Source organism: Cupressus sempervirens, chromosome 3 (genome assembly GCF_028749045.1).
Source record: "Cupressus sempervirens isolate cs-2001-9-10 chromosome 3, ASM2874904v1, whole genome shotgun sequence".
Lineage (NCBI taxonomy): Eukaryota > Viridiplantae > Streptophyta > Pinopsida > Cupressales > Cupressaceae > Cupressus > Cupressus sempervirens.
This window is the reverse complement of record NC_143120.1, coordinates 974000587-974144765: the sequence shown is the minus strand read 5'-3', so window position 1 is coordinate 974144765 and position 144179 is coordinate 974000587. Positions and strand designations below refer to the sequence as shown.

At 35.0% G+C, this 144179-nt stretch overlaps 2 protein-coding genes and 2 pseudogenes across 7 annotated transcripts; all 4 read left to right on the top strand.

Moving 5' to 3' along the window:
- The first annotated feature begins 6086 nt into the window (after nucleotides 1–6086).
- Nucleotides 6087–8708, top strand: LOC149569999 (cucumisin-like; annotated as a pseudogene).
- A 36255-nt stretch (nucleotides 8709–44963) lies between these two features.
- Nucleotides 44964–60191, top strand: LOC149569997 (nuclear intron maturase 2, mitochondrial-like). Of its 5 annotated transcripts, none has more exons than XM_089822657.1 (11): nucleotides 44964–47574; nucleotides 48566–48894; nucleotides 49104–49403; nucleotides 49532–49599; nucleotides 50133–50220; nucleotides 57618–57760; nucleotides 57883–57938; nucleotides 58552–58677; nucleotides 58798–58892; nucleotides 59138–59455; nucleotides 59798–60191. In XM_089822657.1, the coding sequence occupies exon 1, from the start codon at nucleotides 45293–45295 to the stop codon at nucleotides 47489–47491; it is 2199 nt and encodes a 732-aa protein (XP_089678783.1). In that variant the 5' UTR covers nucleotides 44964–45292; the 3' UTR covers nucleotides 47492–47574; nucleotides 48566–48894; nucleotides 49104–49403; nucleotides 49532–49599; nucleotides 50133–50220; nucleotides 57618–57760; nucleotides 57883–57938; nucleotides 58552–58677; nucleotides 58798–58892; nucleotides 59138–59455; nucleotides 59798–60191. The 5 variants fall into 5 exon arrangements, with proteins under 5 accessions (XP_089678783.1, XP_089678785.1, XP_089678786.1 ...); XM_089822659.1 differs by lacking the exon at nucleotides 59798–60191 and having other exon boundaries at nucleotides 49104–49176; nucleotides 49303–49403; nucleotides 59138–59497; XM_089822660.1 differs by lacking the exon at nucleotides 59798–60191 and having other exon boundaries at nucleotides 58798–58867; nucleotides 59138–59497.
- On the top strand, nucleotides 57633–59070 carry LOC149569998 (small ribosomal subunit protein uS19-like; annotated as a pseudogene). The gene is made up of 4 exons (XR_016362877.1): nucleotides 57633–57760; nucleotides 57883–57938; nucleotides 58552–58677; nucleotides 58798–59070. The product of XR_016362877.1 is annotated as a small ribosomal subunit protein uS19-like (transcript).
- A 16077-nt stretch (nucleotides 60192–76268) lies between the features above and the next one.
- On the top strand, nucleotides 76269–79244 carry LOC149569996 (uncharacterized). Its single transcript, XM_089822655.1, has 11 exons — nucleotides 76269–76404; nucleotides 76890–76980; nucleotides 77068–77139; nucleotides 77219–77284; nucleotides 77447–77518; nucleotides 77598–77663; nucleotides 78254–78325; nucleotides 78412–78492; nucleotides 78596–78676; nucleotides 78767–78865; nucleotides 78951–79244. Exons 2-11 carry the CDS (start codon nucleotides 76908–76910, stop codon nucleotides 78998–79000), a joined length of 732 nt encoding a protein of 243 aa, XP_089678781.1. The 5' UTR covers nucleotides 76269–76404; nucleotides 76890–76907; the 3' UTR covers nucleotides 79001–79244.
- The last annotated feature ends 64935 nt before the right edge of the window (nucleotides 79245–144179 follow it).

Genomic DNA, 144179 nt, shown 5'->3' with positions numbered 1-144179 from the left:
ATGTAGAGTGGATGATGATGGAATTTGTAATGTGAATGGGTGGAGTCCTTGGTATCCTTTTATCATTGTGAGGCTTGTGAAAGTGATTCAATTCTAGAAACTTGTGTTTATTCTAGAAAAGTGCACCTCTAAAAAGTACACCTTCAAAAAATGCACCAGTGCACCAGCGAATAGTGACAGACTTGGATTTTTATTTTTATTTTTTCTAAACTTCTAAAAATTGTAGAATTTTCAAACAACAACTTGGGTTTTTGGGAGGAATGGTTTCAGGCCCTCCTTCTAGCGCCACTTCTGTTGAGTTGTCATTTTCTACGATGTTGAACAGTAGGAATCCTTTTGAACTCCTCTCTTATAAAGCTAATCTAGGATCAACTCCAAGGTTCCGAGTGATCTTGCGACCTACTGAAATTCACTCAATTGAAAATAAATGTGTTTGTTCACGAGGAGGCCTTTTTTGGTTCCAACCAATTTCGAATGATATGTTTGATCTGTTTGTTGTTTTGAAAAGTAACCACAAAAGAGATATATTTTTGGGTATTTTCTATTTTATGATGAATGCAATTTTATCAATGCAACTATATGAATTCCTATTCTAACCAAGTGTTAGCAAAGAAAATAACAAAGATAAGATAATGAGAGATTAAAACAAATAACTTGAAAGGGAAATTCCTAACTGACATAAACTACGATAACAACACATCTGTGAGTTAAATCATCGAAAAGATCGAGTAGGAAGCCAATGAAAATAGGAGCAAAACTTCCTCAATTCCACTGATGCAATCGTCGATGGGAAATCAATAATAACTTAAATATGTTTCACTTCACATCAAATTGCAAGGCCACGTAAAGTGTCCTCATGTGAGACAAGAAGCTATGCAAGAACAATAAGGTGATCTTTTCTCCAAGTCGGTATGTCAATGGAATTCATTAACACAAGGAAAACACCAAAACTAAAAGGTTCTACAATCAAATCAACACAACAAAACCATTGGTTCCATTATTATTGATGAACATGCATTCATAAAAAACACACTCTGGAAAGAATAACTACACTCAAAATGAGAGCACCAATAGCATATATTATTGCATCAAAATAATGGCCTAGAGTACATATTGCATCCATGTATTTATAAGAAATCATCTCCTCCCTTTGTGTTAGGAGAGAGAGTTCTTAAAATGCAACTTGTGCTTAAAAAACTAATAAAACAAATCTAATTATATACAAACTGACTCTCTAAATGGTGTTAAGTAGGTCTCAACCCTTGTTTTTATCAATTAATGGGTGCATGAGCCTTTACATGACTTAAAATAATGAAAGAAGAACTAGATAAGAAGAAGGAAGCTACAAGAGGATCTAAGAGTCACTGGAAGCTCCAAAAATGGAAGCTTGGCCGTCTTTGAATGTTTCTAGGAGTTGAACTACCATCAAAATACATTTATGATGCATGGAATGCTCTAAAATAGCAACTGGCAGTTAACTATTAGTGCACTGCTTCTTCTTGAAAATTGTTAGTGCACCTTTGAGAAAAGTGCACCTGTGCACCTTGGTGACAGGACCCAAAAATCTAAAAAATCTTCAAAGTGTCAAAACTTGATTTCTAGCATCTGGGTTTTCTTCCCCTTTATACCAAAATGATGTGTCGATGTTTCCCTTTGAACTTTTGGATAGCAGAGGTGACTTCTTATGGAGTTAATAAGTCTAAAGCTTCACACTTTACCCTCACTTTCCTACGGAAATCATGAAGTGTGATTTCTTGGGCATTCCCTAGAACTTGAAAGTCATGGGTTTGAGTGTGATCTTAGCTGCTACAAAAGACATGGAAGCCATGGTAATGTTTAGGACATTGAAGGGCCTATATATATTTTAGATATGTGAACTTGCACACCTTTAGAGATAATTCATTCACCAAATCTTTAAATTGCACACTTGCGCACATTCAGGGAATTGTACAAGGTGCTTAATTCACCAAAAAATCAAAGTTCTTAGTTTTGAAAATGGTTTTTGAGTTTTTCTCGAATGGGGTTTTAGATAACTCTTGTGTACTTTGATCTTTTTGATGATTTAGGATTATTTGCACACCTATGTACTCTTCTCTTCAAAAGTTGTAAAGTTGTGCACCTTCGCACATGCACACCTTTTAGAGTCCTTCAACTTATGAATATCTCAAAATTATAATGCACACATGTGCACCTTCTAACAGGATCCAAAAATCCAAATTGCGCACTTGCGCACCTTTAGGGAATTGTGCAAGGTGCTCAATTCACCAAAAAATCAAAGTTCTCAGTTTTGAAAATGGTTTCTAGGTTTTTCTCAAATGAGGTCTAAGAGCACTCTAGTGTACTTATTTTGTCCTTTTTGATAATTTATGCCATATTTATAGCCCAACATTTTCATAGATTTGAACTCCTGCTTCTTCTATCTAAAATCCCAAGGCATCTGTTTTGAAAATGCGCATGCAATACCATGGATTTTTTTTTCTATGGATAATGAGGATGCATTTTTATCTACACAAAGAAGCAAACATTAGTTATCTTATGGTGGAAGACCCAAAAGAGGACCCCACAAGACTCAGACTGACAAAAAATTGGATCAACACCAGTCAAAACAAACAAGACTGTGGATTTTTCCCCCAAAAGCTAGTTTTGCACACTAGCGCACCTTGGCAAGTGTGCTAGTGTGCTAATTTTTCCCTAGAAATGGCAAAGTGTGCAATTGCACACTAGCGCACATGCACACCTTGACAAGATATGCATGTGCGCATGTGCACAACTGTTCACATGCTCATTATGGCATTATGCAAGTGAGGGGGGGTCTTATATAGGTGCCCAAGGGACCAAAGTGTGCACCTTCGTAGGTGCACACCTTCGAGAATGCACACCTCTGAGGGTGTGCATGTGCACATCCCCAGAGCAAAGGTGAAGTGCACATGTGCACAAGTGTGCAAGTGCGCACTTTAAGCACATTAAAATCTTAAACTTGATGTTTTTATCTATGTCTAACTGGTCGACCCTTCCCAATCAAAGATCAAGTTTTGACCTAGACCTAAGGGAGGATCCAAAATGACCAAGGCTTTGGACCAGATGCTTAATAAGAAATTTTGAAACTAGGGGCATGTGTTGTGAGGCCACAACAGCTCGGTGGTGAAAAAATAAAAAATTCAAACTTAGAAAATGGATATCATAAAATAAAAACTACAAACTCATAAATAAAATAACGATTGCAAATTACTATTGATTATAAACTCAAAAAATAAACTAATGATGGCCCTACCAACCAAATGTCACCCCATAATGAGTACCTACCATGATTAGGCCATCTATATGAAAACTCGCATAAACTTACTTGTCTTGGAGGTTTCTAACTAATAGATTCTATTAACCAATCTCAATATGCTACATAAAATGGACATCCTAATAGGAAATGGTTGATTATTCCCTCATTTTAGAGGCATATATTATGCATATGATAGGACCAACAATACCAATAGTTTTCAACCCATCACCTATCAAAATTCTACCTTGAAATGCACTACATAAAAATTCTCCTATTCTCAGAGAAAATATATGCGCAACAAAAGTTTTGTTGACCACTCATTGATTCCAATATTCATCCTTTGACTTGTATTTAGCTATGACATTGTGTTCACTTTTATTTAGTTGTTGACCACACAATCTCATCTTCTTCCTAGGATAAAATTATTTTATTGTATCCCTCTTTAATCCTAACTATATCCATAGGATCTCGCACATACTTCCATCAATCTCCATTCATATTTCAATTCATTTTCATTAATACAAATAACATAATATAGTGGAGATATACCCCAAATTTTCTTTCAGCTTCTTTCGCCCAATTCAAGTATTAATAAATAAATCTTCTTAAGTCTTTTCCAATTCCTTGAATCCCTCCAAGATTTTACCTTCTTTTTCCATATCCTAGTTTTCTTGCAAAGAAATTAATGGTGATCCATCTACTATGCCATATATATGAATGTTTATATAACTAAACCTTTTGAAGAGTTTCCCATGGTAAGTATCTTAGGAAATTTCTCTGCATCCATATACTTCTTTCTCATTATTTTATGCTAAACTTTGTGGGGATGTTTATATAGTGTTCATGTCAATTTTGCTCCTAATGTCATATTTTGTAACTCTTCCTTCTTCAACCTAGCTCCTCCATCTTCTCTTATAAGACATGCCTATTCCCAATTGATAAGTATTTTTCTTTCTTTATTGGGAACCTTCCCAAAATAATTTTTTCAATCTATCTTAGATATTTTGGAAATCATCTTTTGTCAATTTGAAGCATGAAATCAGATAAATTGGGATAGCCAATAATATTGCTCTAATCATTACTGTTCTTCCAGATCTGAAAGGCATTTTATTTTTCCAGTGCAACTTTGACTTGACATTTGTCTACTAAATCTAGCCAATAATCCATTTTTTTTCCCCTACAAATAAAGGAGCGCCCAAATACGTAGAAGGGGGGCAACGATTTGGAATCCAAGAATCCTCGCTATTCTCCTTTGTAAATTTTTGTTGGTGTTAACTAAAAACAGATCTCATATAAATCTCACAATTCCTATCCATTATTCTAGGAAATCAAATTTCCTATGTGCACATTTAACATTAAAAAAATCCCATCACACCTCATCATAAGCTCTACTAATGTCAAGTTCAATGTCCTCACCTCTCTTGTGTTCCACTTTGATTGTATGTATAGTCTCTAATGCTAGGATAATACTATTCACAATGTCCCATCCTAAAGTAAATTCATTATTCTCCTCTAAAATAATTTTATACAATAATTTCTGCAATCTATTAGCAAAGGATTTAGATGCAATTATGTAGATTGTGTTGCAAATTGATGTTGGTCCATAATCTTCCATTGTTTCACAAATTTCCTTTTTGAGATCAACACCACCACTGTGTTTTTCATGTCTTTGATGAATCTCCTTTCTTTCTTGATATCTTCCACCAAATTAAAAACATCTTTACTAGTAAAATGCCAATAATTATAGAAAAAGTTTCCTAACAGTCTATCTATTCTAAAGGCCTTGTATAGACAGAGGTTAAAAGTTAAAATCCCAACACACCTTATCATAAGCTCTACTAATAGAGCTATCAGATTTCCACAATCCATCAGTGTTGTGATTTGTTTTCTAGTTTTGATTGTGTGAACAATTTTTTACATCAACATTTTGGATCACACTCCGTGATCCATCATCAAGATGCATGCAAGAGAAGAGAAGGAGAAAGCATGCATGCATCTTGATGATGGATCATGGAGTGTGATCCAAAACATTGATGTAAAAAATTGTTCACATAATCAAATCCAAAAAACAAATCACAACAGCTCTACTAATGTCAATTTTATGGCCACACCTCTCTTGTGTTCCATTTTGATTGTATATATAGTCTATAATGCTAGGATAATATTATTCCCAATGTCCCATCCTAAAGTAAATTTATTATTCTCCTCTAAAATAAGTTTGTTCAATAATTTCTTCATTAGATACTAGCAAAGGATTTGGATGCAATTATGTAGATAGTGTTGCAAATTGATGTTGGTCCATAATCTTTCATTGTTTCACAAATTTCCTTTTTTGAGATCATACCACCACTATGTTTTTCATGTCTTTAATGAATCTCCTTTCTTTCTTGATATCTTCCACCAAATTAAAAACATATTTACTAGTAAAATACCAATAATTATAGAAAAAGGTTTCTAATAATCCATCTAGTCCCAAGGCCTTGGCAAAGGTCAAAAGTTTTTTTTACTTCTTCCATAGTGAATCCAACTATTAGAATGTCATTATCTTCCTTGAAAGCTAACAATGATCTATGGATTCTAGAATATTGTCATATTTTTATTTGTCTAGTCCCAAGGCCTTGTTTGGATAGAGGTCAAAAGTTGCATTTTATACTTCTTCTATAGTGAATTCAATCATCAAGAAATCAATATCTTCCTTGGAAGATAACAATGGTATAGATTCTAGAATGTTGTCTTATTTTGATTTGTCTAGTCCCAATAAGAAGAATTATATTTCTAATTTTATTTTTTCCTCAATATGCTATGTTAAGCCATGAGGCAGCAGAGGACTCTTTGGTTCATAGTTATTGGAAGAGCTTTAATGGATTTGCTGCTTGGCTCTCTCCTTCTCATGCCCAACACCTCTCAAGTAATTAGATTGCCCCTAAAATGGCTACTTACCACAAAATTCTTATTTATCATCTATTTTGAGAATCTTGTTTGTGAATTGCAGATACAGATGATGTAGTTTCGGTGTTGAAAGCAAAAATGCTCAGCTCTTGACAAGCAAGTCATGGTATTTTGTGGGTCTACCGCTCTCTCAGCAAACCAATCATCTGGACTATCGAAGTGACATAATTGTTAGAATTTTAGATACAGGTTAGAAATTTCATGGTTTAAATATTACAAATTAAGACTTTATTTTTAAACTAAAAGTGTTAAATTTGACTAAAATTGATTATTTTTTCCAAACTTAATTTTTTTTCTAATGTATGATATTTAAGAATAACATAGCAACTTCATTGCTATGACTAAAATGACTTCATATGTTCAGAAAATCTTGATTTGAGTGTAGGAGTGTGGCCAGAATCAGTAAGTTTTGATGACACTGGATTGGACCTCATTCCCTCAAAATGGAGGGGAGCTTGCCAAACTACGTCTGACTTCAAATCTACAATAAGTATATGAGATCTAATCCCTCTTCCTGTTTAGACATACCCTGCAGACAACAATTATTTTGAGATATTACCGTATTGACAAAGGTGTTTACTTATTAACGAGGAAAATAATAGGTGCAAAGTTTTATTGTAAAGGCTTGAGATCTCCACCAGAGGCTGGTGAGTTCATCTCTCCGAGAGATTCAAATGGGCATGGAACACACACGGCCTCCACAGCTGCTGGAAGCATTGTGAGAAACGTCAGCCTCTTTGAATTAGGGCAAGGAGATGTACGTGGAGGAGCACCTGGTGCAAGGATTGCTATTTACAAAGTTTGTTGGGAAAAGTCTTGCAGCTTTGCACATATCCTTGCAGCGTTTGATGATGCAATCTATGATGGTGTAGATGTCATTTCTGTTTCAATTGGCATTTCAAATCAAGGCCCACTTCCCCCACTTGACTACTTTAAAGATCCCATCGCAATAGGAGCATCCCGTGCAATGAAGAGGAGGGTGTTATCATCAAATGGTGCTTGTAATGATTTTGTTAAGGGATCTGTTTGCAATTATTCACCATGGTCTCTGACAGTGGCTGCAAGCACCATTGATCGTCATTTCATATCACAACTTACTTTGGGAAATGGAATGTCTTTCGAGGTAAATAAATCAAATATCATTGTGTCCCAGCAATTGATCAAAGATCTGAAGTGCTTATTTTAATGGTGAAACAGGGGCATGTTGTAAACACATTCATTGGAGCAGCCTTCGTATCCTTTGGTATATGGAGGAGACGTTGCCAATGTATCTGGCGGATTTTCTTCAGATGACTCACGGTGAAATGCATAACAACATCACTTGAAATTTATTAAGAATTGCTTCTTCAAATTGAATTTGAATTTGTTCATTATGTTGAACTCAAAGCTCTCCATTTGCATGATTATGAATTGGGTCAGCGATTGTGGGTTATATTCTCTGGACCGCAACATGGTGGAAGGGAAAATAGTGCTTTGCTATTTACATTCTCTGCCAGATAGTGGAGTATATGTCTCTGGAGGAGCAGGTGCCATAATAATGTATGATCCAATGAATGATACAGATTTCTCGTTCATGGTCCCTGCCACAGTTATCTCATCCGAACAGGGAGAAATTATCAAATCTTATATCAATTCCACAGGGTAAATGCATAGATGAAATAAGTTTGCCTTTGTGAATTTACATCTGCTACAAATAATATCATTAAAATAAAAGAACTCTAATATGAATGCTCTAATAACAAAATGAAAACACTAAATAAACGTATGCTTAAATCTAGGCAGCTTATTTTTCATTCTTCTACATTTCATCAAGTTTCCTACTGCAAGTATTCCAAAAAGTGTGGCTAGCAATGATTTACCTGCACCTATAGTAGCTTCATTCTCATCAATAGGTCCCAGCGCAATCATGCCAGGTCTTCTAAAGGTATGAAAAATGTCTGATTGAAATTGAAAAGTGTATCTTAATTAATTATTAGACTAATCCACTTAAGTCATATTTCCTTAACAGCCTGACATCATTGCACCTGGTGTAGATATTATAGCAGCTTGGTCAAAAGCTGCACCAATGAGCATGGATCCTTTGGATAAAAGACAAGGAGATTTCAACATAGTATCTGGAACATCAATGGCATGTTCTCATGCAACAGGGGCAGCAGCATATGTCAAGTCATTTCATCCAGACTGGTTTCCTGCTGCTATCAAATCTGCTCTAATGACCACAGGTGGAAATCCATTCTACTACCCAATAACTATCCTAACAATTAATTTATTATTTCTTATCTATCCTAACAATTTCATTTTTAATGCAGCATCGACATTAAATGCAACATTAGAGGGCAATGAAGTTGCAGAATTAGGATATGGTGCAGGGCAGATTAATCCCCTCAAGGCCATAATCCAGGGCTTGTGTATGACATCGATGCAAATTCTTATATCAACATGTTATGTAGTCAAGGGTACAATGAAACATCTCTACGTTTGCTGACAGGAGAATTTACCAGTTGCTCTTCAAATTTATCTGAAACTGGAGTACGAGAACTTAACTATCCTTCCATGATGATTATAAGCAATGCAAGCGAGCCCATATTTGCTCAATTTCCAACAACAGTTAAAAATGTATGACCTGCAAACACAACTTACCAAGCCAATATAGAGGCACTCATTGGAATGAATGTAACAGCAGAACCAGATATAGTCACTTTCACATCCTCCAACCAGGAGAAGTCATACAATGTGAAAATTGAAAGTCAAGCTGTACAAAATGATAATTTTCTACTGTCAGCATCATTGACTTGGAGCTATGGCAATTACAACGTCTGAAGTCCCATTCTTGTATATCTAGCGTGATATGCTAAGATAATTATTGCATCTATGTGTACCTATTCGTCAAGTATTGCTGCTACAACTGTCTCTCTAGATCCCAATCTAAATTTTATTGCCATTATTAATGGTTATAGTTTCCTTTCTGGTTTTGTTGTAATGAATTTTACCAATGAAAAATTGCTGGAAAATTATGGTATTTGATCAAGATGTTTTGTTTTGAACAAGTTTATAGTAATGCTCTTCAGATAATTTATACCCATAAATGCATATGGACAGGTTTGGGGGTCTAGAGTATAGAGGAATTTTGTTACCCATCAATGCGCTACCACATAATATGATGGGAAGAGCGTAGAGAGGAGGAGACAGGGATTGAAAAACATGGTATGGAGCATGGATGGATAGAGAGGTGCACCATAATGGCGTGTGGTGAAAGACAAAAAAATCTCTTTGGTCAATATCTTCATAGTTATCTTTGTTGTAATTTTACATTAAGTCAAGTTTAGGTTTAGATTTACATTTGGTGATTTTATGTTGATTTATAGAAAGTTACATCCTTCTAAACGGTTATTCACTGGAATGATGGCTTATATAGCAAAGAGTATTCATTGTAAAACATATCGAATGATTCAATGAAAGATAAATGTTTTCAAACACTTTCATTTGGTATCAGAGCACCATTAAAACAAATGGTGATTTGGTATGAAAGATGTTGAAGAGTTGAGGAATTAAATGAAAAGCTACGGATAGATGTGTTTCTGTTGATGTTGCAGAGGAAGGCATTGTAAACTGTTAATTTTCAAGAAAATGATGAATTGATCGTCTTATTTCCATATCTGCAAAAGTTGTGAAATCAGTGACGGAACTGTTTTTCTTTTTTACTTTAAACCTTCTTGCTGCATTTTTTGGTATGAAATATGTGTTCATTTATTCATAAAGGATTTTTTTTAGAGTGGGAAGTGGCAGCGATCAAATCCCTACTCTATAAAATTCTTCGACCGACATCTATGGGCATCTCCATTGTTGTTGGAACTTCACGCTCCAGCGGTTTGATTCTCACTTAAGGTATATTTTAAACTTTTCCGTTAGTATAAGTGTGAGACAAACAATACAACGAATTAGGATGGCTTAAATATCATACATTAAGGCTTGATTCTTAGGCTGAAAGTGTTAAATAGTCAAGTTGATTTAAACAACAATTCATCGAATTAGGATGGCTTAAACATCACACATTAAGGCTTGATTCCTAAACTAAAAGTATTAAATAGTCAAAATTGACTTATTTTTGTAGTTTAATTTCTTGCTTAGTATGTAATGTTTAAAGATGACTAATGAAACAGGAGGACTTGACAGATTGAACAAGAATTTGCAACCACTATGAAGAAGTTATATGAAGACATGGGCGTAAAAAAAGAAAACAATGGAAGCTTACATGGTATTTATTTTTTCAAGTTGATATCATTTTCTAATCAAGTGCAGAATTGGAAAAGCTTTGTAAGGTATGTTGTTACATTTTTTTAATATTAAGGATCTTTGTTGTGCAAGTGAAGCAGTGTTGTGTGCGGGAAAATAGTATCTACACATTGGAGAAGTATATGATTTAAATTTAGGAGGGAAGGGGAAAACATTTCGAAAAATATCTTGGTACGCCTCATTGAATGTGAAGCCATAATTATTTCATGGGAAATGTGAATGATGAGAAGAGGTGACAAATATATTGCATGTTTTGGATGTTTCATACTATGATTTTTGACAGATATATTGCATATTTTGGATCTTTCATAGTATGATTGTTTCCCAGTTTAGGAAGAATTAATATTTGAGTTTTCATAGTATGAGTGTTTTCCAGTTTAGGAAGAATTAATATTGGAGTTTTCATAGTATGATTGTTTTATAGTTTAGGAAGAATTAATATTGGAGACTGTAGAATCAACATTTAAATGAGATTTCATTTAGCTATGGGGTGGGCTATACATTTTCTCACTCTTCCTTTATTAGGGTTTGTTTGGTTGCACACGTAGAAATTGAGAATGGGAATGAATATCAGGAATAGGAATGGCTATTCCAATAATAGCTCAATTTTGGAATGGACATAAGCTCATTTTAGGGGCAAAATAAGAATATGTATTCCTATTCCCTATTCCAATTGAGGCACCAAACTAAAAATAGAAAACATCTTCTTAATTTCCTATTGACAAAATCAAAGAATTCTCTTTGATTTTGATCCAACCACCCTTTCCCACCCATTTACTCTACGAGGGACAATATTGCATTAAAATATCCAGCCAACAAAAAACAAACAGTCCTAATAGCAATTCAAAAGATTAATTAAAGTATTCCATAAATTATCTTTTTAGAGCGAGGTTATTAGGACCATAAACATTTAGGTCATAGAATTCAGACATTAATTAAAAATATGTTCTCTTAGTTAGTTGCAAATTCGTACTTGAGTCCAATTTCTTGATACTTAATGAGTCTTCCTTTTATAAAATACTCAAATCACTTGAGAAACCTTCAACTCCAACCATTTTAGAGCCCCAATTAGGGAATCTTCTTTCAAATTGTTCTCTACCATCCAAACTTATCTTAGTTTCTTGAAGAAAGCCTAAATTTGATTTTGTTTGATCAATACATCTTTTGATCAAATGAATCTTGTTAAGAACATTACAACCCCTAACATTCCACAAAAGGACCTTAATTGTGGTGGAGAAGAGGCATAACCTCTTTCCTATCTTAGCAGTTTTGTTTGGTCTGCTGCATTACCAACAATTGCTAACTTCACTTGAGTATTCCTAGGGCATCTTTTCTTATTTACTTTATTTTGGTTTTTAAGTAATTGAAGGCATATAACTTATTTATCTATGCTCCACCACATCCAATTGATCAATATCATCCCCATCCTCCAAGGATTCATATTATGATTTAGTGTTTAAACTATTACCTTTTCTATCCCACAATCCTTCAAAAGAATCCTCAATATTTTGTATGGGGGATATTTGAATATCTTTGCAAGGAAAAGTCTCCCCTTTATCCATTCTTTCAATTGTATCTTCACCATTTACCTCAGTAGTATACTCCTCTAAGTTTAGCCTTGGTTTTATACTCATATTTGTCGTGCATTGTTCCTTTATCAAGGACTCGGCTTGTTCTACTTGGTAAGTATCTAAGATATAAGGAGTAACAAGGACTAATCCATCTATCTTAACAGGATATTTCCTAACCTCCGTATATATTTCAAGACTACTCTAGGAGCCTTGTGCTTGGCTCACACCAACAAAATCTTCCCTTTTGAATTGTAAAGTGGAGTCTATTTTACAAGGTGTGTAGATTCACATGGGATCCTTTCCATTAATGTCTCTTCATCTCATGTAACTTGCAGATCATTCACCATGCAACCCATGCACAAGTCAAACCCCATCTAAACATTTGTCGTTCTTCTATTTTATGAAAATCATCTCATATTTAATTGAAGATGATTGTCTGATTGCGGTTGAAGGAGTTTAGTGGGTTCTTTATAATATCCAGGTATTTTTCAAATGCAAGAAATTTCCCTTTACGCCCCCCCAAAGAATTAGGATCAACTTCGCTCTCCGATAGTTCTACCTTTAGTCATTACCTCCATTCACCTTTACTTGAGCCTAAAACCACATAATCTAGGATTTTATTAAACTCTTGAACCTTAACCAAAATCTTAGGAAAAATAGCAAAATCATTGAGGTCTATAGATCCCACTAAAGAAATAAGGATCCTAGACTATTTAATCTAAACTGCAATCTCTTTATACTTTTCTATTTTTGGGTTAAATTTTGGCTCCCAATCTCCCATATAAATACCTTTACCATCTAGCATATCAGGATTCTTTAGAATAACTGAGAGGGGGGATGAATCAATTATTCAAGGTCCAATAATATCCAATAAAACTTTCTAATAAAACAGAGGTGAATCAGAAGTACTATCCTTTTTACTTTCTTATCATGCATGCAATTAAACATTAAACAATCATGAAAAGTAATCATGCATCACCACATAACACAAAGGATTTTGGTAACCAAGAAACCCTCCAGGAATAAGAAGGTAAAACTGGGGTGGGGATGACACCCACAAAATAACTGCGCAATTGATTTCAACCACTTCTGATGGTTTTCCCTGTTAAAGGCTTTACACACTGTAAGATGTGACCCTGTTAAAGGATTTCTACACCCTGTTAGGAGTGTGGCCTGTTAGAGGACTTAAGAACATTCAACTTAGAATGTCACCCTGTTAAAGGATTTACATAGAGCTGTTAGGCTCACCCAAGTCCATGGGATTTACAGTTACCTTCTCAAAAGAATCTTTTATCCCTCTCTAAGGATCTCCTATCCTTCTCCTAAGGATCTCTTTATCCTTCTCTTAAGGATCTCTTTATCCTTCTCCTAAGGCTTATCCACCTAGCTGTTAAGCTAACCTAGCAATGTAGGATTTCAATATCTAATACAATGGTAAGAAAGTATTAGAAGGGTTTTGACCTGATAAAGATTGCAACCCTAACCTTGCAGATTTCATATCACTCTTCAGTTCCTTTGTTTGCTTGGCTTTTCTCCCTTGCAGTGCTGACAGCTTGTTCACCCTTCAAGATCTATCTCCTTGAGTTCTTTCACTCGTAATGCCAATGCACTCTTATGGTCACTTGATCAACTCAGAGTCTTGATGCTCTGTTCTTACTCCTCACTGTGTCCTCTTCTTGACACTTCACACTAGCCTTCTCTTGGCTTCTTCACATGATCACACTTATGACCAACTCCCTCACACACTCTTTTGATCTCTGACCTGTAACTCCTTATAAAGAAGTTTTGTTCTTCATTTCCTGCTCAAATCTTAATTTGATCTGAGAAAATGATATTGTTTTCCCTCCAAATTGCTTCTTCTAGAAACTTCATGATAAATCCATTAGCATTCACCTTGAATTGGTTTGCATGGTTCACATGAAATTCTGTGACATCTACTCATCATCCTTATCATCCAACTAATTCACAAATTTCAATGTAACAAACTTATCGTTACTGATCTGGCAAATATTTGACTTAACAAATAATGCAGCAACTCGGCATCATTAGTTTACTGATGCTTGACTCCTTCTATGTTACTCAGCTTCCACTGCATTTACTAATGCTCCGCACCTGAAGAAATTTGCTTGGCATCCATTACCTTTTTTCTGATGCTCAGCACCTGAAGTCTTTTCCTGAGTTACTCGGCACCTGAACATTCTTGTGTTGCTTGGCACCTGAAGGATTACTCAGCACACACTGAAGTTGAACTTACTCGGCTTCAACTATGAATTTGCTCGGTTCTAACTAGCTTGCCCGGCTCTCTCAAATAACTTAGTTAAACCTTACATCTTTGATGTGTCTTAGTGTGTCCATTCTCTGTGTCTTAGAGTATGTTATCAATACACTATTTCATCAATGGCTTAGTTGATCCTTATACTTCTTTTCAACATCATAACTTCAACCTTTCTCTAGGTGCCCTAGTTACATCTTATCGATTCCCTCCTCCTTGTAAATCAGCCAATTGAAAGTATTTGGATCACTTAAGCAATTGCCATTCCTGCAAGTAGCAAGTTTGACATCAATGACAAAAAAATGATTGAAAACATTCTTTACCAGTTTCATTATTCTTCATTCATGATCTTTTTCAATCATTTTCAACAGTTCACTACTAAGGATCCAAGTTTTATGCTCCTTTGTATGGGTAACCACAAAAAACCCATTTGTCATTGTTTTAAAAACCAAATTCCTTTCTGAATGGACTTAACATTGGTTTTGGACTTTGCTAATAGATGACCATGGTTCTATCCATTTAAAAAAAAGGCCCAATCTTGTAAAAATGAAATCGAATCCATCCATTGTTGATTACTTATTAGTAGTGATGAAGTCCTAATAGTTGGAGTCTCCCTTATCTCATTAGGATTTTTAGGTGTAAGATTTAGTTGTTTCAATCACCAAAACTTGTGTTCATTTTTTTTAAACCTAAAATCCTTCTTTATGGCGAATTGCTCCCCTTGTTTGTAAGGGGTCATGTGATCATTCTCCCAACCCCTTCCATTCTTGTTGTTACCAACATTCTTCAGTCCATCAAAGAGTGGTAACATTCTGTGTGATGTTGAATGAAGTTTCATCTATGTGTCAAAACCCTTGAGATTTCTTCTATTGAAGGGCCATAAATTTTTGAGATCTAGGGAATACTATGTTGCCAAACTTGAGAATCAACACCACTATGTAGAACCTTCCAAGCATTCCCTATTTTGAATGATTCCCCCACACTATCTTCATCTTTGTTACCAAAAGACAAAAATCAAGATCCACCCTAAGCTAGCAGTTGTCGAGACCCCCTCCATTGTTGATTCAAAGCAATTTTAATTTCCCATTTCTAGAAGTTTTTTAAACAACATTACTTTCACCAATAATTTATGGAAGTTTCTTACCAAACACTAGACATTTGCACTTTTCCATATCTATCATTTGAACAGTAGCATATTATTCCAGTTGATGGGTAAAATATTACCCATTTTTTTGTAATAAGTTTCTAAGTTTAAGTGCCCTTAGGACATTGAGTTTGATGTTTTTCATAGTTTATGAACTTATGTTGTGATCTTTTACTCAAGTGGCATGTTGCCACTAAGACTTTGATTAATGCTCTTTTATTTGATGGGTTAGGATATAAACACCTTGGATAATTGTTTTTAATGATATGCAAATATAAACTCTTACTAAGTCTTTATATGAAAGTGCTTTGAATTATAGTTAATCATTTGATGATTAAATGTGTTGTCTAATCTATGTGAGAGTTTTGCTTCCACTTTTTATTGTAATATGTATGGTGCGTAATATTGGTTGGAGTAAGCATGAATGTGCCTAAAGTAGTTTGTAGAAGACTCAGTCTTACATCGATAGCATGAAGATTGGCCTGCAAACAGTTATGTTGACAGCTAACTTAGTTGAGTCATAAGGTATTCTTAAAGTCTAAAAAGATGTAGGGTGTAATAAGTTCCTAGATTCTAGGATGTGTTGAAATGAATAATTTAATGTTATGACAATGAGTGGACCTTACTGTTAGCATGAATGTTGATGGTATTCCTTTGGGGGACTATCCTGATCATTGCTATAACACTTGGAGAGATTGTTAACATGATTGACATGTTTCATTCATGATTGTATTTGTCATTGATGTCAACATAATATTGTTTCTATGAAAACTGGCAGAGTAGTAGATAGAGAATGAGGTCATACAGATAGAGTATTGATGATCAAGTCAAGCGTAGTAATGATGTATTCTACATTGGGTCCTAATGAAGTAGTTAAGTGTGCATGAAATAATTTGAAGACATGTAGAAGATATGACTAATTTATAGAGAGCAGTATATAGACAGAGTATCCAAGAAATTGTTTCTGATGTTTAAATTGTATCTCCTAATAGAGATAGAATCATGATATGCGAAGTTGAACAACGATAGTAGACAACCTAATGATGATGTTAGAGAGTGCGCAAGTTTAGAGGCTACACATGTGAGAAGTTGTAAAGACTATGAGCCGACAGTAATTTGTAATCACAAAAAGATGTAAAGCTTTTGTAATATCTTAATTAGGTCCTATTATAATTAATTGGGAAAGCCTCAAGGCCAACTCAAAGAATTATTTTGAGGATATGGTATAAATGAAGGATATTTTCCTTGTTATGAAAAATGTGCAATTAATATGTGATTGAAGTGTGATATGTGAAGTATTTGGTAAATGCGAGTAAGCGATCCAAGGGATTATTGGATGTGAAGTTGGTGATCTGGTATCGAGATCAAAAGAGGTTTGGTCCAGTCAGAGGACATAGAAGGAGCTATACATTTCTATTATTCTACAAGGAATAATATGGAGATCAATTGGATAGTGGGTTTAGTGATCTTGCCCCTAAAGTTGTTTGGACGGTGGGTCCATCTGTCTTCTACAACTCAAAATAGGGTTAGCACAACTCCTAACAAGGTTGGAATCTCCTAATAGGGATATAAAGTCTTCTAATAGGGACTGATATGTATTGAATATATTTCATTAGCTCCTGACAGATCCCATACTTTAACAAGGAACTTTTATATTAGTACATCAGTTTGTGGGTACCATCCCGACCAGAGTTTTCCCTCTAATCAAGGGTTTCCCTTGTTAACATATCTAATGTTATTGTGTTTGTGTATCTTCTTATGGTTGTTAATTATATTGCTCACATACTTAAGGATTACTATGGTTGATAAAAAAATTAATTGTTGGATAACTGATTCACCCCCCGCCCCCCTCTCAGTTATCTTGGTTGACTTTACTTTCTAACAATTTCTATCATAGCATTAGGTCCTTGAAGAGAAAGCTTAATAGCTTTGGTCTAAAGTTTGATGGAGTTAACTATGATAGTTGAAGGACAAAATGAAGAATCATTTGGTATGTATGGGTCTAGGGTATTGTCATGTTCCCTAATTTGAGTAATATAAGTAAATTATTATGAATAAATAAATATATTATTTCTTAATGTTATAATATATTAAAGAAATATTGATATATTATTAATGGTATAATATATTATTAAAGAATAAATAATAATATATTATTGATATTATAATAAAATGTTATTAAGGTAATAAGGTAATACTAAATCACTATTAATAAATTAAATAATAATAATACCTTATAGAGTCAATATAAGACTAAATAAATAAATTATAATTATAATTATATTGATGAGGTGAAATAAATAATAATAATAAGTTATAAAATTTAATAAGTTAAACCAATATTACCACTTATTTATTATAACATGAAGTATATTTTAATTAAAGATAATGATAATATAATTATAATCAAAAGTGTCTTTTCCAAAGTGCAACAAATATTAAATATGAGCATTTAAAATATTAAATGTAAGAATATATTGTAAAAAAAAGGATTAAAATATAGTATATATTCATGGTTGTAAAGATAATTGATACTTAGTATTAGTGACTATCAACTAATGTATAAACCCTATTTCAAAGAGACTTTGGCATTGATAAATGGACGCCTTCGCATGAAGGATTATGGCTTTTATTTATGGCTAAAGCACAATACAATTGCATAAATCAATAAATATAATTTATAATTATGATTACAGATATTAAATATATATATCATTGATTATCTTATATCAAATAGATATAATATTATATCAATTGATAAAAAAACATTAAAATATAATTAAATGATATAATAGGAATATATATAAGATGATAACAAATAACAATTAATCATGGAAGACATTGATTATACAAATAAACAATGATTTACATATTGAACTAATTAGTTTATTGAAGAGATGAACATCTATGATTTGGAAGAGATATGTCCCTTAGACATTCAAGAGATGCAACCTCTTTGATATGGCAAGATATATAATGGATATCAAATTTGATCTTTCAATCATCAATTATTTCTTATTCCCCTTTTACATCCTTAATGGTTTAATAATTTGAGCAATTACCATTGGCATAAACTGGATATATATATATATAGAGTTCAAAATCAGGAAGAACACCATTGTTGTAAGTTTACAAAGACAAAGCAAAAACATCACATATTGTCAAACTAATACAAATAGAAAGGAAATCAAAAAATGTTCCAAAAGGGGACATTACAGGTATTGGTTGATGATGGAGACTAAAAAGACAATTGTGGAATAGAGAAAACTTGAGGAATGCAGTGAATTAGCTAAAAGAGATTTGCTTATGTGTAATATGCTTGCTAGAAATAGCATTATTTTTAGATCTTCCTGATAATGAATAAAGTCAGGGAAAATCCTTAGAAACATCTCATGAAATTTGGAATTTTGGAATCTACTTATGAAGGTGATAAGCATGCTAAAAGAATCAGACTATAGAATTGGATATGTTTGTTTCAAGATGCTAAAATGATGGAAGATGAATTTGCGAGAAGCTCTGTTGTTAGAATATCTGAGATAGTTGTGGAAATTTAGTCTTGTCTAGGATCTAAAGAAGAAGATGAAATTGTTTGGAATATTTGAAAACATTGACATCACCATTCAGACAAACAACAAAAATGATTGAGCAAGTGATATTTTGCACTGAAATTTTTACTAGAGAGACCTTACTCGAAAGATTGGAAGCAATAGAAGTGAGCCTACATCAATCTAGAGATTTGTCTAGAGTGGAAAAAAAATTTTGTGCAATAAGTGTTCATCCTTCTTTATCAAGAAGTACTAGTGGAGACTGTGCCAGTAGCAGTAGATCTAGATCTTAAGAAGATAGAAAAATTGAAGAAGGAATAGCCCTGCTTGTAAGAAGAGAACTAGATGGTTAGAAAAAAATTAAATCTTGGACTTGCAATTAATTTGGTCATTATGCTTCTAAGTGTCCTAAAAGAGAGAAGGTACAAGAAGAATTTCAAGCCTAGAAGACCTAGAGATTACTTTTATGCAAATGAAGGTGATGAGTCTGAGGAAAGAATTCAAAGTGAAAGTGATGATGAATTAAAATTTGTGGGTATAAAAGAAGAAAAACCTAAAAAAATTATTAGAGAAGAAAAGGGCTTAGTTTCACAAGTTGAAAAGAAATCTAATTATATTATAAACAGTGAACATTTACATCATATGACTTGAGATATGAATAAGTTTGTCAAGTTTAGAAATCATGATTAAGGGACTATTAGAGTTGGTAACAATGCATCTTGTCAAATAAGAGGGATAAGATCTATTACTCTTGATGGAAAGACTAATAATGGTGATGTTTAGTTTGTTGATGGATTAAAGCATAACTTTTTGAGTGTTGGACAGTTGGTTGATAAAGGTTATTGATTACAATTCACAAAGAAGACATGCATTATCAAAGACAAAGATGGTAAGTTTATTGGAACTGGTACAAGATCTAGAGGTAATGTGTTTCAATTGAACCCTACTCAGATGACGTTTTTGGTTGCAAAAGTGGATAACATTTGGTTATGGCATAAAAGGTTTTGTTACATAAACTTTGATAATATTGTGAAGTCTAGTAGCACATTTGCAATTAGAGATTTACCTAGAATCATGAAACCTACTAATGGGGTATGTGCAGAATCATGGTGTGCCAAAGAGTGGCCATGTGAAAAAAGTGGAGATTTAAAATGTCTAAAAGTGTTTCAAAATCTGGTCTAACTTTTTTCCACCCATCTTGGTACCAAAGCAAAAAGGTGATACCAACCATTTTTCGGGTATCCAATATTATATCGGATACTTGATCCCATATCAAATATCCAATATGATATTGGGTATCCAATATAGTATCGGGTACCCGAAACCCACGACCACAAATTTAAAACCCAAAACATCGAGTGCTTGTATTTCATTGTTTCTTATTTGGTTTTGGTGTTTGCTTGCCCCCATTTTGGGTATATGATTGCAAATCTAGTATATATTTTAGGAAACCTCAAGTAAGTTATTTTTTTTGTTTATTTGATTTTTTTCATTGAATTATATTTGAAATTGTGTTTTTTAAAATAAAAATCACTAATTTTTTTAATTTTAATTAAAAACTATTAATACAAATAGTAATTTTTGGATTCTTTACAATTTAATAGGCATGGCGAACCCAAATGATGTTGATAACACTGAGCCATGAAATAAATTTCCTTGAAACCCTCCACCAAATGATCCACTACCCCCTCAAAACCCTCCACCAAATGATCCACTACCTCCTCAAAACCCTTCTCAAATTGAAGATTTAATACAAGAAAATCTTACCGAACTAGGGGGTTCTCAAGAAACATATAATAGTATACCTACATTGGTTCCTATGTTATCCATGTTAAACAACATAGTGGATAATATTGAGACACTTACCAATGAAAAAAATGTTGCTCTTCAGTGGTGTGAGCAAATACATGCCATGTTTGATGATGGGTTGGACTATGATGAGGTTGTAGCCCTAAACATAAGTAAATATGATATAGTTAATCTTTTAGTGAACCCAAAAACTAGTAAAAAAGTAGAACGCAAGAATCCCAAATTATCAATTAAATGGTATACAAATGAGGCTATGCATACAAACTTTTGGGATCGTTGGTGGATGATTTTTGACAAATCTCCATACAACATTTTAGAGGTCCCATTCTATTTCATTAGAAAATTGTATGTTGAATTTGTGTTGGGCCTCAAGGTGACTACTAGAGCATGAGAGCATGAGGCCTAACATGGGTGTAGGAGGAGCTCCTCAGGATAGACCATTTTCCTAGTGGAAGAAAGCTAGCACTTTTGTCACCCCTATTGATGCCTCTGCCCTCCTCTAGTGCAACATCCTAATATCATTGTAGAGACTAGCTCTCAGACTATTAGAGTCATCCATAGACTAAGTAGCCTATTGATATCCTAGACTAGGTCACTGTTTCCTTTCCATGTTGATGATGTTGGTGCGAGTTCATCATCGATGAGCTCATCACATGTTTATGTGTCCCATACTTGCATAACATGCAAGAATATTTGTTTGGGTCCATTGGTGATCATTATGAGTATCAATTTCTATTTGAGGAGGATGATACTACAGATGCACCTACAGAGACTACACACCCTGAAGTGAGAGAGGAGAGGCATGCAAAGCCATGGGATCCTTCTATGTTGGTACATGTATACATTTTTTTGTTACGACATAGCTGATTTAAAGTTAATATTTATAATTTAAAGTTAATCTTTATAATAGAATAATTTTAGCCCATATTGACTTATACATGTATGTGATCTTAATTCATATTTAGTTCATGACTGAGAAGGAGCTTAGATAGGTTAATGATGTTATGCTCTTGACTATTTCATTTGGCCTTGAGACATCTATGGTACATTATGTTGTTTCTCATTGTTTTTTCTATTTGATATTGGAACATATATGGTTTCTAATCTTTCTTTTATCTTGCAGGTATCACCTATTATTGGGGACAGAGTGTGGGGGTTAGGCACAAGCCATTTACAAGGGAAAGGTAACTAGGTGCTTTTAAAGTGATTAAATATCGATGCATTCTTGCAAAACATTTGTTATAATAAAATTTAATTACATCCTTTATTGTACAGGGCTTGGCTCCTAGTGATAAGTCTAGGAAGATTCGGCATTGCAAACCCTCTAGCATTTCCATTTGCAGCAAGAGCCCCATCATATGTATAACTATCATTTATTTTTTACTTTCCTTATTTTCATTAAAAAAATCAAAGACTATTTCCATGATATTAACAACTAGGCTATCGTATCTCATATGAAACACCTAGTGTGCAGGAAGCTGGACATCAGAGTTTTTATCTTTTCTCACACAACCATTATATCCAAAGGAGGAGTCGATAGAGGTAAGTTTTATTTTAAATTCTTGATTATAAATTATAAATTTAGTATGCTAACAACTATATTGTTATATTTTAAGTTGTAGATCCATATATCAACCATACTTGAACATATACAGGTCACAATCAATGAGGTTCAAGTATTGCTGAGGACATATGAGAGGACTCATGATCGACATAGGAGGTTGACAAGAGAGGTGTTTATGATGAAAGTTTAAAACTATAAATGGGTGTGTGCACCAAGATGGTGTACAATTTAGTGGACACCACAAAACAAAATAAAAAATAAAAAATGAAAAATGAAAACGTCAATAACCCGATTAGGTTATGAATAACCCGATCAAGTTATGTAAAATTTTAAAAAGAAACTAGGCTTAGTTACCAAGCCTAGAAGAAATATTAAAAAAATAAAACTTGATCAAGTTATTCAAAACTCGATCGGGTTTTGAAGAAATAAAAATAGGCTCCACTCCGAAAGCCCTAATTTTCACATCTGGACTCCAATTGACTCCATTCAAAATGTGTTGGAAATATATTAAATATATATACAACATAATACAACTAAAATAATAGTAGGAAATAAATATTTTCCTTTACTATCCATTATAATCAATCATGGTCTAAAATAGGTTATCTGTATTTTCCAAACATGGAGCGAATAGGTAGGCAAGAGTATTATCATACTTTTTATATTTCTCTAACCTTTTTCCTTGTCTCACTCCCTCTATCTCTTTCTCACACACAAGCTCACTCACTCATTCACTCACTAACTCCTAATCTCTCTCTTACTAACTTTTAACCTCTCTCATTCTCACACCAACTCCTAACCGCTCTCTATATAACTCATTACTCTCTCTCTCTCTCTCTCTCTCTCTCTCTCTCTCTCTCTCTCTCTCTCTCTCTCTCACACACACACACACACACACACACACACACACACACACACACACATTCACTCTTTAACTCCTAATATATGTCTCTCTTACAAACTCATATCTTCTATCTAACTCATAATTCTTCAACCTCTCTCTCCAACTAACCCCAACCCCCCCCCCCCCCACCTCTCTCTCTCTCTCTCTCTCTCTCTCTCTCTCTCTCTCTCTCTCACACACACACACACACACACACACACTCACTCACTTTAACTCCTAATATATGTCTCTCTTACAAACTCTTATCTTCTATCTAACTCATGATCCTTCAACCTCTCTCTCCAACTAATCCCAACCCCCCTGCCCCCCGTGCGCCCCTTCTCTCTAAAAAAACACATACACAAACTCACTCACTCACTAAATAACCTCTAAGATATCTCTCCAACTAACTACTAACCTCTCTCACATTCTTTCACTAACTCCTCTCTCTCTCTCTCTCTCTCTCTCTCTCTCTCTCTCTCTCTCTCTCTCTCTCTCTCTCTCTCTCTCTCTCTCTCATGCACGAGTTTCTTGGGTGTAAGCAATCTTGCATCACCCAAAAATGTTTTTATTTTCAGTCTTTTCTATTTTAAAAAGGACTAGTAGATAGGGGTTACTATTTATAGGAACTTGCTATTTTTAGTAAGTTTTTCATATGAGCTTGAGATGTTATGATTTTCTACATGAAGGTTTATTTTAGAATTATAATCCTACCATAAAAATCTCATTGCTCCAACTTAAGTATCAGAGAAGTTATTGCAAGTTTTTAGTGGAAACTTTTGGAGAAAAATTTGTGAACTTAGTTTTGAAGGCCTTAGATGCCCTAGACGAGGTTTTAAAACTCGACAAAAGAGCACTTGAATGCTTTTGAGCCTGTAGATCAAGAGCTAGCATTTCCAAAAAGTGGTTATAATAACCAATCAGAACAATAGTTGGAGAGTTGCGGCCTTCCAAAGTTGGGCTACTTGAAATATCTAAAATAAATGTCAAAGATGTATTTGGCCAACTCTATATGTATTGTTAGGGTCTGTCAGCCCTAGGTATTAAGTTTGAATGTCTAGAACCTTCCCAGGCAGCATAAGATTACCTATTTAAGAAAGGCCCAAACATTGTCTAGAACAACTCTAGGTGTAATTCATAGCTTAGGCTTGTAGATTACCGTAATGAAGGTGCCTATGTGGGTTAGCATATTGTACTTGTGAATTCTATAATTTCACATTTGTGGCAATAATAAGAAGTCCATATTTTGTTCCTGCATTTGTTTTTGTTTCTTTGTTTCTATTATATGTTTATCGTATTAAGGGGAGCACCCTCTCTCTCTCTCTCTCAAACCACTTACCCATCTCTCTCTAAACCCTAATCCCTAACCCCCCTCTCTTTCTCTGAACTCTAATCCTTGAAGTGGGAACTTCACATAGAGAGAGAGGGAGTTTAGGGATTAGGGGTCATAGAGAGATGGGTAAGGGGTTATATATATAGAGAGAGAGAGGGAGGGAGAGGGAAAATGACGAGAGAGAGAGAGAGAGAGAGAGAGAGAGAGAGAGAGAGAGAGAGAGAGAGAGAGAGAGAGAGAGAGAGAGAGAGAGAGAGAGAGAGAGAGAGGCTTAGGGATTACTTAGAGAAAGAGATCACTTAAGGATAACAAGTTAGACAGATAGGGGGGTTAGGAGTTAGTTAAAGAATGTGAGAGGTTAGGAGTTAGTAAGAGAGATAGTATATTAGGAGTTATTTAGTTAGTGATTGAGTGTTTGTATGTATGTGAGAGAGAGAGAGAGAGAGAGAGAGAGAGAGAGAATTAGAAATATGTTATCATTCATGTTTACCTATTGATTACGTATTTGGAAAATAATGACTACCTATTTTAGATTATGCTTAATTAAAATTGATGGAAAATAAAATTTTTATGACATAAAATTTATTTATCTACATCATGTTATAGATCTCTTCAATATCTTTCCAAGACATTTTGAATGAGTCAATCAGACTCTATATGTGAAAGTTATGGCCTTCGTAGTGAAGCCTACATTTAGTTCTTCAAAATCTGATCGAGTTTTGGATGCACTTTTTCATTTTCATAACCCAATCAGGTTGTTTAAATCCTAAAAACTCGATCGGGTTATGGCTTGGTGATAGAGTAGGGAAATGGCTCAAAGGCTTGGGACACTATTTTCCCTCCATTTTTTTTTCCTTTAGACATTTTTCATCTTCTAAAACAAATTCTCGTATTTTTCTTCATTAGGTTTTCTAATGGTGAAGTGGGTATCTCTAAAATTTCCACCTTAGTCTTACATGTCTTCTTAGCTTTCTAACAATTTTTTTTTTCTATTTTTAGACAACAATAACATTGTAAACTCTAATTACTTTTACCAATGCCTTGACATTCCTCACAGACATATGTCTACCATTTTTTTAATAACTTTTGATACACGCACACACACACACACAATTGTTCTACACTTGATTCTATACACATTTTTAAAAAAAGTTTCCATTTTTTATTATTTTGGTGTATGTTATGCTCAACACATGAACGGGTACCAAAATTTCAAGATGTAGTCAATTCAATAATTCATAAAAAATAAAATACTCATCAGAAAATTATAAAAAAATATACAACTTCTAGATATGACTCTTAACTAGCATCCTACAAAAGGGATGTGAAAAATAGTGAATATAACTATGTCTTTTGTGCTACACACAAAAACAACTATGTTATATTTTCTTAAAAAATTAGGAACTATTTTTCGTGTGCACATAGTCTGACTCTCCTAATCATTAGCCATTTTTAAAAAACTCTAGTAGTTTAAAAAGTAGATCCAGAGTACAACAACTTATATGTTTTACACATCTTGTCATTTTAAGTGGATAACCCTCAATAGTCTCATCAAAGTTTACCCTTTTTGTACACCATCTTGGTGCACTCACCCAAATCTTCGTTAAAAAAAGGATCATTATGCATTTGAGTAATTCAATGTTAGATACATAGAATCATATAAATTCAATAGTCTAACTTTGGGTTTTCCTTTTTTGTTTGTGTAGGAGGCATCTGATCCACCTAGTTCAACGAAGACGTTGTATTTTGATGATCCACCAGTAGCATAGGATAGTATAGTTGTCATAGGATGCATCATGAGACATTTTGAGATGGCATATCCCACATTATATATAGAAACTTTGATATTATACATATTTTGATGGCATGATCAGCCACATTATGTATATGGATCTATGTATTTGGATATATATTTGTGTAATTTGTCTATGGATACATGAACTTTGATATATATTTGCGTAATTTTTCTATGGATACATGAACTTTGATATATATTTGCGTAATTTGTCTATGGATACATGTATTTTGATATATATTTTTGTCATTTATGTGCATAAGGATATAAATATTAATTTAGTATGGTATGGTTCAATTTATCGTGGATCATGTGTATTGTTCATGTTTATGGAATATCATTCATTTTGATCATGTTTGATATATTCGATTCAAATGTACTAATTTGTGTAGAAATTTTTATCAAACTTTATTATCAAATTTTGATGCTATATTTAATTTGAAATTATATCATATATGTTTATTTTGAAATGATGTGTGCAGTCCCTTAAGATGTCTACAATTTGCCAAATCAATGGCCAATTTGGTCTTAGGAGCCCAACTTTAGTCTTACATGATGCTTTAGTATGTAGGGGTCACAAACATTATAGGGGCTATGTGGTCAAAATAGGGGTATCTATAGGGTTCACCTGCCCATCCAGAGCTAATGGTGTTGATGATTTGATGCCATGATCAATAGTTTCAAAGTTATGTAGAGATGCACCAATGAATTGAAGCACATTGCAAGTTTTCGCATCGAGCGATGTTGTTGTGCTAAATCCAAATAGAATGTGATCTCTCTTAAATGAGATAGGTTATTGTAAACCTCAACATCACCATCCTATAGCCTTCAAAATTTGACCAATATCCCTCACGAGCTCCAAGTTACAACCCTTGTAAGATCGACCTCCAAATGCACTTAGACCATCTTAGAGAGTCTTCAGTACAGGGTTGCTACGAACATTGTAGGGTCTTTGCGATCAGAACAAAGGTGTCACTAGGGTTCACCCACCCATCTAGAGCTAATGGTGCTAATGATTCGATGCCATGATCAACAATTTCAAAGTTATGCAACGATGCACCAATGAATTGAGGCACGCTGCAAGTTTTTGCATTAGGTGAGATTGCTATGCCAAATCGAAATGGAATGTGATATCTTCAAAATGAGATAGCTTATTGTATACCTCAACATCATCATCCTGTATCATTTGACATTTCACTAATATCCCTCATGAGCTTTGAGTTACGACCCCCAAAAGATCGATCTTCAAATGCACTTAAAGCATCTTGGAGACTCTTTGGTACGAGGTGGTCATGAACATTGTAGGCTCTTTGCAATCGGAACAAGAGTTTCACTAAGGTTCACCCACCCATATAAAGCTAATAGAACTGACAATTTGATGTCATGATTAATGGTTTCAAAGTTACACAGTGATGCACTAATGAACTGAGGCACACTGCAAGTTTTGGCATCAAGCGAGATCGTTTTGCCAAATCCAAATAGAATGTGATCTCTTTGAAATGAGATAGGTTATTGTAGATCTTGACATCACCTTCCTATAGCATTCATCATATCCCCCACAAGCTCTGAACTACGACCCTCAGAAGATCGATCTCCAAATGTACTTAGAGCATCTTAGAGACTTTTTGGTACGATGTGGTTGTGAACGTTGTAGGCTCTCCAAAGTCAAACAAAGGGTGTTACTATGGTTTACCCACCCATCCAGAGCTAATGGCACTGAAATGCACCAATGAACTGAGGCACACTGTAAGTTTTGGCATCGAGAAAGATCATTATGACAAATCAAAATGGAATATGATCTCTCTAAAATGGAATAGGTTATTATAGACCTCGACATCACCGTCTCGTAGCATTTTACATTTCATTGATAACCCCCATGAGCTCAGAGTTACGACCCTCAGAAGATTGATCTCTAAATGTACTTAGAGCATCTTAGAGACTCTTTGATATAGGGTGGTCGCGAACGTTGTTGTCTCTCTGCAATCAAAATAAGGGTGTCAATAGGCTTCACCCACCCATTTGGATCTGATGGGGCTAACAATTTGATGCTATAATTAATGGTTTCAATGTTACACAGTGATGCACCAATGAACTGAGGCACGCTACAAGTTTTGGCATCGGGCAAGATCACTATGTCAAATCCAAACAGAATGTGATCTCTCTAAAACGATAGAGGTTATTATAGACCTAGACATTACCATCCTGTAGCATTCAATGTTTCACCAAAATCCCCCAAGATCTTTGAGTTACGATCCTTAGAAGATCGATCTCCAAATGCACTTAGAGACTCTTTGGTATAGGGTGGCTGCGAATATTGTAGGCTCTCCATAATCAAAAAAAGGGTGTCAATAAGGTTGACCCACCCATCCGAGGCTAATGGCACTGATGATTCAATGCCACAATCAATGGTTTCAAAGTTATGCAGTAATGCACCAATGAATTGAGGCACATTGCAAGTTTTGGCATTAAGTGAGATCATTGTGCCAAGTCAAAAATGCATGATATCTCCAAAATGAGAGAGGTTATTGTAGACCTCGATATCACCATCTTGTATCATTTGACATTTCACTGATAGCTCTCATGAACTCCGAGTAACCACCCTTGGAAGATCGATCTCCAAATGCACTTAGAGCATCTAAGAGACTCTTCGGTACGGGGTGGCCACAAATGTTGTACGCTCTTCGCAGTCATAAAAAGGGTGTTGCTAAGGTTAGTATTAAGTAAAAACATTATGTTTTAGCTCCCTCAAGTTTTTAGCATTGAGCACAATGCGAGTTTTATATTAGTATTAAGTAAGAACATCATTTTTAGCTCCTTCCACATTAATTACATTAAGTAAAAAACATCCTTCTTGCTTAACATTAAATCAACAAGTTTATATTTACAATATCTCAACTTGTGTTTCATCATTATTACATCAATACACAACTACCAAAAACCATAGTGTCAAAATCGTAGTATAAAAAATAGAGTAGATTTTTCTTCATTCCGCTCCTTATTTGGCTTTTATCTTCATGCACGACTACTCTTTATGATGTACCTACATTCTGGTATAATAAAAAAATATTATGACTACATGATAATAAGTTAATTGGATTTAAACAAGATAATCATCAGTTCACTGAATCCTTATGAACAAAAGAACATAAGAAGTAAATATACCTAGTTAAGTGTTCTTGTAGGGTCCTCTCTTAGCTTTAGCATCTCCAATAGGGCTTCATGATCAACATTACTAATAGTAAAAAGTTCTTTTACTCTTGGTCTTCCCTGATGCTTCAACAACTTCACATTTTTTGCTATAATAAGATGTGAATGTATGAGAATTATTTTGTGCTTCTGATAGTCTTTGAATGTGAGAATTTCATTCCTTCTAAGCATATATGTCCACAGCCATGTTCCAACAACAACAACTAAACCAATAGGATATGTGAATCTATCATCATCTGTAATTGGTTCTGCAATTTTTTTAACCACTTACACAATGTGTTATTGAATAATCTAACTTCTTATCATTCCCTTGTGGTGCAACCAATGCAAAGACATGTCCCAATTGAAGAAGATCTAATAGATGGTTATGCTCAACTAAACTTTCCATGTAATCATTTCTGATAGAGGGTATGATAGAAAATGGAGTAAGATAATATGGAGCCCATGTGTCCACTCACTCACTTGATTCATAGTGATCCCAATCACACTAAAAACAACTAGGACAAAATCAAGCTAGTTGTCGTGTCCAAATGGTCCATGTACTAGAATCATAGCTATGAAATGAATGCATTTTTGATGAATCTTTAATAGTAACACAATTTGATCTATCACCTATGGACCCCTCTTCAACCAACCAAAAGTACCTACATACTGATGAATCAAGAGTCCCCCCTATGATAATGTTTAACTACACCAATCAACAATGCTATGAGCATCAAGAAGCTCTGCTCCTGAATTCTTCAATTGCTCCTTAACTAGAGCTCTCTTCACACATGCCCCTACTCCATCATGTTCCCCTTTCCCATAATCAGACTCAAAAAAACTCCAACTATGAGGCACCCCTATCTCTACATGCATCCTACACAACCAATAAAACATGTGAGCATTCTTGAATTGACCTGTACAATTATTTGACCAAATGATATGTCTATCCATAGCAATGTAATACTCCTACAAGAAATCAAAATAATTCTTGAAATAATTTTGCACAAACTCATGAGAATGAGATCTATCATCCCTCATGTAAAAATGGCACTCTCTAATAATCTTCCAATTGTCTTATGTACTATTAGGTGCATGTCTATATGTTATGTGGACAAAAATAGCAATCTGAATGGAGTTGTAATATTGAGATCGTGTCTCATTTTGGGGCTTCAATGTGTAGTTCTCTACAGAGTCAATAATTTATATAATAGTGTCAATGGGAAAGTCTCCTTACACATTCTAAATTTTTCATCCAACCACTGAGACCTATGACTATGCCTTGCATACTTGTAGAAAAGATTTGTCTTGAAATCTGAAATAAAATTAGCCACATAAATTTCTTTTGCAACCAATTCACATCTAGAGCCCTCACCTCCACTCTTCGATGTGTATTTCACCATTTCATATACCTTTTTTTCAACTGTTGTCCTCCCAAGATCTTGTTTGCACCCCTCATGGAAACATGCATCAAACTTGGATAAGCCACCACATTCTGAACACTTCTCATTTAAGAAAACATTTCTATAAAAGAAACAACCATCAACTCTAGGACATAAAAATTGATCTAGCAAGTCTCTGGAGGATTTTGGAAGCCCACTAGCACCACAATTCTCCAACATTTCATTACTATGCAAAGTAGAATGGATGGAGCGTAATAGTTCATGGTGCATAGAAAACTCCACATGATATTTGTAACAACACATATTTTGAATCTTAAGTGGCACACAATAAAACAGCTTCAATGATCCAAAAGCCCTTTGTGATACATGTAATCTTGGATTACTCTCTCTAAATTCTTTGAACAACATAGTTTCACTTACCTCCAAATTATGTTTAAGATGTGGCATGCGATCTCTAATGCCAAATCTTAACTTCAACATATCTTTAGCATTGGATGAGACTATTGAGCTAGAGTGCCAAAACTATATAATTTCTTTCTTCACATCATCAATTAGCTTCTTATCAAAATGTGGAAGTCTCCCACCAAAATTCCATGTATCATTTTGAAGAGGATCATCAATTCTCTCTCGTCTAGTAAGTGCTCTTTTCAAAGTAATATGATTTAGGTTCAATTCAATTCAAATTTGTCTCATATATGTACCAATTCTCAAATGATGACTTACCAAAGAGGTTGTAATAACCCTTCAAGAAGCTCTCTTATCCTTCTCCTACTACTTTTTCCAATGTTATTGAGAGCACTGAAAATATTCTTAACAATAATGACATTTCTTTCAATTTTCTTATTGACACAAATCTTCAATTTGGAAAGCATAGGTCTCATCTTTTGCATCTTTAATAAGTGCATAAAAAGTTTGCATTGCTCCACCATTGTCTTGTTGCCAAAAAACATCTTATACAGTCTTGAAGCCCATAAACGAATGGTTCTTTGTGATTTTTTTCCTTCCAAATTACTAATAATCATTTCATCAATTTTAATTAACCATTTTGTTGTTCTAGGACCTTCATTTCGGTTATAATTAGGAAATACGTAACATTCCTATACATTATCATTTTCGACATGGTCAATCAAAAAAATTCATATTATGAACTGGTAAATTTCCATCCTCCAAAATTTCAATCCTGATATTGTGATTATCAATTGGTAAATTTGCATTCCCCAACTAAACATATTCATTTTTTGACACTATAGTTTCACCTTCAATCGATACATCATCAAATTGATTGGCATTTAACATACCTTGTCTCTTCCTTTGGTGATTTACCCTATCTCTTTCCCTATATGTTGCAATGTCTTCATTCGATACCTTCCTTTTGTGTTTGGCCTTTTTGACGACTATTGCTTCCCATTCAGATCACAATAGCAGACACCTTATCAAATTTTGTAGCCACCTTTTCAAACAATGGGCCCCAAACAAAGTTTTTTTGCAAAAACAATATTGAACCTCGTGAAAAAGCCCAAAAAATGTGATTGTTAGGTCTGCAGTGACATAATATTTTGTTAAAAGTCTGTTGGTAAACTACTTTGAGTGCCCGATCCCATATTTGGTACACAAAATCCACACCCAAAATTTGGAGGGAAATCAAGTGGAGACAATTATAAATAGTATTTATAATCATATATGTAGTTGAGAACAATTATATAAATATATAGAATTTTACTTATTATATAATATAGTTATTATATATTATATATGATTATATGCATTTATTATATATTATTATGTATATATTATATAATAAAATAGTTATATCATATATATTATTATATGCATTTATTATACATTTATTATACATTGTAATTGATCGTATGGGTCGAAGGGGACTCATTTCATCACAACATGTGTCCCTAGTGTCCTAGGACCCTTAGGGACATATCGTAATTGATTGTATGGGTTGAATTGCATCATAGGCTAACCTACGACCCCCTTCAACCCATTTCATCACAACATGTGTCCCTAGGGGCCCTAGGCCCCCTAAGGACATATCATAATCAATCATATGGGTCAAAGGGGGTCGTAAGCTAACCTACAACCCCCTTTGACCCATTTCATCACAACATGTGTCCCTAGGGGTCTTAGGACCCCTAGGAGCATATCATAATTGATTGTATGGGTAGAAGGGGATTGTAGGCTAACCTATAACCCCCTTCAACCCACTTCATCACAACATTTGTCCTTGTGGTTCTAAGACCCCCTAGAGACATTTTGTAATCAATTGTATGGGTTGAATGGGGTTGTAGACCAACCTACGACCCCATTCGACTCATTTCATCATGACATGTGTCCCTATGGGTCCTAGGACCCCTAGGGACATATAGTAATCGATTGTATGGGTCAAAGGGGATCGTAGGCTAACCTACTTCATCACAACATGTGTCCCTAGGGGCCCTAGGACTCCTAGGGATATTTTGTAATCGATCGTATGGTTTGAATGGGGTTATAGGCTAACCTGCGACCTCCTTCAACCCATTTGATCACGACATGTGTCCCAACTCCCTGGGGATCCTAAGACCCCTAGGGATATTTTATAATTGATCGTATGGGTTGAATGGGGTCGTAGGCTAACCTACGACCCTTTTGGACCTATTTTATTATGACATGTGTCCTTAGGGATTGTAAGACCCCTACGGACATATCGTAATCGATCCTATGGGTCGAAAGCTAACTTATGACCCTCTTCGACCCATTTCATCACAACATAATTCTATGGGTCAAAGGGGGTAGTAGGCTAACTTATGACCCCCTTTGACCCATTTCATCACAACATGTGTCCCTAGGGGTCCTAGGACCCCTAGGGACATATCGTAATTGATTTTATGGGTTAAAGGGGGTCGTAGACTAACTTACGACCCCCTTCAACCCATTTCATCATGACATGTGCCCCTAGGGGTCCTAGGACCCTAGGGACATATTATAATTTATCGTATAGGTTGAAGGGGGTCGTAGGCTAACCTACAACCCCCTTTGATCTATTTTCATCACGACATGTGTCCTTAGGGGTCCTATTTTGTAATCGATCATATGGGTTGAAGGGAGTCATAGGCTAACCTACGAGCCCCTTCGACCCATTATATCATGACATGTGTCCCTAGGGGCCCTAGGACCCCTAGGGACATATTGTAATTGATCATATGGGTTGAAGGCGGTCCTAGCCTAACGTACAACCTCCTTTGATCCATTTCATTATGACATGTGTCCTAGGGGTCATATTATAATCAATTGTATGGGTCGAAGGGGGTCATAGGCTAACCTACAACCCCCTTCAACCCATTTGATCATGACATGAGTCCCTAAGGGTCCTAAGACCCCTAGGGACATATCATAATTGATCATATGAGTCGACGGGGGTCGTAGGCTAACCTACGACCTGCTTCGACCCATTTGATTATGATATGTGTCCCTAGGACCCCTAGGGACATATCCTAATCAATCATATGGGTCAAAGGGGGTTGTACAGTAACCTATGACCCCCTTCAACACATTTCATCACGTCATGTAGGTACATATTATAATCAATCATATGGGTCAAAGGGGGTCATTGGCGAACCTACGAGCCCCTTCAACCCATTTCATCATGACATGTGTCCTAGGGACATATCGTAATCAATTGTATGAGTTGAATGGGATTGTAAGATAACCTACAACCCCCTCTGAGCCATTTCATCATGATATGTGTCCTTGGGGTCCTAGGACCTTAAGGGACATATTGTAATCGATTGTATGGGTTAGATGGAATTGGAGGCTAACCTACAGTCCCCTTTGACCCATTTCATCATGACATGTGTCCCTAGGGGTCCTAGGAACCCTAAGGACATATCATAATCGATCATATGGGTCGAATGGGGTTATAAGCTAACCTACGACCCCCTTTGACCCATTTCATCATGACATGTGTCCCTGGGGGTCCTATAGGGACATATCATAATCGATTGTATAGGTCAAATGGGGCCATAGGCTAACCTACGACTCCCTTCAACCCATTTCATTATGGCATGTGCTCCTAGGGGTCCTAGGACCCCTATTGACATATCATAATTGATTGTATGGGTTGAAGGGGGTCATAGGCTAACTTACGACCCCTTTCGACCCATTTCATCATGACAAGTGTCCCTGAGGGTCCTAAGACCCCTAAGGACATATCATAATCGATTGTATGGGTCAAAGGGGTCACAAGCTAACCTATGACCCCCTTTGACCCATTTCATCCCAACATGTATCCCTGGGGATCCTAGGACACCTAGGGACATATTGTAATCGATTGTATGGGTCAAAGGGGGTCATAGGCTAACCTGCAACCCCTTTTGACCCATTTTATCATGACATGTGGTCCTGGGGGTTCTAGGACCTGAAGGAGGACCCCAGGGACATATCAAAATTGATTGTATGAATCAAAGAGGGTCGTATGCTAACTTGTGACCCATTCAACCCATTTCATCACCACATGTGTTCCTAGGGGTCTTACGACCCCTGAGACTTTTTTAATCAATTGGATGGGTCAAATGGGGTCATAGGGTTCTTTGACCCATTTCATCACGACATGTGTCCCTGAGGTCCTAGGACCCCTAGGGACATTTTGTAATCAATCATATGGGTCAAAGGGGGTCATAAGTTAGCCTACGACCCCCTTTGATGCATACACTCGATTACAACATGTGTTACACATGTCATAATCGACCATATGGGTCAAAGGGGGGACCTAGGGACACATGTAATTGATCATATGTCTCAAAGGGGAACCCCTAGGGACACATGTCATAATCAATTGTATGCATTAAAGGGGGTCGTAGGCTAACCTATGACCCCCTTCAACCCATTTCATCATGGTACATGTCCCTAGGGTTCCTAGGACCCCTAAAGACATATCGTAATTGATCATATAGGTCGAATGGGTTCATAGGTTTTTCAACTTGTTTCATCATGACATGTGTCCCTAGGGGTCCTAGGACCTCTAGGGACATATCATAATCAATCCTATAGGTTGAAGGGGGTGGTAGGCTAACCTACGACCCTATTTGATCCATTTCATCATGGCATGTGTCCCTAGGGGTCCATATCATAATTGATTATATGGGTCAAATGGGGTCGTAAGCTAACCTACAACCCCTTTTGACCCATTTCATCATGACATGTGTCCATAAGGGACTCCTAGGACATATCATAATTGATCATATGGGTTGAAGGGGGTCATAGGCTAACCTACGACCCCCTTCGACTCATTTGATCATGACATGTGTCACTAGGGGTAAAAAGGACCCCTAAGGACAAATCATAATTGATCATATGGGTCGAAGGGGGATGTAGGCTAATCTATGATCCTCTTTGATCCATTTGATCATGAAATGTGTTCTTAAGGACATATCTTGATCGATTGTATGGGTCGAATAGGGTCGTAGGCTAACCTACAATCCATTTCATCACGACATGTTTCCCTAGGGGCCCTAAGACCCCTAGTGACATGACATATTGTAATCGATCATATAGCTAATGACCCCCTTCGACCCATTTCATCACAAGATGTGTCCCTAGGGGTCCTAGGACCCCAAGGGACATATTGTAATCGATCATATGAGTCGAAGGTAATCTACGACCCCCTTCGACCCATATCATCACAACATATGTCCCTAAGGTTCCTAGGACACCTTGGGACATATTGTAATATAATAAACTATATAATACTATGTAATAATTTCTAATACTATGTAAAGATATATATTATAATGGTATACTTAATAATATTTTTTTAATATTATATATATAATAATAATATATAGATAATATTTATAATATTATAGATGGTATAGAATCATATATAATAACATATAGTACTATGTTTCTAATACACTATCTAATCATATTTAATACCATATATAATATTTTAACAATAAAATTTATTATATAATATATAATAATAAAATAAAAAATAATAATATTCAAATATCATTATATCTTGAATGCAAAACATATTTAAATATGTTTTTAAGCCTTTTGGTTTAAAATGTACAATTGGTCCCCGCTATCTCAAATTCAAAATTTTGTGTTTTGTTGCCAAATTTCGGGTACCGAATTAGGCTTGGTCTTTACCAAACCTATTTGGTCAACTCAAAAATGTGTTTGCGCCATGTTTTCTTGACATTTAGACTTCAACTAGTCATTTGACAAAAAAAATTTATCCAAATTCAATAAAAACAAAAGGAGTTTTTTGAGAACACTCTCAAGATTCCATTGATATAATTGTTGTCAAATTATGAGTTTGATAAGTATTTATTAGTTAGTTTCTAATGAAGATGTCTATAAAGTGTTGATTGACATACTGGTTGAAAAATAGCTATAACTTCCAAATGGTATAATTTTTTGAAATCCAAAAGTTATGTCACATTCTATGCTTCGACTCTTATATGAAAATAAAATTTTAAAAAATTATAAAATTTTCAATTTGTTAAGGTAGTCAAACACGAGAATTTTTTTATTCTAAAAAAGTTATAGTAGAAAATTCATATTTAATTATTTATTTGGAATAAAAATACCCAAAAGTATGCGCCACATCTGGGTATGAGTCTACTTTTTATATCTATAATTATATTTTAAAATATTATCATTTTATTTTGATTACGGTGGTCAGACATACACCTACTTTTTATTTTTGCCTTGAAATTTTTGTAGTACTACATTAAAATCTAAAAGTTTGACCAATCAATTTTTTTTCCTTCAGAGAAGCCCTAGTAGTTTAGAAACTGCATTCAATTTCTTATAGATTCTTTTCTTATAATGTTTTTATATAAAGTCCATAATTACTTTAGAATTTCGTGTCAAGTTGACATAACCCTGATTTGTTGATTTTTCACTACCACTTAAGGCCATAGTTTGGTTGACCATGATCTTGCACATACCCAATGTTGTTTGCAAAGAATGTATTATGGCCCAATAGAAGAAGGTTTCTTTTCCTAGCTAGAAGTTTACTACCACAGAGAAATGGGAGATTGTTCATACAGGCTTGAGTGGTCCTACTAGAACAAGAGGATTTTATGGAGAAATGTACTTTATGATTTTTGTTGATGATTTCACTAGAATGACGTGGGTAGTATTTCTTAAAGAAAATACTGAGGTATTTGAAAAGTTGAAGGTGTTTAAGAATATAGTTGAGAATGAATCTAGTGTAAAGATTAAATGTTTGAGATCATATAGAGGTGGAGAGTTTACTTCTAGAGAGTTTAACATCTTTTGTGAAGAAAATAGAATTAAGAGACAATTATCATCACCCAAGACTCCTGAGAAAAATGGGATTGTAGAAAGAAGGAACAAGTCTGTATTAGAAGTAGTAAGAGCAATGATGTTTGAGAATGATGTATTGAAGACATTTTGGAGAGAAGTAGTCAACATAGTAGTATACACCATGAACATAGTACAGATCAGAAAATGTACAAACAAGACTCCTTATGAATTATGGGTTGGACATGCACCTTTAGTAAAGTATTTCAAAATATTTGGAAGTAAGTGTTACATAAAGAGAGATGATGATATTGGTAAGTTTGATCTTAGAAGTGATGAAGGTATGTTCCTTGGTTATTCATTGAAATGCAAAGCTTATTGATGCTTTAATCATAGAACTAAGACAATTGTTGAGCGTGCAAATGTGAAAGTAGATGAAAAGTTTGGAGTTAAAGATAGAATGTTGGTTTATATTTCTGATGAAGAAGAATATAATCCTAAACCTGTTAAATAAAATATTTAAATTTTCTTTGAGACTAACAATGATTTGCAGAACGATCTTCAAATTGTTCAACAAAGAGAAGAATAGAGATCCGAACCAAGAGAAGAGATAAGAGTTGAGCAACTCCTACACCTAATAGAAATTTGGAAAAGAATCACCTTGTTGAATAGATTATTAGAAGTAAAGACAAGGGAGTAATGACAAGAAACAAAGTACATGAGGAATTATGCTTGATTTATCAAGTTGAGACAAATAGCGCAAATGAGACATGCAAAGGTGATCATTGGATTCAAGCAATGAAGGAAGAACTAGATCAGATTAGGAAGAACGAGACATGGGAATTGGTTCCTAGGCCTAAAGATAAGAATGTTATGCAAACTAAATGGGTATTCAGAAATAAGATGAATGAACAAGGAGAAGTTGTTGATGAATAAAGCTAGATTGGTATGCAAAGGATATTCATAGCAAGAAGGTATAGATTATGAAGAGACATTTGCCCCTATTGCCAGAATGGAAGAAAATAAGATAGTCAAAGTATATCAGATGGATGTAAAGTCAACATTTTTTAATGGAGAACTTGAAGAAGAAGTCTACATTAAGAATCTTGAAGGATTTCCTTTGATAGAAGAAAATGACATGGTATGCAGATTGAAGAAATCATTGTATGGTCTAAACCAAGCACCTAGAACATGGTAATGCAAGATTAGACAAGTATTTGTCAAAGTTGGGATTTGCTAAAGGTATAGAAGACAATAAATTATATTTGAAATAAATTGAGAATGGATTATTGAGCGTTGTAATATTTGTTGATGACATAATCTTTGGAGGAAATGATGAAGCAAGTGATAAGTTTGTTGATGAATTGAAGATTGAGTTTGAGATGAGTGTGATTGGTGGGATGAAGTTTTTCTTGGGTTTACAGATTGTGTAAAATAGTGATGGTATTTTCATATCACGAGCTAAGCATCTAAAATACTTGTTGAAAAGATTTGGTTTGGAAAGTTGTAAGCCTATTGGTACACCTATGATAACTAGTCACAAGTTATGTAGCAAAGACGAGACACCTACAGTTGAGCAGAAGAAGTTTAGATCTATGATTGGAGGTTTGAAATATCTAAATCACACTAGACTAGATATAGCAAATGCAGTTGATATAATCGCAAGATTTCAAGCCAATCCTAATGAATCACATTATGCACTAGTAAAGAGGATATTCAAATATTTAAAGGGTACACTTGATTTTGGACTATGGTATGATAGATCACCCGATTTCACTTTGTGTGCTTATACTAACGTAGATTGGGCAGGCAGTATGGATGACAGAAAAAAAACTAGTAGTGGAACATTTTTCCTTGGAGGAAGATCGCTTTCTTGGTAAGCAAGAAATATAGATCATATTTCACAAAGTACAACAGAAGCAGAATATGTAGCAATAACAAACAATTGTAATCAAATCACATGGATGAAGCAAACGCTAAAAGACATTAAGATAGAGTTTTCAGAACTTGTTATGATACATTGTGATAACATAAGTAGAGTAAGTATGTCTAAGAATCATGTGTTTCATTCTAAGACTAAGCATATATCAATTAAGTATCATGTTTTGAAAGAGAAAGTTGTAGAGGAAGAAATCATATTGGAGTATATAAGTACAAAAGAGTAGATTAAAAATATCTTTACAAGGTCTTTGCCTAAAGACACATTTGAGTACTTGTGAGGCATGCTTGGGGTTATGTCCTTGCCTACTTCTGAGTAGATGATTTAGAGATTACATTAGTCCAGTGGAATACATCACTATTGTTTGAATAGACTAAATGTTGATGCTTCCTGTATGAGGGAGTATCTAAGATGAGAAGAGTCATCAAGGACTCTTGGTAGTTGGTGTATAAAACATTGTCTTTGGACAACTGAGCTGATTGAAGACTTGGAGAAGATGATTGACACAATGAAGCCTTTTGTCATTGATGTCAATGAGGGAGAAGTATACATGAAAAATATCTCCTATGAATGAGGGAGAGATTTTATTGCATACATCTCCTATGTATGTGGGAGAAGTATTGTTGATGTCAATGGGGAGAAACATTTAATGGGGGAGAAGTTGTGAACAATTGATTTCCATCCATGTAAAACTGAAAAGACAAAGAGTTGTTCCTGAGAATAAGAGTGTGACCAACTAATGTCAACCCTAAGAATGAGAAAGCACAAACAAAGCAGTGTTCCAGTAAGTTTCATATTTGATTGATGAAGAGGATTTGAAAAGAAGAGAACAACAACAACAATAGAGTTTGATTTGGTATTCTTGGAACTTAGATGATTTTCATCTATGTTGTCATCAATGCTAAAGGAAGAGATTGTTAGAATGAATCTTGATGTTATTCCTTTGGGGGAGTATCCTAAACATTTCTAGAACACTTGGAGATATCGTTAACATGATTGATATGTTGCATTCATGACTGTGTTTGTCATTGATGTCAACATAGTATTATTTATGTGAAAACTAGTAGAGTAGCAGATAGAGAACAAGGTCATACAGATGAAGTCTTGATGATAAGGTCAAGCGCAGTTAATGATGTGTTCTACACTGTGTCCTAATGAAGTAGTTAAGTGTGCATGAAATAATCCGAAGACATGTAGAAGATATGACCGATTTACAGAAGATAATATACATATAGAGTATCTCAGAAACAATTTCTGATGTTTGGATTGTATCTCGTAACAAAGATAGAATTGTAATATGTGAAGTTGAACAATGACAATAGCCAACCTGATGATGATATCAATGAGTGCGCAAGGTCAGAGGTCACACAAGTGAGAATTTGTAAAGACTGTGTGTGAGCTAATAGTAATTTGTATTTGTGAAAAGATGTAAAGTTTTTGTAATATCTTAGTGAGGTCCTATTATAATTAATTGAGAAATCCTCAAGGCCGACTCAATGAATTATTTTGAAGATATGGTATAAATGAAGGATATTTTCCTTGTTATGAAAAGTGTGCGATTAATATGTGATTTAAGATGCAAAGTTGGTGATCTGGTATCGAGATCAGAAGAGGTTTGGTCTAGCCAAAGGATAGAGAAGGAGCTATACATTATAATTATTTTGCAAAGAATAATACAGAGATTAGTTAGACAGTGAGTTTAGTGATCTTGCCCCTGAAGCTATTTGGACAGTGGGCCTATTTGCCTTCTACAACTCCTAACAGGGTTGGAACCTCCTAACAGGGATTTAAAGTCTTCTAACAAGGACTAATATGTATTGAATGTATTTCATTGGCTCTTAATAGAGTCCATCCTCTAACAAGGAACTTTTATATTAGTACATTATTTTGTGGGTACCAACCACTAGGGTTTTCCCTCTGATCAAGGGTTTCCCTAGTTAACATATTTGGTGTTATTGTGTATGAGTATCTTCTTATGGTTGTTGATTATATTGCTTACATGCTTAAGTGTTAATAATGTTATAAATGTTTTAATAGTTGGATAACTGATTCAACCCCCCTATCAATTATCTTGGTGGACTTTACTTTCTAACACTTATTCCCTTATGCAATAATGTTTCTGCCTTTTCCTTTGGTGAAGTTAGTTAGTAGTTGGAAGTTTTTCTTTAAATAAATCTCATATATCTTGCACAAGATATTTAAGGAGATTGAAATATAATAAGATATTGTTGGTTTTCAAAAATCACCTATAGGCCAAGCTGTGACTTCTTTGGAAATTGATATAATGTTGTTTTAAGTATTATATCTGTTGGTGTAAATAAGTATTTACTTATTACACTTACTTAAGTTTTACTTAGGTTAATGCATTATTTTATTATTATTTTAGGTGAGACACTTAGGAGTTTGTGTATTCTCATTGAGTTACGCAACTCTAATTATGCACATGGTGTCTACAACACAGGAGTGTGCATCATTCACTGAGTTGTCATGATGACAACACAGTTATTTGTACTCCTCATTTAGCACATGTTGTCTACACCATTGATTTGCATGCTACACCATTGTAGGCTTATCCTCACATCATCGCACTTAATCCCGTGCTTAATGGAGGATAAACCATATCTGGTGGACATGTGCCTGGTTGTATGACATATCATGATGCTAACTTCTATGCATTCTAGAAGCTCTCCTGAGGCCTTTATATTCAGGCACTCCTAGTGTACTCTCATCCAGTTATTGAATGAATATCATCATTATGATCATACTCTGTCTATTTTAGTCTACTGTGTGCTTGTGTTGAGTTCTTTAGTTCTTGGGTGAATTCTGGCCTAAGCCAAATTCTTACAATATCAATAAATATACACCATTTTAATTGACAATTCAAAATATCATTGGAAGGTAAACAAATTAAAGGATGTTTTTGTATTTCACGTATAAATATGCCTAATTCAACATGACAATTAATGTAGATCTAGAATCTCTCTTCTCATAAATAACTTAATTTTGAACCCAAATTTTCACCTAGAGCCAAAGATGCTCACACCCTTGTCTTGCTAGCAATGTTATTTCCACTATGGATGCCTAACATTCTAGAAAATGTAAGATTATTTGACCTATCAAGGCACCTGATGCAAGTCCAATACATATGATTGAAAGAATATCAATGACAATGTCTCGAAACAGGAATTTGAAAATTCCTTCAATAATGAGATCCAATTACCATAACATTATATTGCTCAGGGTTGTAACACAATAGCTAGAATCTTGTTTGAATACATCTCCTTGTATGATTATCATCGACTGGTCACTTGTATAAAAGATCTCATGCCACATTTAGAAGAGAATGCAAGATGTGCAGGTGTAGATAAGACACATGAACTTTTCAACAATTGCCACAAGCTCTAAACTAAACTCTACACCAGGTAGTAGATACTAATGCCAATTGCGACATGGTGGAACCGATAATCATTTTTATTTTAGAATGTCAATGACTTATGAGGTATGAGCTGAGAGTGAAGAATGCAAAATTGAGTAAGATTCTAGCACTCCACAAGATCCATTTCAGAGGTATCTACAATTTTGTCCATTTTTCTATTTCAGAGTATATCCACACATTTATTTTAAATTTGACATTAACTTTGTTAATCTAATGACTTCGTCAGATTTAAAGCCCTTAAGGCTGAATGCTAACTTATTGAAAACTAACCCTCATAGCAAAACCAAACTCATCTAATTTTACACTTTCTCCCGTGCATAGAGGAAAATGATATTATTCCAACTATGATCAACAATCAATAGACATTTTCATTCTATTTTCAAATTATATAGTTATTTTATTTTATTATTAACTTAATAATTATGACTTTTCAATATAATCAGATAATATGCAAATTACGATTCTTATTCAAAATTCTATACAAATTTTACCTTAAAACCAATATGTTCATTGGGTATAATTATATATCACATATGACATAATTTACTCATTCCACCTTAACCACATTTTCAATTTACCAAATTTCACCCAAAAAGCATTACACTACATAGATCTTTGACGCTTACCCTCCCTGAAAGTAATAATGAAAAACTGCAACCTATTTTATTTCGTGATGTTGCTATCAGGATTTAACTATGTGATTTTGAGTCAAACTCATTGACCCATGTTTCATGAGTAGTGATTCAACATGAATCCATCTCTCATGAGAATAAATGGAACACTTAGCACTCATTCGATCTAGGTGATGCTCACAGGGGTGAAGCACCGAGACTTCCCAAGAGGTCACCAATCTTGGTACTACTCTAAACTGAGCATGCTTAACTATGGAGTTTCCTCCATGGTTAAACTCAAAGCTTGCAACCTCATTTACAAAACCTTCACCAACTGTTGTGCCTTATGAACCATTCATTAGAAAGCCCCTTAAGCTCATCAATTGATAAGTAGGAGATAATTTTTACAATATGTCAAATTGTGATATTGCTATCAGAATTTAACTATGTGATTTTGAGTCAAACTCATTGACCCATGTTTCATGAGTAGTGATTCAACATGAATCCATCTCTCATGAGAATAAATGGAACACTTAGCACTCATTGAATCTAGGTGATGCTCACAAAGGTGAAGCACTGGGACTTGCTGGAAAGTCACCCATCCAAGTACTACTCCACACTGAGCATGCTTAACTATGGAGTTTTCTCACGATTAAACCCAAAGCTTGCAACCCTATTTGCAAAACCCTCACCAGTTGTTGTATTATGAGCTCGGTGTTGCTCGCACAAAAGCGGGCGACTGCAATAAACGAGACATCTTGGGTACTCGACATTGTATGAAAAGATGGGTCTCTCAACTTCATTCTTCTTTCGTCTTATAATGGTATGTTGCCACAGTTACAAACCTAGTTGTGTTTCGTTATTTTCGCAGTAGTCTGCGAATAAGATCTGTAATGCTTCGATTCTGTGGTCAGTAGTGACGGTTCAGCTGAAGGGTTTAATGGGGTTTTGCATAATTGGCAATCAGTGATAAATTTGTATAATTCATGGATTTTTTCGTGCTTCGTACGTTTTGAATGGCAGTATTGATATCTAGGCTGAACGTTTTTGGCCAGATGCACCATCTGTGCGCTGCCCATGTGCGAGGGATTCATAGATATCGCAGAGCTAATGGGAATTTGTTACAAAGGTCTTTGAATGTCTCGTTCGGTCTCTTGCAACGTTATACAACCTCGACATTTGAAGGAAGAGATAATCGTCCCAGGGTTCATGCCTACGAGACTAGGAACAGGAACAGGAATATTGCTTTTGATTCTGAAGAACCCCGTTCCTTGGTAAAGGAAGATGGCGTTAATGTCTGCACCAGCTTGTGGATTAATAGCTTCCGAGACAATCATAAAGTTGTTAATAGTCTGTCAGCTTATCTCAAGAGGTTTGAAGTTTGGATAATGGCCTATCAGAAGGTTTATGCGGATGAAACTGGGTCACTTACACACAGAAATGAAATTGAGAAGAGTGTTTTGGAGGATCTTTTGGCTTTGAGGAATGCAGTTATGGAGTCTAGGTTTAAATGGGGGCAGCGGCTGGATTTTTATATCAGGTCACCCAAGGACAAAACTCCAGCAGGTCCATTATCTAAGACGAAACTGAAATTTTTATTGTCGTCTACACAGCCCACTCCATTTCAGGACAGGGTTGTTCAAGAAGTGTTACTTATGATCCTGGAGCCAGTGTTCGAGGCTCGGTTTTCGCAGAAATCTTTTGCTTTCAGGCCCGGGAGGACTGCACATACTGCAATCCGATATATCAGAAGTAATTTTGCAGGTTATCTGTGGTACTTAAAAGGGGACTTGAGTACTATTCTAGATGGTGTTAGGGTTGGGATAGTGATGAATGCTCTTGTCCGGGACGTGAGGGATAAGACGGTAATTGATCTCATCAGGTCTGCTCTAACAACGCCTGTTATTGTTGGGGCGCCCAAACTGGAGAAGAAGAAGACGAAGAAGAAATATCTGAAGAAAAAGGTTTTGAAGGAAGGGGAACCGAAGCCTGATCCTTATTGGCTACTGACATTTTTTGGGTTTGCCCCTGAAGAGGCAGCAAAGGTTCCAGATTGGGGTCATTGTGGGGTTTTGAGTCCTCTTCTTGCTAACATTTGTTTGAACGAATTTGACCATTGGATGGAAGAAAGGATAGAGGAATTTTTTCGGCCCTCAAGCACTGATGTTGTGGGCAATGAATATAATTCAGCAGGCAACAATGCGTGGCCTGAATTTCTTCCAACTAGTGGTCCGGACAAAACTAGGAAGATGGACTACATTCGATATGGAGGGCACATTTTGATTGGAGTGAGGGGTCCTCGGGCGGATGCCGTGACGATTCGGCGGCAATTGATTGACTTCTGTGAACTAAAGTATGGACTGAACCTTGAGAACGACAGTGTGCCAATAGAGCACATAACTAAGGGAGTTATGTTTCTTGACCATGTTATTTGTCGCCGAGTTGTTTATCCCACTCTGAGATACACTGCATCTGGTGGCAAGATTGTGAGTGAGAAAGGCGTGGGTACATTGCTCTCGGTAACTGCTAGCTTGAATCAATGCATTCGGCAGTTCAGGAAACTAGAACTGGTTAAGGGCGATAGAGATCCTGATCCGCAGCCTTGTTTTCGCATGTTTCATGCAACTCAAGCATACACCAATGCACAGATGAACAAGCTTTTGTCAACAATGGCTGAATGGTTCAGGTATGCAGACAACCGTAAGAAAGTAGTTAATTTTTGCTCTTATATTATCCGTGGTTCTTTGGCAAAGCTTTATGCTGCTAAGTATAAGCTGCGATCCAGAGCCAAAGTTTACAAGATTGCCTCACATAATCTTAGCCGCCCTTTAAAGGAGAAGAAAGGGTCGTCACCTCATTTCAAAGAGCTTATGAGGATGGGACTTGTTGACTCCATTGACGGCCTTCAGTTCACAAGGATGTCTTTGATACCTGGAACAGATTATACACCCTTTCCCAAGGATTGGAGACCAGACCATGAGCAAAATTTACAGGAATATTTAAAACTAGAAAATCCTAAAACATTGCAGGGGCAACAGGCCTCACTGCATGAGCAGGGCTTGATTGCACCGCAGGATTATATGTCGATTATGGTATGGAACTACAAAAGACATGGTATCTTTTCTGATCAAGCTCAGGATGTTAATGTCCCCAAAGAAGAAACAGATCCTTCAGATGATGAGGAACTTGGAGTTGGTATTAGCAGAGCTGCGTAGATGTGAAGGGTAATATTCTATATAATTGCTATATAGTTTTTGGGAAGCACCATGGAAGTCTTGCTGGGAAGCAAACCAGCGAGGTAATATTTTCTAGCACTATCCGTAAATGGATGCTATATTGGTCATGGCCGTTGTTCTTGGGAAGCTCTATATATCAGTATCTTTCACACTCTTGATAACATCACGTGCACTAATTTCTCGTGCCATTCTTAAAAATATATAGGATGGATCATAATTTCTCTCACCAAGTAGGCGTTTGTACAGAAGGCATCTTCTATGTTTGGCAACAGTTGTGATGCTTATGAAGCTATATGATTTTGACTGTTGTCCAAAATTTTCCCTCTTAAAATAGATCTGTATGTAATGACTTTACATGTTAACTGATAAATAATTTGCCAGGTTGTGTAAAGATCATTGTATTGGAATAGTTGAAATTTGCAAATTTTGGAGGCTTGGAAACTTTTTATCGATCTGTAATTTTGCAATGTCAAAGGAAGTTTTAGAGAGATGCTTAAATCAACCTTATCAACTATTATTTGTAATTTTGTTGTCTCTGTGGAACATGGCGCTGACCATTTATTTGAATTTGTTCCATAAAGTACAAGACCAAAGTAGTCATCTCTTAATCAAGTCTCTGTCCGGTAGGCTCTCAAGGTTAATATCCACCTTGATACTTGTTTGATTCATAATTATCTTGTCAAATAATGTCCACATCATCCAATGAGCATCTTTGTCGTCAAGATCTAAATTAGCCATCTTTCTTGTAATAAAATATCTGTCCATTTCTTCTATTGCATGGTAGTCATTTATATCTCGAGTGATAGCTTGCTAAAATGTCAACCCACAACCTGTCTCAACCGATTCTGTTGAAGCATGCGTCACATCTTTTGAATTCCTGCATTTCCTAACATGTTGAAGAAAATTGAGAGCCATTTCAGATGTGACAATATCTGCATGCCCACGCCTACAAATCCTTGCAAAAATTTCAGCAATAAATATAAATGAACCATCACTCATGAATATGTTTGAAACTTCACTTTGACATTTGCTAATATTTTTCTTCCACTGCAGAAAATAGTGGAGTTGTGACCTCGTTGGAGAATTGGTGACCAGATACCAGCCCTGGGGCTTCGAATCCTACTTTATCAGGAATGAATGCTACCGATTGTGCCATCCTTGAAATCTCCACATATGCATTCCCTTCCTTTATTTCTTGTTAGCTGATAGTCTTTTACATTGCAGACTTGGCCCGTTGGAGGTGTCTCATGCAGTCGGAAAAGTCTCAGCCATTGGTAATTTCTTTAGTAAAGATGTTGGAAAAGGATATCTGTGTGGTAAACATTCCCATGTGGAAAGCCGTGTCATGCTGGCATTTTTGGGTGTCGAAACCATGAAACAATGTGAGAACAATTCTTGCCCTTTTTCTTTCTACATTGTAATGCAACGCACTAATTTTTGAAGGGTTTCTCTGATCAAGAAACAATTATTTTTACTCCTAGAGGCACATATAATCATATATAAAATGGTAGGCATCAATTTTCACATATACTTTTAACATGTCTGCCCTACTCAATATAACACGTCTTTCCAATTCTTATGGTATTTACAGATGTCTGTAAGACTCAATGGCTTCTTCAAATTTTGAACACAGACAACTAATTTAGGCCAACAGGATTAATGTTGTAGATTCTCACTCATCTTACTTCAAAGTTCTTCAAACTTACTATAATTTTGTTTGGCTGCATCTAAAATTTTCAAGTTTTTTAGCCCTTTTCAAAGTGAGATCATCGGCACTATTTGTTTTTCAGATTCCACATCTGATGGTTGTCTTCAAGGGCCTTCATTTTGAATCATGTTCCCGACATTAATGCCATCAACTACACAGACTTTTCCTCAGCTCAGCTTAGTGGTAGGGCTATATTATCATCTGTGAGTTGGTTATCAACTGCTTATCAGGCTAACTGATATCCAGGCCTTGTTTTGATTACAAGATGATGATTAAGACTTTAAGGTATTACATGACATGCTTTGTTTCAGGCATTATGGTGCACTAATGATGGTTCTAATGCTCTTCTATGCACTACATGCGAATGTGGAACTAGAAAGTATGAACAGCTGCCAACTTGGTGCTTCTGTGATGTAGATAGCAGAACGGAAGATACAGAATATTCACAAATTGCATAGATTATTTTATCATACATTATTTATGTCCATTGTTTGGGAACCTATGGAAAATGGTTTGGATCTTAATTTCATAGCAGCAATAAGATGCCGCAGCAATAAGATGCCCCTGTTTGCTTTTCCCCGTTTCCCTCTTTTTGTCTTCTTAGCAGGCTTAATACATGTGGAAAATGTATAGCAGACCTCCTCCGTACACCAAGTATTACATACTCCGTGTCATTTACATTGCTGAAATTACAAAAAAGATAATGTTGGATAGTAAAACCCTGTAAATCTTGCAAAATTATGTTATGATTTCATATTAATGTCAATTCAACTGTATTCTATATTCATTGATTCGAGTAATATGGGTGTCTGTCTTGTCTTTGACAAAATTTCTACCCCAATCAAATTTTTGACATTACGCATGGAATTGCTTTGAAATACTAATGTTCATTTTTATTCCAATGCTCTGCAGAATTATCTTACGGCTCAAGTCCCTTGCTGATGGATGAAGTATAGAATAGACTGTTGTAGATCTTCTGTAAAATTGCCTTGCAATAACAGTACGTACCTTTTAATGCTCTTCTAGATGAGGCTTTATTGTTTTTCAAATTGAATCAGCTCAAATATTTTTTATTTGATGTCTTCCAAGAAATTTGTTGTTTGCACTGGCCTTGGGAGGTGAATGGAGGTTCTGTGTTGTCTTTGGGAAATTTTAATGCCTTTTGAGAATTGCCAACAAGCTTCTTGTTGCAAAATGGTACCCCTCATTGGACCATTTTGCATGCTCATACCTGTTATTAACTTATTACAATCTGAAAGACATCTTCTGTGTGGTCTAATATACATATACACCTTTCAACTTCCACTGACTGCATTCTCTAAATGTCACCCTATAGAAGATTAATGTACAAATCATTCTATGGACCATTGGCCTTATTTGCCTACTTGTAGGCATGTCTGAAGATGTTAGTGTTAATCTGCATCTCAGGCAGGAAAAGTTTATTATGATCTGATGATTACCCTTTGAGTGTGCCTTTCTTCATACCTTAGACACTGTCATTTAAATTCAGCTACGCACTGTTGAAGCACTGCTTATATTTTGATGTTTATGGCAACTGCTACATTATTGATTGTAATGTGTGGCCACAAACCACTTCAATAGTTGATTAGAGCCACATTTTGTCAACTAAATGTTATGCTTTGTCTGTACCAAAAACTAATTGCTCAGTGCATTCTAATCATAGACGCACAGAATTGTTTGGGGTGTAGGAAGTAGAACATTGAAAATTTGGTGGATCTGTATCTCCAGATTTTACATTATTAATTTGAATCATATTCTACAATCTAACATCATTAACATAAAAGGAAAAATAAAATCCAAAACATTAAATTATTATCGTGAACTGTGATGATTTCTGTAATTCTATTTCAAATTAAGCAACTTTTCTGAGTTCTGTTATCATCTATCAATTACTTATCCTGTTTATTGCTGTCAGATTTATGCTACCCTGCTTTTCAATGGATTAATATTCATAACATATTTACTTTGTTTACACAGCCATGACCTTATCTATAATCCATCTATTTTCATATTATTAAATGAATATATGCAAAATAAATGAGCACCATTCTACTCTTTCTTAACCATCTGTATGTGTCTGCTGTTAAATCACACAAATCTACTCAGATTACCTTTTCTGGACGGTATGTTTCCCATACTCATTTAAAAGGTTGTCATACTAAATTCTGTACTAGCCTTTATCCTACAAAATGATCTTACTTTTATACCAGGATGAAAAAGTACCGCCACAGTTGATATATTTCAATTTCCATTATGATACTTATCAACCGCCTACCAATCACTAATTGAGGCTAGGTTGTTTACCACACAGATTAACCACTACATATGTGATTATTTGTGTGCAATTTAATTTTGAAACATAAACCTAACCTCTTATCCGTTAAAGATTGTAGCTGCGATAGAGATCTTCATATCTGATTTAATGAGACGTTATGGCCATTTTCAGCTGAAAAGAGATATCTGTGATTATATTTAAGTTAATATTATGTAAAAAGGCATGTCTCATACGTAATGCGAAGAGACATGCATGCGCATGGAAATATGAAGTGTTGAATATGTGGAAATATGAAAGCATATGGAAATATGAAGTGTTGAATATGTGGAAATATGAAGGGTCTTATTTTTGAGATTCAAAGAGACCTTCATGTGAAAGATGAAGAGTTGCGTCCTTCTAAAACACAATTTTTTCTTAACATGTCACACTTGAGTTATGATCCCACTATGGCTCATATCTTGTGTGTCTAGAATTTAGAGCCTCGACCCCACATCCACACTGGATGGTTTCAATGGTGGAATGATGTCATCTCCCATATGGCTAGATTTCTCTGCATCTACGGTAGGCAACTTGCTCTGTACCGTAGGCGTTCCTATGATGCAACCACCAAAGTCCTGCATATGCCCTTTGAGGCCCTGGCCATGAAACCATTTGATTCAGATTTGCAACTTCGGCTAGCCAATGTCCACCATTAGAAGCAGGTTGCTGACCTCTATGCCACCAGAGGTGCTCAGATTAAGGCTCGTCTCCACTGGGTTGAAGTTGGAGACCAAGCTTCAAAGGAGTTCTTTGAAGTCCTTAGAGCTAGTCACACCTCGGTAGGGATTAAAAAAATAAGGAAGGTCAGCAGATCTTCTCTAAGTTGCCTGACATTCTTCAAGCTTTTGTCTGTCACTATGAGAAGAAAAGGTTTTCACTGCACATGACAGTTTTGCGGAAAGGGACCAAGCTTTGAAGGAATGCACTGCTGTTACTCCTAACCAGCTTGCCGTTGAACAACGTGCTTTCTACGAGTAAATGCTCACCCTCAGTGACCTAGAGGAAACTGTCTTCTCAATGGCAGATGACAAGGTTTCGAGTGTGATGGCTTTCCTTGTGAATTTTACGAAGCTTTATGGGATGCCATTGGGCCAATTTGCACAAAGTCTACCTTGGAGCATTTTATTTTAAATCATTCGATAATATTATTAACAAAGGAAACATTAAATTCATACCTAAAGCCAGTGACCCTGAAGATATCTACAATTGGAGACCTATCACCTTGTTGAATGTCTCCTACAAGATCATAGCTAAAGCCCTGGCACTCAAAATTCGCCATATTTTGCCTTTGATTGTTCGCCTTGAGCAGATTGGTTTCATCAAATCCAGATGCATCCTTGACAACATTATTGTTGTCTGGGAGGGTATGGAATGGGCCTGTAGATCTAAGCAGCAAGCTCTCTTTTTAAAGATTGATTTTGCCAAAGCTTATGATCATATTGAATGGGCTTTCATTCTTACTATGCTTCAAGCCTTAGGATTTGGACCAGTTTTCCTCCAATTTGTGGAAATGCTCTTCAGGGATGCTTTTGCTTGCATCACGATCAATGGTAGGCAATCTAAGGCCTTTGGTCTCTTTAGGTCCATCCGTTAGGGATGTCCTTTGACTCCTGCTTTGTATGTTTTTGTTGCTGAAGGGTTTGGATATTTGCTTGCCAATGCCATCTCCTCTGGCCGTGTTAAGGGCATTTCCTTGCTCGAGTGTACTGCTCAACTTGTCAACGGGCACTTTGCTGATGATACCTTCCTCATGCTAATTGAGGATGACGAAAATGTCTCGAATGCTCTTTAATGTCTCAAGACCTTCTGTTTGGCTTCTGGGTCTGCCATCCAATGGCACAAAGCCTTGTGCTACAAGCAATCAATTCTTCTAGCTCCACCTTGGCTTGCCCACTATTAGTGGAAATGGATTCAACACGAAGGGATTTTTTGCTTTCTAGGTATTCCCTTTGCTTTTTAAGCTTCAACTGTTGATCTTTGGAACACCGTGCTTGCCAAGATTTCTAAGAAGTTGGATTATTGGCTCACCAAGCTACTTTCTTTGGCTGGAAAATTCCAGTTCTGTTCTAAGGTTTTAGCTTCTACTTTTATTTATTATTCTTCCTGTTGAGCTCCTTCTAAAGCCTCTTATCTCAAGTTGGAAAAGCTCGTAAGAGATTTCCTCTTGGCTTTGGGAGCTGACCACCATGGATTTCACAGTCACTTGGGATTATTGTTGTTTGCCCAAGGATTTTGGAGGTCTTGGCCTCATTTTCACTCAGAAATAGGGTATTGCTTTATGTGCTAAATGGGTCATCCGGTCCCTCAGTGGAGATGAAGCCTAGGAAATCCTTCTTAGGCATTGCATTTCCTTTGGATTTCTAGTTAACAAACCCGCTTGGAAGGGTATTGGGTTTCAAACCCTTCTCATCATGCCGATGCCAATGCAAATATAGGGCTCTTTTCTTGTCAAAAGCATTTGTAAAGCTTGGGAAGCCATCAAGCCGTGGCTTCATTGGGTTGGTGATGGCTTTAGGGATGGGCTCTCTATGTACCAACACAATCTTTGGTGGTCACCCTTGTTTGCAATTCAAGGTGTGCCCCTTGCCAAGATTCAGGGTGCCAGTGCACTGCGTTTTTTCAAACTTGGCATCAAGACTCCCAAAGATTTTTTTTCCAGAGTTATTACGAGCCTTAGATCCTAGGAGGATATGCAGGTCTAGTTTCGTCTCTCTCACCCAAATTGACAGACTTTTGACCTATTGGTCTCTGCATTGCCACCCCATATGCCTCACAAGCTAGGTGTCCAGCCTGTCAAACCATGGTGGAAAGATTGGAAATGGTCTATGTGTACTCCTCATGTTAATTACAAACCCAAGATGCGATACCTTTGGTTGATGCCTCACTTGCCTATGGTTGATTCTCTCTACCTGCATTGGCACCTCCACTCTTCGCAGCAAAATTGGAGATACAGGTTTAACACTATTTGGAATGCAATCACTGAGTTGAAGATTGCACACATTGCTTGTTGTGTCCTTTTCTAGGGATTGCCTCTGGGTCCTCAACTCAAGCATTTGGGTGTTTTTGACCCGCGTTGTCCTTTTTGTGGGTAATCAGAGTCTTTCTTGCACATCTTTTTGTTATGTCGCAGAGCTTAGCAATATTGGCTCTAGATACATGACTTTTTCAAGCCTTTTAGGCCAGAGCCCTTTTCTTGGCATATGGTTCTGTTATATGATTCCCCAAAATCCCTTTTAAGTATACCTAGATTTGACATGCTTTCAGGATAGAGATTCTTTTCACTCTATGGAAGGATAGGAATGCAGTTATCTCCACTGATAACTTTCTTGATTAAATGTATCTATATATACTAAAGCTTGCATATGTAGTACTGTGATGATGAAGATTCAAGTACAAGCCAACAAGGTGGCTCTTGAGGTGGCCCACCTGCAGGAGCTCCTTAATCATTGGGGTAATGCGCCTTGTACGGTTGCCAGGTGTTGCTAGATTTTGCTTTGGCGGATCAGACTTACCCCAAGGTTGCCACTAGGGCTGTAGCTCCTCGGCTTGCCACTCGTAGAAGCTACATTCCGAGGCTCCTTGCCGCTCTCCTAGCAGTGGCTGGGACGTTTGCCGACGCCACTCTGCTTCTTCGTTGCGAGGCTCTGGTTGGTCCTCGGTTGCTGGTCCTACTGCCTCTGGTACTGATCCCAAGTGGTCATTCCCCCGGCTGGACATGGCGATTTCGCCCTCGAGGGCGGGAGAGAGAAGAAGATAAAGAGAAAGATGTTGTTGCTGGTGACGGGTGGGTTCCTCCTTGGCCACCCTCTGCTGATGTATGGGCTTTAAATGGTTGACATGATCCACCTCCCTCGACTAGCACTACTTTAGCTGCCTGAGGGCAATTTATATGCTTTTTTGATGAATAGCTATTTGATTTGCGGCTCTGCCATGTGAACTCTTGTGGGTGATCTTGTATCCCCCGACCCCTTTTTTTATGAATGTGACTTTAATATTTAATTAATAGAGAAGGGACTATTCATCAAAAAGAGTTGAAGTCTTATGCAATCTATTTATGTGATTGCTTGGTATATTGTAAATCAATAAAGTGAAAAGCTTTGTAGTTTGACCATTTCTTGATCAATAAAAGAGATTTTTTGTTGGCATGGCTGGGTTTTTCCCTTCAAGTGGAAGGGTTTTCCCAAGATAAATGTTGAGTCTTTTGTGTATTGTTCGTACTAATTTATTACTGTTTATCTCTTTTTTGGGCAAAAAAAATAACATGGTATCAGAGCCTAACTAGATAACAGCTAGCTGAGAATTGTGATAATGTCATATTTTATTATGGTTTGGTTATGTGTAATTGTAGAGAGAAAAAGCATTTAGGCATTGGGTGTGGGGAGTATTTGTTTTCAACTAAGTTGTCGGTTTGGGTTTGGTTTCAAGTTCGAAGTTCAAGAACCGGTTCGCAAGTTCATCAAATTTTTGGAAAGGGGTTTGGGTTTGTTAGTACAAAAACATGTAAAAATTATTATATATATATACACTAAGTCACAAGGTTCGAGTTCGAGTTCGAGTTCGAATTCGACAATCATGAAGTTTGGATGAAGTTTGGCAAGGTCCAAAAAATTGAAAAAAATTTGACATTAAATTCGCCCTAGATAATTTTTAAATAAATAAAATATATAAGTAATTATAATAAATAAATTAATAATAATAGATGAACATACCAAATATTAATATTTTACTGATATAAAACATAACTAAAATCTATCTATATATATATAAGTAATTATAAAATAAAATAATAATAGTAGATAAAGATACAAAGTATTAATTTTTTTTTATTAATAAAAAAACATAAATAAAATATAAATTTAAAATTAATGAGTTTTTAATATTAAAAAAATACAAATATTTTACTACTTGTAAAGAAATAAAAATTACATCCATTATAATAATATCATAAACCACATTATTGCCTAAAAGTGAAATAGTTGTTTTAGAAATGTCCGTCGAGGCTTGTTAACTGCCAATGGGAGATCTTCGAGAACCTGCATAAAATATTCGTGGAAGCCCAATGAAGGCTGAGTACAAATGTAGAGGACAGCAAATTAAACGGAAGCGATGAATGAGTCATCAAAGTCAACGTCATTCTGTTGGTGAATATATAGAAGCTACCATTCATTGGGCAGATTGCTGTGAACCCTCTTTCGTCTTCGCGTGTCGGCTTAAACCCTTGTCTCGGCTTAAATGCTCTTTCCTATCCATGCCAGACAAAGCGGCCAACAAAAAGTTAAAAAAAAAAAAAAAACATACATTTGTTAAAATTTGAATTTGTTAGCGAATTCGATCAAACTTTTTTAACCCTTGAATATGCGATGAATATCGAACTTCATCTTTGAAGTTCACCGAACCCTGTGACATAGTGTGTGTGTGTGTGTGTATGAAGCATGAGTTAAAATTAGAATTTAGTATAGCGGCATAAACACATTTATGATATAAACAACAAAAACACCATAAATAGTTAAACTTGTAATCATAGTGATCATACCTTCATATAGTTCAATCAACTTCAACATCAAAGATTCAAAACATTATTAGCCAATAGGCTTCTCCCATGAGGTTGCTTGCAACCAGAATTTGACTCACACCAGGATACCAGAATTCGTGCAGCCCCTCATGTCTGACAAACACATAATATGAAAAATCTTACTCAAAACTTATCCCATTATTATTTGCATTAGCATTAAATTATCTAAGCCAGTGAAAATTGAGTGAATCCTGCGTCTTTAATGCCTCGTCATGGGCGGCTTCGTTTTCTTTTGTTGCAAGTTTCTGATTTTATCCCACTAATTTTTCTTTTTATTGAGCAAGCAGCGGCATTAGTTGATTCAACAATGGCCATGCTAAGTAAAAATATGCATGATCGGTGGCACCATTTTTTATTTTTCATTTTAAAAGTTCCGTAGGGAAATTTTTTCGATAAAATACTTACAGGATTACTCAAGATCACATTGAATCCGATTTCCAAAATCCCTATTTTCACTTCTACTTGTATTTGTTTTTTGGAAAAAATTTAGGCAGACAATGAAGTGGATGTGGCCTCAACTCTGAAGAAGAGAACATTCAAGAAGTTTACATTCAGAGGTGTTGACCTCGATGCTCTTCTTGATATGTCCTCTGATGATCTTGTTGAGATTTTCCATGCCCGTGTGAGAATAAGGTACCAAGATGTTTTTAAACCCTAGGATTAGTATTATAACTTGCCCTAATATTTGGGTTTCTTTTATTCTTTTTGAAAGTCTGGTTTTTTGCGATTTTGATTTGTTATATGTAATTGTGAAGGTTCCAGCAAGGCTTGAAGAGGTAGCCAATGACTAATCAAGAAACTCCGCAAAGCTGTGAGTAACGCCAATGTTCAAATTATTTGTAGCTCTTTCTTTAGATATCAAGTTGTACTAAAGTTTTTAACTCGCGAGTTAAAATGTTTATCTCGACCAGTAGCAAATTTGTCCATTTGGTTTTTGTAAATATCAGCAGTCTCAAAACATAATTTTTTAAGAGTTTTCAGTTTTGCGTTAATAGAAGAACTTTAATTGTGAGGTGCAAGTTATAAGCTTTGGTATTATAGGATTTTTCCTTTTGTTATAAACTTTAGATGGAAAACATAGCTCATTACCATCAAATTCATGATGGGAAGACAATTTTGTTTTTATTTTGAAGATAAATTTTGCTAGAGTACAATTTCATGGCTGAGCACATATATTTTATGAACAGAGAGTTTTGATACTTGGATGAATGTGTAGTATGCTTCAAACTAAGGTAAAAGCATGATTATACCAAGATCCATGGGAATAGATGGCATTGTAATATATGTGCACATTGGTACAACCTGAAAGTCAATTAGACCAAGCATAATTAATTTAACTATGAAATATTTATGGGCACTTATTCAGAAGCATGTTTTTTTGGCACACATCAGCTGGGTTAATAGTAAGAATTATTTGTTAGCAGAAGTGAGAAGCTCCTGCAGGGGAGAAGCTTAAAACCCACCTCTGGAACATGATTATAGTTCCTGAAATGATTGGAAGCATTGTTGGTGTTTACAATGGGAAGACCTTCAACCAGGTTGAAATCAAGGTACCCATGGCTTTTCTCCTTTTTCTCAAATTCACTATTATGATCATTGTTTCACTTGTCAGATAACATTTCTAGCTCTTAAATGGGCAACAAATACTTATTCTTAAAATGTTATTTCAGCCTGAGATGATTGGACATCATCTGGCAGAGTTCTCTATTTCATACAAGCCTGTAAAACATGGAAGGCCTGGTATTGGTGCAACACATTCTTTGAGGTTTATTCCTCTGAAATAAGTCTTTATTCAATACCATATGACTACAAATTATAATGGAGAGGCATAGTGAACTTTCTGTTGTTTAGTTATTGGTGGGCTTTTTCATTTTAGCTCACTTAATGATCTCAAGTACTTTTTTAACGAGGTCTAATATATTTGAAAGTTTTTTTGTCTGTCATCTATTATTTCTTGATAGTTTTAGATGTTTTTACATGAAACATGTCTAGCTTTTTATTTCTTCACAGGCTAATTAAAGCCTTGGAGACAACTGACTAGCAACAAGCTGTGGCAGCAACTACGACAGCCATGTACACCACAGAGCTTCATTTGTATTTTTGTACAAAGTGGACTCATCATTGGTGAGCTTCAAGGGGAGTTCTGCAGCTTGGTTTAGCAGGAAGAACAATGAATCTAATGTTTTTGTGGGTGCTGTCATTGGCGGGCTTGTTCAAGATTAAAGTGATAATTATCAGCAGTTAGACTCTGTCATTTATAACAATGACTCTATAATTGGTCTTCTGGCCAAACTAAATAGAGGTGCTCCTTCAATCAACTTCTTTCAGGTATTTTCTATAAATAAATTCAAAATTCATGCCCTTGTTCCAGTACTTGATTCTTATTCAAAATGATATGCATATACTCAAAGTTAGATTATCTATTTTCTATGCACAATTTGATGGATTATAATGATTGAACTGATTGGATTATATTACCCTGCAATTGCTGTTCCTGCCTCTGAAATCACGCCCACATCAATCTCCAACAATCAAAGCCAAATTCATCTCCTTCCAATTAGTTAATCTGCAACATCCTAGCAATACACTCTAACCAAAAATTTCAAAGGTTTTATTAAGGGTGCATTTTGCGTAACCATGATGCTACTAATTTGAATGCATTGTGTGCAGGAAAAGCACCGCTCATGATCTTACAGACAGTGAACTCCTCTTAGAACAATAGCAGACATACTCACAACAGATATGTTGTAGTATCACACGCAAATGTAAGCAAACAGTTAGGAATCGTAAGTTTATCAACTATTAAGACCTTAGTTAAATGCTATAATGGTCAACTACTTGTTTGTAGTCCGTCTTTCAGTCTAGATAGGAATGTTTCCTATCTTGTCTCTTTTGTCTTTAGTCCAGATATGAATGTTTCCTAGGTTGTCTTCAGTTTTGTTTCTAATTTTGTCTTCAGTCTATGTTGTTTCTTTTAGAAAGAACATCCTTGTAATTTTTTACAAGGAACACATTTGTTCCTATTTTATTTAATCAATCCTCTGGAAATCCGTTAATCTGCCAATTCTTGAATCTTGTAACATGGTATCTGTGCCATTATAAGGAATTATTCTACAACTTTTATAATTTCGTGACTAAAATTTTCAAAATTCTTTGGGTCTGTTTTCTTTCGATTTTTTTTGAAAATTTGGGCATAGTCTTTTTTAAGTGCAGTTTATGGTGTCTTTCTTGCTCCAACAGTGCCGTTTTTTACTTCACAATCCAAAAACGACTTCATTGGTGGAAGCCAACAGCATTTTGTTTAACAAATCCGCCATTATTATCAATAAATCTGAGTTTTTTTTCAAACTTTTTTCAGCCAGGGCCATTTTTTCGAAACCCTAATTTTTGGGGTTGGATTTTTTTTTTGTTTTCAGATTCTTAGTGGGTTTTTCAAGATCTCAAATGGGTCTTAATTAGATTTTTGTGCGCCTTGTTTTCTGTGCCTCAATTTTCGAGCCTACGAATTTGAATTTTGACTTTGGATTCTTTTTGAGTTTTGTATCAGTTCTTCTGGGTACTTGTCGATTTTTTTTGGGTCAGTTGGGAATTTGCTTTGAAATCTGTGCCTGTTGAATTTCAATCTTGAAGTTTGTACCTGAATTTTTCAAAATGGCATCTTTGACTAATCTAATGTTGGAGGGTAGTCTACGATTCAATGGCCGCAATTATAACCATTGGAAGCAGCACATGTTAACCATCTTCGAGTATCGTCATTTGGATGAGCTTGTTTTAGGCACAAAGACTCATCTGACCTCTGACCAAGAAGAACATGACAAGTTTGATGATCGCAATCGAGAGGCTGCTATGCTTCTCAAGCTCTCTATTATCGATGATCATCTATTGTAGATTCCTTCCGGCAAGTCAGTTGCAAAAATCTGAAAATATTTGAAAGAACTGCATGAAACATTTGACAAAAGTTAGGCATTCTTTCTAAAGAATCAACTGTTTTCCATTATGATGGATGAACATATGTCCTTGCAAGAGCATCTGACAAAGATTAAGGACATCCGTGATCAACTCAAAGCTATTGGTTGGAAAATGGAGGAAGAGGATATGGTAGTCATCACTCTGAAAAGTCTACCATCGTCCTATAAGCACTTCATAGAAACGCTCAACATTACGTCAACTAATGTTGATCTGAAGTTTCCAGAATTATGCACCAAACTTCTGCAGCAGGATCGTTGGAAACAACAGTTTGGCAGTAGTGCTTCTACAGCTTCCTCAGAGCAGGCATTTGTTGCAAAATCCTTTCAACAGAGCATCGACAAACATCAGTCTTCTCAGCCTTTCCAGCATCAACCTTCTGCTCAATCCTTGGATGGCTCTATGAAGCAAAATGTACAGTGTAATTACTGTCACAAGTTTGGCCATATGAAGTTCAAGTGTCGGAAACGTTTGGCTACCCAAGCAAGGCAAAATGCTTCCCAACCAACAGTGCAAGTTGTCGAGCTTCCTGATCAAGGTGAAGCTATATTTTTCGCCTTTTGAATTTGTTTCTTTTTTTTTTGGGTTTGTTGATTTTCTCCTTAAAAATCATTTTATGTTGTCTGTAATATGTGAGGTTGCGTGAGATTTTGGGTTTTACTGCTTTTTCCACAAAAACAAAGTTTTGTAATTGCAATTTGTTTTGAGTCAGCACTCTTCTGGCAAAGCTTCTTGGTTTCAACATTCTGTAGATCCAGGGAGGGTCTCAGTTATCCTAGAATGTTCCGACATCCATACGTTGACCATTAAGGGAGGGTATTAAGACCTTAGTTAAATACTTGCTATAATGGTCAACTACTTGTCTGTAGTCCGTCTTTCAGTGTAGATAGGAATGTTTCTTATCCTGTCTCTTTTGTCTTTAGCCCAGATAAGAATGTTTCCTAGCCCGTCTTCAGTTTTGTTTCCAATTTTGTCTTCAGTCTATGTTGTTTCTTTTAGAAACAACGTCCTTGTAATTCTTTATAAGGAACACATTTGTTCCTCTGTTATTCAATCAATCATCCAGAAATCCGTTAATTTGCCAATTCTTGAATCTTGTAACATCAATTCAAGGGCTATAAATTGTTTCAATCAATAGTAATTGGCTTTCCTTCTAGCTACAATGGCAACTCACTCAGCACTCGTACAAAAATGTGCCACTAACAATCCACAGTCCATCGTCCAGCTGTCCAACACACTTAGCTATCCACTTTAGTTTTACCATGCTTCCTTCACAAGCTTTAATCTTCATCGCAGGCCTGCACGACAAGGTTGCTCCAAATATCTATTCTTCGGGTATCCACTTTAGTTTTACCATGCTTCCTTCACAAGCTTTAATCTTCATCGCAGGCCTGCACAACAAGGTTGCTCCAAATATCTATTCTTCGGGAAGATTTGGCAACCCAGGCCTCCACTTCTTATCTACAGTTGGGGGCATTCAATAACTATTTCCTTGCTTGCAAATTATCTGCCTAGAACCTCTTTATTCATTGTATAAATCTTTGGCAAGGAGATTTCAGGCTTCCATTTGAATTTCTCCCATTTTTCTACCATGGCAATATTGCTTTTATTATGTACCTTTTTTTTGTTCTTGTTTCTTAAATTATGTTTTGGCCTCTGCAGCCCTATCAAAGTTGAATTCTTGACCTATTTTAGACTTTAAATTATGAGATGTGGAAGCCTCTGACTCAAAGAAATCATCTACATCATATACACGGTAGATGATATCTTTCTTGGTAGAATATTTCTCTCTTGTATACAAAAAGCACGGGGTTTCTTGCCAGATTCGGAGTCCAGCAAATGTAGCAGTAGCTGTATATAGTCACCATCAATGGTACTTCAGATGAGTAAGTAATGGCTATTTGTAAAGCTTCTTCAATATTAGCTGCATTAAGTTAAAAGAACATATTAAGGAATGTTAATAAACTAAAATATCCCTTTCTATATATTAGCATATTTAAAGTTCTTCAAAGTATAATGCATAGATTTGCATCTATCATTTGGGGTATGATAAGAGTTCTTTTCCTAAATACAATGGCACGAGAAGATAAAAAGGCAAGTTAACTAATAATTTTTTAGGTAAGTGAAATTCTTCAACAAAATGAATAGAAAATATTAACATTAAAAAAAGGCATATATGAAAAGATAAAAGCATCAAATCTTGTTGTTACTTTCAATGCTTTGAAACTCATATTATAAAGGCAAAATTTGGAGTTAAATTTAATGATGAGCTTGAAGGCACATGTGATCTATAACATGCTTGCCTTTTTTATAACATGATTTTTAGTTATTAATAATTAAAGATAATAGTACATGACTTTATTATATCTTTCTATGACAAGATTGGTACCAGTTACACTGGGATGTGTGCCTAGAATTCTCTTTTATTATCCTACTTGTCTATGACTTTGAACTTATTACTTGAGCTTTCAAAATGATAATTATATTTATTTTAGCATACATTTCTAGGTAATTTTGATCAAGTCTCATTTACATATATTTGGGAATTATATCGATTCCACAATTCACAGGTAGCATAGTTTGTTCATTGTGTCTTAATCACATTCTCATTTTACCAAGTTTTATTTTAAAAGTATTACATTATAAGCAAGAACTTTGATGCTTGTGTCCCTTCTTTAGTGTTTTTTGTTAAATATTTTTATTAAATTCAACGAATCTATTTTGTAAAACACATTATTATTTAAAAAATAATAATTATTCACTTATTAAAATATATACAATTAAATATGATATTATGTATATTTAACTAATATATAACTTTATGACATTCAATTATTAAAGACTTCAAAGTTTAATATTGAACTATTACATTCAACTTAAGACCATCATTCAATTACCTCTATTTAATATTGAACTATTACATTCAACTTGGATCAAAATTCAATTTCTTCTATTCATGGGTTAAATTGCATGTACTTGCATATATATATATATATATATATATATATATATACTCAATTTCATGTTTCATGACTCATTTATTGTCAAATTATTTTAGTATTTTCCATTTATTTGCAGACAAAAGTTCTCTCATACTTGGGAAAAGAGCTTAGAGTTTTCCTATTAAAATTTTAACATGTTTACTTATTTTTGTATCAATTTTTCCTAATTATATAAAATTTCCCTTTTATTTAACATAATAAAATATAACATAAAAATATTCAAGTTAACGTAAAATATCAACATATTTCTAGTGTGTATTGTTGAGGTTTGCCAATATATTTAATGTATATTTTTAGATTTCTTTGAGAGGCTATTTGATTGCATTGTATGAACATAATAAAAGCCTCAAAACATGTAAGTTTCTAGAAAAAATAAACCATTAGCATTAAATAATATAATTCAAATAGTAAGATACAAACATCACAATGGATTGACTTCACATGTTTCAATAGAATTTGAAGTATATTTGCAAAAAGTGCATTTTTAACTTACTTTCATGAAATTGTTGTTCTACCATCATAACACTGTAGTATTCACTTTTTACTTTAGTATGATCATTTTATAAAGTTGATCTTACATTAATAAATTGATATTATCTTATCTTACAACTTCATCATTCACTTTTTACATCACCATGATGTAGAGTAATATATTGTACAATGAATGTATTATGCCAATGCAAATTGATGGTTGTGATATGCATATAGATGGTCAATTTTTTGAAGTATTCTACTGGAAAAAACTACTTCTAAATAAACATTTTTGAGAAATGGACAAAGATATAGGCCTAGACAAAGAATAAATAATTAGTAATTGGAAGTAATTGAAAACACAAAAATATATATCGAAGAGGCAATGTTAGTACATTCGCAAAAATTTTGATAAATCAACAAACTTGTTTAGCTTCCAAAAATTGAGGTAAAAATGCACCTTTTAATCCAAGTGAAAAGACCACCATCATTTGGTTTAACATTTAGAAGATAAATAAAATGATATACTATCTCAAAACAAGGTTGAAGATTGATCAAAATAACTCTCTACGTTTCTTTTCAAATAAATAACATTAAAATAATCTTTCAACGACCACAATGAGCAATCCAAAAATATGACTACCAATGAAAATTATTAATAACATTTTGATTGCAAATTTACCAAATTGAATACACAAAAATATAATGTATGAAATGTTCATCACAATGATCAAGTTGAAGATGCCCTTAAAGAGGATAATGATTTTGAATGGGAGATGGATAGAAATACATTATACAAATGAATGAGTTAAGAGTTGTCTCTAATAGGTCTTCCAAGATTATCAACTTAAAAGATATTGACATATCACAAAAGCATGCTTTTCTTCATGTACACTTTCAAATCATAACCTATCAGTGTACCCCTTGCACCTCTATAGGGTGCAAGTGCTAGTAAATATCAAGTTCAAGTATCATTGTTTCGTGTTCATTGTTCAATTAATGGAATGAAAATTAGAAAAACTATTAATATTCTAGATTCTTCAATCTTCATCTTCTTCTTCTCCAACATTACTTGAGCTTGGGATCAACATTAGAAGCAACAATGGTATTGACATCAAAGTCATCAAAATCATCCTTTGTAAGTTAAGTGGTGGAAGCATCCAAGTCTGCAACACTTATATCTCCACTTCTTTGTATTTTTTACTCTTGTGCGAAAGAAGGTGCAAGTTGTTATGCACAAATACTAGGTTCTCTTCTTTTTTTTTTATTGCAACCTATTGTGCTACACTGTCATGCCCAAAATATTGGGGCAAAAATAGACGGTTTTTCTTTAAAAAGTTAATTAATCCACTATGTTAATACATGTTTGACTAAAGACACACAAGACACATAAGATTTTCTAAGGTTCCATATTAAATTTCGTGTGGTGGTTGAATCTCCTAGTTGAACTAGGTTTCATCATTTTAGAACATTCGTGAAATTACTACCTTAATACTTGTTACCATTATTTAATTGAACTTTTGAACTAGTTAAACTCATTAAATATTGACTATTAATTTTTTTCTAGAGATTCAACTCATAAGTTAATTCCATGTTAAATATCAATCCGACCCTTAACCTTAGTTATCTATCATAACTTTCTACTAGAACCATAATCCGATTAAGCCCTAACACTAACTCAATAGATAAATGTTCTTAGTTAATTATTTAGCTTCATTAAATCTATTATATTAAAATAAGAAATTCAATTACCAAAGTCATTAAATTATTTAAATTTAATCATTAATACTAACTTACAACCTCTAACTTAACTAGCAACTCACTTTACTTCCCCTTTTAAACGATTAGATATGTTAAAATGAAACAACCATCTATACCTTTATTTAAATAATAACTATTTATTTAATTAAAAAAAAAAATCATCTAAAAGTTTTAAACTAATAAAAAAGATCATCACTATTTCTTAATCACATACTAGTCCTAACCCACCAACTAACTTATCCTAACAATCCACCATTGTCATTTTAATAATTTAATATCTAAAATGAGATTCATTTTACAACTTTATTAAACTAAAATTGAACTATACTAATTAACACTATCCATTAATTAATTGTAAACTAATCTCATATCTCTTTATTAAGATTACCTCCTATCTAACCTACCACTCATACTAACCCAAACCCCCTAATTAACTCCACTCCCTAACTCCCTAGCTCCTAGGACATTTAGCCAAGGGCACTGGCTAAATAGCCGAGTATTTGTACCGGCTAGCCAGTGCCCGTTGCCATGGATAGGCATGTGCATCCATGTCCTCCATAGCATCCTCTTGTCACCCATACTTAGTCACCAGTCACGTCAACGAGTTTCTTCTGCCTCTGCTCCCGTACTGGCCACAAAAACAAACCAAACTGCCGTTCTGTCAATCGAATTTATGAATTTCAATTGTTACATTTGCAATCAACGAATGCAACACGCAACATGATGGTTGGTGAGAAAATTTGGTAGTAAAACTGCTGACTTCAGATTGATCATCTCTAATGGGCAAAAAAAGTTAACATATTGTGTCTACAAACTTCAATGGCGATGTCTGTATCTAGAAGTGCAATCGACTTTCAAACAGAATAATCTGAAAGGGCAAACAGTAGGGGCTTGTTGTGAGAGCACAATAGAGGCTTGAACAAACTTTGGAATAGTGATTTTGTCTGCTGAATGAATGTCTATACAGCAGAGTAAATCACCTCTTTCTTCTTTGTATTTCCACGTATTTTGATTCCTAAGCTTCTCAGTGCATAGAAACAGCTAAGCTTTCAATCTTCTATTGCTGGCTATTGCTATGACAAAACCCATCTTTGCTGATTTTGTCTGCTGAATGAATGTATAGCTATCACGTTTTAATCAGCGAATTTTGTCTACTGAATGAATGTTTGCTGGTTGCTGGCCATTGCTATGGAAAAACCCACTTTTGCTGATTGCTATCACATTTTAATCAGCTCATTTTGTCTTCTGAATGAATGTCTATACAACAGAGTAAATTGCCTCTTTCTTCTTTGCATCTCCATATTTTTTGATTCGTAAGCTTCTTAGCGTGGAGAAACAACTACGCTGGGCCTTTCAATCTTCTATTGCTGGTTATTGCTATGACAAAACCCACCTTTGCAGGTCAGATATTTTAATATTTTTATTTAAGTTATTTTAGAAGTGATTATTTAGTTTTTTTATTAATATTTTATAATAAAAAATTGTTATGACTTAATTTTTATGTCATACATTTTTAGTCAAATTTATTGTCAAAGTGGAGATATGCTGATTTTTGAAGTGGAGAAGTGCTATCGTCAACCTAATTGATTTGCAGGTACCAATGTTTTTTAAATATATTTATCATGTATTTTGATTCTTATTATATATTTAATAATTTTGACATATATATTGTTTCTTTAATATAAATTTGAATATATTATGTATTTTTTTTAAAATATATTATTCATTTAAAATAAACAATTAATAAATAAATTTTGAACTTTTAATGTAGTCAGAATTTATATCTTTCCATAGTTTTTATTTAAATATTTTGAATTTTGAAATAAAATAAGATAATAAAAAATTTCTATACATTTTCATTATCTTAAAACAATTTTGAAAATCTAATGTAAAAATTGATATTGTATTTGTTGATCTATTCCTCATTATTGAGCAAAAATTTAAACTAATTCTACTAAACTTTTATTTTTAATTATATTAAAATCTTAATAGCATTTAAATATTAATTTAGAAAAATATATAATAATTAATAAATTAATTAATTAAAAGATTTTTAAAAATTTGTTAGAATTGAAATAATGAAAGGTAAGTATTGTGGTAGAACTAAAAAGGAAGAATATAAGTGGTTAGTAAAAAACTTCTTTAACTATTAAACTTAATAATATAGACACTTGTTTTTTAGATAATTGTAGTCATTTTTATTTTGCAAGTGAGATAGTATCCTTAAGGACTAATTTTTTAAGTCCTTTGAAAGTGAATTTCTCTTGAACGTGGATGGCTAGTTATATAGCATGTTTATTAAATTTTAGAAAAATAAAGTATTAATTTGATTTAATTGGATGATTAAAAAGGATTAATATATAGGAATATACAAAATGTTTGAATATAATTAAATCAATATTTCATAAATCAATAATATTGTGATAGCAAAAACCACACCTTAATGTAGTTTATCATTTAATACGAGTCAAATTTTAATACATTTACATACTTATAGTTATATATGAGATAATTTATGCACTCAATCACTATTGGAGAAAATTTCTTGAGGTTATTAATTTAAGTGGTAGTAGGGGCTATATATGTTTGAGATAAATTTAAGTCCTAAATTTCAATGTTATGTTTATATTAATGATCAATGTTATTAGTTTTTATTTGCATGTTTATATTTCTAGTTTGGGTAGAACGAAGAGACATGCATGTCAAATTCTTACAAGATTACATACAAGAAAGTGTTAAAATAAATTAAACCACTAATCAATTTTATTTTCTAACACGTGTAGGTATCTTGAAGCCATTTGCAAGTCAAACGTGGTCAAACAAAATTGTTTCTTCACATTGGACACCATAATTCAAGTAAGTAGGTTTTTCTTCAATCTTTATATTGTATTTAGTTGAATATTGATATTAATTTTATAAAAAAAATTATAATTTGATATTTAGATATTAATTTTTTTATCATGTTAAATTACAACCTCCCTACTCGAAGGAAAATGGTGACTTTATCTTTTCAACTATAGATTTTTAATTGTGTCTCTTCTTTTTATTCCACAAATATACGATGACAGTTATTCTTCTATCTACAAGCTAGGTTGACACCATTATAAACATTTATATCTTAGATTTACACCACCAACTCATAGTACTCAGTCACATAACATCTTTAGACACAAACATGTCTTAGGTTCATCATCACACCATCTTCATATGTATCCATTATACATCAGGTCTTAGGTTTCACTTAAATCTAGATAGGTTTGCATTTCCTATAGACTGTAAAGATTGCTCCTACAAAACAAATGCCACATCAACAATCTCCATAAAATGCAAAAAATTCAATGAGAGTCAAAGTCTTTTGAATATTGACCAGTCAACATTAGTTGATTAACTATCATTAACTTTAACAAAATGATACATATACATATATCCTCATTTTAAAAAGAACCATAATTTTGTACCAGATTACCAATACTAGATACCAGATAGTCGATACCAGATTGTCTAACCATGACGACCAAGTTGAAATGAGCTCCAGAATTTGTCTAAGAACACAAGGGTGAGAATGTTGTAAGAGTGTTTTATCACCCTACCACGAAGCTGTTAAGCTTCCCTGGAATCTTTCTTGACATGAAAGATACCCAGCCCAGCAACGAGGCAATCTAAACTAGTAAAACTTAGAAGAGTAATGGAATTGTGTAGTAACAAAAAGTCATATTCTAAAATTAATATACTACACAAACATTCCCAATAACCACATACTTAGATCAATATCCATCTTATCATAATTAAAAGAACTTATCCTTATTTCCAATTCACATCATACCATCATATATGCATGTGAAACATGTAAAATAAGAATCATGAGCAATCCATAATATGACATCCACAACAAGCCATGTGAAATCATTTTAACATCATAAAACAATTTTATCAAACTATCATCTTCATCATCAAACCTTGTAAAGGAATGATTTTTTTGACATTCTCTACATATAAAGGAAGGTAAACATCCACTTGGTTAACAAACATGTCAATTTCCTAATACTTCCTCTATTTATTCATATAGGTTGATAAGCCATTTGCTTCAAGAACTCTAATTATCGAAAAAATAGTAATGATAAAATACTCACTCTTCTAGGCTAATGGTAACTTCTATATTAAATATATAGCATGTACACTATTTCAAACCATTCCTTATCCCTACTCAGGATCAATAGAGACCTCACTAAACTAAACAATTAGATTGCAAATCCAATATTGAATAAATACATATTCCAAATTATGAGGAATCTTGATCACAAGTGTCTTATAGATTAATACCCTAAAACAATAAGAATTGATTGATAGAAAGTATCTTATCCACTATTATTGTCAATTCTATAAGAGAACATTAAGACAAAAGAATACATCACCTTATATAAAACTTCACAATTTTCCCATTTACTGATAATTTCTATTAAAAAAATACACATGTTTGAAAGTTAAGTAACTTGAAAAGAGTAAAAAGTCTTGGGTGCATTCATAAATTCAAGAAAAACACCAACACAAGAATGCTCAAGGCAAGTCAAGGAAAATTTACTAATCATCAGCAAGAATATCATTCCCTTTCACATGCAATTTTGTGTTGAAACAAAAACATTGAATCATTAGTTTGTACAAGCAAAAGGAAAGGAAATATTTGCTAAAAAAATGGTTTGGTCACACAAAACGTCCACTAAATGAACATTAAGAGCATGTATTTAGTCATGACATAATGACTACTATTTATGGTTCTATTTTATTTTGGCACTCAGCAAGGAAGAAATGTTCCAAGGATTATCACTATAAAACATACAGAGTAATAATGTTTCTCAAGAATTAAAGAAGAATTTTCCATTTCAACATGAACCCGAACTCCAACACTTATGTTGGGACTAAAAATTGCATGGTCAATTTTTAATACCATTGAAAAAATCAAGCCCTTAAACGCTTTTAAAATGCATATGTACCTAGTTGTACCTGACTGTACCATTGAAGCCCTAGAGGTGTTTAATGTTTCTAACACCTTCCATTCAGCCTGTCTACCTGTTCCATGAAGTTAAAACATCATTTTGAGCTATTTGGTGAAGTCCTGTTTTGAGCTAGTGTTAAATCTGCATTTTCACTTAAGTGTCAAATAGCGACAGGAGGCTATGTTTGCAACTGAATATCTCACACCCAGAAATGTGTCATGATTAGCCACTTTGGGAGTGTCTAGTATCCATACCTGAGAACCTATGTTTGAAATTTCGAGTCATTTTGAGTCCGTTTGACTAGGTTTTGAATCCCTCAAAGTTGGTCAGTTACTGTTTTCACTCATTTGCACTTTGTAGACTTTTTTGAAAGGCCCTGTTTGACGTACTATAACTTTTGACCAGTTGACCCGAGTGAGAAGATTCTTTTTACATCATACTCTAGGGGTCAGAAACTTTATGCATTCCAGATTTGAGCTTATGACGAATCCGTTTGATCAATTTTCAAACGCGATTCCATTTGCAATGTTTAAAGTTTCACTGGCAGTCAGAACTGCAGATTGATCAGGAGTCCTGTTCGAGATGTCATATCTTTGTGCCTGTGATTGGTAGGATCGAATGGTTTGTTTTCCTGTGTTCTACTTTGAAAATACTATAAGTGTGTCAGTTTTAAAGCTTTGAGGAATCCATCTTCACACTTTACCAAGGTCATTCCATTCACAAAAAAATGATATTTCACTGATGTCCTATGTCTTGCAAATCCAGGTAGTCAACTTTGCGCCCTTGCCAAATTTACCCCATGATTCGTCATGAGCCAAAACTGTAGAATCATACCTTCCTCATGGCAAAGTACCAGTGTCCCAGTTTTCAGAACCTCAAGTGCTTGTTTGTCTAGTTTTCCAGGCCATTTTCAAATGCACTTTCCAGTTTTCTAACATGTTTATTTGCATGTGAATTTAAGTTGGCAACTTCAGAGGTCGACATCTTTTGACCCTGATGTCGTTATGCAACGAGATCTGGTAGGCCTGTTGAACATGTCAGAGAGAACAAAGATCCTAAGTTTCAGAGCTTGGTCAGTTGTTCGGGTCAGTTTTTAAGACTAGTCAAATGACCTCCTAACGCAAGATTAATAGTTTGTAAAAGCTACAGAGGAGCCCCATGAGGCCGGAGACTAAAATCACTCTACGCTGAGCAAGGAGGATTTTCAATGCATAAAAGGAAATGAGCTTGTGAAGGAGAAGTTTTATGTGGCTAGAAAAGAGGAGACTCTTGTGCTAGAAGAAGTCCACTGAAAAGCATTTGATTCAGCATATTTGAGGATTTGTTGAAACTCAACATCAATAATCAAACGCTTTTCCCCTTTCATGTTGAAGAGCTATAATAGAATACCCTCACTCAGCTCCTGAGATTCATAGATCTACATTTAGCTAATGTAGATTGATGTTATTTCATGAGTTATTAGGAGAAATAAGGGTTTTTATCTGCTTTACATTAGATTCAATGTATGTTTTGACAACTGGTACCATATAAAAAATCTATAGGTATACCTGCCTAGGTTTTGCAGAGCCTGAAGTGCAGAAGGAGTATAGCCTTATAGTTGGCCCAAGTTCTTGGTGAAGTGTGTCCATTATTGGAGATAGCTGCCCATAGACGCATTCTTGCCTTGCATACTTGGTTGTTTAAACACTGTTAAATCAGGAGCCAACAACTTATACCACAACAATTTGGGTTTAGAAAGGTATGCAACTATATAATGTCTAAATACACACATGGTTAGAACACCATTTTGAGGTCACCACAACCCCCTTTTCTCTATACTTTCTTTATCAAAAGGATTCTTTTTGGAGTTAAAAAGATTAATACTTGTTCAAGAAGGGCAATCTCAGGTTCTAACCTCATCACTATGTCCTGATAATCAAGGCTTAACCACAAGATTTCATCACCCATTCACTGAACCAAAAGTAATAGTTCTATGGGTCAGTATGGCTAACACAGATGCAAAATGGAAATAACGAGTCCTGGCTAAAACCTAGAGTGCTAGGAAGAAAGCTACACACCTTTCTATTAACCCTACTTTCACCTTTTCCAAGAAAAAGAAAAAGACTATAGACAATACACTATTATTTCTAATCATTTCCAACAAGGAAACAATTTCAAATCTCTTAATGTCTAATACCAACAAGTTGCTGACAGATGTCCAAATCTTAAGAATTTTTCTATCATTCATTCTTATAATTAACGAATTCAATAAAATACATTCCTTTTTGTGCTTTAGTTAAGATGAACAATACCAAATCATGTACCATACAAAAATATTGCAAAGCTTCCATAAAGCAAAGGAACCTGTGATTTGAAACAACTCGATGCCCTTGCTTCCCAACTCCACTTCTTTCTTCTGAGACCCCAATCTCTAGCTGCTACTTGCTACATAATTTATCCCCATTACCACTTCTTGATTGTGCATGGTTAAGTATAATTTCGTATTTGATAACAATTCTTCCCACTATCACAATAGTTTTTTTTTTATTTTAAATTTTATGATTTGAAGTCAAATTACACGTGGAAAAAGATTACCTATTTAATTGGTACAAAAGGAAATAGGTTGTGACATAGATTCATACCTACCTTGATCAAATCTTCAAAAACATTAATATTCTACATTCATATTGTTGTCATCCTTTTTTTTTCCATTTCATCATAAATATTTATCTCTTATATTGAGGACAGTATCATAATATCCAAATTGTGATAAAACCTCTTTATAGACATCCATTTCTTAGGTTGGATAGTTACATACACCATCATAACATCCGCATACATATCCAACATCAAATATAGACTATCTTCATAAACATCTATTTTAAATTAAGTCTTCATTAACTTAACTCAAGATATTGGTTTGATCACCATCCATTTTGTTATCATCTTTTGATCTTGTCATTTTTTTCATAAGTGTTGATAGGTTTAGAAAACCATTGTAGTATATGCCATTATATTTTACAAATCATATTAGCTTTAGAATTTTCTAAATTCCATGAAGAATTAAACATGTAGTTAATTTTTTGAAGTATGTCTAACATATGTATTAACTTCACTGAGTGGGCCCATACCTAGAATGATTTATTTTTTATACATGATATGCTTAACAATGGTGTTTATATGATTTTGATAAATGTAAAAATATATTTTTGTGGATATCAATATATAGATATAATGACATTTCTATAGAACTTTTTATGTATTTAAATAACATATCTAGGCCCTCTAACAATATTCATATTATTTAGGATGGGTAGAAAGAATAAATGGGAATCACTTATCAAGCTAGATGTGCAAGACATCCCTAATCAAGGAAATCATTTTTCAAGTGATGAACTTGAATGGACACCTATTGGCAATGATAATAACCACCAAATAGACTTGTGTGCTGCTATCCCTCTTGAAAGACTCCCTCACTTTGTGAAAGGTGAAGGTTTATTAGGTGACATAGAAACAACTTTTATATGAAAAAAACATGAGGAGCATATTATGGAAGAACCTTCTAACCACGCCACAAAGATGTATTCAAGGTTTGTCTAGTTTTGATAAATTAATTATGCCACCTTTTTTTTTTGTAATACCAATTAATATATATTTGTGTACATGTATAAACAGTTATCATTGTGCATTTGGGCCTCAAGATGATAGAAATATAGATGAAAACAAGAATGTGAAAAAGAAAAGGGTTTGAAAGTTTGTTCAAAAAAGAGGTTGCCAAGCCCACTTTCTTGTTAGAGTTATGTATGGTAGACAAGATGTTGCTATCATTACATATAATGAGCATATCCATCAAGATGTTAGTGGTGAATTTTGTCATGGAAAGAATGACCCATCTGGTGATCCAAGGTGTACTTTTGCACCAAGGTTGTCAAATGAGTGCAAATCATACATAGAATCCCTATTACTTATGGGAGTGGAGATTAATACCATATGTGAACAACACTACTTAGATTTTGGTTTGAAAGAGTTGATGAATAAGAGAGACACATGTTTGTTGAAAAAATGTGTTAAATGCATGGAAAAGAGTGTGTTCACAATGTTCACAGAAAAATGAAGATGATTCAAAAAGTGTATGTTTGTGGCATGTGGAGGAGAAAGACAACTTCTTCTATTATAAAACACCAAACAATGCAAAAAATATTCCATTTATTATAGGCATTCAGACACCATGGATGCGAGAAATGATGGTGAAACATTCACACAACTCAATCATTGCAATGGGCTCTACATTCTCAACAAATAAGTATTGTGTAAGTAGAACAATGTTAATTTTATTTATTGACCTTAATTCAATTTTCTGTCTAATTTATTCTAAAAATAACAATGTATCACTAATTTATGTATGTGCAATATGAGTTGTATACATTGCTTGTATTTGATGAACAAGAAGTCGACGTACCTGTTGCATGGGCTATATCCTCAAGAAACAAAATTGAGGATATATGTGAATGGCTAATGGAGGTTTACAAAAGAGGGAAAGCATATAAAGAAGATTGGCATGTTAATGCATTCATGACAGATGATGCCACTGCTGAGATTGAAGCAATTAGGTTTATCAATCTTACTTTATATTTTCAATAGTGTAATGGTTTTCTATTTCATTTACAAAAAAAAAAAAATTCTTGCTTTTGAATAATAATAATTTTTTCATTTAACATTCACTTTTGTGAGAATGCACTTGTTATTATTGGATCTTATAATGTAAATTACAGATCAACCTTTAATTGTCGAGTACTTTTATGTATCTGGCATGTACGTAGAGCATGGTTAAAGAATGTGTACATGTAAGTCAAGATTCAATTAAAGCATAGGAAATATCATATTCTTAAACATTATATCCTAATATAATTATTGTAATCCAGGTTTGTGAGTAACAGGGATGTTGGAACAAAAATATTTGAAAGATTGGGTGAAATAATGTATGGAATGAGTGACAATGTAGACATCGTCACTCATTTGATTAACAATTTCATAGAGGAGTTTAAAGAAGAGAAGAAGTTTATTGAGTATTTTCAGAAAACTTGGTGTCAAAATCAGAGACGCATTGGTAAGTCAATCAAAATATCATTATGTTTTATTTTCATTTACATCTTTTATAACTTGTTTATAGTGTAATCTATCATTTTTTTTTGTGTAGAGATGTGGGCAAAATATTTTCGAAGTTTCTCTCATGCAAACCAAAAAACTAATGTAGCTATAGAGTCATACCATTTTCACATTAAGAGTCATTATTTAAGTGATCTTTCCAAGAAATTTACAAGGAGAATGGATTGGCTAATTCATACACTTCTTCGTAGAGTAGAACCATACTATACAAATAAAAGATATCTTCAGTTATCTAGGTTCTTGACTAACTTCAAAAAGGAAAGATATTATACAACTGCTTTAGAGAGATCAAAAGCAATAGCTGATACAGATTTTTATGCCCATCATCTTCTTCCTAATTCATATAAGGTAAGAAGCCAAACTGATCCAACAAAATGGTGCCTCATTAGGAAATTTGGATAAGATTTAAATGTTTGTGATTGTCAGTGGGCAAAACGAGGAAATATGTGCAAACATGTGTTGAAAGTTTTAAATCTCTTAAAAAGAGACAACATAGACCAACAAGATCAAGTTGGTGGTAAGTTTCATTTGTGATTTAATTTTTTTAGTTATTTCTAATGTTTTCTTTTTCCAAACTAACTAAATTTAATTTATTAAATTGCAGATGATGTTACTACATTAGTTGGTGCAAGTGATGAAGTTAGAGGAGGTGCTTGTCATGAAAATGGTATCATTGGTAATGTTAATATTCTTACAATTAAGTATTAAATAGCTTTATGTTTCTAAATATTAACTAATTATTATTTCAATTGTAGATGGTTGCACACATCTAGAGGATCAAGATGTGCCTGGGGTTGTCATTGTCAAAGTTCAAAGCACTGGTAATTTTCAAAACTATCATTTTATAATGAAGCATTAGAATTTTAATAATATTTTAAAACTTGGTCATTATTATTTTTGTTATAGATTGCTGAAAATCATATAATACTTCCAATGATGAATTTCTATATTTAGTTGACTAAATTAATTTAATTTAATTACAGATGATGTTACTAGATTGGTTGATGAAAGTGATGAGGTTAGAGAAAGCTCTTGTCATGAAAATAGTACCATTGGTAATGTCAATATCCTTACAACCAATAATTTAATTATTTAATGTTTCAAAAAATTAACTAATTATTATTTCAATTATAGATGGTTGCATGCATCCAGAAGATCAAGATGTGCTTGGGAATGTCATTACCGAAGGTCAAAGTAGAGGTAAATTTCAAAACTATCACTTTATAACAAAGAAGTAGAATCTTTAAACTAATTTTTAACTTAGTCATTTTTATTTCTATTACAGATGGTTGGAAATCATCTAATACTTCCAACAATGAATTTCTAGATTCAGTTGACTACATAACTTCATTGCTTCAAAATTTACCAGTTAGAGAAGATGAAAAAATAATGTTTAGTCAATGTGTTGGGAGATTTAATAAAGACATGTATGCAACTTTTTCTTCATCTTCCAAATTCAAAACAATTCCTGGCTCAGAAAAAACATCTATGAGACGAATAGTACCATGGTTTAGTCTAAGTAAAATGCGCAAATGTCATTTTACTCAACAAAAGCATAATGCCATAACTCAAAAACCAAATGAAAGAGCCAAGGAACACGAAGCTTTTCAATTCCCCTCTACAGGATCTAGAAAGAAAAAGAAAAACAAGGTCATTAATCGATAAGGCATAACAATACAACATGAAAGAGATGTTATCATATAGAAAGGTAAGTACATTTATTCAAAAGTATTTTACTAATTTATATAACAACAAATATTTTCTATATATGATAAACATGTCATTTGTAGGTTTGAACTACCAAGAAAGCATTTGCCGACGTCAATTACCTTTTTCCATCGATTTGAACCAAATGATTACAGGTGAAATAAAAGTTATATATGGTAATTATCTTAAATGATTATTATATTTCTTGGAAACTAACTAAATTAATTTTAATAAATTATAGATGATGTTGCTCCATTGGTTGATGAAAATGATGAAATTAGAGCGAGTTTTTGTCATGAAAATGCAATCCAAGCTAGAAATGGTAATGACTTTAAACAAAATGACAATTTAATTAGGTTTTGATTCTTTTTCTTCTATATTGATTTTATATGATTTGATGTATTGAATATGCAATATTGTTGTAGTGCTAGATGGTGGACAAAATACTCAAGAAGATTTCTTACCCAAGACGACAACAACAATGGATGCAATACAAGTTACCACTGGTAATAAAATAATGAGATCTATTTTCACAATTTTTGTGCCTTTAATGCATACATTATGTTTTGATTCTTTAAATGTGAATGTTATTTCAGTTTTAAATGATCAATACAACAACCAAGACCATGCATTACCCTTTTCTCTTAATCTTAACCGAACAATAGCAATAGAAGACACAATGCAAAGTGGAGATGGTAAGAAAATTTTGTATTCAAATTTCATTGATTCCAAGTCTTTCATTTAGAATTTAAAGTTATAACTAACTTGATTTATTTACAGGTGTTGATGATATTTGTATGGAGGATCATGACCAACATCTCTTTGGATAATCAAATGTTGGCATGATATTTATATAGAAGATCATGGTCAACACATTTTTGGTTAATATTGTAATATATTATAATTTGCATATTGACTCTTGAGTACTAAACTCTCTTTAATAGAGTGAAGACAACATAAATTTAGGATCTAGAATTCATTTGTTTTGAAAGAGGTCAAAAATTACTTTTTTATTCTAAATTATGATCAACAATTTCTTTTGAATTTGATATATATATGTAGTGTTCAATCAAATAGAGTCACATTTCTTTGAGTTGAGAATTTTAGAAAAACCATTATAAATTTTTTTAATGAGTTATTTATATATATCTTGAACTATATATATATTTTATTCAATTTAAATTCTATTCTATTATGTCATATAATTTGCCACTTTTTTTTGTTAAAATTGTTTTCGTGAAAGAAATTTAGGTGTTAACAAAAAAGATGACTGGACATTTAATTGTGCTAGACTTTATTCTAATTTCATTTTGACTGTTAAAATACTTGTGTAAAAATTGAAACTTGAAATCATCTCTGCAATTAATTATTTCTATATTTTTGTTATAATATATATAATGAATTTGTATAATGTTCTAAGTAAAAATATATATATCTAAATTTATGATTTGTTATTTTAATTATTTACCAATAAAGACATGTAATGTTTGAAACATGGAGAAAAGAGAGAGTGTTCTTCATCTATTTTTCGTTAAGTTTTTTTTTTAATCTAATATATGACTAATAAAAAATAAAGTTTGTATATCGTATGAGAAATATGATAAATATGCAAGAAATATTTTTTATTAGTTGTATTTTTATCAAATAAAATATTTTAGTTGTAAATGATGTTATTAAATAGTAACAATATAAAAGAAACAATAAGAATTGAATTAGCTATATGTATGTATTATTTTATTATTATTACAATAAATAAGAAATATGCTCATTCATTTACATAAATTTAATTTAATAAATATTTTCTAGTACATAATAAACTTAGAATTAAAATTAAAGTTATATTTTAATATAGATTAGAAAAAAAATCTATAATGCCCATTTTAAAATTATTCTAAGTTAAATAAAAATATTTTAAGTAAAAATCATATAAAAATATATTGTATGAATACATTAAAATATTCTGAATACATTAATAGAATAACAGTAAAACTTTGACTACACAGTTTCTCTCCCCTGCTGCATACTCGTATGGCACATGGAAGGTTAACTTTTTTTGCCCATTACAGATGAAGAATATGAAGTCAGCAGTTTTACCGCCAAATTTTTTCACCAACCATCCTGTTGCGTGTTGCATTCATTGATTGCAAATGTAACAGTTGAAATTCGTAAATTCGATTGACAGAACGACGGTTTGGTTTGTTTCTGTAGCCAGTACCGGAAGCAGAGGCAGAAGGAACTTGTTGACGTGATTGGCGACTGAGTACAGGTGACAGGAGGATGCTATGGAGGGCATGGATGCACATGCCTATCCATGGCAACGGGCACTGGCTAGCCGGTGCAAATATTCGGCTATTTAGCCAGTGCCCTTAGCCAAGTGGGATTCACCACTTCCTTAGACAATGGGCGCTTCCCAAGCACATGCCCACACTGCCCAAGGTCGTTGACTTACCTCATGCTTGAGGATGACATGGGCGGTAGAAACTTCAAGCACGCTTACCCAAACCTACACCCAAATCTTTGAAGGGGATATTTCATTAATTTTTTACCTCTTCTTTTTTGACTTTATGCCAAGACAATTAAAGCCAACATCCACGTGGGAGACAAGATAAGGGGAAAAACACTTAGGAGATAAAGTAGTGTGACATCAGTAAGGAGAGGGCACAGATAAGAAGTTATGTATTAAAGTTTAATGGTTGCACTTAGGATAGGATAGAATAGTTTTTCATTGATTTTCATTTTTATTGCAAGAATTTGATGATCTTGTTGCTCAGGATCGAGCTCCTTGTTGAGCTCTCCTTGTTGTTTTCCTTTCTGTCTTAATAAAATTTTACCCCTCTTTTTGCAAAAGAGAATTAAAACTTTGCATACAAATTCCACAGAGCATTTTTGCTCTAAAAATGATGAAATTTCTTAAGGTTCATTTTTCTCCTCCAAGAGTTGTTTTTTTTTGAAATTTATTTTCTCATCAAGTGTGTGTGTGTGTGTGTGTGTGTTTTTTTTTTGTTATAGAAATTTTAACATGGCACAAGGGGGATAATGTTTTGTTCAATTTCTAGGATGGATTATAGGCATAGTTTTTGATGTTATATTATGCATTCAAGGTAAGAGTATTTTTTTTCAATAGTTACTAACAATGCAAAATAAAGTAACATTTATTTGCATCAATTTTCTTCTAACACCTAATCATAATCAAATCCAACAACTTCATTATAGCATTAGTTTATATAATTTCAATTGATCAATTTGCATATGGAAATAATTTTCAAAAGTGCAAGGAATGCCATAAGAAATGAACTGCTCTTTTTTTTTCAACATACATGGACTAACCACTTCATATACTATTTTATTCAAAAACTTGATTCAAGGACTCAATCAAGAAAAAATCAGGGAAGAAAATCCGATATCATTGTCATTACAAATCTAAAGTTTAGCAATGAATTTTACATCAAAATCATATTTCTTGAGGAGAAGTCTCCATAACACTAGACTCAAGAACACCAAAACTCTGAATCCAATTTTGCTCCATATCAAGGTATCAACTAAGAAATCTACAAATTTACATAAAGATAACCATGGAGAACCAAAATTGACTGGGTGACAATCAAATTCAAACACATGTACACATTCAACCAGGTAATCTCATCCCAGGTTTGCACAATAGGTTCCATATCAAACCAAGACTAGCGAGAAGGTGAATTTTTTGTAGGGTAGGAGATGTCAATCATAACACCAAACATATGTCTCTTCTAAGGCTTATAATCAAAAATAAATTTCATTCATTCACTCTTTATCTCCCCAAACACAAAACGGTTTGTATTGACAAGTAGGGGCCCATAACACCCTACTTTCTCCCTCTCTTCATCATCATGAGGAGATACTTTTCACTAACCCGAAGTCCAACTAAGGCCCTCCTCCTGTACATGGTCATTTTTGCCCTATCCAAGGGTGAGTAATGACAACACACCCTTAACAATTTTCCCCACAAAACAAAATGGAAAATAAATAAGAAACCCACAATAACCCATCCCACACATATTTCATCACACACACGAAATAAACACATATGAAATAAGTTTACTTAAGCAAATAAAAACTTAGCATGAAGAACAAGGCCATGAGGAATCTTACCTTCACAAAGGTTATGACAATAGAGTTTTTGAGAAGAGCTAATCCTTCTTCCTCCTCAAATCCAAGGTTGACTCTCTCTAAATGTAAAGAATGGGTGAACACCCTTCAACCCTCAAAATGGAAATTAAATAGACTTCTAAACTCACCCACCTAAATGACAATAACTCCAGACATGACTTAAGCCTTTTAGAGTCTTCCAGCTTGATCCTACAATTAAGACAACCTTTTTGGTGAAGTGTAGACTTGGTAAACTCACAATGATGTTCAATTTTTGTAGAAAGGGAAAATGAGATATTTAGGAGGTCATAAAAGTCAATAGAAGGATTTAGAAGGGTGGAAAATGTCCCCAACCCATACACATACCCCCTATCTTGGATTGCATTAATTTTGCCCCCTAGGATCATTTTAGGACCTATAAATTAGCTTGAAATATTTGAACTTTCTAAAAATTCTAGAAATGCAAACTTTCCACTAAACCCTAATTAGGGTAATTGATTTAGGTTACCAACTAATTAGTCTTAGGTTACTAACCTAATCAATCTCAGATTATTGGGTTACTCTGCTAACCTAATTAACATGCTAATATACATATACGAATTATGAGTGTCAAGTGACACCAAGATTCATTGTTACGTAACATTAAATACCTTACAATTACAGAATGATACACACATTCAAATTAGGATACAAATAAAATACGAAACAACAAGGTCTGCGTCTCTTCATTAGACTCAACCCTGGGTTTCACAGACTATTATACATAGGGTCGATTTCTGATTCTCCATTAGATTCCATAGTCAATAATTCTGCACATTCAATTCACACATCAGTAGTTCAATAATATCATATTCATATTTTTAAACCAAATTGAAAAATCACATTGATCAAAATATCAATCTTCCATTTAAACAACATTTTTTTCATTTATGCACACATATTTGATCATCACAAATAACATAATTAAAGTGTTTAACATATTCATAATCTTGAATTCATTTAGTGTAATACACCATCATTATGCATGCTTATAAAACATCAAATAACATGATTAAACATTTTAAAGTAAAGCATCACACGACATAAGATAATATAATAATGTCAGTCTATCAGACAATGTCTCAACATATCGAGTCATAATGTGTCAAAATAAAAATGTATAAGATGTGCTTTGATGGATTGGGGTGAGGTCTCACATACACTGAGTGGATGAAAGAATAGGTGCTCGAATTTCTTTCTGATGCAGAAGAACTAGCAACCTATGAAGACAACACATGGTAAACAATTAAAAAAGAATTAATTCAATCTTATAAAAAATTTAAAATCACTTTCTAGTCATGATTCTTTTGAAGATAAAATGAGCTAATTTTTTAAAAATAAATTATAAAACTTACTTGTGATATGATTTGGATTGCAAGGGGTTGCAATGTTTGGAATCTTCAGCTATGGAGGTACAACAAACTATGAGCATCCTTCTTAAACCAATGGTGAAGAGCATCATTATTAGACCTCTAGCATTGACAAACTCTATGAATTCATCCATGATTACATATCTTATATCATCATTAGGAAACATTCTTTTAAATGCTGCTTGGTACCCGTCAGACACTTCCATATCTCTATATGGTGGCAACCTTCCTAGTAGACTACAATATTGAGTTATTCATATTTAGGTGTCAAAGCATAAGCAAAAAAATGTAGTGGAGTGGTCATTTTGTTCCATCTTTCAACTTTAATTGCTCACATTTGTTTGAAAAAGGTGTTAAGGACATTTTCGACATTGTAAAAGGCAGTTCGAAGTGGATTTTGAGAGGAGGTACTGAAAGGAGAAATTATCTCCAAATTTATGTTATTGTAAGCGCATAGGGAATGTTATGAAGTCTATTTTCTCTGTACTGAATGTACTAGCTTATTTTCATAGTTAATACAATTTCCCTTTTCCTATTGTGTCCATTCTGTGCTTGGGTTGTGTCCCCATCAGATGAAGAGCCAACCACCACCAGTACGAACTCATAACCAAAAATGCAACAAGATGGAGATAGAGAGATGACAAAAATGCTTCATAAAGCATCCATTAATACTTGAAAATTCATTAGAAGAGATTACATTTGAAGAGCTTACAATTCAAGAACTTCTATTTCTCAAACTTGATTACAAATGATAATAAGCCTTGCTTAAATAGGCACTTCTAACCCAAGACATTACAAACACAACCAATGTGGGATAAAAGGTAAATACAACTACCTTTAAATAAATATTAAATTTCCACCCAAATACAACTAAGCACCCAACAAATATTAAATACATGATTTATCCAAAACCTTCTAGAATTCCACCTACACACCTTGATAAATGGAATGGCAACTATTTTTTTTTCTTTTTATTCATGCTTCCTATGTACATTGAAAATAGGAATTTCTCTTTTTCTCATTTTAATTATTTTTCTTCCTATTTTCGTCACTTTCTCTCTCCTCCACAAATTTTTTTTTGTCCTAATAATTTAATTTTCCCATGCAAGATGCTCCTACATTTGTTAGTGGAGAATATTGTAATGAATTTCAAGTATTAATGGATGCTTTATGAAGCATTTTTGTCATCTCTCTATCTCCATCTTGTTGTATTTTTGGTTGTGAGTTGGTACTGGTGGTGGTTGGCTCTTCATCAGTGGTATCAGAGCAGGAGTTCCTGAGCGTGCAGACAGATTGCCGAATGTGAGGCAGTTTGCACCAGGACCTTGAGTTGGGTGAAGTTTGTGAAGAAGTTCTTGATTGTGTAGACAAAGCGCTGACTTTGAGGCAGTTTGCACGAGGTTCTTGTTTTGGATGAGATTTGTCTTCTGAAGACTTGATTATGGAGAAGAGAAAGAAGAAGATGACTTTTGTGATTGGATGGATTCTGAGGATTCCTCGACTTGAGAAATTTAGAGCAAGAAATCAACAATCATTGCTAGTTGATTTGTAGAAGCAAGTGAATGAATTAGAAGTTGAGTTGCGGAAGTGAAGAGCATGTCACCAGAAAAGAGATGTTGATAATTCCTTGGATGTGGAAAAGAAAGATGATCCAGTGGAAGAGCAAGAGGATGTAGAGGAAATTATTTGCGAACTTAAAGTTGAAGAAGATGAAAGAGAAGAGGAAGAGCATGAAGATGGCAAGATTTACGAACTTGAAACAGATCAAGATGATTTGAAGATTGCAGCAATGGAGGAGAAGTATAGTGCCTTAGTTGGAGAAATAGTTACATGCATTGTTGATGACATGAAAGAGGCAAGCAAAGATGAATGTGTCAAAGAGGTAAATTCTTATGAATCATGGGATGTTGTCTTTGATATGAGTTTAAAAGATATTGATAATTTTTTGCATGAGGATCTTGTTAGTCATGTGTGGTATGCAAAGGAAGATTGGTATGGTGTTGCTAGGTTTAGTACAGGTGTGATTAATTGAACAAGATTGGATGAGGATGAGAGTTATACTTGGATAGAGTTCATTGCGAGGGAGCATTTTCAGTAGCAAACAATTGTTCCAGCTAGGTGTTGGAAAAGAAGAAAGAAGGAAATAAACAATTTTCCCCACAAAATGGAAGATTTGCATGTTGATTTTCTTGTCCCTGTTGAGGTGGAAGCTTGTGGTGAAGATGAAGATGGTTGTATATCTTTCTTTTGGCGTCAAAGTGTGGGACACACTTTTCTATCTACTAGGGGAGTCTGATGCAGGAGCATCTTGCATGGGAAAATTATTTATCAAAAAAAAAAAAGGAAAAAAAAAAAAAATTGTGGAGGAGAGAGAAAGTGACAAAAATAGAAGGAAAAATAATTTAAAAATAAAATAAGGGAAAAAGGAGAAAAGAGAAATTTCTATTTTTAAGGTGCATAGGTGGCATAAATAGAAAAATAATAAAAATAGTTGTTATTCCATTAATCGAGGTGTGTAGGTGGCATTTTAGAAGTTTGTGAAAAGTTCCTTAAATCATGCATTTAATATTTGTTGTGATCCATAAAGCAAATTTAATTTTGTAATTGGGCCACATGGTGGTGCTTAGTTGTATTTAGGTGGAAATTCTAGAAGGTTGTGGATATTCTAGAATGTTGTGGATAAATCATGTCTTGGGTTAGAAGTGCCTATTTAAGCAAGGCTTATTATCATTTGTAATCAAGTTTGAGAAATAGAAGTTCTTGAATTGTAAGCTCTTCGAATGTAATCTCTTCTAATGAATTTTCAAGTATTAATGGATGCTTTATGAAGCATTTTGTCATCTCTCTATCTCCATATTGTTGCATTTTTGGTTGTGAGTTACGGGTGGTGGCATGGCCCTACATCATTACCACACTTTGAAGTGCATCTTTCACTTGCACAAGTCATCTTAAGATGATTATGTGTGATGCAAAATAGGTCTCAACAACCCTGTGACATAAATTAGAGCAAAAAAGGACAACTATTAGATACATATTTTAGAAAAGCATATACATTGCACACGCAAAATATGAAAAATGAGAAATTGTCATATATTAAAAATTAAATTACTAACTTGAGTTCAAGTTCATTTACCTTTAGGAGCTCCATTTTTGAGTGGTTTCTGAAAAGAGATTGAGTCATGTGGTGGTTTGTGAAAAACATTTGGATGTCCTTAGCCTCTTCATACACTGTTTTAATCCACTCCATTTGGTTCCCAATCTTCTATACCGTAAGATTGAGTGAATGGACTACAGAAGGTGTCCATAAGATATATTGACATCACACTTCAACCAAAAAACCAGCCGCCCTGCTATTCTTTTCGTTGTCCATTATGACTTGGACAACGTTTCTTGCACCCACTTGTTCAATGGCCTCAATTAGGATATTAGCAATAAATGACCCATCTTTTATTTGGAATCTTTTTTTTGGAATCCTTCCACCCATCTGAAACAATTGTCACCCCTATCTCAACCCACGAGTCCCTTATGGGCTTCAATTGATCTTCAATCCATTGGACCTCTTGAGCCAACAAGGTGGTGCATACTTTCTCATACCTGAGGCCACAATACCCTCTTGGAGCTTCATTGGCACCCCTTAACATGTCCTTCCAAAATGAAGAGAAAATAAAATTAAAGGACAATCTATTTGCATACAGACATCTTCCCACCTTAATGTCAACAATTTCCTAACTCTTATTTTGAAAAGCAGTTTCTAGTGGTCCCTTTCTTTTGTGTACAAGGGGGACATATTTAGTCTCAGTGTCCAGCTGTACTAAAAAAGGGGTGGTCTTGTACCATAACATTTGGGGAGGGTTTCCTTCCCTTTGCTCTCTTACTTTCACTCTTATTGCTACTAAGATCTTTTGCCCTATGTCCTCTCTCTTCTATTACCTCATACTCTTCAATATATTTTTGCATAGTTTCATTTGGTAGAGGGGCACCTTTTTGACTCCTCTCCTAGTGTATCCACACAAATGACCTACCACATGATAATAAGAACTATTTCTTTGTACACCACAACCTCGATGTCTCCAGCGGAATGCACCACCTCCTGAAAGGGGGCTTATAATGTCTACATAATTTCATAGAGGAGAATCAGAGTTGAATTCTATTCTTTGTTCGGTATTGTCTACTGATGAAGAGGTAGATGCCATTCCTTTCCCTTTGTCAAGAAATTAGATACATGTTCATTATTTATATGTGAGAAAATGACATTCTAAAAAAATGGAAAAGAACATTTGAAGATTGAAAGAGAAATGAAAAAATGAAAAAAACTAGAACAAAAACAATAGCAAATGGAATAAGATATGATCTTTTCCAACCATTACAAGCTTGCAAATGTTTATGAATGATGCATAAACACTTGAAGAACACCCACAAATCAATCTTCAAACTCCTCTTTGGACAACTAGATGCTTACTCAAAAACTTATGTGCTCTTCTATAAGACAAAATAACCTGTTTGGAAATATAAAATGACAATGAGAGGCCACCAAAAGCAATTCATAACAAAGTTTACGGTTGTGGATGCCAAAAAAAAATTTCATTTTTGCCCAAAAAAGCACTTTCTAGCTGTCCACAAGGTCCAATTTGCTGCAAGTTCAAACATTTTGGTGTTGGTTTGCCTAGGTTTGAACCCGTAGGGCAAAAATTGCACCCTACCTTAACCAAGTCCCAACCAGACCAAAACCACAGATCGGTTCGAAATATTATAGGGTACCATGGTAACTTAGGTTTTGAATGGATAAGTTCAAAAAAATGAAATACTTTTGTAGTATTTGTTCTGACCATGGAGTAAAGTCACCAACAAATTGTAGAGATATTGGGTTCATGAATGACCACACTGCATTAGAGAGACACATCCTTCAATACGATTTATCAACCTTTTAATGTTCAATGTTCATATTTATATTTTATAGCTATCCTTTGTTCTTGTTTTCAAAACACTATATTATGAATCTATGGTATTTCTTAGAAATTGTTAAATTATACTAAAAAAAATTGTTGTTTCAAAGTAACCCCTCTCCTATTTGTGAAACATAGTTGCACCAAAGACCTCCCAAGTGTTTGTGTCTTCTGGTAACCTTGGTTTACAATTTGTCATTTCTGAATAGTTTTGTTTGACATATGGCTCCACTATACTCAATTTGAACCAGTCTTACCAGAACTTTTGTTCTTACCCCCTTACAATAATAATTGTACAATTTAAATCTTTAAATTTTGAAGTGTTGGCAAGGACTCTATCTATCACTAGAGAAGCCCTTTAATGCTTTAATTTTATTCAAATTTTGATAGAAAAGTTTCAAGTACCATATACATCCTTTTATTTTTTCCATCTAAGAAATCACAACTAATTTTGATCTTATTGGTTTCTCTCTTTCTTAAACACATTGCAGGAGATCATGACATATCATTTGACAATATGAGTTTAGTGTGTCATTGTTGTTTCAGTATTCAAGACTTGGACTGGTGTTTCAATACTCAACAATACATTGCAAACATCCACAATAGAAAATGAGACAAGAATTCAAGAAAATCTGCTCCCGACATTAATGAACATTTATCCAAAGAGCCAAAGAAGAAGAATAGTCATCAACTTGTATGAAACACATTAATAAGAGTTGGGAAGGAATATAAGCTTCTTTATAAAAATCTCTATTACCTGCAATACTTTACACTGTTTAGAAACTAATTTCTAAAAAAGAATGAGAAAAACTGTGGAACCTCTTATATTTTTTGATAGAAGAAAATAATTTTTTTCATTAGTATATATTTTTAGTTCTCTATTATTCAATCTGATCTAAAATCAATGCAAAGCAACTATATAACAATTAAATTTAGAAATGATATACCAAATATTAGAGATTCAATTTTTTTTTAATAGTTTTAAATAATGTATAGTCTCTAAAGACCGTGATCTTATTTTTCATTTATTTTCAGTCAGTTATTGACATTAAGTCTACATTAACAAAAGTTATAACTTTTTTATTTCCATTTTCAATAAAAAAAGATTTGACAATAAACAATAATAATAATATGAAATAAAATAATAACATAAAATATAAAATAAATAAATATTAAATACATAACAAATATAACTTATTAACTAGCTCTTGCATTAACGAGTTGCAATGGTTACAATGATAGCAACATATGGAGTATGGTGAATGAAAGGTATAGTTTTAAGCAAGAAATGAATGACAAACATGTTACATAAAATATTATCATATTAATTAATAATATAGGGTTACACATTCTTTAAAAAAATAAATCAAATGTTTACATTAAGAATTCAATTAATTTCATTATACCTCTTTTTTTAATATACCTTTTTTTCATTATGTTCCGAAGCATCCTCCTTTTAAGTTCCAGTTGATGTGGCTTCGGGACTCCTCTCTTCATGATTGTGTTTTCTGTTGGTGGAAAGATGGTGCTCCTGCATATGGTACTGCAATGTTCTCATTTTCTAAAAGGCTTCAATATGTTAAAAGGCAGCTCAAGATATGGAATAGGGAATGCTTTGGGAACCTTCACTTTATGAAGAGGCTTGCTCAAGAAGATCTTGATGTCATCACAAGGGAGATTATAGATCGAGGTTTCTCAGAGGATCTTGGCAAGGCTGAATCCCTTGCTTCTAGAGCTCTAGAAGAATGGGAACTTTGAGAGGAAATTTTTTGGAAGCAAAAGGCTAGAGTTGATTGGCTCCAAGAAGGTGATCGTAACACTGCCTTTTTTCATAAAACAGTGCAATCTCGCCGGAATCAGAGCACTATCTCTTCTTTGGTTAATTCTCAAGGTATCCAACTGAATTCCTTGCCAGCTTTGTTCCAGGAGGCTATTTGGTACTTCTCTACCCTCTTCTCTGAGGACTCTCCTCCTGCTGATAATGAAGAAAATCTTATTTTGTCCTATATTCCTTCCCTTATCACTCAGGAAATGAATGATTATCTCATGCGTCCTATTTCTTTGGAAGAGTTGGAGGAGGTGGTCTTTGGCATGCCTAAGGGGAAGGCTCCTGGTCCTGATGGCTTTCTAGTTGAATTCTTTCAGGAATTTTGGGACATCATTAATCATGATTTGTTGGAGGTGGTTAAAGAATCCTATGCTAGCAAGCAGATGCTTTGAGCTTTGAACTCTACATTCTTGACTCTTATTCCTAAGAGAGAGGGTGCTAATCGATTGGAGTTTTTTAGACCAATTGCCTTATGTAATGTGGTTTACAAAGTTATTACTAAGTTGATTGTTGAGAGATTGAAAAGGTGGCTTCCCATTATTATCTCAGAAGAACAAGGTGGTTTTGTTGCTGGCAGACAAATTTTGGATGGGGTGGTTATTGCTACTGAGGCTATTCACTCTATGGCTACTTCAAGGGAGAGAGCCATGTTTGTTAAGCTGGATATGGCTAAGGCCTACGATAGAGTTAAATGGAGCTTCCTAAGGAGTATTCTTCTTTCTTTTGGATTTAGCTCTGACTGGGTGAGTTGGATTATGAGTTGTGTTACTTCTGCCTCTTTTTCTGTTCTTATTAATGGTCAACCTTCTCAACTATTTGGTGCTTCTAGAGGCCTCCGCTAGGGTGACCCTCTCTCCCCATATCTATTCATCATCATGGCTGAAGGCTTGGGAAGATTCATTAAGCATCAGGTGTCCGAGAATTCTATTCAAGGCTGGCGGTGGGGTAATGGCTTACCTTCTCTTTCCCATCTTCAATTTGTTGATGATTCTGCTCTTGTTGGTCTTGCTAGGATCAAGGAAGCTGAAGCCTTTCGACATGCTTTGGACGTTTATTTGGTAGCTTCAGGCCAAAAAATTAATGAGCACAAATCTTCCATTTACATTTTTAACACTCCTGATTCTATTCAACACAGGATTGTTGGTATCCTACGGTTTCAGATAGGATCACTTCCTTTGACTTATCTTGGCACCCCTATTGCTGTTTCCAAGCAGCCACATCTCTTCTGGAAAAATTTGATTACCAAGCTTTAGGATAAGGTAAATCATTGGACTCATAGATGGCTTTCTACTGCTTCCCGGGTTACTCTTCTTCAAGCTATTATCCAAGCTCTTCCTACTTATCGAAGCATGGTTCATGCTGCACCTATTTACTTTCTCAAGGAGTTTGATGCTCTTTCTCAACAATTCCTTTGGAGTGGTAATTTGCGTAGTACTAAATGGAGCTTGGTTAATTGGGCAACTGTTTGTAGGCCTAAAAAGGAGGGTGGTCTTGGTCTTCGATCTGCTCTATTGAGTAGTCAAGCTTTGGTTGCTAAAATTTATTGGCGATGGTGCTCTGGACAACATCAACTTTGGGCTTGTATTATCACTCATAAATATTTTCATGGTGTTGATCCTTGCTCTGTTTCTGCACTTCCTCTTGAATGTCGTGGCTCAATGGTTTGGCATACTCTGAAGATAGGTGCGATGTTGGTAAAGAGGGGTCTGTTTTGGATATGTAAAGGAGGTTCTCAAGCTTTGTTTTGGTCTGATGCTTGGGATGGATTCCCTTCCATTTTATCCATATACCCTCATCTTCAGCCTCTTTGTGACTCTTTTCTTGCCGCTGGATGGGATAAAGTGGCTCATTACAAGACTCCTTATCAATTGGGACCTGTTGTTGGTTACAGATGGAAGCATTCTTCTGATTGGCCTCCTGGAGGTACAGACATGGATCCTCAGGAGCTTTCTCAAATTTTGGCCTCTAGAGAGTGTTCTTCTTTGCTTGGTCCAGATGTTTTGGCTTGGGGCGGTACCTTGTCTGGTAAATATCATGTCTCTGCTAGGTATCAGGAGATAACTAGACAATTATTTGGGGATGCTGAGGTCCCTTGGTGGAAGCAAGTTTGGAATAAAGTTTCTTGGTCCAAGTGCAATTTTTTCATGTGGCTAGTGGCTCACAACCGTTGTCTTACCTAGGATAATCTTTGTAAACGTGGATTTCAGGGCCCCTCTTATTGTGTTTTGTGTGGTAATGGAGAGGAGTCTGTCTCCCACCTATTCTTCCATTGCTCCTATTCTACTCAGATATGGCACCTTTGGTGGAGCGCTTGGGGTTGCTCTTGTCGGCATGCTTCCTCTTTGCTTGAGTTCTGGGCTTACTTGGGTACTGCTCCCTCCAAGTCTTCTTTTCTCCATGCTGCTTGGATTGCTAGCCCATCTTTCATGCTTTGGCATATCTGGTTGGAGAGGAATCGTCGCATATTCCAAGATGTTCAGCTTGGTGTTTTGCATCTTTGGTGGAAAATATCACATTCTCTTCAGGAAACTATTCTTGTGAAGTGTGAGCTTGATGGGGGTATGGATCCGGTTGATCTTGCTATCTGTCATCGCCTCAATTTTCATCTGCAGGATGGGGCTGCAACTCATAGGTTTCCTTCTATGTCCAGGTAGTTTCACCATCAGAGGAAGGGTCGGGTTAACCGGGATGGGCATTGGACTCCTCCTCCCTGTGGAGTTCTGAAAATTAACACTAATGGTTCTTCCCGTGGGAATCCTGGTCCGACTGGTATTGGTGGAGTGGCTCGTTGTAGTTCTGGGGATGTTAAATTTTTCTTCTCAGTTCATAAGGGTGATTATACTAACAATCTCATGGAAGCTCAGGCTATTTTATATGCTGTGGAACAATTTTGCTTGCGGGGATGGAGTAAGATTATCTGTGAGTTTGATTCCCAGGTGGTGGTGAACATGCTTTTTTCGCAAGAGCTTGAGGATGTTAGTTGGTAGCTAGCCACTGTTGTTTAGCATATTCTTTTCTTCTCTTCCTCTTTTTAGTTTGTTAGGTTCACGTATATTCCTCGTGAATGGAATAGAACTGTTGATTGTTTAGCCAAATGGGCATCTAGTCATGATTCGTGTTGGAATATTAGGGATAGGAGGCAACTGTCCTTTGAGATGGTGCAAGAATTTGATGATCTTGTTGCTCAAGATCGAGCTCCTTGTTGAGCTCTCCTTGTTGTATTCCTTTCCGTGTTAATAAATTTTTACCCCTCTTTTTGCAAAAAAAATATACATATAAGTATTAAGCTAAAATTAATTGCATTCTAATGTGGACATTTGATTTTAAAAAAGACTGCGTAACGTTATATTAGTAATTAATATGATAATATTTTATGTAACATGTTTGTGGTTCATTTTTGTTTAAAACTATACCTTTTACTCACCATATTGCATAAGTTTCTATTGTCGTAATCATTGCTCCTTGTTAGTGTAAGTGCTAGTTAACATGTTATATTTGTTATGTATTTACTATTTATCTATTTAATTAATATTTAATTTAATTATTTTATATTTAACATTAATATTTTATTTCATTTTATGATAGATTATTTATTGTCAAATCTTTTAGAATTGTTATTCCTCATTTGTTTCTCACTTTTACAATATTTTCTCTTTAGAGACATCACAATATTGTTTTTGGAAAATACAAGGATATTGCCATGTTATGGAAGCAGAAGCATTAAATAGAAACAATATACTTACAACACAAGTTAGATGCAAAGAAATAATAAGAGAAATTTGTAACAATAACAAGAGAAATGAAAATACACAAATATACGTGGTAAAACCTTAACAATATGTCAAGGAAAGATCCATGGGGAAAGTTGTTAGGATTAAACCACAGACAGAAATAAAAATTACATGCAAATATAACCAATAACAAAAAAATAATAGATCACGCAAAAAAGAACACAAGACACCAAGCTTTAACATGGTTCACCCAATCCCTAGGCTATGTCCACCAAACAGCAAGTTTGATATTATTATGATCCAGTGATTACAACCTGATTACAATCCGTAATCCCTTACAGCTCAATACCGCTGTAAAAACCAATTTTGCATCACCACTATGAAACAATCCCTAACCCTAAGCCCTTTTATACAAGTATTTTTATGCTGCTTTAACGTTACAACATGTCAGCCATATGTCGGCCATACGTCGGCCACAACCCAATTTTTTATTTATTTATTTATGAAGTATGTACAATACTTCGTAGATTAGTCACCACAAACTAACAATCTCCCACTTGGGGACTGATCAGACTCCACACTAGACAACAATCTCCCCTTGGAGACTGATCCTGTAGCTATGTCGCTATGCCATGAGGCTCCCACTGGACCAAACCCCCCTGGACTTTGCTGTTCTTGTATTCCTATTTGGGCTAGAAGACCAACCAAAGCTGAAGAGGAATTCAACTTCTCCCTTGTTACTACCTTTGTCAATATATCTGCTGGATTGTCATCTGTATGTATCTTGTCCAACTTTAACTGTCCATCCTCCAAAATTGATTGAATGAAATGGTACTGCAACTATATGTGTTTAGTCTTTGAATGTAGAGCTAAATTCTTTGCAAGATGAATGGAACTCTGACTATCTATAAACAAATAATTATCCCTTTGAGGGTGCCCCAATTCTTCCAAGAAGAACTGAAGCCATATCATCTCCTTGGCTGCCTCTGTAGTAACAACATACTCTGCCTTTGTAGTGGATAAAACATTAACCTTTTGTAACCTAGAAACCTAGTTCACGACTGCCCCACCAATAGTAAAGACATAAGCTGTAGTACTCTGCCTAGTATCAATATCTCCTACCAAATCTGAGTCAACATAGCCTTGTAAGCTAGTAGTAGAGACCCCAAAATGTAAACACTTATTGGATGTTCCTCTCAAATATCTGAGAATCAATTTGATTGCATGCTAATGCTCAATTCTTGGATGACTCATATACCAGCTAACGACTCCCACTGCATGTGCAATATCTCGCCTGATACATACCATAGCATACATCAAGCTTCCTATAGCCCAAGCATAGGGTACCTTGGACATCTTATCCTCCTCTTCTTGTGTCTTAGGACACATCTCCTTAGTCAACTTCAAATGACTAGGTAAAGGTGTGCTGACAACTTTAGCATTCTCCATAGAGAAATGTTGCAACACCTTCTCAACATAATTAGTCTAAGATAGCATCAATTTCCTATTCTTCCTATCTCTGCAAATCTTCATACCAAGGATTTTCTTTGCTACCCCCAAATCCTTCATAGCAAATGCATGTTCTAATTGGCATTTCAGCCCCTTAATGTGATCCATGTTAGACCCAGCTACAAGCATATCATCAACATATAAATATAAAATAATGTAGCTATCATCATCCAACCTCTTAAACTAGACATAATGATCTGAATGACACCTATTGTAACCATCCGTATGCATAAAACTATCAAATTTTAGATACCATTGCCGAGGTGCTTGCTTTAACCCATATAAACTTTTCTTCAATTTGCACACTAAGTTCTCCTTACCTTTGACTACAAATCCATGTGGCTGAGCCATATATATCTCTTCATCCAAATCTCCATGAAGAAAGACTATTTTAACATCAAGCTTCTCTAAATGTAAATCTTCAATAGCCACAATACTTAAAATAGTACAGATAGCAGTCATTTTAACAATAGGAGAAAATATCTCATCAAAATCAGTTCCCTTTTTCTGTGCAAATCCTTTTACAACTAACCTAGCTTTAAATCTTTGCTTACCTCCATCCTCTTCTTTTAACCTGTAGATCCACTTATTTTGTAAAGCTCTTTTCCTTGCAAGAAACTTGCATAAATCCCATGTCTTATTCTTCATCAAAGAGTCCATTTCGTCTTTCATTGCAGACTCCCACTAAATCTTAGTATCCACATGCATTGCTTCATCATAACATTCAGGTCACCAACATTAGTAAGTAAAATTGAATACAAAGAGGGAGAAAATCTTTATGGAGGTCTAATTTGCCTTGTTGACCATCTAACATTCACTGGTGTATGTGGTATTTGTTGTTGCAGTTGTTGCACATCATGAGGAATGGCTAAAACATCATGTTTGAAGTATCATCCAACACTACATAATCATCTTCTTTCTTCTCATGTTGCTGCAACAGATCTTTGTACAACACTTTCTCATTGAATATAACATCTCTGCTTCTTAAAGTTTTATGATTTAACCAAATTCATTAATGCCATATCCAAAAAATACACATTTCTTTGACTTAGCTTCCAGCTTGGTTCTATTTTTAGAATCTATGTGAGCAAATGCTTCACAGCCAAAGGTTTTGAGAAAATAATAACTCACCTTCTTACCAGTCCATGCTTCCTCTAGAATACTACAACCCAAAGGAGTAGAGGGACCTCTATCAATCAAATATACAATAGTATTGACAACCTCCACCCACATGTGTAAGGGCAACCTAGCATGCAACCTCATGCTCCTTGCACACTCCATTATAGTCTTGTTCATGTGTTTAACCACTCCATTTTTGTGTGGAGTCCTCGAAACAATTTTTTTGTCTATGAATACCATTAGTGGAGCTACAATATTCAAATTCATGACTGCAATACTCACCACCATTATCAGATCTAAGACATTTTAATTTATTACCAATCTCATTTTCAACCAAGCATTTCTATTTCTTAAAAAATTGAAATACATCAGATTTCTGTCTAAGAAAATAAACCCATAATTTTCTAGTTGTGTCATCAATGAATGTAACATAATAATGAAAGCCACCAAGGGAAGATACCTGAGCCGGTCCCCATACATCGGTATGCACAAGCTCTAATTTCTCCTTTTTGTTTTCCTTCCCAGTCTTTACAAAACTCACTCTCTTTTGTTTTCCATACACACAACTTTCACATAAATCCATATTAACACATTTTAGACTTGTTAAAAATTTCTTTGAATGAAGTACTTTCATACCTTTCTCACTTATGTGCCCAAGTCTATTGTGTCACAACACTGTATCAGAATCTACAACAACTATTTGTTCTCCTTGCTCAACTGTAGCAATTGTTCCTGAACATTCAATTTTCTCTGAAACAATTAAAGTAGAAGGAACAATATGACTTGTACAAAGATATAAGGTGCCTACTTTCACACCTTTTGCTACTACAAGGGAACCTTTTGAAACCTTCCAATTTTTATCATTAAAAGTAACTACACAACCCTCATCACCGAGTTGCCTTGCTGAAATTAAATTCCTACTCAGCCTTGAAACATGTCTTACCTCATGTAGTAGCCAATGATTCCCATTCTGCAACTTAATTTTAATTTTTTGCTTTCCAACAATTTGACAAGGTTCATTATCCCCCAAATAAACAAGTCAAAAATCCCCTTGGACATAACCAATGAAATAACCTCTATGAGGCATAGCATGAAATGAAGCACCAGAATCTAAAACCCATGAATCATCAACACTTTCTAAAAATAGAAGCAAAGCATCCTCTTCAAATTTTTCACTTACCACATTTGCCTCCTTGTATCCATCTAGTTTATCTCCTTCAATTTTCTTTGGATTCTAACAATCTTTCTTTTTATGACCTAGTTTTCCACAGTACTAGCAGTCGTTTAGTCCTCTCAATTGAGACCTCCTCCCTTTTGACTTTCCTCTTGATTTCCCAAGATTTCTAGAATTACTTCCTCTTTTAGTCATTTTGCCTCTACTTTGTGTGTTCAAAGCACTTCTTGATGTAGATCCACCTAAGGATTTCCTACGAGTTTTCTCACTCAAAACAACACCGATCACATCATCATATTCTAGGGTACTAGATCCAAGAATAGAATTACTCACAACCATTACCAAGCCATTCCAACTTTCAGGCAAAAAACACAAAATCAAGAGAATCCTAATTTCTTCATCAAAGTTGATATCCACAGAAGATAACCGACTAGTAATAGTATTAAATTCATTTAAATGATCTGCAATAGATCCACCTTTTGCCATTTTTATAGTAAATAAGTGCTTCATGAGAAATACCTTGTTTGAAGCAGAGGGCTTTTCATATAGTGTCGCTAGGGTTTTTATCAATTCTTCTATTGTCTTTGCTTTTGTAATATTAAATGCCATCAATGGTGCCAGACATAATCGAATGCTTCCAAGTTCCTTTCTGTCTAAAAGATCCCATTCGTCATTTGACATAGATCCCTGATTCTTGGTTTTGCCTTCCAACGACTTCTATAAATCCTTCTGATAAAGATAGTCTTCCATTCACATCTTCTATAACTAAAAGTTCTACCTATTAAATCTGTCAACCCTTAGCTTACCCTCGTCTGCCATCACTCCCACTTAGCCATGAGACTTTCCTGTAGAGGATAACTGGGAAAAAAAGAAGAAGCTTGCTTTGATACCACTTGTTAGGATTAAACCACGAACAAAAATAAAAATTACATGAAAATATAACCAATAACAAAAAAATAATAGATCACATAGAAAAGAACACAAGACACCAAGATTTAATGTGGTTCACCCAATCCCTAAGCTACGTCCACCAAACAACAAGTTTGATATTATTATGATCTAGTGATTACAACCTGATTACAATCTATAATTCGTTATAGCTCAATACCGTTGCAAGAACCAATTTTTCATCACCAAAATGAAACAATCCCTAACCCTAAGCCATTTCATACAAGCATTTTTATGCCACTTTAGGGTTACAACATATCAGCCATATGTCGGCCATATGTCAGCCATGACCCAAAATTATTTTTGGGCGCTGTCCTGAACCCCAAAGAATTTATGAAGTATGTACAATAATTTCCTGATTAGTCAGCACAAACTAACAAAAGTATTGGTATTCTTATTTCTCAAAAGAAACTCATTACATGTCCAACTTCATAGTTCCTGCTCTAATATTTCTATTCAGACATGATTTTATGCTTTCATAGAGAAGAAATATATAACCTCTTGAAGATAAGAGAAATACTTCTCAACATAGAATAAAACTTGATTTATTCCTCAAAAAACTTAAAGTTTCCTTTTGAAGATAAAACCTATTCTTTTTCTAAAATAGAAAAAAAATTATTTTCACAATCTTAATTTTTTGACTTTTCTTCAATTGTTGTCATTAGCTTACAATCTCCACGTTGACAATAATTTACCTAATACTTTTCCAAGCCCATGTATCACCTCTTTTGCAAACCAAGAGAAGCCACATTCCACTTTAGCTTCTCTACCAACATTGGTTTAGTAAACATATATGCACAATTTTTAGGTGTATGGACCTTTTCAAGAGATACTCCACCTTCTTCAATAACCTGTCTTACAAAATCATACTTAATCTCAATATGCTTAGTTTTACTGTGATAAGTTGAATTTTTAGCCAAATAGATAACACTATGACTATCACAAAATATAATCGCATTATCCAACACTTTTCCAAACTCACCCAAAAAGCCCTTCAACCAAATTGCCTCTTTACATGCATGTGAGACAACCATATATTTTTCCTGAGTTTTAGATTGAACAACCATCGTTTGGAGTTTTGAATTTCAACTAATTGTTCCACCTGCAAGAGTAAAGACATAACTTGATGTAGATCTCCTTTTGTCCAAATCACCTGCAAAATCAAAATCAACATAACCACACACTGAATCACTACAACCATTATATGTGATACAATAACTACTTGTGCCTCTAAGATACCAAAGCACCCATTTCACTACTGCCCAATACTCTTTACCTAGATTTTCCATGTTTCTACTGATGACACCCATTGCATGTGAAATATCTATACTTGTACATACCATCACATACATTATACTTCCTATTGAATTTGCATAAGGTACATGAGACATATAATAACTTTCTTCCTTAGTACTAGGACATAAACTTGAAGAAATCCTAAAATGGGAAACCAACGAGATATTATTAGGTTTCACATTTTGCATACCAAATCTAATGAGAATCTTCTCCACATGTTTCTTCTGTGATAACCAAAGCTTACCATGTTCCCTGCGTCTATGTATCTGTATACCCAAAATTTGTTTTGCTGCTCCCATATCCTTCATATCAAATGTCTTAGCCAATTGAGCCTTCAACTTATTAATTTCAGCCATGCCCTTACTTGCTACAAGCATATCATCAACATATAATACCAAGATAATGAATAAGCCATTTTCTAAACTTTTAAAGTAAACACAATGGTCATACTCACTTCTTACAAAGTTTTGGCTCACCATGAAGGAATCAAACTTCTTGTACCATTTCTTGGGTGACTGCTTCAGGCCATACAATGATTTCTTGAGTTTGAAAACAAATTTTCTATTGCAATCTTGAACAAACCCTTCTGGTTGTTCCATATATATATCTTCATCCAAATATCCATGTAGAAATGCTATTTTAACATCTAGTTTCTTTAACTCAAGATTAAGTAATGCAACTAATGCTAATACAATCCAAATAGAAACAAGCTTAACAACTAGTGAAAAAACCTAATGAAAATCAATACCTTCTTTTTGAGAATACCCTTTCGCTACCAACCTTGCCTTGTACCTTTCAATTTTATCATCGACAACCTTCTTCAATTTGTAGACCCACTTGCAACTGATAACCTTTCTAGTCTTTGGAAGTTCTACCAAGTCCCATACCTTATTCTTCTCTAAGGAATCCATTTATTATTTCATTGCTATTTTCCATTTAGCATTACTCATTGCTTCCTGATAACAACTTGGTTTCCCATTGTTGGAAATCAAAGCAACTGATGAAATGAAATCATCATACCTTTTAGGAGGATTCTTAACATATGTAGATCTTCTAAGAGATGGTTGTGGTATTTCCACATTTTCCTATACATTTTCTAAATTACACCATCTTCTTTAGAGAGATCTTCTTGCTCTTTTTCTTCTGTAGAAGGATGAGTTTCCAACTGAACTTGTTGATATTGTGGTACTTCTTTCCGTTCCAAATTATTTTCTAAAAAATCTAATTTTGTTAGAGAGGATTCATCAAATACTACATCTCTGCTAATGATGACTTAATGGGTAGTAGGATCCCACAATCTATATCCCTTAACTCTATCACCATAGCCAACAAAGGAGTATTTCTTGGATTTGGGGTCTAACTTAGAATGCTAATTTTTAGAAACATGATCATAAGAATCACAACCAAATATTTTCAGATTTGAAAAATCACACAAATGACCTATCCATACCTCTTTAGGAATCTTGCAATCTATTGCAATTGATGGTGACCAATTTACTAGATAGCATGCTGTATTAACTGCTTCTTCCCAGAACTCTTGCTACAATTTGGAAAACTGACCATACTTCTTGCTCTCTCTAGAAGAGTCCTATTCATGCATTCAACAACACCATTTTTTGAGGAGTGTAAACTATGGTTTTATGCCTAACGATCCCAACTTCTTTGCAATAGTACTCAAACTCTAATGATGTGAACTCACCTCCATTATCTGTTTTCAAGGACTTGATTGATCTACCTGTACTCTTTTCAACAAAAACTCTAAATTGTTTGAATACATCAAACACATCAACTTTACTTTTAATAAAAAAGACCCATGCTTTTCTTGCGTAGTCATCTATAAATATCACAAAATATGATGCTCCTCCAAAAGAAACTACAAGGGATGGACCCCAAACATATGAATGCATATAGTCTAGAATACCTTTGCTTGTATGGCTACTAGATATAAAATTTTGTCTACATTTCTTTCCAAAGACACAATGCTTGAAAAAATTCAAATTCAAGGATTTTAAGTTCAAAAGAAACTTACAGTTTACTAGTACCTTTAGCCATTTCTCGCTCATATGACCCAATCGTTGATGTCATAAATGAGCAGATTCATCACTTTCCTTAGATACCATTGTCGCATGATTTACATCTATACTTCCTTCCAAACTATAAAGGTTTCCAACTTTTGTAGCCTTCATCATTGCTAGAATTCCCTTAGACACTTTAAGAACTCTACCTTGACAAGAGAATTTATAACCACCAGAATCCAAAACACCCAAGGAAATTAATTTTTTTAAGTTTTGGTACAGGTCTTATCCTTGTTAGTGTCCTTACAATAGCATCAAACATCTTGATTCTAATACTCCCAATCCCAATAGTCTTACATAGAACATTATTTCCCATAAAAGCACCTCCATCAATAGGTTGGTAAGAAGAAAACCAACTCCTTTTTGGACACATGTGATCAAAAGTACCAAAATCTAAAATCCATTCATCTTGATGCTGTAAGATATTACAAATAGATAACACTTCAACAACTGTACCTGAATTTTCCTTAGCTAGACTTGCTTCCTTTTTGAATTCATTATTCTCTTCCTTTCTTTCCCAACAATATTTCTTGAGATGCCTATTTTTATTGCAATACTAAAATTTTCCCTTACACTATTTGCCTGTTGACTTGGATATGGATTTATCTCACGAACCTTCCCCTTTTTGTGTGGAACGACCTCTAGCCACCATTGCTTCTGGTTTGGAGATTTATATATTAGTTTTCCTTCACACCTCTTTAAAAAAAAAGATCCCACAATGGAATCAAATTCAGGGGAGTCAGTTGTAGTAAAACTAATAGAAGTAACTAAGTGATTCCAGGATTCAGGCAAAGAGCATAACAATGTAACTGCTTTGTCTTCATCTTTGATTTTTACTTCCATGCTACCCAATTGACAAATTAAAGTATTGAAAACATTTAAATGATCAACAATTTTTATACCTTCTTTCATTCTAGGCTATATAGTTTCCTCTTCAAGTAGATTCAATTTGTCAAGGATTTTGTCATATAAAGACTCTCCATTCTACCCCATAAACTTGCAATTGTATCTTCTTCAAAAATATTAAAAAGTACCTCATCTACCAAATACAACAAGATTGTGGTTAGGGCTCTCATATCCAAATATTCCCAATCATCCTCTATCATATTTATTGGTTTCTTTGACTTTCCAGCTAATGCCTTATGCAACCCTTGTTGCACTAACAAATCATGTGTCTTGAGCTTCCATAGCTCAAAGTTGTTTTTTCTATTAAATTTCTCCACCTCAAATCTTGCATTTGAAACCTTTTCCATTTGATGCTACAAAAAACTCAACACCAAATCCTAATACAACTACTACAAAAAAGAAATTTATCTGATACCACTTGTTATGAAAGCATAAGCATTAACCAGAAATAATATACTTACATCACAAGTTAGATGCAAAGAAATAATAAGATAAATTTATAAAAATAACAAGAAAAACAACAATACATAGATATGCATGGTAAAACCTTGACAATATGTCAAGGAAACATCCATGTGGCAAATATTGGTATTCTTATTGCTCAAAAGAAACTCATTCCATCTCCAACTTCACAATTGTTGCTACAATATTTCTATTCAAACATGATTATATGCCTTCATAGTGAAGAAAGATATAACCTTTTGAAGATAAGAGAAAAACTTCTCAACATAGAATAAAACTTGATTTATTCCTCAAAAAACTTAAAGTCTCCTTTTGAAGATAAAAACTATTCTTTTGCTAAAATAGAAAAAAAGATTATTTTCACAATCTTGTTTTTCCTACTTTTCATCAATTATTGTCATTATTTAACATGCCAGTAGGACTCCAAATGAGGGACATGAAATGGTGTGAAGGATGGGCAATCTGAAAGGAAAATTTTTAAAAATGGTGTGGCCAACAATTTTGTAGGAATGGTATCTATAGTTTGTAGTTTCAAAATGGTGTAGATCATGCCTAGTATGAATACTCAAAAATCAAAGTGTATTTTTTGATAGTGATGAATGAATTGATATAGGAGGAGAGAAAATAAACTATAGGAGCTCGGCTGGAGAGAGGTTGTGCTCACTATTGTATCAAGTAAGGATCTGATTTGATATTTAAATCTTCCTGAACTTTCTTATAAAAGAGTAAGGATTTAATTTCAATATTGGTTGCTTCCATCTTCGCATGTTCAATGCTGAAATCTGTATAAATTGCATAACTATGGTGATGTTCCGTTGCATAATTTTGGCAGCTCTAAATGTGAAAAACACTCCAATAAATTTGATTATAGTTTGTTACAACTAAAAAAAGATCAGACTTGGTACTTTTTAATTTTGATTATGTTATATATTCTTCATCTCTTCTATCCATGCATTGTTTCAAAAATCTGTGTTGAATGCATCAAACCAACAAAATAATATTACAACTAGAACAACTTAATGTAGCATTGATTTTTTTTTTAGTGAGTGCTTCACATGGAGTTTGATTCCTCCATGAGAGTGTCTAGTGAAGAAATAATCCAGATCTTGAGGGAAATTAATAATAACTTGAATACCTATAGGCCACATTGGAATATGATAGATGGAAGCAATTTAAGCAATGCAAAAGTTTCTATCAATCCCATTTTTGAAGATAGTCAAAGCCAATTCTTTACAAACTGAAGCAGGTCGAGTCGAGGAGGAATCACAATTACAACTTCACTTAGAGGATGAAATGCTGAGGTTCATGCAAAATATGTTGCTTCGAGTTAAACAATTTGTTATGATTTATCCTTTGAAGAGCTCTACAAAGTAAAGACAAAGAGCTCAAGAATGGGAAGAAGGGAGTTGAAGAAGAAGGCAATTGCTACTGAGCAAAAGTCCATGAAAGAGGAAGAATAGTCAAAACACAAACCAAACAATGTGAAGTCTTTCTTATTGAACACAAAGAGGCCAAGATGGAAATAAATGTCCCAAACCATGAAATACCCACTGATCTACCAAAAGGCGCATTGTTATAGTAGGAAACTAGTTTTCAGAGTTACCATGTTAAGGAGGATGTTTTATTGAATTCTAATGCTTAGATTACAATTGATAAGGATGATTGTGTTGAAATAGATCCTCCACAACCATCTTATTCTAAAGGAGGTAAGAACTCTAATTACCTTTATCATTTTAGCTGAGATATGAAATTACTAGCAAAAATCTATTTCAGTCTTGCCATCATGATAAATGTAAGGAAACTCAGAAACAAGGAATAATACGGTTTCTACATAACCCATAATAGATCTGAAATAAATATGTAATTAAAATCCACATGCAAGAGAATAGACAACATATCCAAAAAAATGTAACACAAGATATACCCTAGGAAACCCTTATTGAGGGAAAAACCCAGCTCCAAAAGCATCCATCACCATGTATTATTCAGCAAAAATGCCATTGTAATACAACCATGGAAGCCTTCAAAGCCATAGCCACAATCGAGCAATACATGTGAACAAGCATGAAACCATACATCCCATGCCATACTTCCAGCCTTCACAAATGCTCCCTTGGCTAACCTGTCAAGCATTGTCCTACTCAACTCTTTCCTTTTGCCTTCTCCTTGTCACACCAACAACTACCCTTGTGGTTGCTTATATAGTAGCAAGTTCCACAAAACCACCAAGTGGTATTACATAAAACATGTGCTACCTAACCCATTGACTCAACAGTTAATATTGGAAATTTAATTTATTCTTCCCAATATTAAATAATTACATAAAATATTAATTCATACACCTTTTTCCAACTCATAGACATGTGGAAAACTACTACAAACAAATTCTAGATTTTTGTAAAGATTTCTAGAGTTTTTTGACTACAATTTTCTAGAGTTTTCCAGAAAAAGAACTTGCAAGGTTGAGACACAAATCTCAACATTCTCCCACTTTTTGAACACCTTACAAGAGTCAGGGGATTCAAGGTGTCATGGATTTAATTGCTAGGGGCCGATTCGTATCCACATAAATGAACAAGGAAATAATCCCTCTCAACACATCCACCATCATAAATCAAAGTACACAAAGTGCTCCATCCTAGTATCCACAACAAAATCAAAGTATCTAGCATCTGAAACATGAATGATCTCACCTCCTATTATGCCACTACCACTAGACATACATAAAAGTCATCCGAAGAGAAAGCCACCCAACTTGTCACATTAGAAGATCATAAAATCCTATACCAACTGAAATGCCAAGCACAAAAACCTAATCCAAAGGCAATAACATGTATGTATAGTTGTCAAAATAGTCATAGCTGAAATAGCACCCACAGAAAGTGCCAAACCCATCCAACTATCCATACCCCAAAGGTATAATAAGTGAATCTCACATCATTAACATATCCAATCTATAACCTGCAATCACAAGCCTCAAGAGAAATATCTTGCCACATATATACTAAGAAGCTCCCATTGCAAACAATAATGTCAAATCTATAACCAATCCATCACAATATCTCAAAGAAGTGAATTCATGTAGTCTCATGGACATCCATAATACATATACCAATAACCTGCAAGAACAACTCTCATAACAAGTCTCCAACACTCTCCCAAGTTCTCCACAACCAATAGAGGAAAGAGATAAAGTGACAACCATGTCATCTCTCACATGACATACATGAGCACAAACCAACGATCACAATCTCTAACCAATCTCAAATCCAATGTAAGTGAAACTGAACATCCAGGAAGATAACCAAGACCAAGAGAAACCATGCATATCATAACCTATATCATGTCCTTCTACACACACCTCTAGATATAAACTGTGCAAGTATGATCTCCTCCATAAAACCCCAACAAGAAGCCTCAACAACACCCAAATCATACCATATAACTAATCATAGATGTAAGCTTCTTAGAAGAAGATCAAACTCATAAACCATTCCTAATCCAAGGAATAACCATTCTTAAACCAAGAAATATGCTCAATATAAAACCATCTCCCAAACTGAACCACCATAACAACATATGCACATGGAGATAACCAAATCTAAACCATCTCTCAAATGAACCCTCCAGAACTAACTCACGTACGATAGCTCAGGATCCATATCCATGAAAGACAACCATAAATATAATGCACTTGAGAAAAATTATGCGCTATACCTCTCAAGTAGCAAACTACCAAGTAGACCAAGAGTAGGGAATGAGAATATTCATCAAGATATCCAAGTCTTCAACCAAGATTCATCTAAGAACAATCTCCTCTCAAGTCCATATCAGGTGAATGCCCCTAAGACTTCTTGCTGAAACCATCAACCATCCCGAAAAATAGTTCTCTAATATAAAAGAGAAATCAACATCACCACTATCTCTAAGTATCTATGAGTACCTGTAACCAATCAATCCATGCCAACTCAAAATGCAACATAGCAATATCATGAAGCATCTAGCTTATGATAAATGTAGTCAATACAAAAAAACTAAACCAAGATCAATGTCAAAGTTCCAACCATAGTCTTAGGAACATAAACATTACAACATGATTTAACCATCTCAACCAAAGAGATAACATGTTCCATATGAACATACTATAACATGTCACAACTCTAAATGTGTACCAAGAGTATATCATGACATAAAAGAAACCATCCTCACACCAAGGATAACATGCCAAATGAAAGCATAAACCACACCTTTACCAAGAACCCTGTGAGTCCTCAATATGAAACCATCTCCACACACCATGAATAAAACCAAGTGCACCATGCAAATGTCAAAGGCACTTCTGTAGCAACAAGATCTAAGATAAACCTCCAACATCTGCAAACACTTAATAAATATATCAATGCCATAAACTCCCACTCAACTGCAGTATGAAGTCACCTATGGCATCATAAAAATCCATCTCCTACATGAAGATCCTCCAGATCTACACTCACACAACCAAAATGTCAATACCAAGTGAAACCAAGATTTCCAAACCAAGAAGATACAAATTAAACCAAGAACAAATCCTACACTATCACCTCATCATTGTCACAAGCTCCACTAAACTATGTGTCCAAGCTATCCATGACATCACAATGAAAATACCATCCTCTAACCATAAGAATGAACCAAGGCATCAAACTATCAAAGAACTTAAAAAAGTGCACATCATGAGCTCCTCAAAAGAAACCAAATAACCATGATTCTCAACCAAGAAGATATACCACCATAACTGAATAAAAAATCCAAGCTAATTAACATCAAGGATGTGCCTATATATCCAATCATGTCATGCCAAAAAATCCATGGCACCATGATCACATCCATGAACCGAGCATCTGGCTCTCAATATGTCTAACCTGTCAGCATAAAATAGTCAAACATAATCCTCCACCGTGACTATACCTGGTAACAACATCTCATCCCTTCTACATGAAGAAAAATTAGCAAATCATGTGACTTAGGGCATAGACAACCCAAATCCAAGCCACCAATCTGAATATGCATCAATAATGAAAGATCAATGGACAAAGACAGCCTGTATCCAAACCATAAATGCAACCTATAAGTATAGACCGCTTACAATACTACACAACTTGTAGACCTAACAAGTCATTATATATATCCAAACCAAACACTAATAACCATATCATCATGAGACCAATCTAAACTATGAACTGAGTATACCATGACATCAAAATTTAAATCTCCAATGCCATAAACTCACGATGTTACCATAGTCAAAATATACCATAAACTGTTCAGATCAATATATCACCAAATAAATCATGTCAAACCTATACCATATCTAAATCAATCTATAGAGCTCTCCAAGACCTTTCCATTGACTACTCAAAGTCCAAAATGTGACTTCATATGCCCAAGTTATGCCTTAATCTGTACTCCAAAAAAATCTAAATTTGGGACTCTTAAAACTTGACAATATGTCAAAATCATAGAATCAAACCTACACCAAGTTGTAGTGCTTTGAATTAGCTTTCCAATGCCTATAAGAACTTTGAAATTTGATATCTTGAGAGAAAGTTATGGCTGTTTTACTAAGACAATCTTTTTACCACTTCCATTGCAATTTTTTTTTTGGCGATGAAAATTTTTGATAGGATTAAATTTGACGGCCATCACAGGCTTAAACTAAAAAACTCTTTCATTTCTTTTGAACATGGCCAAACGAGGGCATATTATATATCAAAATTTATATAAACATCAACCCAGATCTAATGGTGAGGTCTATTTTTATCCAAGAGATCATTTCTGCAAGTTACCCCCTAAAACCCTCATTTAAATGAAACATCCAAAAAATCCTTTTGTCCAAAAAATTTTACATACCCAAAATCTATCAAAATCCCATCATAACAACAAACCCAAAACCCTTAGATCTGCAATAAATCACTCATTTATCTTGCCCTTTCTTTTATCCTCTCATGCATTCCCATGGATTCAATCTAGGGTTACAACAATAAAACTATAGCTTTGATACCACTTGTAAGTAAACTTGGCAATAAGTAATAATACCATTTCCACATAACCCATAATAGATCTGAAATAAATATGTAATTAAAATCAACATGCAAGAGAATAGACAACATATCCACAAAAATGTGACACAAGATATACCCTAGGAAACCCAGCCTCCAAAAGAATCCATCACTATGTATTATTTAACAAAAATACCATTGCAATACAACCATGGAAGCTTTCAAAGCCATAGCCACAACTGAACAATCCATGTAAACAAACATGAATCCACACATCCCATGCCATGCTTCCAACCTTCACAAATGCTCCCTTGGCTAACCTGTCAAGCCTTCTCCTGCTCGACTCTTGCCTTTTTTCTTCTCTTTATCACACCAACAACTACCCTTGTGGCTGCTTATATAGTAGCAAGTCCCACAAAACCACCAAGTGGTATTACATAAACCATGTGCTACCTAACTCACTAACCCCACATTTAATATTGGGCATTTAATTTCTTTTCCCCAATATTAAATAATTATATAAAATATTAATTCATACACCATTTTTCAACACATAGACACATGGAAAACTACTACAAACAAATTCTACAATTTTCTAAACATTTCTAGAGTTTTCTAACTACAATTTTCTAGAGTTTTCTGGAAAAAGAACTTGCAAGGTTGAGACACAACTCTCAACAATAAACATCCTTATAGGGGAAATTTTGAAGGCTGCATAATTTTTTTTCCTAAGTCTTCCATACATTCTAGTCTCTGATCCAGTGGATCAGTTATCTTTGATAAGGGATATTCAAAAGCATGACTTTGGACTTGTAACTCTTGCATCGTCAAAAGAGGACTCAAGCATACACGTTTTGTGGAGGACATGACACTATTATAATTTCCATCATTAGAACCAACATAATAGCTCATGTTCAGATTGGAGACATGCAAATATTGGTTTAACATGCACAAGTTTGTCCTTGTATTGTTGGAACATACACCATGCTTGTTAAAACTGATTCTATTTGGAAGGAGTTAGTAAAGGATGCAACTAAAATGAAATTCTTTCTAGATCCAAATGTAGACAGTGGAATAGTGAAAGTAGTAAGAGATGTGAAGGCTATGATAGACCAACTTGATGAACTATTAAAGAATTCCATTTTGTTCAACTAGTTTGGAAGTTTACATTGAACAACAAGTTTAAAGAATCATTTACCAAGTTGAAAGGATTTAAATGTGCAAATAGTTGAAAGTTGAAACAAATAATGAACACGTTAGTGAGAGTGAGACTGGGTAATGGTTGGTGATGCCTTATAAATGAATATGTGACCTTGGGATTACGTTTAGTGTGGACAAAAAATATTGAACAAGGAGAGGAAATATCCCAGGTACTGCAAATTTGGAATGTTCTCACCCTTAAAGAACTTTTTGGCCTTAAACAACGATTGAAAAACATTTTTACTTAATATACTCTAGGGCACTTTACAAATGCAAAGTTAATTGTTTGGACAAGACGAAGAAGAGTGTTGCCAATGCAATGGAAGGATGATCTCGAGTTTGTGTGGTATAATTGTTTACAGAAATAAAACAATGCTTGAGACCTCATTTGTAGGTTTTGAAAATGAAGCCATATTACTGAAGCATGCTGGACTTGGAAGAAATTTCATTACTAATGAAGTTGTACTTTATATTTTTTTGGCATTTCAAATCAATGGCTAGAAACAAAGATGGATCAGACATTGACTTTCAGTTTAAGGCAAATGATAAAGAATAACAAATAATCGATTTCCAAAAAATTTGTTTATCCTTGGATGCTCTGGCACAAACAAATAAAAATTGTACTTACATCCAGATCTCTTAAGAAGGAACAACAATTGAATCTTGCTACTCATAATTTCCTGTGGGAGATTAGATTCTCTAGGAAAGTAAAAAGTAGTGTACTTACATTCAGATTTCTTGACAATGAACAACAATTGAATCTTTCTACTCATAGTTTCTTGTGGGAGAAACAGGCTGAAGTAAGAAGTACATTTGGGAGAAAATACTTACAACAAGAATGTCATCATGCAAGTTAATTTTGCCTAATGCTTTTCATTGCTAATGAAAAGCTTTGTTTAGCAATAAGGGATCACATTAGTCATATTTTCAATTTTGTACAAGAAAAGGATCATAATACTTGCATGGAAATGTTACAACAATAATTATATGTTGTGATGTGAATATCAGGATTTAACTGTGTGATTTTGAGTCAAACTCGATAACCCATGTTTCATGAGTAGTGATTCAACATGAATCCATCTCTCATGAGAATAAATGGAACACTTAGCACTCATTGGATCTAGGTGATGCTCACAGGGGTGAAGCATCGGGACTTCCCGGGAGGTCACCCATCCCAGTACTACTCCAGCCTGAGCGCGCTTAACTACAGAGTTTCCTCCATAGTTAAATCCAAAGCTTGCAACCCCATTTGCAAAACCTTCACCAAGTGTTGTGCCTTATGAACCATTCATTAGAAAGCCCCTTAAGCTCATCAATTGATAAGTAGGACATGATTTCCACAGCTAGTCAAATTGTGATGTGAATATCAGGATTTAACTGTGTGATTTTGAGTCAAACTCGATAACCCATGTTTCATGAGTAGTGATTCAACATGAATCCATCTCTCATGAGAATAAATGGAACACTTAGCACTCATTGGATCTAGGTGATGCTCACAGGGGTGAAGCATCGGGACTTCCCGGGAGGTCACCCATCCCAGTACTACTCCAGCCTGAGCGCGCTTAACTACAGAGTTTCCTCCATAGTTAAATCCAAAGCTTGCAACCCCATTTGCAAAACCTTCACCAAGTGTTGTGCCTTATGAACCATTCATTAGAAAGCCCCTTAAGCTCATCAATTGATAAGTAGGACATGATTTCCACAGCTAGTCAAATTGTGATGTGAATATCAGGATTTAACTGTGTGATTTTGAGTCAAACTCGATAACCCATGTTTCATGAGTAGTGATTCAACATGAATCCATCTCTCATGAGAATAAATGGAACACTTAGCACTCATTGGATCTAGGTGATGCTCACAGGGGTGAAGCATCGGGACTTCCCGGGAGGTCACCCATCCCAGTACTACTCCAGCCTGAGCGCGCTTAACTACAGAGTTTCCTCCATAGTTAAATCCAAAGCTTGCAACCCCATTTGCAAAACCTTCACCAAGTGTCCTACTTATCAATAATTATATGCACAAAACTAAGAAATTAGAAAAGACTCTAGATAGTTTTATGAATATAAATGACAAAAACTTTCTAGTCATTGTAATTTAGAATTTTATGATAATCTTGGATGGGAGTGTATGGTACCAATTCTTCCAAAGAAAATGCTCTGAAGAACATGGATACAAGTTATAGAAGATTTTTTTCGGCTCAAATGTCGACATGGGTAAGGAAGAGAATTGAACAAAATCACACTTCCGTGATGTCTCCTTGGCAACTGGTCAAACACTTTTGTCCATCTACACCTGTAATGAACAAGAAGCTAATAAAGCTAATTGATTGTGTGGAAGATCATGAGAGGACTCTACAATGATTTGAGGAATGTGATAGATTTTCCTCTTTCACCCATATCACTATCAATTTTATCTTTTGGATCATTAGCTTGTTGCCATAAATTTTTATATCTAATTAGTTATGATATGCTTTCCTCTTATATCCCTAGGTTACATTTTTAAATTTCATACATCATTTGTCTTATGTGAAACCAATTCTAAAAGGGGCCATTTTCTTCACATGAAGTTTTATACAATTCCACCATGTAGTTCTGCATAACCTCTAAATTTATAATCTGTTCGTCCATATTTTTCTCATCTTCAACATATTTTAAGCCATGCCATACTTGAAAAATTTGGACACACAATTCCATAACACTTTTATGTATTATCTGCAAACAAACATGGGCTTCAAATTGAAATCTTAAAATTCTACTTCAATGTCTGATTGTTGAGAAGCCTATGAAGTGCGACTTGTGTTGGCATGGGTAAAGTTTATATGCAACTAAATAAATGGATTATCAGGATAGATGTCATTCCCATCAAAGTATTAGATACTCCCACAAGGTGTCATAGATTTGTTTAAAGATGGTAAGTGCATATGTGTAGAAGTTGAAGAATTCACACAACACATAAGGATACATGTCAAGGAAGAAATATTTGAAGAATAGTGAAAAGTACCAGTTGCACATAAATGAGTCTCAGAAAAAGACTTTAAAAGAAATATATTAGTATTCGACAATGAATAAGCAAGTTTTGACAAAGTGCGTTGGAGCTTGCAAATGGCAATAACTATTTTCTTCAGTGATGAAGGGTCTTCACATGAAGATGCATGTAGAATATTAGTACACCATGACACAACACAATTCAAAAATGCATTAAATGTACAATAATGATGCAAATAAAGAAATTTGCACAACCTGATACAAATGAATAGTACATGACTATATACATTGAGATGAAAGCAAAGAATATAAATAGCATTACGATAGTGTTAAAATTAACTATTCAATGGTACCATATGAAACACCTAAGGACGTCATTATAAGAAAATACACATCTCAAATAGCTATTACCAATCTTCAACTTTTTGCACACACACTTGACTGTTGGATTAGGACACACTGTACAACATGTCCTTAATTGCACTTGATCTCTTTTTTAATCCTCAATCTATACGACCTCAATCTTTGTCTGTTACTCTGTCAATCTTCACAGTATGTTGACATCAATGAAAAATATAGTCATGAATGTAACACATAGGAATATTATCAACAAGCTAACTATCTCTCAAATGCTCCAACAATTCTAGAATACTCCCCCACAACAATATCATTAACATTCATGCTAACAATCTCCCCCTTTGGCATTGATGGCAACATAGATGATAAATATCTAAGTTATAAGAATACCAAACATACTGCTCAGCTGCTGTTCTCATCTTTTCAAATCCTCTTCCTCAATCAAATCTGAATCTCTCAAGAACAATTTCTACTCCCCTGTTTATATACTTCCCCATTCAGATTAATTTTATGTACAAATCTCCTCCATTCATACAAGATAATTTCAGATGCACTCACTCTCCCCCATTCATAGGAGATTTTTTTCATGCTCTTACTTCTCCCCCATTGACATCAATGAAAAATACATCATTATGCCAATCTACTACTTAATGTCTTCAACCAACTCAAGTGTCCAAAGACACTATTTAATACTGGCTACCAAGAGTTCTTCATGACTCTTCTCAATCACAGACACTCCCCCATAGAGGAAGCATCAGCATTTAGTCTAGATAAAAAATAGTGCTATGTACCATTAGGCTGATGCATTCTCTACATCATCTACTCTACAGTAGGAAGGGTCATAACCCCAAGCATACCTTGCAAATACTCAAATGTATCTTTAGGAAAAGGCTTTGTAAAAATATTTGCAATTTTCTCCTTTGTATTAACATATTCCAATCCAATTTATTTCTCTCCTACTTTCTCTTTCAAGACATGATACTTAATCGATATGTGCTTTGTCTTAGAAAGTAAAACATGATTTTTAGACATAGTCACTATACTTATGTTATCACAATGTATGATAACAAGTTCTAAAAACTTTATACCAATATCCTTTAGCATCTATTTCATCCACATGATCTGATTGCACTTGTTTGCTACTGCTACATACTCTACTTATGATGTACTCTATGAAATACAATCTTGTTTCTTGCTTAGCCAAGAAACTAATCTTCCTCCAAGGAAAAATGCTTCACCACTTGTTCTCTTTCTATCATCCATACTACCTGCCCAATCCACATCAGTATACACACATAGAGTAAAGTCATTTGATCTGTCACACCATAACCCAAAATTAGATGTACCTTTCAAATATCTCAATGTTCTCTTTACTGTTTTATTGTGTGATTCCTTAGGATCATCTTGAAATCTTGCTACTATACCAAATACATCTGCTATATCTGGTCTAGTGTGAGTGAGATATTGTAAACCTCCAATCATGGATTTATACTTCTTCTTCTCAACTGTAGGTGTCTCATCTTTGCTAGATAACTTATGAACAGTTATCATAGGTGTATTAACATGTTTAAAATTTTCCAAACCAAACCTCTTCAGAAAATCTTTCAAATATTTAGTCTGAGAAAAGAAAATACCTTCATTGTTCTACACGATCTACAAATCCAAGAAATACTTCATCTAACCAATCATGTTCATCTCAAGTTCATTTTTTATTTCATCAACAAATTTGTCACTTTCTTCATCATCACCTCCAAAGATTATATCGTCCAAAAATATCACAATAATAAAAAGGCCATTCTCAATTTATTTCGAATACAAATTACTATCTACAATACCTTTAGCAATTCCCAATTTTGCCAAATACTTATGCAACCTCCCATACCAAGTTCTAGGTGCTTTCTTTAATCTATACAATGCTTTCTTTAGCTTGCATACCATATCTCCTTCTTCTGTCAAAGGAAATCCTTTAGGATGCTCAATGTAGGCTACTTCTTCATTTTCTCTATTCAAAAATGATGACTTTACTTCCATTTGATACACTTTGAACTTCTTGCTTGTTGCATAAGCCAAGAACATTCTTATTGCTTCAATTTTGGCAATAGGTACAAATGTTTCCTCATAGTCTATACCTTCTTGCTGTGAATATGCTTTGCAAACCAATCTTTCTTTGTTTCTAACAACTTCACCTTGTTCATTCATCTTGTTTTTGAAAACCCATTTAGTACCTATAACATTTTTATCCTTTGGTCTAGGGACCAATTCGTATGTCTCATTCTTCACAATCTAATCTAGTTCTTCCTTCATTTCTTGAATGCAATGATTATCCTTGCATGCCTCATATACACTCTTAGGTTCAACTTGAGAAATCAAACATAGTTCTTCTCTTTGTACCTTGTTTCTTGTTATCACACCTTTGTCGTTGCTACCAATAACTTGTTCAACAACTTGGATGTTATTTAGAAAATCTATGTTTGTCTCATAAACAAGTCAACATTCTCTAGGTTAGCCTTTGGATTAATATCTTCATCAAAATTATAATTATCAACAACAGTTACTAAAGTTGTCTCTGTAAGGAAACTTGGCAACAAATAATATAACCGTTTCCACATAACCCATAATAGATCTGAAATAAACATAGAATTAAAATCCACATGCAAGAGAATAGAAAACATACCCACAAAATGTGACACAAGATATACCCTGGGAAACCCTCATTGAGGGAAAAACCCAGCCTCCAAAAGCATCCATCATCATGTATTATTCAGCAAAAAAATACCATTGCCATACAACCATGGAAGCCTTCATGGCCATAGCCACAACCGAGCAAACTATGTGAACAAGCATGAATCCACACATCCCATGCCATGCTTTCAACCTTTACAAATGCTCCCTTGGCTAACCTGTCAAGATTTGTCCCGCTCAACTCTTGCCTTTTGTCTTCTCCTTGTCACTCTTTCTCCCTCTTACTACAACAACTACCCTTGTGGCTGCTTATATAGTAGCAAGTCCCACAAAACCACCAAGTGGTATTACATAAACCATGTGCTAAAACCATGTGCTACCTAACCCACTGACCTCACATTTAATATTGGGCATTTAATTCTTTTTCCCCAATATTAAATAATTACATGAAATATTATCACAATGTTACAATACAACTCATCAAGAATATTCCATGGGAATCTTTACATGTTGCACGTCCATCTAGGTACAACATTACATAATAAAAATAAAATAATAAAATAACAATATTATGCAATGTGTGCAACACCCATTATCTCAACAATCTCCCACTTGTTGTATACATTGCATAGGGTCAATCCGTAGCCACATAAATGAACAAGGGAACAATCCCTCCCAACACATCCACCATCATGGATAAAAATACACCAAGTGCTCCATCCTGGTACCCGCAACAAAATCAAAGTATCCAGCATCTCGAACATGAATGATCTCACCTCCTATTATGCCACTCCCACTGGACATACATAGAAGCCATCCAAAGAGAAAGCCACCCAACCTGTCACATTAGAAGATCATAAAATCTTGTACCAACTGAAATTCCAAGCACAAAAAAAACCTGATCCAAAGGTAATCACATGTATCCATAGTTGTCAAAATATCCATAGCTGAAATAGCACCCATAGCAAGTGCCAAACCCATCCAACTATCCATACCTCAAAGGTATAACAAGTGAATCTCATATCACCGACATATCCAATCAGCAACCTGCAATCACAAGCCTCAAGAGCAATACCTGCCACATATATACCAAGAAGCTCTCACTGCAAAAGATAATGTCAACTCTATAACCAATCCACTCACAACATCTCAAAGAAGTGAATCCATGTAGCATCAAGGACATCCAGCATCAAGGACATCCACAATACATAAACTGATATCCTGCAAGAACAACTCTCATAACAAGTCTCCAATAGTCTCCCAGATTCTCCACAACTAACAGAGGAAAGAGATAAAATAATAACCATGTCATCTCTCACGTGACATACATGAGCACAAACCAGTGATCACAATCTCCAACCAATCTCAAATCCAATGTAGGCAAAATTGAACATCCAGGAAGATAACCAAGACCAGAGAAACCATGCAAATCATAACCTGTATCATGTCCTTCTACACACACACACCTCTAGATGTAAACTGTGCAAGTATGATCTCCTCCATAAAACCCCAACAAGAAGCCTCAACAACACCCAAACCATACCATATAACTCATCATGGATGTAAGCCTCTCACAAGAAGATCAAACTCAATAAACCCATTCCTAAACCAAGGAATAACCATTCCTAATCCAAGGAAAATGCCCAATATAAAACCATCTCCCAAACTCAACCAGCATAACAACATATGCACATGGAGATAACCAATGCTAAACCATCTCTCAAATGAACCCTCCAGAACTAACTCATGTACCATAGCTCAAGATCCATATCCATGAAAGACAAGCATAAATATAATGCAACTGAGAGAAACAATGGGCTATACCTCTCAAGTAGCAAACCGCCGAGTAGACCAAGAGTGGGGAATGAGAATGCTCATCAAGATACCCAAGTCTCCAACCAAGACTCATCTAAGAACAATCTCCTCTCAAGTCCATATCAGGTGACTGCCCCTCAGACTTCCTGTTGAAACCATCAACCATCCCAACAAATACTTCTCTAATCCAAGAGAAATTAGCGTCACCACCATCTCTAAGTATCCATGAGCACCTGTAACCAATCAATCCATGCCAACTCCAAATGCAACATAGCAATACCATGAAGTATCCAGCTTATGATCAGTGTACTCAATACCAAGAAACTAAACCAAGATCAATGTCAAAGTTCCAACCATGGCCTCAGGAACATAAACATGACAACATGATCTTACCATCTCAACTAAAAGAGATAACATGCTCCATATGAAGATACTATAACATGTCACAACTCTAAACGCGTATCAAGAGTATACCATGACATAATAATGAAACCATCCTCATACCAAGGATAACATGCCAAATAAAAGTATAAATCACACCTTTGCCAAGAACCCTGTGAGTCCTCAAGATGCAACCATCTCCATACACCATGAAGAAAACCATCTCCACATACTAGGAAGAACCATCTCCACACACCATGAAGATAACCAAGAACTCCATGAGTCCTCAAGATCTAACCATCTTCACACACCATGAAGATAACAAGTGCACGATGCAAATGTCAAAGATGCTTCTGCAGCGACAGGATCTAAGACAAACCTCCAACATCTGCAAACACTCAATAAATATATCAATGCCAACAACTCCCACTCAACCGTGGTACCAAGCCACCTATGGCATCATAAAATCCATCCTCTCCAAACCAAGAAGATATAAACCAAGCCAAGAACTAATCCTACACTGTCACTCCATCACTGTCACAAGCTCCCACTAAACCGTGTATCCAAGCTATCCATGACATCATGATGAAAAACCATCCTCTAACCATGAGAATCAACCAAGGCATCAAACTATCAAAGAACTCAAAGTGCACATCATGAGCTCCTCAAAAGAAACCAAAATAACCATGATCCTCAACCAAGAAGATATACCACCAAACTAAATCAAAAATCCAAGCTAATGAACATCAAGGATGTACCTGTATATCCAATCATGTCATGCCAAAATCCATGACACCATGATCACATCCATGAAATGAGCATCTGGCTCTCAATATGTCCAACCTGTCAGCATAGTCAACCACAATTCTCCACCATGATTGTACCTGGTAACAACATCTCATCCCTTCTACATGAAGAATAAAAATCAGCAAATCATGTGACTCAGGGCATAGACAACCCAAATCCAAGCCACCAATCTGAATATGCATCAATAATGAAGATCAATGGGCAAAGACAACCCATAACCAAGCTATAAATGCAACCTGTAAGTATAGACCGCTTACAACACTGCACAACTTGTAGACCCAACAAGTCATCATGCATATCCAAACCAAACACTGATAACCATATCATCATGAGACCAAACTTGAGTATACAATGACATCAAATCTTAAATCTCCAATGCCATAAACTCATAATGTTACCATAGTCAAAATATATCTATAAACTGTTCAGATCAATATATCAACAAATAAATCATGCCAAACCTGCACCAAATCTGAACCATTGTGTAGAGCTCTCCAAGAGCTTTCCGTTGACTACTCGAAGTCCAAAATCCGACTCCGTATGCCCAAGTTATGCCCTAATCCGTGCTCAAAATAAATAAGATCTGACTTTAGGGCTCTGAAAACCTGACAAAATTTTAAAATCAAAGAACCAAACCTACACCATCTTGTAGTGCTCTGAATTAGCTTTCCAACGCCTATAAGAACTCTAAAATTCGATATTCTGAGAGAAAGTTATGGCCGTTTTACTAAGACAGTCTTTTTACCATTTTCAGTACGATTTTTTCATTTTTAAATTTTTTTCAGTGACGAAAATTCCGACGGGATTAAATTTGATGGCCATCATGGGCTGAAATCAAAAAACTCTTTCATTTCCTCTGAACATGGCCAAACCAGGGCATATTATATATCAAATTTTATGAAAATGTCAACCCGGATCCAATGGTGAGGTCTGTTTTTACCCAGGAGGTCATTTCTGCAAGCTACCCCCCAAAACCCTCATTTAAAATGAAACATCCGAAAAATATTTTGTCCAACAATTTCCCATGCCCAAATCTTTCAACATCCCATCATAACAGCAAATCCAAAACCCTCAGATTTGCAATAAATCATTCATATATCTTGCCCTTTTCTTTTATCCTCTCATGCATTCCCATGGATTCAATCTAGGGTTACAATAATAAAACCATAGCTCTGATACCACTTGTAAGGAAACTTGGCAAAAAATAATATAACCATTTCCACACAACCCATAATAGATCTGAAATAAACATAGAATTAAAATCCACATGCAAGAGAATAGAAAACATACCCACAAAATGTGACACAAGATATACCCTGGGAAACCCTCATTGAGGGAAAAACCCAGCCTCCAAAAGCATCCATCATCATGTATTATTCAGCAAAAAAATACCATTGCCATACAACCATGGAAGCCTTCATGGCCATAGCCACAACCGAGCAAACTATGTGAACAAGCATGAATCCACACATCCCATGCCATGCTTTCAACCTTTACAAATGCTCCCTTGGCTAACCTGTCAAGATTTGTCCCGCTCAACTCTTGCCTTTTGTCTTCTCCTTGTCACTCTTTCTCCCTCTTACTACAACAACTACCCTTGTGGCTGCTTATATAGTAGCAAGTCCCACAAAACCACCAAGAGTCTCTTCCATTAGTTCTTGTTTCTCAACAAATCCAAGCTCATCATCTTCATCATCATATCATTCAAGAATTCTTCTAATATTGCATAAGATTTCTCATCATCAAAAGGATAATCTTTAGGCATTCTTGACTTGCAATAATTTTTAGTCTTCTTTACTCTCTTGGGACATTTGGATGAAAAATGACCAAATTCTTTACATGTCCAACAAACAAAATTTCTGATACCTTCATCTCACTTCTCATCTTCCTCTTTCCAATAATCATAGTTAACTCCATCATAGTTCATACTTTCTTTTCTGAAATACCTCACCATAGATGTCCTTAATCTATTAATATTTTCTTTCAAGGACATGATGCTTTGATACTAGTTGTTAGAAAGTAAAGTCCACCAAGATAACTTGTGGGGGGTGGGGGGGCGCAGGGCTTGTGAATAAGTTATCAGATCAATATAATTTTTATCAACCTTTTTAAATCTTAAACTTGTGATTAATATCAAGCTACAACCATAAGAAGATACACACAATAACACCATATATGTTAACTAGGGAAACTCTTGATTAGAGAAAAAACCCTAGTAGGGATGGTACCCACAAAATGATGTACTAATATATAAGCTCATTGTAAGAGGATTAACTCTATTAGGAGAAAATGAAATACAATTAGTACATATCAGTCCTTGGGTATGTGCAGGATCATGGTGTGCCAAAAAGTGGCAATGTGAAAAAAATAGAGTTTGAAGATGTCTAAAAGCACTTCAAAATCCGCTCTGACTTTTTTTCACCTATCCAGGTACCAAATTTGGAAAGTAAGGCCAAGCCTTATCAGATATCTGATAAAATGGAAAAAAATAATATATTACTATAACATAATATTATTATAATAATATAATAATTATAATTATTATACTATAATATAATAATATTAGTATTATATTATAATAATATAAAAATATTATATTATAATAGTATAATATATTATGTAATATAATATAATATAATATAATATAATAATAATATAATAATAATAATAATAATACTATAATATAATAATAATATTATTATATTATAATAGTATAATATATTATAAATTATAATAATATAATATAATACATTATAATAATATGATATAATAATAATATTATTATATAACATAATAATATTATTATATAATACAATAATATTTATTTATTTATTTTTTAAATAGGGGTAAACGCTTTGACCTGGAGCTATGAACCAGTGAGGCCACAAACGGGGGACCTCATCCCCATGAGATTTGAACCTTGATGGCAAGGATAACAATGCAACAACTTAACCATCACAACATGCCACTGTTGGCATATAATACAATAATATTATTATTATATAACATAATAATAATATTATAATATAATAATAATATTATTATATAATACTAATATTATTATATAATATAATAATAATATTATATTATAATAATATAATAATATAATATAATATTTTATATTATAATATATAGTAATGTAATATAATATATATAAAATATAATATAGTATAATATAAAATATAATATAATGTAAAATAATATATAAAAAATATAATATAATAATAAAAAAGTAATATATTATTATATAATATATAATAAAAAAGTAATATATTATAATATAATATATAATATATCTAGCACATTATATTAACTACGATAGATATTGGATATCCGATACCTGTGTCACAATATTAAAAAAAAAGACAGACCCGCGGGCTGTTATTTCGCTTATTTGGATGCCAGTATTTGAAGCCACGATTGGATATCAGATATAAAGATTTTTTTTTGTTTTTTTAAATCATTTTTAACGTAAATTCAATAGATTTTATCAGGATTTTGTTTGTTTTAGTTGAATCTAGAGTTTTTTTGAATTTTTTTTGTTAAAATTAAGGTTTTTTTAAATATATATTACATTTTACAATTCAATAGGAATGGCTGATCAAAATGATGACACTGAGGAAGGGAATAATATTTCTCATAACCCCCCACCAAATGATCCAGTGCCTCCAAAAAATTATCCACCAAATGATCCTCTACCCTCTCAAAACCCTCCTCGAATCAAGGATTTGATAAATAAAAATCTCACTGAATTGAGGAGTTTGCGAAGAATATATAATAATGTACCCGCATTGGTTCCTTTGTTATCCATGTTAAACACCATAGTGGATAACATTGAAACCTTTACGAACCAACAAAATGTCGCTCTTCGTTGGCATGATGAAATGCATGAGATGTTTGATGATGGTTTGGACTATGATGAGGTTGCAGCCCTCAATATAACCAAAGAGGATTTGGCTAGCCTTTTTGTGAACCCAAAAATGGGTATACCAGTTGACCCAAAAAAATCTAAACTATCGATTAAATGGTGCAAAAATGACGCCATACGTGCAAACTTTTGGGATCGTTGGTGGATGGTCTTTGATATCCCTCCACATAGCAATTTAGATGTGCCATTTTATTTCCTTAGAAAATTATATGCATAATTTGTGTTGAAACTTAAAGTGAACTATTGGAGCATGAAGCCCAACATGGGTGTAGGACTAGGAGCTCCTCAGGATAGACCCTCTTCCCAGTGGAAGAAAACTGACACTTTTGTCCCCCCAACTAATATCTCCCCCCCTCCTCGAGTGCAACATCTAGATATTATGGCAGAGGCTAGCTCTCAAACCATCAGAGCCATTCATAGGTTGAGTAGCCTAATGATATCTTAGGCTAGGTTAGTCCTGCCTCCTCGTGTTGATGATGCTGGTGCCAGTTCATCATCGGCTAGCTCATCACATGTTTGTATGCCTCACACTTGCATTACGTGTAAGAATATTTTCCTGGGTCCCATAGGTGATCTTCCTGAGTATCATTTTGTATTAGACGAGGATACACTAGACACACGCATAGAGGCTACATACCCTAATGCAAGAGAGGAGGCATGGACTCCTTTGGTGTTGGTATGTGTATACATTTTTTTGTTATGACATATGCAATTTAAACTCAATTTTTATAATAGAGTAATTTTAATTTTTAAGCCATATTGACTTATGCATGTATGTGATCTTCATTCATGTTTAGTTGATGACTGAGGAGGAGCTCAGATAGATTGATGATGCGACATTCTTGGCCATTTCATTTGGCCTTGAAACATCTACAATACATTATGTTGTGTTCGCATTGTTTTTTCTATTTGATATTGTAGCATATATGGTTGCTAATCTTTCTTTTATCTTGCAGGTACCACCTGTCCTAGGGGGACAAAGTGTGGGGGATGAGCCAACATGCATTGACAAAGGAATGGTAATTAGGTGCTTTCTATTTGATTAAATATTGATGCATTCTTGTAAAATGTTTGTGGTAATGAAATTTAATTACATTCTTTATTGTATATAGGGCGTGGCTACTGGCGATGACCCTATACAGATTTCACGTTGTAGACAATCAAACATTTCCATGCACACTAAGAGCCCCATTGTATGTATAAGTATCATTTATTTTTTATTTTCCTTATTTTCATAAATAAATTCAAAATTGATTTCTGTGATATTAACAACTACTATTTTGTATCTCATAGGAGACTCCTAGTGCACATGAGGTCCAAATGGGAGAGTTATGTAGATTTGATGATGCAACCACTCCATCCTAAGGAGGAGCCTACAATAGTAAGTTGTAGTTTGAATTCATGATTAAATATGTTATAAATTTAACATGCTATGAATTATAATGTTATAGTTTAAGTTGTAGATTCATCTGACAAACATATTTGAACATACATAGCCCACAATCGGTGAGGTACAAGCATTGCCGAGGGCATACGAGAGGACTCGTGACCAATGCAAGAGGTTGACGAGAGAGGTATTTATTATGAAAATTTGATAGTATAAATCTTCATTACAAAAAATATCATTATGAATTTGAGTAATTGAATGTTAGATACAAAGAATCATATAAATTTAGCAGTCTAACTTTGGGTTTTCCTTTTTTGTTTATGTAGGAGCCCTCCGATCCACCTAGTGCTGCGAAGAGGCTATATTTTGATCATCCACCAGCACCCTAGGATAGTATAGTTGTCATAGGATGCATCATGAGACATTTTGAGATGACATATGCCACATTGTATACAGAAACATTGATATTATACACATTCTGATGGCATGATCAGCCACATTTTGTATATGGATCTATGTATTTTGATATATATTTGAGTACTTTGTCTATGGATACATGATCTTTGATATATATTTGTGTAAAATTTTTTCTATGGATACATGTATTTTGATATTTTTTTTTTTCATTTATGTGCACAATGATATACATATTAATTTAGTATCTAGTATTGTTTAATTTATCATGGATCATGTGTATTGTTCATGTTTATGGAATATCATTAATTTTGATTATGTTTGTTATATTGAATTCAAATGAAATAATTTTTGAATATCATTTTAACTACCTTTATTATCAAATTTGGATGCAATGTTTAATTTGAAGTGCTATCATGACATAAACACACTTATTAACATCCTACACAAGGTTCATATAACCCCAAATCTGATTTTAAACTCGACATTCAACCTTGAAACTAACTCTTGGCTTCAAATATAATCTCAACACAATTAAGGACTCCACTCCTCAACCATGGATTCTATTCCCAACCATGAAGTCATTCTTAGATTCATAATCTTTGATAACTAGCACTTCACTTTGTTACTATCCTCATACTACAACTTTTCAATTCCAGCATAACCTCAAAATATCTCAACTTAAGAGACTTGATTGGATGGTTCATTGATAGCCCTCACAAGCTCTAAGTTATTTTAGGCCTTAGCATCACCTTCTTGTAGCACTGGACAGTTCATCGATAGCCCTCACGAGCTCCAAGTTATGACCCTTGGAAGATTGACCTCGAAATGCACTTAGAGCACCTTGGAGACTCCTTAGTACAGGGTGGCTGCCAATGATGGATGGTCTTCATGACCAGAACAAGGGTGTCACTAGGGTTCACCTGCCCACTCAGAGCTAATGGTGCTAACAATTCGATGCCAAGATGAACAGTTTCAAAGTTACACTCTGGTGCACCTATGAACTGAGGCACATTGCGAGTTTTGGCATTGAGCAAGATCACTGTGCCAAATCTAAACAAAATGTGACCTCTCAAAATGAGATAGGTTATTTTAGGTATTAGCATCATTTTCGTATATAATTTTACATTTCATCAATAACCCTCACAAGCTCCAAGTTATGACCCTTAGAAGATCAACCTCGAAACACACTTAGAGCACCTTGGAGACTCCTTGGTACGGGGTGGCCGTAGATGATGGATGATCTCTATGGCTAAAGAAAGGGTGTCACTAGCATTCACCTGCCCACCTGGAGCTAATGGTACTGATGATTTGATGCTAAGATCAGTGGTTTAAAATGTGAGGCCTCGACCCCGACCCATCGTAGCATAGTGATACATTACTCTTATTTTGTTATCCGCGACTCAAGATGTCGAGACAGTATCTGATGCTTAGAACATATTTTATTATTTCATGTTATGTGATGTTATTTTCAGATATATTTGATGATTGTCATTTAATGTTCATGTATATGTATGTTGACGAAATCAGTAGATGTAGGATTGAGATGTGATTTAAGATATTTCAAATGGTTAAGAATTATATAGGATGAAGAAACTCTTATTTGATGCATGTTTTAATTTATGAAAATTTTTGATACATGTACGTTTATATACATGTGATTTTCAGGACTACTGATGTGTGCAATGAGTGTGCAGATATTTAGCCGAGAAACCCTACAGAGGAACAAAACTGATCTCCATGTGCTAAAATTTGGAAACCCTATTGTTCGCAATTATGTTCTTCCAGTGTCGCTTGATACTCATAAAATGTTATGTGCTTCGGTATACTGGTTAGGGTTAATTGTTTAACCTTTGGTTTCAAGTTAGTGTCAATCTTCTATTAGATTCTTAATGAGGGTTAGTCATCCCTAATTCGATTTAGGGCTAGATTTGCTAGTTAGAGTTGTTAGATGGACCTATTTTATTTCTAGATTTTTATTTTGACTCTAACCTCTTCCCTAAGGCTTTAAAACATGTTTCTATTCTAACCTAAGGGTATGGATATGGGTTAGGGGTCTTTTCCAACCCCTAAGACCCTAGCTTTGACTTTTGAGGGCACTCAAAAAGTCCCTTTTTGCCTTTGTGCGAAAATTGCAAGTGGTTGTCATGAGTTGTCTTACCCCACCTCCTTTTAGGGTTTAACCAAGGTGTAGGTTGAGTTTGGAGTTCTAGTGTGGCTAGTGGGTGGAAATAGTTATTGCTCCTTTTGGGTGGTTGAGTTGGAGGCTTATTTAGAGGCCTTCCTTGGTCTAGTGGTTTGGTTACCAAATCTCTACATTTAGAGAAGACTTCTTGAAGCTTGAAGGAAGGAGGGATACTCTACTCAAATTTGTTCATTTCCATTACTTCTTTGAGAAGGTAGGAAACTCCCATCTCCCTTATTCAGTTTTTATGTTTTGTTTCATGTTCTTGTTACCTTGTTGTTGTTTTACTGTTGTATGGTTGTGGGTATGTTGGGAAGTTTTGTAAACCATGCCTTTTTAGTTGTTTTCCTTTCTTGTTTATGTTTGAAATTTTGAGTTTTCCTTGCATGGGTGTTTTGGTATTACTCACCCTAGGAGAGGGCAGAAGTGACCAATTTTGGGAGAGGTCTGTTTAGTTGGACTCCAACCTGTGTAGAGTCTCTTCTCAGGATGAGAAGAGGGATAAAGGTTAGGGTGTTATGGGCCCCTACCCGTCAGCACAAACCTGGTATGAGTATGGCAAGTTTAAATGGAAGAACGAAAGTTCTTGGTTATTGGCCCCGATTGGGCATCTGAATTGGTGTTGTGCTTGACTTCTCCAGTTGGAAGAATCCACCTCTCCCTAGTCTTGATTCATTGTGAATCTTAATGTGTAAACCATGTGTGATTATGCATGCTTGATGTTCTTTGATTTAGCTTGGTTGTCACCCGATCAGTTATTGTTTTCCTCCATGGTTCTTGAAATGAGATTCAGAAAATATAACAAACTCCTTGATTGGATCATGAAGAAAATTTCATAAAGTTGTTGAAATTTGGGATTGAGATCCTACTGTAAATTTGTATTTTAAACCTTATTGCATATGGCAACGAAGCCAGGTTTTCTTCCTGATTCTTTCCCAGCTGAGCCTTGAATCAGGTTGATAATAAGATAAGTGATTGAGTAAATTTACTTCTCTTAAAATTTTCGTATTCTATGTTGTCATATGAATGTGTATCATAGATAGGATGCAACAATGATGTTCAAATTATGTATGATTAAATTTGTGATGTATGGTGATGCCTCTATTCATATGGATGGTAGTGAGAAATATTACTAATTCATGTAAATGTATGATGCCTTTATCAAGGGTGAAATGATTTAGTTCATGGTTGATTGTGTTGAAAATAAATTTGCAAGAACATGTGGGAAGAATTATGTCAAGATATCCAAGCTACAATTGAAAACAAGATAGAGAAATAACTTTGTGTATTTTGATACTCCTTTCAAAAGGAATGGAGCATTATCATTTTGATCTCTCTCTTATTGTCTCAAATGCCTTATGACTAGTTTAGTCATTATGTTGATCCATCAGTTTTATTAGATAATTAAATGGAAACGTAGATGGTTATTTCATGTAATGTGGTTTCATTGAAATGCATGGCCATTTGAGGATTCATGGAAATAACGAATTAGAAATTCATAAGAAAATGCATACACCTATTGTGGTAATATTATTGCAAAAGAAAAATATACATTGAGTTTCAAGAGAGAGTAGGCAAATTATCCAATAATCCACCTCCAGGATGCTGGAGTTTGTATGAGAGAATGTGAAAATCTTTGGTTTGCAACAGAGAATATTCTAAGAATCTATTAGTGTTTAAAAATTAGGAGTAAAACCACACACACACACACACATATATATATATATATATATATATATATATATATATATATATATATATTAAGGATATCTAATACAATGCATAAGTTAATTAACCTTTATAACTTTAATATTCTTATACCCTTTCTTACCATAAAAACTTTATGTCTTTAATGCCCAACTTTTCCTCCTTGGGCGTCAGCCTTAGAAATGTATATTTTAAAAAGGGTTTCTTTGAAAGAGTGGATTGCAAGTATTGGGTCATCATATGGGATGACATCATTCTGACCTTGTCCCATCCCTCCTCCTCATCTCTTGGTAATGGACGCAGGTGTTTGGGAAAGCATTTAATTTCATTTGGTAGCGCTAGCAAGCAGACCCTTGCTTATGTCCCACCTCGAGCCCTGAGTTGCGCTGACCTCCCACTTGGGCCAGACTCAAGCCTGGGACAGTACGTGCCGAGTCAGACTCGGGCAGCGCGCGGCCTGGAGATGTGAGGGCCCGTGGGGTGAGGCAGGCCTAGGAGTAGGGTGGGCTTAGGGGGTTGGTAGAATTAGTAGGTGTGTTGGGAGGGGGCTTAGAATAGGGGGCTTAGAATAGGTAGATCCCATTTAAGTTTTATTTTAGTGTGTAAATAGTATGTGAGTTAGTTTAGTAATTTTGTTAAGTTGTGTTTATTTAAATGCTATTAGATATGTTAGAGTGTTAAGAGTTGTAGTTTAGTTGTAGTTAGATTAGGATATAGTGTTAGGTTAGTCTTAAACTTTAAGTTTAGTCTTAGATTAGTTAGTTATTTAAGTTTTTTGATCTTAGTTTCTTTATTATATTATTACTTTATATATATATATATATATATATATATATATATATATATATATATATATATATATATATATATATATATATATATATATATATATATATATATATATATATATATATATATATATATATATATATATATATATATATATATATATATACCTAGTTAGTTTAAAATGAATTTAAAATTGTTAAAGAATAATTAGTTAAATAAATAAAGGTTAAGGTTATCTTTTTTTTTGATTAAGAACGTTGGTTGTAATTTTTAATATTTCTTTTGTACTCAGTTATGCTTAAATACTAATTAGCTAGTTTTAATGTAAATGTACTCCAATTGTTTAACCATTAAGTAGATTAAAATTATTGATTAATTGGCAATTTAAATAAATTTTAATGAAGGTTTGATTGATTTGATATTGCGAGTAATTTGAAATCCCGAATTCATGTACACTGTTATGTAAGTAAAAATTGATTGCATATCATTGTAAATTATTGTAAATGTTAAAACCAATAGAACATGTTGGATTGTTTCCTTTATCCTTTGGTCAAAGTTAAGTGTAACTTACATCTCTAATATCTTTTGATAGGTTTAATTCTAAAGGGCATAACTCAAGATTGATACCAATCTAGTAACAAAAGTTTCAAAATCTTAACAATATAATCGCCCTCATGTTTATAACCTTAAGACGTAAAGTAAAGAACCTATACTAAAACTATTATCAATCATTTCAATCCTAAGGCATGTTTAATTGTTAATTCAAAAAAAAATTGTGTGTGTGTTTTTGCCTTCAAGTTTTGGGCATGACATAAAAGTTACGCTTTGGTGCACCTATGAATTGAGGCACACATCGAGTTTTGGCATCAAGCGAGATCGCTGTGCCGAATACCAATGAAATGTGATCTCTCAAAAATGAGATAGCTTATTTTACGTCTCAACATAATTGTCCTATAGAATTTGACAGTTCATTGATACCCCTCACGAGCTCTAAGTTGTGACCCTTAGAAGACAGACCTCAAAACGCACTTAGAGCACCTTGGAGACTCCTCGGTATAGGGTGGCCGCGGATGATGGATGATCTCCGTGGCTGAAAAAAAGGTGTCACTAGGGTTCACCTACCCACTTAGAGCTAATGGCACTGATGATTTGCTGCCAAGATCAGCGGTTTTAAAGTTATGCTCTGGTGCACCTATGAACTGAGACACTCTATGAGTTTTGGCATCGAGCGAGATTGCTGTGCTGAATCCAAATGGAATGTGATCTCTAAAAATGAGATAGGTTATTTTAGGTATCAACATCACTATCCTATAGAATTTGATTTTTCATCGATAACCCTTACAAGCTCCAAGTTATGACCCTCAGAAGATCGACCTCAAAACGCACTTAGAGCACCTTGGAGAATCTTTGGTATGGGGTGGCCACAAATGATGGATGGTCTCTGTGGCTGAAACAAGGGTGTCACTTTAATAGTTGGGATGCAAATTTAATAGTAAGTATGGCGTAGTAGTATGTGTCTTTCTGCTTTGTGTAGATGTTTAAAATTTTTTGGGGATTCTCTATGAGAACTCTTCATTTCTTCTTTAGTGTCTCTATTTCTCATCCTTCTCAGAAGATTAAATTTCTTATGGTTGTTTTTGGTTGATCATCTTTCATGTTGGATATCTCCCCTCTAAAGGGTGGGAAGTGTTCTAAAGAGTAAAAATCTTATAGAAAGTTTATAAAAATTGAAAAACCACCTCTCTATGAAATTAATATATCACAATGATGTAAAAGAGACAATCATGGAAAAATTAAATCGATATTTTCTTTTCAAGTACTAAATTATATCATGTAATTTAGACCAATCGTCATAAATAAAAATAGAATAATTCAAATCTTTTGCATGTATTTGGATGTGTATCTGTTATTTTGAATACTTTGTCTTTTTCATTATTACAAAAACCATGATATATAAAAAAACTTCACATTTTACATCATAATACATCATAAATTTTAGGAATTCTCCCCAACACCCCCCTCCCCCCAACTCTTCATGATGTACCTACATTCCAATATCATAAAATTTTTAGTAACTTATTGTATTAAACAAGATAATCAGTGGTTCACTGAAAGTAAATATACTTAGTCAAGTGTTCTAGTAGGGTCCTCTCTCTATTTTAGGGTCTCCAACAGGGCTTCATGATCATCATTAGTAATAGTAAAAAGTTCTTTTACTTTTCGTCTTCCTTGATGCTTTAACAACTTTACATTTGTTGCTATAATAAGATGCTAATATATGAGAATTATTTTGTGCTTCTGATAGTCTTCGAATTCAGGAATTCTATTCCTTCTAAGCATGTATGTTTGCAGCCATGTTCCAATAACAACCACTGAACTAGTAAGATATGTGAATCCATCATCATCTATGATCAGTTGTGCAAGTTTTTTGTTACCTCTTACACAATGTGCTAACCAATAGTTGGATTTCTCATCATTCCCCTATGGTGCAACCAATGCAAAGACATGTCTTGGCTAAAGTAGATCTGATAGATGGTTATGCTCAAGTGAACTTTCAATGTAATCATTTTGGATAGAGGGTATGATAGACAATGGAGTAAGATAATGTGGATCCCATGTGTCCACCCACTCACTCGACTCACAGTGATCCCAATCACATTGAAAACAACTAGGACAAAAGCAAGCTAGCTGTCATATCCAAATGATCCATGTACTAGAATTAGAGTTTTGAAATGAATGCATTTTTTATGAGTCTCTCATTGTAGCACAATATGATCTATCACCTATGGAACCTTCCTCAACCAACCAAAAGAACCTATGTACCATTGAATCAAGAGTCCCCCCCTGTGATAATGCTAAACTACACCAATCAACAATGCTACGAGTATCAAGAAGCTCTTCTGCTAAAATCTTCAATTGCTCCTTAATTAAATCCCTCTTCACACATGCCCCTACTCCATCATGTTCCCCTTTTTCATGGACAAACTCAAAAAAACTCCAAATATGAGGCACCTCCCTCTCTATGTGCATCCTACACAACCAATAAAATGTGTGAGCATTCTTGAATTGACTTGTATAGTTACCTGACCAAATGATATGTCTATCCATAGCAATTGTATGCTCATGTAAGAAATCAAAATAATTCTCAAAACAATGTTGCACAAACTTGTGAGAGTGAGATCTATCATCACTCATATAAAAATGATACTCTCTAATAATCTTTTGATTATCTTTCACACTATTAGGGGTATGTCTATATATTATGTGAATGAAAATAGCAATTTGAATGGAGTTGTAATACTAAGGTCGTGTCTCATTTTGAGGTTGCAATGTGTAGTTCTTAGTAAAATCAAAAACTAATATAATAGTACCAATGGAAAAAGTCTCCTTACACATTCTAAATTGTTGATTCAACCATTAAGAATTGTGACTATGTCTTGCATACTTGTAGAAAAGATTTTTCTTGAAATCTTAAATAAAACTAGCCACACTGATAAATTTTCCAACTAATTCACATCTAAAGCTCTCACCCCCAATCTTCAATGTGCATTTCACCATTTCATATACCTTTTTTTTCACTATTGTCTTTCCAAGATCTTGTTTGCACCCCTCATGGTAACATGTGTTAAACTTGGATAACCCACCACACATTATGAACACTTCTAATTTAAGCAAGCATTTTTATAAAATAAACAACAATCAACTCTATGACATAAAAGTTGATCTAGCAAGTCTCTTGACGATTTTGGAAGCCCACTAGCACCACAATCCTCCAACATTTCTTTACTATGAAAAGTAGAACGAATGGAGCGTAATAGTTCATGGTGCATAGAAAACTCAACATGATATTTGCAACAACATTTATTTCAAATTTTGAGTGGCACAAAATAAAATGACTTCAAAGATTCAAAAGCCCTTTGTGATATATGAAGACTTGGATGACTCTCTCTAAATTGTTTGAACAACATAGTCTGACTTACCTCCAAATAGTTTTTAGGATGTGGCGTGTGATCTTTGATGCCAATTCTCAACTTTAACATGTCTTTAGCATTGGGTGATACTTGTGAGCTAGAGAGCCAAAATTGTGTAATTTCTTCCTTCACATCATCAGATAGCTTCTTATCATAATGTGGAAGTCTCCCACCAAATGCCCATGTTTCATTTTGAAGAGCATCATCAATTTTCTCTTGTCGACTAAGTGCTCTTCTCAAAGTAGTACAATTTAGAATAAAATCAATACAAGTTTGTCTCATATATCTACCCTTTCTCAAATGATGACTTACCAAAGAGGTTGTAATAACCCTTCGAGAAACTCTATTATCCTTCTCCCTGCTATTTTTCCAATTGCTATTGAGAGCACTGAAAATATTCTTCACAATAATGGCATTTCTTTCCAACTTCTTATTGACATGAATCTTCAATTTGGAAAGGATAGGTCTCATCTTTTGCATCTTTAATAAGTGCATGAAAAGTTGACATTGCTCCACCACTGTCTTGTTGCCGAAAAATATCTTATATAGTCTCGAAGCCCATAACCAAACAGTTTTTCTGATTTTTTTTCTGTTCCAAACTAGTAATAATCATTTCATCAATTTCAATTATCCATTATGGTGTTCTAGAACCTTCATGTCGATTATAATTAGGAGATATGTAAGGTTCTTGTGCATTAGGTTCCTCTGCATTGTCATGTTTAGCATGGTCAATTATGCAATTTACATTATGAGTTGGTAGTGTTTTATCTTTGAAATTTTTATTCTCTAAATTTATAATTTTGGCATTATCATTTTCAATTGGTACATTTTCATTCCCCAGTACCATTCTCCAACTACATATATTCATTATTTGACTCTATGATTTCACCTTCGAGTAATTCATCATCAACTCGACTGACATTTAACATACCTTATATTTTCCTTCGGTCCCTTTCCCTATATGCCACAATGTCTTCATTGGATACCTTCCTTTTGCATTTAGCCTTTTGACAACTGATGCTCCCCATTTCAATGAAAATATCAGACACTTAGGGTTATATTATAAAACTTTTCTTGGTTGGTTGGGCCCCAGCACGTGACTTTTTGTAAAACTCATGAAAAAGACCCCCAAAAATTGATGTTGTTGGGTCTGCAATGACAGGAAATATTTGGGAAAAATGATGCCACTATATTGGATATCTGCCCAAAAAAATTTGGACTGAAAAATGAATTTGTGGGTTATGATATAATTTGAGTTTGTGAGTTATAAGTTATTTGAGTTATATGACTATGTAAAGATATAATATTATATAATATATAATATATATAATAACGTAATGTAAAGATATAATATATAATCAATTAATATATAATAATATATTATGTTATTATTATTATAATCTATAAATATAATAAATATTACTATATTATATTATTATTTTTACTATATTTTTATTAAATATAATAACATAATATATTATATATAAATGTCATTAATATATATTATTATTATCATCTATAAATTATAACTATAATATACTATTATAAAATTATGACCTATGTTATTAATATATAATATAATAATATATTATGTTATTATTATTAATATTAACATTATCTATAAATATAATATATATATATATATTAATATATATGTCCCTAAGGGTCCTAGGACCCCTAGGGACATATTAGAATCATTCATATGGGTCGAAGGGGGTCATAGGGTGACCTATGATCCCCTTCGACTCATTCCATGATGACATATGTCCCTAGGGTTCTTAGGACCCCTAAGGACATATTAGAACTGTTCATATGGGTCGAAGGGGTTCATAGGGTGACCTACGACCCTTTTCGACCCATTCCATGATGACATATGTCATTAGGGGTCATAGGACCCCTAGGGACATATTAGAATCATTCATATGGGTTGAAGGGGGTCATAAGATGACCTATGATCCCCTTTGACCCATTCCATGATCACATGTGTCCCTAGGGGTCCTAGGAACCTTAGGGACATATTAGAATCATTCATATGGGTTGAAGGGGGTCATAGGGTGACCTATGACCCCCTTCGACACATTACATGACGACATATGTCCCTAGGGGTCCTAGGACCCCTAGGGACATATTAGAATCATTCATATGGGTCGAAGGGGGTCATAGGGGTCACCCTATGACCTCCTTTGACACATTCCATGACGACATGTGTCCCTAGGGGTCCTAAGACTCTTAGGGACATATTAGAATCGTTCATATGGGTCGAAGGGGGTCATAGGTTCACCTATGACCCCCTTTGACCCATTAGCCCCTTCGATCCATTACATGATGACATATGTCCCTAGGGGTCTTAGGACCCATAGAGACATATTATAATCATTCATATGGGTCAAAGGGGGTCATAGGCTGACCTATGACCGCCTTCGATACATTCCATGATAACATGTGTCCCTAGGGTTCCTAAGACCCCTGGGGACATATTAGAATCGTTCATATGGGTCGAATGGGGTTATAGGACGACCTCAACCCCCTTCAACCCATTCCATGATAACATGTGTCTCTAGGGGTCCTAGGATCCCTAAAGACATATTAGAATAGTTCATATGGGTCGAAGGGGGTCATAGGATGACCTATGACACCCTCTGACCCATTCCATGACAACATGTGTCCCTAGGGGCCTTAGGACCACTAGGGACATATTAGAATCTTTCATATGGGTTGAAGGGAGTCATAGGTCACCCTATGAACCCCTTTGACACATTCCATGATGACATGTGTCCCTAGGGGTCTTAGGACCCCTAGGGACATATTAGAACCGTTTAAATGGGTCGAAGGGGGTCATCCCTTCGACACATTTCATAATGACATATGTCTCTAGGGGTTTTAGGACCCCTAGGGCCATATTATAATCGTTCATATAAGTTGAAGGGGGTCATAGGGTGACCTATGACCCCATTCAACACATTCTATGAAAACATATATCCCTAGGGGTCCTAGGACCCCTAAGGACATATTAGAATCGTTCATATGGGTCAAAAGGGGTCATAGGTCACCCTTCGACCCATTTCATGATGACACATGTCCCTAGGGGTCCTAGGACCCCTAGAGATATATTAGAATCATTCATATGGGTCGAACTGGGTCATAGGGTGACCTATGACGCTCTTCGACACATTTCATGATGACATGTGTCCCTAGGGGTGGGACCGATTAGAATTGTTCATATCTATTGAAAGGGGACATAGGGTGACCTATTACCCCTTCGACACATTACATGATGACATATGTCCCTAGGAGTCCTAGGGCCCCTAAGGACATATTAAAATCATTCATATGGGTGGAAGGGGGTCATAGGTCAAACCTTCAACCCATTCCATGATGACATATTTTCTTAGGGGTCCTAGGAGTCCTAAGAACATATTATAATCATTCATATGGGTCGAAGTGGGACATATGTCACCTTATAACCCCCTTTGACCTATTCCATGAAAACATATGTCCCTAAGGGTCTTAGGACCGCTAGGGACATATTAGAATTGTTCATATGGGTCAAAGGAGGTCATAGGATGACCTATGACCCCCTTTGACACATTCCATTATGACATGTGTCCCTACGGGTTTTAGGATCTCTAGGGACATATTAGAATTGATCATATGGGTTAAAAGGAGTCACAGGGTGACCTATGACCTCTGTCGATACATTCCATGATGATATATGTCTTTGGGGGTCCTAGGACCTGTAGAGACATATTAGAATCGTTCATATGGGTCGAAAAGGGTCATAGGTTGACCTATGACCCCCTTCGACCCATTACATGATGATATGTCTCCCTAGCGGTCCTAGGACCCCTAGGGACATATTAGAATCATTCATATGGGTCGAAGGGGGTCATAGGGTGATCTATGACCCCCTTTGACCCATTCCATGATGACATATTTTTCTAGTGGTCCTAGGACCCCTAGGGACATTAGAATCATTCATATGGGTTGAAGGGGCTCATAGGATGACCTATGAACCCCTTTGACCAATTTCATGATGACATGTGTCCCTAGGGGTCCTAAGACCCCTAGGGACATATTAGAATTGTTCATATGGGTCGAAGGGCATCATAGGGTGACCTATGACCCCATTTGACCCATTCCATGACGACATATGTCCCTAGGGGTCCTAGGACGCCTAGGAAAATATTAAAATCATTCATATGGTTTGAAGGGGGTCATAGGTCCCTTTGACACATTCCATGATGACATGTGTCCCTAAGGGTCCTAGGACCCCTAGGGACATATTAGAATTGTACATATGGGTCGAAGGGGGTCATAGGGTGACCTATGACCCCCTTTGACACATTCCATGACTACATACCCCTAGGGACATCTTAGAATCATTCATATGGGTCGAAGGGGGTCATAGGGTGACCTATGATGCCCTTTGACACATTTCATGATGACACACCCCTATAAAATTATTAGAATCATTGATATGGGTTGAAGGGGGTCATAGGGTGACCTATGACCCCCTTCGACACGTTCCATGATGACATATGTCCTAAGGGGTCCTGGGACTCCTGGGGACATATTAGAATCGTTCATATGGGTCAAAGGGGTTCATAAGGTGACCTATGACCTCCTTTGACCCATTACATGATGACATATGTCCTTAGGGGTCTTGGGACCCCTAGGGACATATTGGAATCGTTCATATGGGTCAAAGGGAGTCATATGGTGACCTATGACCCCCTTCGACACATTCCATGATGAAATGTGTTCTTAGGGGTCCTAAGACCCCTAAAGACATATTATAATTATTCATATGGGTCGAATGGGGTCATAGGTGACCCTATGACCCCCTTTGACACATTTCATGATGACATATGTAACTAGGTATCCTAGGACCCCTAGGGACATATTATAATTGTTCATATGGGTTGAGCCTATGACCCCCTTCGACAGATTTCATGATGACATATGTCCCTAAGGGTCCTAGGACCCCTAGGGACATATTAGAATCATTTATATGAGTCAAACGAGTCATAGGTCATCCTATGACCCATTCCATGTTGACATGTGTCTCTAGGGGTACTAGGACCGGTAGGGACATATTAAAATAGTTCATATGAGTTGAATCGACCCATTCCATGGTGACATGTGTTCCTAGGGACATATTAGAATTATTCATATGGGTCAAAGGGGGTCATAGGGTGACCTATGACCCCCTTCGAACCCTATAACCCCCTTCAAATTATTCCATGAGGACATATGTAATCGTTCATATGGGTTGAAGGGGGTCATAGGGTGTCCTATAACCTTCTTCGACCCATTCCATGATGACATATTTCTCTAGGTGTCCTAGGATAGTTAGGGACATATTAGAATCATTCATAGGGGTGGAAGGGGATCATAGGGTGACCTATGAAACCCTTCGATCTATTCCATGATGAGATATATTTTTAGGGGTCCTAGGACCCCTAAGGACATATTAGAATTGTTCATATGGGTTGAAGGGGGTCATAGGATGACCTATGACCCCCTTCGACCCATTTCATGACAACATGTGTCTTAGGACCCCTACAGAGATATTAGAATCATTCATATGGGTTGAAGGGGGTCATAGGGTGACCTATGACCCCCTTCGACACATTTCAAGATGACATGTGTCCTTGGGGACATATTAGAATCATTCATATGGGTCAAAAGGGGTCATAAGTTGACCTATGACCCCTTTTGACACATTCCATGATGACATGTGTCCTTAGGGGTCATAGGACACCTAGGGACATATTTGAATCATTCATATGGGTTGAAGGGGGTGATAGGGTGACCTATGACTCTCTTCGACACATTCCATAATGACATATGTCCCTAGGGGTACTAGGACCCCTAGGGACATATTAGAATTGTTGATATGGGTCAAATGGGGTCATTGGTCACCCTAGAACCTCCTTCGACAGATTCCATGATGATATATGTCCTTTGGGGTCCTAAGACCCCTAGGGACATATTATAATCATTCATATGGATCGAAGGGCCCTATGACCTCTTTCGACCCATTCCATGACCACATGTACCATCCTCAACACATTCCAAGATGACATGTGTCCCTAGGTGTCCTAAGATGCTTAGGTACATATTAGAATCGTTCATATGGATCGAATGGGGTCATAGGGTCACTTATGACCCCCTTCAACACATTCCATGACAACATGTGTGCCTAGGGGTCGTAGGACTGCTAGGGACTTATTAGAATCATTCATATGGGTTGAAGGGTGTCATAGGGTGACCTATGACCCCCTTCGACACTTTCCATGCCGATAAACATATTATAATCATTCATATTCATCAAAGTGGGTCATAGGTCACGAATTCCATGATGACATATGTCTGTAGGGGTCCTACGACCCCTTGGGACATATTAGAATCATTCATATGGGTCGAAGTGGGTCATTAGAATTTTTCATATGTGTCGAAGGGGGTGATAGGGAAGTGTATGACCCCCTTCGACACATTCCATGATGACATGTGTTTCTAGGCATCCTAGGAGCCCTAAGGACCTATTAGAATCATTTGCATGGGTCAAAGGGGGTCATAGGTGGACCTATGACCCCCTTCGGTACATTCTATGATGACATGTGTCCCAAGGGGTCCTAGGACCCCTAGGGACATATTAGAATCATTCGTATGGATCGAAGGGGGTCATAGGGTGACCTATGACCCCCTTCAATGCATTCCATGATGAAAAGTGTCCCTAGGGGTCCTAGGATCGCTAGTTACATATTACAATCATTCATATTCGTTGAATGTCATCTTAAGGTGACCTATGACCCCGTTTGAGCCATTCCATGATGACATGTGTGACATATTAGAATTGTAAATATGGGTCGAAGGGGGTTATAGGGTGACCTATGACCCGCTTTGTGTTCCTAGGGTTCCTAGGACCCCTAGGGACATATTAGATTTATTCATATGGTTTGAAGGGGGTCATAAGGTGACCTATGATCCCTTTTGACCCATTTCATGATGACATGTGTCCCTAAGGGTCCTAGGATGCTTATGAACATATTAGAATCATTCATATGGGGCGAAGGGGGTCATATCGTGACCTATGACCCACTTCGACCCATTCCATGATGACGTGTTCCTAGGGTTCTTAGGACCCTAGGGACATATTATAATCATTCATATTGGTCGAAGGGGGTCATAGGTTGACCTATGACACCCTTCGACCCATTCGATGATGACATGTGTCCCTAGGGGTCCTAGGACCCCTAAGGACATATTAGAATCATTCATATGGGTCGAAGGGGGTCATAGGATGAGCTATGATCCCCTTTGACCAATTTCATGATGAAATTTGTCCCTAGGGGTCCTAGGAACCCTAGGGACAAATTATAATTGTTCATATGGGTTGAAGAGGGTCATAGGGTGACGTATGACCCTTTCGACCCATTCCATGATGACATGTGTCCCTAGGGGTCCTAGGATGCCTAGGGACATATTAGAATCATTCATATGGTTCGAAGGGGGTCATAGGTTGAGCTATGAACTCCTTCGACACATTCCATCACAAAATTTGTCCTTAGGGGTCCTAGGACCCCTAGTGACATATTAGAATTATTCATATGGGTTGAAGGGGGTCATAGGGTGACTTATGACCCCCTTTGATACACTCGATGATGACATACCCCTAGGAACATATTACAATCGTTTATATGGGTTAGAGGGGGTCATAGGTCTTCGAAACATTCCATGACGACATACCCCTAGGGACTCATTAGAATCATTGATATGGGTTGAAGGGGGTCATAGGTCTTTGACACATTCCATGATGACATATGTCCCGAGGGGTCGTTGGACTCCTTTGAACATATTAGAATCATTCATATGGGTCAAAGGGGGTCATATGGTGACCTATGACCCCCTTCAACACATTCCATGATGACATATGTCCCTGGAGGTCTTAGGACACCTAAAGAAATATTAAAATCGTTCATATAGGTTGAAGGGGGTCATAGGTCACCCTATGACCCCCTTCGACACATTCCATGATGAAATATGTCCTTAAGGGTCCTAGGACCCCTAAGGACATATTAGAATCATTCAAATGGGTTGAACCTATAACACCCTTCGAGATATTCCATGATGACATATGTCCCTAGGGGTCCTAGAACCCCTAGCGACATATTGTAATTCTTCATATGGGTCAAAGGGGGTCATAGGTTGACCTATGAGCCCCTTTGACACATTCCATGACAACATATGTCCCTAGGGGTCCTAGGAACAATAAGGACATATTAGAATCATTCATATAGGTTGACACATTTCATGACGACATGTGTACATATTAGAATTGTTCATATGGGTCAAAGGGCGTCATAGGCTGACCTATGACCCCGTTCAACACATTACATGATGACATGTGTAGCTAGGGGTCCTAGGACCCCTAGGAACATATTAGAGTCATTCATATGGGTCGAAGGGGGGTCATAGGTCACTCGATGACCCTCTTCGACCCCTTCCATGATGACATGTGTCCCAAGGGGTCTTAGGACACCTAGGGACATATTAGAATAGTTCATATGAGTCGAACGGGGTCATAGGTTGACCTATGACCCCCTTCGACCCATTCCATAATGACATGTCCCTAGGGGTCCTAGGACCCCTAGGGACATATTAGAATCATTCATATGGGTCAAAGGGGGTTGTCAGGTGACCTATGACCCCCTTTGAAACATTCCATGATGACATATGTAATCGTTCATATGAGATGAAGGGGGTCATAGTGTGACTTATGACCTTCTTCAACCCATTCCATGACGACATATGTCCTTAGGTGTACTATGACCCCTAAGGACATATTATAATCATTCATATGGGTCGAAGGGGATTATAGGGTGAGCTATAACCCCCTTTGACCCATTCCATGTTGACATATTTTCCTAAGGGTCCTAAGAATCCTAAGGATATATTAGAATTGTTCATATGGGTCGAAGGGGTTTATAAGATGACCTATGACCCCTTGGACCCATTCATAGATGGCATGTGTTGCTAGGGGTCTTAAGACCCCTAGGGACATATTAGAATCATTCATATGGGTTGAAGGGGGTCATAGGGTGACCTATGACCACCTTTGACACATTTCATGATGACATGTGTCCCTGTGGACATATTAGAATCGTTCATATGGGTCGAAGGGGGTCATAGGTTGACCTATAACCCCTTTCGACACATTCCATGATGACATATGTTCCTAGGGGTCCTAGGACCCCTAGGGACATATTAGAATCGTTCATATGGGTTGAAGGGGGTCATAGGGTGACCTATGTCCCCCTTCGACACATTCCATGATGACATATGTCCCTAGAGGTCCTAGGACCCCTAGGGACATATTAAAAATTTTCATATGGGTCGAAGGGGGTCATAGGGTGACACATTCCATGATGACATATGTCCGTAGGGGTCCTAGGAGCCCTTGAGACATATTAGAATCATTCATATGGGTCAAATGGACCTATGGCCCCCTTTGACCCATTCCATGACAAGATGTGTCCCTAGGGGTCCTAGGACCCCTAGAGAGATATTAGAATCGTTCATATGGGTCGAAGGGACCTATGAACCCCCTTCGACACATTCCATGATTTCATGTGTCCCTAAGGATCCTAGGACCCCTAGGGACATATTAGAATCATTTATATGGGTCGAAGGGGGTCATAGGGTTAGCTATGACCCCCTACTACACATTCCATGATGACATGTGTCCCTAGGGGTCTTAGGACCCCTAGGGATATATTATAAACATTCATATGGGTCGAAGGGGGTGATAGGTTGACCTATGAACCCCTTCGACA

Coding starts and splice junctions, on each gene's coding strand:
- LOC149569997 (XM_089822657.1), top strand. CDS start 45,293: ATGGCAGTATTGATATCTAGGCTGAACGTTTTTGGCCAGATGCACCAT.
- LOC149569996 (XM_089822655.1), top strand. CDS start 76,908: ATGTGCAAACATGTGTTGAAAGTTTTAAATCTCTTAAAAAGAGACAAC. Junction 77,519..77,597: donor TCATGAAAATAGTACCATTG/GTAATGTCAATA, acceptor TTTCAATTATAG/ATGGTTGCATGCATCCAGAA. Junction 78,677..78,766: donor TGCAATACAAGTTACCACTG/GTAATAAAATAA, acceptor ATGTTATTTCAG/TTTTAAATGATCAATACAAC.